At 38.7% G+C, this 104,076-nt stretch overlaps 15 protein-coding genes and 2 pseudogenes across 15 annotated transcripts; all 17 read left to right on the top strand.

The window, feature by feature from the left end:
- The first annotated feature begins 421 nt into the window (after nucleotides 1-421).
- On the top strand, nucleotides 422-1,396 carry LOC145907125 (uncharacterized). Its single transcript, XM_082994561.1, has one exon. It carries the CDS (start codon nucleotides 422-424, stop codon nucleotides 1,394-1,396), a length of 975 nt encoding a protein of 324 aa, XP_082850687.1.
- A 9,595-nt stretch (nucleotides 1,397-10,991) lies between these two features.
- Nucleotides 10,992-14,390, top strand: LOC145907126 (major facilitator superfamily domain-containing protein 6-like). The gene is made up of 9 exons (XM_082994562.1): nucleotides 10,992-11,102; nucleotides 11,357-11,602; nucleotides 11,689-12,005; nucleotides 12,300-12,501; nucleotides 12,719-12,873; nucleotides 12,934-13,016; nucleotides 13,147-13,315; nucleotides 13,394-13,574; nucleotides 14,170-14,390. The coding sequence occupies exons 1-9, from the start codon at nucleotides 11,096-11,098 to the stop codon at nucleotides 14,382-14,384; spliced, it is 1,575 nt and encodes a 524-aa protein (XP_082850688.1). The 5' UTR covers nucleotides 10,992-11,095; the 3' UTR covers nucleotides 14,385-14,390.
- A 2,838-nt stretch (nucleotides 14,391-17,228) lies between these two features.
- Nucleotides 17,229-21,197, top strand: LOC145907127 (major facilitator superfamily domain-containing protein 6-B-like). Its single transcript, XM_082994563.1, has 9 exons — nucleotides 17,229-17,454; nucleotides 17,714-17,962; nucleotides 18,153-18,215; nucleotides 18,557-18,757; nucleotides 18,929-19,083; nucleotides 19,169-19,251; nucleotides 19,719-19,887; nucleotides 20,350-20,530; nucleotides 21,004-21,197. Exons 1-9 carry the CDS (start codon nucleotides 17,298-17,300, stop codon nucleotides 21,195-21,197), a joined length of 1,452 nt encoding a protein of 483 aa, XP_082850689.1. The 5' UTR covers nucleotides 17,229-17,297.
- Nucleotides 21,198-22,256: 1,059 nt separating this feature from the next.
- Nucleotides 22,257-34,146, top strand: LOC145906831 (serine/threonine-protein kinase/endoribonuclease IRE1-like). Its single transcript, XM_082994305.1, has 24 exons — nucleotides 22,257-22,490; nucleotides 22,929-23,077; nucleotides 23,325-23,394; nucleotides 23,650-23,722; nucleotides 24,011-24,139; nucleotides 24,257-24,361; nucleotides 24,533-24,592; nucleotides 25,550-25,748; nucleotides 26,315-26,393; nucleotides 26,690-26,792; nucleotides 27,006-27,097; nucleotides 27,236-27,351; nucleotides 27,541-27,679; nucleotides 28,526-28,632; nucleotides 28,865-28,994; nucleotides 29,359-29,418; nucleotides 29,543-29,645; nucleotides 29,951-30,147; nucleotides 30,208-30,349; nucleotides 30,594-30,721; nucleotides 30,964-31,160; nucleotides 31,469-31,645; nucleotides 31,971-32,063; nucleotides 32,283-34,146. Exons 1-24 carry the CDS (start codon nucleotides 22,380-22,382, stop codon nucleotides 33,106-33,108), a joined length of 3,585 nt encoding a protein of 1,194 aa, XP_082850431.1. The 5' UTR covers nucleotides 22,257-22,379; the 3' UTR covers nucleotides 33,109-34,146.
- A 1,040-nt stretch (nucleotides 34,147-35,186) lies between these two features.
- On the top strand, nucleotides 35,187-37,262 carry LOC145907443 (actin-3-like). Its single transcript, XM_082994851.1, has 7 exons — nucleotides 35,187-35,349; nucleotides 35,480-35,695; nucleotides 35,827-35,935; nucleotides 35,996-36,157; nucleotides 36,423-36,550; nucleotides 36,698-36,881; nucleotides 37,057-37,262. The coding sequence occupies exons 1-7, from the start codon at nucleotides 35,227-35,229 to the stop codon at nucleotides 37,260-37,262; spliced, it is 1,128 nt and encodes a 375-aa protein (XP_082850977.1). The 5' UTR covers nucleotides 35,187-35,226.
- A 2,322-nt stretch (nucleotides 37,263-39,584) lies between these two features.
- Nucleotides 39,585-42,570, top strand: LOC145907448 (actin, cytoplasmic-like). Its single transcript, XM_082994855.1, has 7 exons — nucleotides 39,585-39,738; nucleotides 39,821-40,036; nucleotides 40,291-40,399; nucleotides 40,516-40,677; nucleotides 40,813-40,940; nucleotides 41,684-41,867; nucleotides 42,126-42,570. The coding sequence occupies exons 1-7, from the start codon at nucleotides 39,613-39,615 to the stop codon at nucleotides 42,329-42,331; spliced, it is 1,131 nt and encodes a 376-aa protein (XP_082850981.1). The 5' UTR covers nucleotides 39,585-39,612; the 3' UTR covers nucleotides 42,332-42,570.
- A 1,911-nt stretch (nucleotides 42,571-44,481) lies between these two features.
- LOC145907445 (actin, cytoplasmic-like) lies at nucleotides 44,482-47,044 on the top strand. The gene is made up of 7 exons (XM_082994853.1): nucleotides 44,482-44,613; nucleotides 44,695-44,910; nucleotides 45,164-45,272; nucleotides 45,425-45,586; nucleotides 45,796-45,923; nucleotides 46,413-46,596; nucleotides 46,716-47,044. The coding sequence occupies exons 1-7, from the start codon at nucleotides 44,482-44,484 to the stop codon at nucleotides 46,919-46,921; spliced, it is 1,137 nt and encodes a 378-aa protein (XP_082850979.1). The 3' UTR covers nucleotides 46,922-47,044.
- Nucleotides 47,045-49,003: 1,959 nt separating this feature from the next.
- LOC145907444 (actin, cytoplasmic-like) lies at nucleotides 49,004-52,112 on the top strand. The gene is made up of 7 exons (XM_082994852.1): nucleotides 49,004-49,129; nucleotides 49,195-49,407; nucleotides 49,547-49,655; nucleotides 49,938-50,099; nucleotides 50,765-50,883; nucleotides 51,207-51,390; nucleotides 51,907-52,112. The coding sequence occupies exons 1-7, from the start codon at nucleotides 49,004-49,006 to the stop codon at nucleotides 52,110-52,112; spliced, it is 1,119 nt and encodes a 372-aa protein (XP_082850978.1).
- A 3,138-nt stretch (nucleotides 52,113-55,250) lies between these two features.
- Nucleotides 55,251-58,739, top strand: LOC145907447 (actin, cytoplasmic-like; annotated as a pseudogene).
- Nucleotides 58,740-59,700: 961 nt separating this feature from the next.
- On the top strand, nucleotides 59,701-61,778 carry LOC145907446 (actin, cytoplasmic-like). The gene is made up of 7 exons (XM_082994854.1): nucleotides 59,701-59,833; nucleotides 59,899-60,114; nucleotides 60,395-60,503; nucleotides 60,567-60,713; nucleotides 60,871-60,998; nucleotides 61,311-61,494; nucleotides 61,582-61,778. The coding sequence occupies exons 1-7, from the start codon at nucleotides 59,708-59,710 to the stop codon at nucleotides 61,776-61,778; spliced, it is 1,107 nt and encodes a 368-aa protein (XP_082850980.1). The 5' UTR covers nucleotides 59,701-59,707.
- A 3,717-nt stretch (nucleotides 61,779-65,495) lies between these two features.
- On the top strand, nucleotides 65,496-68,157 carry LOC145905845 (actin, cytoplasmic-like). Its single transcript, XM_082993150.1, has 7 exons — nucleotides 65,496-65,679; nucleotides 65,750-65,965; nucleotides 66,674-66,782; nucleotides 66,860-67,021; nucleotides 67,156-67,283; nucleotides 67,391-67,574; nucleotides 67,708-68,157. Exons 1-7 carry the CDS (start codon nucleotides 65,548-65,550, stop codon nucleotides 67,911-67,913), a joined length of 1,137 nt encoding a protein of 378 aa, XP_082849276.1. The 5' UTR covers nucleotides 65,496-65,547; the 3' UTR covers nucleotides 67,914-68,157.
- Nucleotides 68,158-70,766: 2,609 nt separating this feature from the next.
- LOC145907128 (uncharacterized) lies at nucleotides 70,767-71,546 on the top strand (annotated as a pseudogene).
- Nucleotides 71,547-72,007: 461 nt separating this feature from the next.
- LOC145907130 (uncharacterized) lies at nucleotides 72,008-75,429 on the top strand. The gene is made up of 4 exons (XM_082994564.1): nucleotides 72,008-72,260; nucleotides 72,322-72,398; nucleotides 72,488-73,710; nucleotides 74,130-75,429. The coding sequence occupies exons 1-4, from the start codon at nucleotides 72,008-72,010 to the stop codon at nucleotides 75,427-75,429; spliced, it is 2,853 nt and encodes a 950-aa protein (XP_082850690.1).
- Nucleotides 75,430-78,559: 3,130 nt separating this feature from the next.
- Nucleotides 78,560-84,448, top strand: LOC145907131 (uncharacterized). Its single transcript, XM_082994565.1, has 3 exons — nucleotides 78,560-78,890; nucleotides 79,001-79,105; nucleotides 79,209-84,448. The coding sequence occupies exons 1-3, from the start codon at nucleotides 78,560-78,562 to the stop codon at nucleotides 84,446-84,448; spliced, it is 5,676 nt and encodes a 1,891-aa protein (XP_082850691.1).
- Nucleotides 84,449-84,916: 468 nt separating this feature from the next.
- Nucleotides 84,917-90,382, top strand: LOC145905846 (actin, cytoplasmic-like). Its single transcript, XM_082993151.1, has 8 exons — nucleotides 84,917-84,927; nucleotides 87,949-88,113; nucleotides 88,197-88,412; nucleotides 88,993-89,101; nucleotides 89,168-89,329; nucleotides 89,464-89,591; nucleotides 89,699-89,882; nucleotides 89,955-90,382. The coding sequence occupies exons 2-8, from the start codon at nucleotides 87,982-87,984 to the stop codon at nucleotides 90,158-90,160; spliced, it is 1,137 nt and encodes a 378-aa protein (XP_082849277.1). The 5' UTR covers nucleotides 84,917-84,927; nucleotides 87,949-87,981; the 3' UTR covers nucleotides 90,161-90,382.
- A 6,956-nt stretch (nucleotides 90,383-97,338) lies between these two features.
- Nucleotides 97,339-99,948, top strand: LOC145905848 (actin, cytoplasmic). Its single transcript, XM_082993153.1, has 7 exons — nucleotides 97,339-97,550; nucleotides 97,634-97,849; nucleotides 98,432-98,540; nucleotides 98,612-98,773; nucleotides 98,834-98,961; nucleotides 99,070-99,253; nucleotides 99,359-99,948. Exons 1-7 carry the CDS (start codon nucleotides 97,425-97,427, stop codon nucleotides 99,562-99,564), a joined length of 1,131 nt encoding a protein of 376 aa, XP_082849279.1. The 5' UTR covers nucleotides 97,339-97,424; the 3' UTR covers nucleotides 99,565-99,948.
- Nucleotides 99,881-101,869, top strand: LOC145905847 (actin, cytoplasmic). Its single transcript, XM_082993152.1, has 7 exons — nucleotides 99,881-100,139; nucleotides 100,217-100,432; nucleotides 100,491-100,599; nucleotides 100,694-100,855; nucleotides 100,916-101,043; nucleotides 101,143-101,326; nucleotides 101,481-101,869. The coding sequence occupies exons 1-7, from the start codon at nucleotides 100,014-100,016 to the stop codon at nucleotides 101,684-101,686; spliced, it is 1,131 nt and encodes a 376-aa protein (XP_082849278.1). The 5' UTR covers nucleotides 99,881-100,013; the 3' UTR covers nucleotides 101,687-101,869.
- Nucleotides 101,870-104,076: the final 2,207 nt, after the last annotated feature.

Consider the following 104,076-nt stretch of genomic DNA (forward strand, 5'->3'; position numbering starts at 1 on the left):
TGTAACAATTTTGTTGCTGCAACGCGACCCGACGACCTTTTGCCGGGAGAAAAAGAAATCAAAATAAACTTATATAGCCGAAAATTGCGTGCATTCAAAAAACGAGTCAGTATGTTGCATTCAGTTTGATTCGACGATAGAGAGTTGTTAGTATAAATTGCTGCTGTTCATTCAACTGTAGGTTTTCATGTTTTGTTTAAACCAATCTTCTGAGCAAAATGTTCGTTGGTTCATAATTGTACTAAGAAACGGAAAGTGTAAGCTCAATGCAGATTGTTTTTATTCACATTTATCGTAAACAGCAATCGCTTTCATAGATGCATTGCCAGTACCAATATGTAGTATATTTTTAAATTTTATTTTATGCTTTATATCAGGCTCTTAAGGTTTTCGGCTCAGTGGTTGTGCATTTAGCGTGACGATGTTTATAACCAATCAGACGTCGACAAACGAAGTCACGTGGCAGTCGAACATCACATCCTGGGAAACAACAGCTTCTGTCACCACCGCAAATGAAACACAAGAAACAACTACACATTTTGCTGGTTGCCCGAACCGAACAGTTGACTTGACCATCGTTCTTGTTTTAATAACAATCAGCAGTTACTTGGTGCTGGTCACAATTATTTATTACTTAAAATTCGCTGAGCGCAACTTACGCTGGACCAATTTTTTGTGCTGCATATCTGCTATGGAGATCTTGTTTGAATCGTCGTGGTTTCTGTTGGAAGTGAGACTGGTTGTGTCCACCGACCAATTTTGCGCCATTTATTCCACAGTAAACGTGTGTTTGGCAACTTCAAATCGAACTGTGATCTACGTTGTTTTCTGGGTCAGACAACGTTCCTTTTACAGGGGATTTTTGAGCCAAAGTTCAAAGAAAAAACAACTCAATGCCATGAGCAACTCCCTTCTTGCAGCAATAATCCTTTTCGCCATCGTTCAGATATTTACCTTATCGTTTATTCCTATCTACGCTTCGCCAATCGGCTGCCAAATTGGCAAATCCACCGATTTTCTGCAAGTATTTGCACCGGCTGTTTTTTTCATCATAGCCTTGTTCCAAGTGCTGCTGCTTATTCCTGTTCTATATCCCGTGGTAAAACACATCAGTGCCACAAGAAAAGGCGACCCAAATGGAAAACTGGAATCTGTCGTGATTCGTTTGAGCATCTGCACGAGCATTTGTTTGGTGACTGATGTAGCTTTTCTTGCTGTTTCTGTTAATCAGCCAGCTGGTGTTTCTTTCAGTTTTATACCTATTTGTTACGCCATAAACACCATTGTTAACGTAGTATGTATGCTTGCTTCGTTTTCAGATTATAAGCTTAGAATCTTGCCTTTGGGCTATTTGTGGAAAGAAAATTTTCGAAAGGTAACTCTATACTGCATGTAGTGTGTTTACTGTCGCATTCATTATGTTTCGCCTTTTGTGCAACACAAATATACTTGCAGTTTGAAAGTATTGTGGGTATCATTCCAGAAACGTCAGCGGTTAATTTCCTCGTTACAACTTATTGTGTTGTTTAAAATTCTTTCGGTCAAGTGCAAAACGTTGCTGAGCTGAGTTGAAAAATTGCAGTAAGTCTTCATTTTTTTAGCATAAAAAATATCTACAAATCTAAGGTCGAATGTTAATCCCATAATCGTGAAATATCTGAAAACTGGGGTGTCGAAAGTCGATTAAAATGCAATTGGATATTTAGCAGCACGATTCGGTTTGTAACCTGAGTGGCTCATGAATGAATCATGAAGTCAAAGTCAGTTTCTTTTTTGGAAAGAGAATGGTACGTGCTTGCTGGATCTTCGTGTACGCTATTGTTTACTGTTGCGAAATTGGTGGTTATGTATTTAATTTGACATTACGTAACGCCAAGCCGTGGACAAGTTTATGTGCTCGTCACAATAATGGTTGGAGAAAGAAATCGGTTAAACCAGCTGAATGATACTGTGGAAGGATATAATAATTAAGTGAAGTGAACAGTACGTACAGCAGAAAAATGTGTTTCAGGCTTTCAAAACTATTATTTGGTGTTGTTAGTTTAACAACAAAATGCCTGTCAACGTTAATAAAGTTTCAATCTTTCGTGGAACGGGGAGATTGCATAGAGTCGACCAGTTAAGAATGCGGAGTGCCGAATTAATAAATATTTATGTTGTAAAGTGTTTGCAACGTCACAAGCCTTAGGTTTGTTGGAAGCTTAACCGTGACTGGCCTTATTTTGTGGTTATGCAGCTCAAGCTGTTTGTGGCAACTGTATCCATATTTGTTTGTTTGCAAAATAAATTGGTTTTACGTCAAAACTAAGTAAGACCAACTCCTAAGTATTGTTAAAGAAAATAAAATACTTCTAGTGAATGAAAATGAACACATTGTGAGTTTTTCTGTAAAAAATCAGAATTAGTGTCTTTCAGTTCAACTTTGTTCGCAAACAATGAAGTAGTCTTGTTGATTACAAAAGAAAACGTTTAGGAACCCAACCGACTGACGTCACTAGCTTTGTAACTTAATTCAGTTCTAAATTTTACCACGTATCTACACCAAAGCAGATATAAATACTCTATGTGGAACCACATTAATTATTTAGAGGTAAGCTAGTTAGTTAATATATTGCAAACCGAATTACGCTTGATCGCTGTTGTGGTTTTACCGCAGTTTTTAAAATACATTTATGTTTGAAAACAGCAGCATTAAGACTGACCGCAGTGTTGTTTTCGTAAATTCATCATCGTGCGGCAAGGGTTGAAATGCTGATTGGCTGCCTCTGTTATAACTGACGCATCAAAGTGATTAGATTTCCCCAGAGTTATCTTTGTCTCGCTGTACAGTGGTATCTATATTCGTTCAGACTCGGCTCTAAATATCGTTGTCATGTTTAGGTTGAGACACTTAAACCAAATATAAGGACATAAGATATCTTTTAACTGGTGGATTGTTATGTACTTTTGTTGCTATATTTTACAATAAGTCGCAGCTTTTGCAGATGTTTCGTTTAGAATTGGTCTTGTTTGTAACTTATCTTCAAAACGTGACAAATTGCAGCAAGTAGATTTTTAAATTACGTGTGATACGATCTTATCTACAAAACCTTTTTTCCACTACTGACGATCAGAATAAAACATTTTTCCCGCAGATGAGCAAAAAATTGAGTTGACATGTGCCATGATGTTTAGGCGTCGACTCAACCAAGGGCTCGAAACATTTACATTAGGATCTGGCGCAGCATATTGTGATGCAACCATTGGTAACCAAAGTTCTCAGTATAATAGTATGTATGAGTTTGAGAAAGGTTGTTTGAATAGCATAGCAAAACGCCCATACACTGTAAAGAGGCCATTGTTTATTTGTTTAGATCAGACCATGTGCAAATTTACGTAAAATTGCAAGACAATTTTCGGTGTGCTTCTGAGCATTTTTTTGATTTTATTTTGTTTTGGTAATTCAGTTGAAATGTTATCATAGTGACTCGAGAGGCGTTTCATATTATCGCGTATTGCATATACACAGTATACAAATCAACTGTGAGGTACAGCTAATGTTTCCTTTTTCCTTTTTCCATTGGTTTTCATATTGAAATTTACATGAGATATTGTAGCGAGGGTTGTAATTCAAGCGAATGTACCTTCACATCATTATTTGAATTTTCGCCCACTTCGCTTCCCTGATATTACCAGATAACGTTTTGTAGATTAACCCTTCCGATTATGTCATCATGCCATTTTCAAATGCACTTGGCCCAAAACACTAAGACCTCAATGTCATGATTAAAAATACCACGCTAGATGCAGTTTCTCGATAACAGAATAAAGCAAGGAAATACTGCTGGCTATATATTCTTTTTACCCTAACAGGACAGTGAGTTTATTTTCTTAACAGGACAGTTTTTGTAAGGTATATGGAATCAGTGGAGTATTGGTACAATCTTAATAAATACCACCCAATAAAAAATACCAACAACAAATTTGCTACGATTTACAATCTAGAGTGTTCTCGGGATGTAACAAAGTCCCTCTAACTCCCTTTTATGCTTTAAAACGAAATGTTTACAACTTTTATCCTAACATATAGGCTATATATCATAGAACGTGAATTATACACTTTATTTTATAGATTGTGCTTTTTGAAATTGCTATTTTATCAAGGACGTAAAATAAAAAATTTGTAATGAGCTTACCGAACCTTACAACACCGAACACGCAACTGTGGACAACCATATCTTCTGACCTTCCCGTGAACTTCACGGGCATGGAATTCTCAGGAGACAATCAATCAGTACTCAACAACGCTACCCAGCGGTTATCGGAATCCAATAAGAACAGCAGAATTGGAGAAAAAATATGGGTTGGAAGTTTACTTGCCTTAAGCGTATACGCATTTGCTGTGACTGGAATTTACCTTTGGACTCAAATCAACAAGAACCTATGTCTCACAAACTCTCTTTGTTTTTTGTCCTCGCTTCTACTTTTATTGCGAGCAAGCTGGTTTCATATCGAAGTCTACGGACTGGCAACCACCCATGCCATGTGCGTTGTTTATGCTTTGACTGACATTGTAACGGGAAATGCTTCGCGAATTTTAATCAGTGCCGTACTTTGGATTCGACAAAATTTGTTTAACACATCGCCGCTAGTGGCGCCCCTGAGTTCACCGAGATTGAAGTTTTTAAGCCATTGTACGTTGGTTGGCGTAATAATCGCACCAGTGGTGCAGACAGGTTTGCTTCTTTCTCTTTCATTCACTTCGACCACAGAAACTTGTGTTTTAGAAAAGGAAGCCACTCAATTTATAAGGGTTACCTTACCTGCCGTGTATTTAGTTGGCGCAGTTTGTCAAATTTCGCTATTAGCGCTGGTGCTGCATCCTGTCGCCAAACATATGCGCAAGAAAAACAGCCGAAGAGCGGATCAATTGGAAAGCGTCACAATCCGCCTTTCTGTCGTCACAATCATGTACGTCACAAGTGACGCAGCGTTTATTGTTTTATCCATCAACAAACCGCCCCATTTTTCGTTCAGTTTTGTTCCAATTCTTTCCGGTTTTAATACCTTGGTAAACGTGATAGGTTTGTTATTTGCCTTTGCCGATTGGCGAAGGAGGTTCGCTCCTTGCAACCACGTGATTACTTACAGCCAATCACTGTCCCCTGTCACTTTTTCATCGAGAAAAATCTGTACCACAGTGTTGTAATTAATTAAATGACAAAATGGTTTTTCAACTGACAAAAGTTTTATCGTGTACAAGTTTGTCATGCAATACACGTTGCCATCGTCTCAGATAGAAAACTGCTTTCTCGACAAATTCTTCATTGTTTGTATTTCCATAGTTGTTGATATTTTAATTCGAATCTTAAAAACTTACATGCAGCCTATATGACGTGTATTTTAAAATTTTGTTTGAGGTTTTTTACCATTAAAAAAAAATTTTGGTACATACACAAATGGCCTTAATTCTATCACAAGATAAACTTTGCGATGGTCCAATAATCCCAAGATTAAAGTAAAAGATCTTCGTCATACCGTTGGGGTATATTTATATGTGCTGCACACAACAAATAAAATTAGATTAGTAAGTTCCATAATTTATTATCGTGGCGATGCAAAATCCAATAAATTATGATTCTGAAAACTTCAATGGCGAAATAATTTGTTTTCCAAACAATGAAGAAAATTACATCTTTATCATAGAAGATTGTTTTTGACATACACGAAAAATGGTGGGGTGAGTAAAATAAAACGTGAACTTTAATTCAATGAAAGTTTCAAATTCATGATCAAAATCAGAGGAAAACCTGGAAGAAACAACTTTGCCTTCCGAAAATGACTTCTACCTTTGAATATATGAATGAAAATCACAACTGCAGAAGATGCCCTGACGATGACTTTTCTTTCAGTGGGCTGATCTGTTTTAAGTAATTGCTGTTTTGTTTGTTATACGTTCTAAACAAGTCTTTTTTCCACATTAAAAAACGCTTGTATACTTAATAAATCTGGAGACAGAATGGACAAACATGAAAAACAACCAATCCAAAAGACTCTAAGACAAGTAAATGAGATTATGTTGTGGTTTAAAATGGAATAAACGTCAACCACTTTTGATTGCGGATTAAGTGATAATTCCTTCCAAGAAAAATGGTGTCTGCAATAACAGCTCATTATGCCAGTTAAAACAGAAATACGCAATTCCGAGTTGCGTGTTTTTATTTTGAAAATTATCGGGACATCTCTTGGGTGAGTTCTAGTGGTAGGATTCAGCCGGTTCGCACCGGTTTTATATAGAACCGTCTCACGAAATTTTGTGAGATCAGCGAACCGGTTAGCATCACTGGTTACTGTCAATGGATTTTGCTGAAAAATATGAATTTTGTGATAGAACCGGCTGATAAAAAACTTTAATCCTACCAGTGGTGAGTTCCATGTTAATGTGAAAATGTGCTGGGTTTTGTCAAACTTTCCCGTAAAGGAATGGGAAATATAAGCAAACTCTAACCGTAAACCTGTTGCCTTATACTTACATTACCCGTGTAAACACAAAATAATCTACTATGACCAGTGTCCTTAAATGTAAATATATTAAACTCACGGAGAATAAATTCGTCAACCGTTTATACGCAGTTAAGTTTGTGAAGGAAGCTTTCGATGGACTTTGTTGACCATTAGACATGTTTAATCCTGAACTTTCCAAAAGTTGTTTAGGTGACCTGGAATTTTGGCTGGCCGTAAGGCATGTGATTTTTTGCCAACGGTTTAACCGCCACTGTCCAGCAGCACCTCGAAATGCTTTGAAATGGTCGTTGTTTTTGATGAAGCAAACTTTGCAGAGAACTGCATTTTTGTGACACTTGTATTTGCACTGAACACAAGCTAACAGCTGTCGTCTTTTCGTCAAAAATCGCATTCACTTTTACTCTACAATGTACTACAGTGCCCAAATACAACACTGGTGAGCCGACTGCAGTTGTTACCTTATTGTTTATTAGCTGATTCAGCATGGCTGCAATACCTAGATTGCGAAGCCTGTACACATAATCCCTCGCCGGTTATCCGTCAATATTATCACTGAAACGAGTGTGCGTTAATAACTTCCCAAATACAGTGTCGGGTAACAACGAATCAATCTTTTTACACAGAGTAAGAACACTGCCAATATATGCACGAATCAGTATTAACACAACTATGTACAAAGAAAATTCCATATGGGCTGTAACGTTACGGCCAACATAGGCAAGCGCACTATAGATCAGTAGTCTGGACAAAATCGGTTGCCTAAACATGTGACTGCCTCGGCAATCAGGGATTGTGCATATTTTCATCCAAGGAAGGGTTAATACAAATCAAAATCATTAATCCTGAACCTTGCAGTGTGTCCACGATAGGCAACTTTGTTAAACATTAGGATAGTCACGCTATAGCTTGCACTGTGTCCACGATGTGTAACTTTGTTCAGCACACCACCGAGGCTCAACAAATTTATGCATTTCTATGCATTGTCATTGCTGAAAAATGGAAACTGCCTGAACCCGATGATGCCATATGCTGTATGGGAGTAGAAGAGTTCAAGCAGTGTGTACCAGACAAAAAAAGATGAAAATAACCGGTTTTCGGTGTTGCCGTCTGCGAAAACCACAGTAAATGCCTTTTTTATTGCAATATTCACCGGCACGACCGGTACAGAAGATAAGTTTTTTAACACCATAGTGCACAAAATGGCTCACGTGCTTCACTTTTTATCGAAAGAGAGTGGCTAAATGCATGGAAAAGAATATTTTCGATCAGGAGAGTACATAATTAAGTGCATTGAGACCAGCAGGTCAGCACCATTGTGGGTCCCCAAGAAGATCGATCAAAAGCACGCTTTAAAGGCTCGCTGCTAACTTGCATGGTAGAAAGTGTAAATTGTTTCTCCAGTTCTGTCGAGTTTGTTTATAGCCTATTGTTGCAACATGTTTTACATCACACAAGTAAGGGGCCTATGATAGACGTAGAGCTAATAATGAATGTATTGTTAGCAGCTACCTATCGTGGATACAGTGCAAGCTATAGCGTGGCTACCCTAATGCTTAACAAAGCTACCTATCGTGGACACACTACAAGGCACACTTGATGATGAAAAAGGCATTGGGCTGTAAACATCATTATTAATTATGACGTCATGCGCGCAACAATAAAGGCAATCAGTCAGACGCGTGATTACGGAGTGGCAATGCTGTAGTGTAGTTTTTGCAAATAAACATGTAACTGAAATGTGGTTAGGTACACGAATGCACGGTCTAAGCAAAAACTTCAGAAATTGTGCGTAATTGTCGAAATTCCTTGTCAAACGATCTGGAATATCCGAAACGGAAATTGTCTGGGAAGGTTGCGTGAATAAATTGATACTGACAACATCGTACCAAATTTAGAAACTCTGTACACAGTTGACACCAGTGTGGGTTTCCTTATATGTTTGTACAGCACACACTAGCCAGAATTCTCCCCCTGCAATCAGCCTAAGTTGATTTTGTTCAGGCAAGCAATGATGTTCGACCAAGGTACTGATTGTTTATTCCAAATTAAGTTCGGTTAAAGTTGGAAACCCGTTATCTTGTTTACATGTTGCAAATGAAAAACCTGTTTGTGGACGTGGTTGCCTTCTTATGTATTGTTGCTTTGCCTTGCGAATCCAGTTTTTTTTTCATTGCACAAATCAGTCGCAGTTATTTTTGTTATGCATTGTGTGCTTTTGCTGTATCGATCGCATGGAAACGGAAAGGCGCAAGTCAGACGAGTCAGCTTTCACAATGTAGCAGCAATAATGAAAGTTAATATGTTACTTGCTAGCATTTCAGGCTATCAAACGTGGTGGTGCAAATCTTTTCAACAGACAGTGAGTCTGATTGTTAGAATTTAGGTTAGTAGTTCAGATTAATCGATACTGCATTGATGATTAAAATGGGTTATTGCACAATAAGCTGCAACAAGCATAAATACTGCCTGTAATGGTATGAAAATGTGGGGTCCTTTGATACCCATAAGCTTTGCTAGCAGAATCAATACAGACTTGTGAAGAAGACAACGTACATTAGTAACAAGCTCGTATCTTGTGTTGTAAGCTAGTTGTCGAACAGCAAACCCAAATCGCTTGTCTTTCAGTTGTTTTATATATACATATATTTCGCCTGTAATTCGGCATCGTCAGTATCACTAAAAACAACGCTGTTTAAAACAAAAAAGTAATACAATTCAAAGAAACTGACATGAATTTAAGGTCTAAGGTCTGTACACTAATATACATTCTGTCAGTTGCTGCAGATTGGTGAAAACGTGTGAAACCAGCACAAACGGCGAGTAAGAAGCAAGAAAACTAAAGAAAAAGCTAAAAGCACTAGAACGGCCAGCGAATCTACAAAATGCCCAACGGCTGCAAAACAGCTGTTCAAAAAACACGAGGCACAGAAAGTGATATCAGCAGTACGTGGCGAAAGGCACAGCGAGTAATTCTCGAAGGCATATGAAAACACTGCGCTGGAACAGCTATTTTACACGAGGTAAAACCAAGCCACTTATGTTAATCGTAGCCTTTATTTTATGATACCACTTATCCTCGTAAATTTCCAAAAGCTGTGCAAGCAGTTCTTCAACAAAAACTACAGAATAGCAATTTGCAATTTCAGTGCGGCGACAGGTGGTCTCTGTGTTTCGTGGTGAAGTGGTGTGGGAGCGCAGCTCGGTCAGTGTTATCACCGTATTTTCCGGCTTTCCAAGCGGACCGGTGGCCATTCCACCGTGTGAAAACTGATTTTTTGATTAGCCGACGAACTGGGCGCCGCATAAAAGACAAGTGGTTACATTAATCCCATGGTTGCGGCAGATTAGGTTGTAGCGAAGTGGAATGGGTCCGTTCACTCCGCTGGGGGTTTGCAGTGTACGTGTGGTGTAACCTTGGACTTGTGGTTTCCGAAGTTTCCGCTAAGGGCGCAATGTCCGCAAGGGCGTGAATGAGTTATTTTATGTGGAATTTTATCCACACAGTGTGTTACAGCTCTGCACCTTGTTAGTAAGCGAGACAGAGTGGACGGACGCTTGTACACTATTATAATGTGTGTACACTATCAGGGTTCTTTCCTTTTCTGTAAGTTTTGGTAGTTTCATGAAACTCGTCGCCCAAATATCCTGCTTGGGTGGGTTGCAGGTAATGTGATGTCCAAACCTGTCTTTCCAGCCCTTTACTACGTTGATGATCTTGGGGAAATCGCGATCGTAAAGCTTTGGACTTTAGCTTCTTTGAACTACTGTTATTGTCTGAACTACTGTTATTGAACTACTCTATTGGAATTTCATTCGTTTAGGCGACCAAGTCTTTTTGCCTCTCCGTGGAAGATACTTTTAAAAACCGGGTGATCGGAGTACCCGTCGAGAAAACAGCGAATTTTTATGTGATCAATCGTTTTTTTTATTTTTTTTTAAACAGCGTTGTTTTTAGTGATATTGACGATGCCGAATTACAGGCGAAATATATTTTTATGAAACAACTGAAAGACAAGTGACTTAGGTTTGCTCTTCGACAACTTGCTGATAAATCAGATACCAAGTCTATGTTACTATAAGACTGTCGGGAGATTCCTACACATGTTTTTGAGAGTTCTATTTCTGTTGTAAACCTGAGGTTTTGTTGAATTTTTAACGGAAGTGATTTTTAAGTTGAACTATTGGAACAGCTGATGTATGAACATTTCGCATAACTAGGTTTTGGTTGGTTTGGATACATATGAAATATTTAAACTTCTTTTTTTTTTGAATTTTTTTCTGCTTTTTTTGCTTGGTTCATTTAACTGTTACGGAAGGACAAATAGTAATCTTCTCATGTAAACTTGTGTCTTTGAAGTAATTGGTATGTACTGTGTCTTATTAAACACACAGTACTCCATATATTAACATCAATACCAAATCACCACATGAAATGGGTGAAGAAAAAAAATCCACGGTTGAGCTCGAAGCCTCCGAAATGTTACAACGTGAAGACATCTCGAATAATGCAGAAGAAACTCACAAACACTGTTGCGGATTTCTTCGTATCAACCTCACATATTTGCCCATAAAATTGCTTTACTTGTTTATAATGGCGGGTAAGTCGTAATGTTGATCAAGATTGCGCACGCGATCAGTTTAACGATTTTGTTAAACATTTTTGATAATACTGTCTTATGGTTCTAAAGTAAACATATTTTGAAGCCAAACTGATATTTTCAAAGTATGATACAAATGCATCAGTTTTGTAAATACTTGCACTTCTCTCGCGTGCGATTGTCATTCGTCGTTTCATTTATCTACTTTACATAACACTGGAGTCAAGAAACTTAAATATATTATCTGGTCGCAGGTCAAGCAAGTTGCCTCATCTATCTTAACTTGTTTATGCGTCATCTCGGCCTTTCAACTTCGCAAGTAGGACTCATTAACGCCTCACAGCGGATTCTAGGCATTTTTACTCCTCCCATTTGTGGCGCTATATCTGACAAAACTGAAAAACCAAAAACGGTGTTGATTTCTATCCTGATGACGTCAGCAGTACTTGTGTTTTCTATGGTATTTGTACCAATAGAAGATGACGTTCGAATGAACTCAGGTAAGATCTATAATCAAGTTTCCTATTATTTTAAATCTATATTTATTCCATAAAAAATAAGATGTTGTAGCGTTATTAAATTTCAGGTCTTCAATCGCAATTAACAACTTGCAAAATAGAGAACACAGAAACCACAGTTCAGTGCAATGTAACCAAATTTAATGAAACCCACACAAAGGTCAGCATAGACAACGTAGAGCTGGAACCAATTGTTTCAAATTTGCCCACAACTTTTGCTACGACGATCAACACCTTACCAGATGACGAAGACCAATGGTATGCGAATAACGTTTACGAAGTAACGGTTGATAAAGTGGAATCCTCCAAAACATGTTTTGTCGTAAATGACGAAAGAAATGCGCCGCAAATTTTGTGCGACGCGAGTCACGACACATCAGCACAAGTACGATTTTATTTTTATTTTTGGCCCAATATTCAGCTACAAAAAAATCTACTGTGCAAGCTGCATACACGGTTTGGCCGTTTGGTCGTCTGATAAGTCGTCAGCTGCACTGATGAGACCTTATAGGCCGAAACAGTGGTCATCTGTATGCAGCTTACACAATTCATATTATCGGTTCCACTTTGCTTATCATAAAAAATCTACTGTTTCAAGCATGATCAAATAATCATTGCAAAATGGTACTATAGTGAAATATGGTGAATTACTAAAATAAAATGAGTTGTATATTTTTAGATGGACCAATATGGCGTGACGTTTTGGTTAATGACAATCCTCTTTCTATTGACCGCTGTTACATTTAACGGCACTCTGCCTGTCGTGGAAGCGACAACCTTCGCAATATTGGGGCCAAGGAACAAACATAAACACGGTCAACAGCGACTTTGGGCCTCGGTGGGATTTGGAAGTGCAGCTTTTATTATTGGATTGACAAAAAGTACGTGGCAACATAAAGTTAGGTTATTTCTATACGACCGCAATAAACCTGAAAAAAGTGAGATAAATGCTTGACTTTTGTATATATTGTTGCCGTAAAATAATGCATTATTTGTTTATACATATTTTATTTTGTGTATTAAACACACATGTATTTGCATCAAGTGCCACAATCGTATACTACTTTGTTTTGGTTGATTTAATAATGTGAATTACAGCTGAACTTGACAAACTTGGATCAGAGGACACTAATATTGCCTATGTACCGATATTTGCTGCTGCTTTCATATTTCTGTTACTGTCAGCGTTAATTTCGTATAAACTGCCAGTAGCAAAACCTTCGACCGAACCTGTCTCTCTGGCTAACGTAAAGGTAAATTATTTAAGGGATTTTGCTTCAAAAAAGTAATGTTATTCGCCCAATTGTTGGTAGATTGTAATGAAGAATCCGAAGATGATTTTGTTTTTGCTGCTTTTGGTTTTTCCATACGGAACAGGAAATGCCGTTCTGTTAAGGTATTTGGAAAGTGATTTTATCATTTTTAATAAAATAAAATGTTAAGTTGGATGTGGATATGGTTTAAACTATTATATATTTTTTTGTTTTCTTCTGATAAAGTTTGAATACTAAAAACCTGTTTCGTAGTTACGCATTTTGGTTTGTCGAAGACAAGTTGAACGCTCCATCAACCATCATAGGCCTGGCGTCATTATGTGGTTCGCTGCTCGATATCCCGTGCTTTTATGCGTCTGGATGGCTTGTCCGTAAATTTCGACACAATTCCCTGCTGGTGTTCGCAGCCGGGGTTTTATCTGTGAGTGTAACCATGGTAACCATATGTCCCCGAGTTCTTTACGTGTTTTGTTTAAAAAATGCTCTTATTTTTTGAAAGTTGCGTCTCTTTTTCATCGCTGAGTTGACGGAGGCCTGGCAGCTGATATTGGTGGAAGGTGCACGTGGCATTACATGGGGTCTCGGCTGGGCTGTCATTTGTTCGTTCACGTCATCAGTCGGCCCCCCGCAGCTTCGGGCGACAACTGTAGGAATTGTTTACGCCACAAGTCATGGAATAGGTAAAATGTAATTCGTTACTAAGGCTGTCAAGCATATTATCAATCAGAGAAGGTCTTTTGGCAATAATATTTATAAATATCAACGTTTTGGTTGCTATGTAGCAGTCTATATTTGGATGTACACTTGTGCAAACAGCGCGGTGTCGAGGCGCACCAACCGGAAACGAAAATAATCGTCGTGAAGTTTTATACAGTCAACTAAAAGTTCAATAATATTAAAAACTGTATTTTACAAAATTATATCACAGCTCTTTTCTGTTGTTAATTGTTTAGTTCGCAAACATTAAATCAACATATCGTCGCATACAATTTCTAAAAACGAATGTTTTTTAAGTGAGATCAGCGTATAGTAAAACAATGTAAATAATATGGCGAAATTTTTCGTGTTTAAGGTGGCGCTATTTTTCAATAAATTAACAGAATATTTTGGCAACCACCTACCTCAATTTACCGTACGTATAGGACAAAATCATTGTCGTTGCTATTGTGTCATAGTTGTGTGATGAGGATCACTTCGTTACATAAAATCAGTAGTCATAGAAACGTGCATGCATTAAAAACGTATTATTTTGCTTGTAATTACATTTTGTTTTAGGTTTTGCCGTGGGTGCGTTGGTTGGGGGTGTGGTTTACCAAAACATCGGCAGAGAATTTCTTTTCACGGCAACGGGCTGTTTTCTTGCTGTCAATTTGTCGCTCTATGCCGTTGCTATGTGCTGGCATCACTTCGCAACACAGGCAAGAAAAAGGCGCGAACGCAACAAAGCGAAACAAGAATTTGAATCGAAAGATGACGAAGCATTTTCTTAGACGAAATAAACCCCTGTTTCATACAAATTTTAAATATTTTATTTCGACAGTTATTTTATTGTACTTTGCGATGAGTTTATCATGTGCGAATAAAAACTCTTTTTCAATGGTCATTGCTTGACATGGTAACATGCTTGTGGCATAATTTGTAATGCGTGACCTATTATTTCATAAGTGCCAGTGTAGGGTCAATATCCTCATCGCTTACAAATCACCAGTACACGTCATCTGCAGAAAGAACCCCGCAAATGTTTGCTAATCCTTTTTTTGTCTGCACTATTTTTTTGCCCCTTGCAAGCCGTTAGCAGTGATGTCCATTTTTCGAAGGTTTTACCGCTTGCTTTTATATCAATCTTTTTAAAAGTACACTGGCATAATTATTCACGATCCAGTATTATTAAATCACAACCATGTAAGTCCAAATGTTGCCACAAAATCCATAGAATTAGTGAAAACTGGCGGGAAGTACAGAAAGGTATCAAACATCAGTCAAGGTCACGTGACAATTAAGTTTACCGTAAGGTAAATATTTCTATAAAGATACAGGACACATGATACTAAAGGTAATTGAGGTTTAGAAAAAGATCCACTATTAAGCTAAGATCACCTCTCAACTCAAATTGTCAAAGTGTATCTCATCAAATAAACCATCTTACCATGACAAACGTCATGCATTGACCGTTTACAAAAATTTCAAAGCCAGAAAACTTTAACGACAAACTTATGAACGCGTTTATTTCTCCCTGTGGATTCACTGTGAGGAATTAGTTATAATATTTGCCAAACTTTTTAACCATTCGTGCAAAGCATTGGCGGAACCAAGACAACGACACAAGGGTTGTGGGAATAAATTGATCGAGTCAACAATGAACCTGCTGGTCGCATTAAAAAACTGTACATAGTCCACACTAGGTTTGTTTGTACAACTCACGATAGCAAGACTTTGCCTTCATTCAATCAGGCTAAGTTGATTCTGTTCGGGCAAGCAATATAATCTTCGACCAAGGCTGAATGGTTATTTCAAGTTAATTTGAGTTAAGTTGGAAACCCATTATCTTGTTTCCATGTGTCAGATGATACTTGTTTATGGATGTGGTGCCTTGTTACATTCATTGGCGTTGTTCCGTGAACAAGGCCAACCGTGGATATTTTTGCTATGTCTGTGTTTTTCGCTCTATCGATCAAATGGAAATGAAAAGATTTTAGTCAGAAAATGTCAATTCAGCCAAACAATACTTGGTTATTTGAACAAGAAAGCCAAAGCTAGTCTGTTGACATGGCGAGCAGACGTTTAGCTATATTTAACAGTTAGCACTGATGATGAGCGCAGCGTTGTTCGAAACGTCTGCTATGTATGTCTAGCGTGTACTAGCTATGCTTTCTTGTTCAAATTACTTAACTCTAAGTTTTTTTGCACCCAAGAATACCTAGTTTTTTTTATTTGTAATACTTATTTAACTTGTACAATGTTGAGACATGTTTCAAGTTAATATTTTACTTGCAACCATTTAAACCCTATTTACACAAATGTGTAATAAAATAGCATTAAAATACTAGAGCTTCCGTTTGGCTTGGCTCTGTGGCTAGGCTAGGCTGCCATGCCTGAGCTGCGAAGAATGTAAAATCTATTGATATCGATAAGATAGCTGTGATTGCCAAGTAAGGACACATGCGCAGTGGGGCGATCCCGCAGCAAATCGTGTGTTTGTATAAAACGTTATTGTGTAAATTACTGTGTGAGAATTTTCTGGAGTGATGCTAATGTATACCCAACCCTGATAGGCCAGATTTGGTTCGCAGATCGGAGTTTACTCATGTCTGTGTTATGGCGAATAAAACCTCACGAAGTAGTGGAAGCAACATTTTAATCGCTTTTTTAGTGCGGATTGCTACACTTTTCTAAGTCTGCCTTTCAGTTGTTAGCGCTACGATTTTGGGATATGCTAAGTTAATGGAAATGTGTAAATTGGTGTCATTTGTTCAAAATGTAACACAGCTCGTTTAGGGGATAACAAATGTGCCACATTTCCTCAACATTTATATGTCAGCGTTAAAAAGCACATCCATGAAACTGCTTACAAGACAAGTCTTGTAATCAATCACTTGACGTGTGTTCTGCGACTCTCCAACACTGGTTTACATGGAGGCTTGTTTTCACTGTGAGAGGAATGTGAGCCATCTGTGGTCATTGATTATTGACCCAATTTGTAACAGCGGTTTAGACACGTTGTTGACGTGCTACTACCAGTTGCTTGTTGTCATTATGGTTTATTGGATATCAATTTGAGGTACAGTGCGATGAATTTATTTGAATGGAATGGCTATTTTCATACTCATACCGAGCAGAAAAACAAAAACTAAGTTAATATCGCTTAGGTAGCCGACAGATATCAGACTCAAACACCTAAATTGTTTCTTTGCTGATCTGATCATAAGTTGCAGCAGCCTGAAAAATGTTTTTTACGTTTGTAAGATGAGTGTGTACCTCGGTACGACGACAAGTTCCATTATAGCTACACGTTATTCTTTGTAGATTCACTCTCTTTCAAATACCTGTGAAAGAAGGTATTCGTGCTTTTTGATGGAACAGCCTGAATGTTTCCATGTGTTTTCGTTAGGTTGACACACAAAAGATTATCGAGAGCCCAAAATGAATGCCGTTGTTTAATCGCTCGTATTAGCGAAATGAAGCGATCTTTTTAATTTAAACCAACGCGAACTCGGGTGCAAAGCAGAGAAACAAGTAAACTGATACGCGTTTGTGTTCGATACCTGAGTTGAAAATGTTTGTTAAACACAAAACAAATCTTTCACAAATTCGAACTAAAAACATTTTGTAGGTCTTCTAGTCTCCGGAACATTAGGATTTCCCAAATTTTTTTTAAAGATTTTGTGTAAGTTATTGGTAAAAATATGGAAACCAAAGAGGAAGCAAAAGTAGTCGAACCGGAGAAAGAGGAGATGATTTCCAATCATTCAGAAGAAGATCAAAGAAAAACTATTGGAGGTTGTTTGAAAATCAATCCAACATATCTGCCATTGAAACTTCTTTACTTTTTTCTTATGGCGGGTAAGCTGTACATATTTTTTAACAGATCTTTTAACTTTTAAGAATCATATAATCGCATGAGTGATTTAATTAAGCACATAATTGTACCTACAGATTGCTCATGAACCAGTTACACACTCGCACACTCTTGACATAAAATTTGTTGTTCAAAGGCAAAAACATCGAACAAAAGCAAATGTTCGTCTTGCTTACATTTTATCGACAAAGTAAATTATCTAATTGCTTTGTATATTTTCAAAAAAAATATTTAATCTTTTAGGCGAGTCCAGTTGTCTTCTCTACCAAACAATATTTATGCGCCATCTCGGACTGTCAACAATGCAAGTTGGAATTATTACTGCTACCCAGCGGATATTGGGAATATTTATTCCACCACTTTGTGGCGCTATTTCTGACAAAACAGGAAAACCTAAAATGGTGCTGATTTCTGTCCTGTTAACGTCAGCAGTGCTTGTGTTTTCTATGGTATTCGTTCCTTTGGAATCGACGTCATCAGATCTAATGTATAGTAAGTAAACATGAATAGATTTTTCTTCATGTAATCAACCTTAAGATATTTTCAATGAGCGCAACATACATTGGAAGAATAATAACTGCATTTCGAGACACGGTTTTAGTATCGCGAAATGCATAATAATTAAATATTAACAGCAAAATACGACTGTTTCTCATGATAAAGATTTTATGTTTCGTTTCAGGTATAACAAATTCTTCAGGTAACATTACAAACAACATTCAAACGACGATGGTTCCGTTGCAAGGTGAGCGTTTGACGAATATATTTTTTATTTATTATGTTTTCAGTTATTGTGGCTGTTACATTAGAACAAAATTGTTGCTTTACTGTTTGAATTACTATGTTAGCCCTCATCGGATGCTTTTATACAAAAACTCATAGCACCAGAACTACAAGGGTTTTTTACTTGAGTACACGCTCATCCGCTTTCTGCGCAAAAATTACTCCAGAAAAAAACCCTACAAATTTTCTGTTTGCAATATTTGCCATATTTTTTTCCATTTTTATTCCCATATCGTCCTTTGGAATTGGTAATTTGACGTCAGTTTATAAATGTCGTTAATTTACATTCGATTCCCATTTCAGAAGATAATTGGGGCGTTACATTCTGGTTGATGATGATATTATTTGCTCTCACTTCTTTTACGTTTAATGGCTCCACCCCGGTTGTGGAGGCGACCACCTTTTCTATACTTGGAGCAAAAAATAAACACAAGTTTGGGCAACAAAGAATGTGGGCTTCCATCGGTTTTTCATCTGCCGCTTTGCTTTTGGGATTGCTCAAAGGTTTGCAATATATTTTTTTGCAGACACAGGAATAATTTCACCATAAACTTATGCACTCTTTACGAGAATATACTTATATATATAAGCACATTTTTGAGCAGTTACAATATTTATTATATGCACCTAGATTGAAACTATATTCGTTTTTTGCATCACCTTTTATGTTTGCAGATGTAGTTTCTCAGTTTGTCCCACCAGATAGCAACCTTATGTATCTGCCTATTTTTGTTGGTTCATTTGTCTTCCTTTCCATGTCAGCTTTGATTTCTTACAAACTGCCGATTTCAACTGTTTCAACGGAGGGAGTTCGAATATCTCATATAACGGTTATTGTTACTTCAATTTTTCCAAAACACCTTTACAGCTGGTTTTCGACTTGTTTGTAAATTAATAATTATGACGATTGTTCAGGTCGTCCTTCGCAACCCGAAGATGTTTACATTTTTATCGTTGGTCGTTTTTCCGTTTGGTTGGGGTCTTGCTGCTTTATTCAAGTAAGCACTTTTCGAACTTTAAGAAACTTACAACGGCCCAGTGGGTATCGTATAGTTTGGCCATAATTTGTTGATCAAGTTACGTCTACGACACCACTTTGTTTAATATACAGTTATAATATTGTTGAAATGGTCTAATATTTTTTAGCACAGTGAGCTGCAGACAGAGCCACCGTTTTCACCTGATATGTCTCATCTTGGTTATCTGTTTATTTGGCAAAATCGTTGTAAGTTACACCAAAGCTGCACTGACCTTTTATGTCAAACAGGTCGAACAGTGGCCCAGTCTGCAGCTCACTATAAAACAGATTGTCTTTATTACATATTTTATATATCACATTTGAGATACATGTTGCGAAATAATAACTTCAACGTTGTATTAAAAAAAGCTTTTATGACTGAAATTTTTTAAAAAAGGTTTGTAAACACTAAAATAAGTTATAACACTAACTGTCTTTTGACTTCAGCTACACATTTTGGTATGCCGAAGAAAAACTTGAAGCTTCTTCCACAATCCTTGGTATAAGCGCTGCCATGGGATCAGTCATGGACATCCCATGTTTTCTTGCATCCGGACACCTGATCCGGAGGTTGGGATTTAATCCTCTCCTCATCTTTTCACTTGTTATCCTCACGGTACCTAACTAGGCACAAAAATACACCAAGTGGTTTTAAAACGAAAATAATTTTGTCATCTTGCAAATTCGGGCAGTTTTCAATGTGGTGATGGATTGATGCCTTAATTTGCTCATTTCATAACTGTATCTGATACAACTAACCGATTTAAACTTAATTTTTTACAAATATTGTGTTGCTGTTGCTGTCGGGCATATTATATTAGATTAATCTGTACTTCTGGTACAATTAAACGCACCCCTTTATTCATCGACGTTTTACGTGCTTTCAAGTAGGCTTCATTAGGGTTGAGTAGCAGCTGAAACGCCGTGAATAAAACGATCCATTTAATTGAACAGATTAATTAAATTAATTTTTACAGCTTTAATGTAAAAAACTTCCTATGCATGCTTGTAGTTCAGAGTGAAACACGAAAAGATCTGGTTGACAAATGGGTTACAACATAACTTTAATGCATTTTAGTTCCGGCTTTATTTGACGGTTCTGTTGACCGAAGCATGGCAACTTATTCCTGCAGAAATTTTACGAGGAGTTGTGTGGGGTTTAACCTGGGCTATTATTTGTTCGTATGCTTCACACCTAAGTCCCCCCAAGCTTCGTGCTACCACTATGGGGTTGGTGTATGCAACCAGTCATGGTATTGGTAAGTGTCGTTTGTTGTTAAAAGGACATTTGACGTTTTTTTGGAGAAAAACAAAAACAACATAAAGCTTTATATATTTAAATCAATTGGACACAACAGTTTTGAAATAGAACTTAAATATAGAAATAATTAGAATAACAAAACAAAACCTTTTTGCAGACATGTGCGTCATTAAAAATAGAAATAATTTTATTAAAATACTTTTATTCTTAGAATAAAAGGACTGTCCCCTATTGTTATTGACAAACTGATGATGGCATAAGTTTTTGCCGAAATGTTTTTCAAGCATGACAAGGTTAATAACAGTATGGGCCAGTCTTTTTATTCTCAGAATTATGAGTAAATCCGTGATTTGTGTTCCTATAACTTTTATTCTTAGTAAAACGATTTTTTGAAAGGTCTACTTGTTATTGGAAACGAAAATAATACATAGGAAAAAAACTAAAGTGTTTCAAAAATGTTTTGTTTTAAAGGTTTTTCTACCGGTTCTTTGATTTGCGGACATATTTACCAAAATTTGGGAAAAGATCAACTTTTTACCATTTCCTCGTATTTTGTTGGAGCTTGCACTGTGCTCTATACTGTCATCGTGTATGCCATGCGTTGGAAGAAAAAGAAGGATCTGAATGATAATGTGAAGGAAAAGGTTCAACTAAAGACATTTTAATTCTCAACCGATTTAGCGCAGGTTGCCTTTTCATAATTACTTCCACCAATTTCCATGAGTTCGATTGTCGTTTGTTTTAAATTATTTTGAAGCGTTTCTTAAGATTCGTTTCTTAACGTTGGATGGACATCCCAGCAGAATTTAATAAATCGTTGAAAAAATGTTTTGAGCTTTTGTTTTAAGTGGGCTAGACCAGCAGGCACATAATTACATGTAGCCTAAATAATATTTGACAATATTCGATTTAAAGGGTTTTAGCAATTTGACATTTTAGTGGCTTCCATGCAATGCTACACATATTTGCATTAAATATCAAACATCAATGTGTTTTCTTCTGGTATGTGATTCAGTCCTACGTAAATGCAGATAAAAAATGTCTGGAACGGGGTAGAAAGACTAGCTTGGACTTCATCTAAAATACGTCATTAATAAAAGAGTCAGCCACCTTAACAAATAACATTTTAGATAGCCTCGGCCGTCCGGTGATCTTTTTTGGAGTCCCCGACATCGTAACTATTTGGAATGCGTCAGTTCAACAGCTAATAGAGGAGCCATGTTCAAAATTATGCAATTAGGCATATTTTGCCATTTCCGCTCAAATTTTAACATCAAAATTAAAGACATGCCCTAAAAAATCGGAACCCTTTTATGTACATGTCATGTAGAGAACCTACAAATGCAAAAAAATAAATGAACAAGACGAAAAACAGAACGCGTTGGAAGTTTTTGTTGCGAAAATAACGGTACAGGCAAAAGACCTTGATTAAAAATAAACTTATTTTATTTTTACTACAATTGCTTTGTTTTCACAATGAAAGGTCAAGGTAAATATTTAAGCCTAAACATTTGCGTATTTTTTATTAAACGTTAAAATCAACGCATTACAAAAACTGTGAGTTCTACGTGAAAGTTGCTTTGGTGAGCAAAGTTCTGCATTTGAGTTTTGTTTACGCCAGTTGTGTTTTGTCTGGTAGTGGTGTGTACGGTTCGTTGGTCAGTTGATATTTTTTTTTCATGTAACTAAACGGATAACCGTATGATTCTTTTGATCACAGGCTTTATTTGCTCTGCTTTAAGAAACTATGTTTGGGAACTAATGCTTCGCAAAGCTGCTAAATCTTTCAATTTAGTTTGCTCAACCGCAAAACAGAAAACTTCGTCTTCATTTACATTCATTCCAGGATGAAATATTTGGTGGGGTTTGTCTCAGCTTTGTTGCTACTCCTTTCCTCTACAGGTTTCTGTGAGGACGAGTCAGCATCCTCACCTGTTAGAGCGAATACACCTGCAAAGGTATCATGCTGGAAAATGTTCTTAGCTTTACCCATGCCATGTTGGCAAAATTTATATGTTTTCTATTTGATTTTTTCAGTTCATTCTTGTTTGTGGTTTGAATTGATTGCTATAACACACCCATTAAAAGTTTCACCAATGAATTGTTAAATTGCATGAGATTGCATCATTTTTTATTGACCTGTAATACATTTGATTACACTTTGTTTATTTTATGGTATGGTAGTTGAAATTTAGCTTAATAGTGTATGGACACCTAAGGAATTTTTGTGTATATTTTGTAGAGATTAATGCGCTATCGGACATGGGACTAAGTGGTTAAAACAGCACATAATCAAAATGCTGCATAAACAAAATGAGTTAATAAAAGTTCATAGGTTAACATACTTGAAATTGAAACTAGTAATGTACGTTTTAAAATTTTGTTTTCTAATCTAGGAAGTTGCAACCACTGAACCATTGCTGTTGGTATCAACATTAGATGGTGTGTTGCACGCAGTAGATAAGAAAACTGGAAACTTGAAATGGAAACTGGATGAGGACCCTGTTTTTAATGTACCTATGGAATCCACAACCAGCATAAAAGGGTACAACCAATTTATGTATATATATACTAACATTATCGCAATTTATACACAAATATTTGATTTAAAGTGTGCCACATGATGCTTGTTTACAAGAAAAATTTTTGGTCAAATTTGCATCTTAATATCTGAAATGGGTCATTTTGTTTCATGCTAAACCTTTATTGTGTTGTTTATAATAAAAATTTAAATTCTTATTGAAAAATAAAAAACCTAATTTAATCATTGCTACTTTTCCTGCTATTTACAGACCAACATTTTTGCCAGACCCACATGATGGTTCATTGTATGCTTATGACCCTTCTTCAAGAGGTCTAACTGTAAGTTGTTTCTGTCAGAAAACAGCTATTTATATAATTTTCATCGTAACTGCTGAATATCCATTTTATCAGCAATTGTGTAATTGCGCTGTGTGGTTTTTGAACAGTGCTTTTAAAGTACTTGTAAAAGATTTTTAATTACTATTTACTCCACTTTTGCACTTAAGTTACATTTTTAGTTTTGCTTTTACTGCACAAACTATTGAGGTTGTTTACCTTACTGTTCACAGTACTAAAGTTTTGTAATAATTACAGAAACTTCCATTTACGATACCAGAACTGGTTCAGGCTTCACCTTGCCGTTCTTCTGATGGTATTTTATACACAGGTATGTTACACTAAAAGATTGTCATCAGTGAGATTTTGTTTTAAGAAGGGTCTCTAATTATGTGAGTTTTATATTTGTTTTTCCAAAATGTTTAAGTTTTGTGAACTATTTGATGACTTTCTCACCAGACTTGCATAATGCTACACTTTTATGATAGTAGAAATAAAGTGTAGGCCACAATAAATTGCAAAAATACAATAGTATGTTGTATTTTTAACTTATAAGTAATGGTACTTTGGTTGTAGCAAACCAAAACTTTACTGTCTATCTTTTTTTAATTGAACATAGGCAAAAAGCAAGATGTGTGGTATGCCATAAATCCCCAAACTGGTATTAAAGAACAAGTTATAACAACTGAGAGTGCCGTGGACAAATGCCCAGGTGGTGGAACTGGCCATATGTACATCGGACGATCAGGTAATATGTGCATTTGAATTCTCCAATAGTAGCAGTCTTGCTTCAGTCTAGTTATTATAAGTTACGACTGTTTTGTTTGGTTTTGTTCCTTTAGTAATGTGCTTGTGCACTTTTTAGAGTTCAAAGTGACAATGTTTGATACAAAATCCAACATCATGCGATGGAATGTTACATATGCAGATTATTCTTCACATGCTAATGAAGACACAGCTAATGAATATGGTAAACTGTCCTAAATATTACATTTTATTATGATAACATTCATCATTGTTTTCACGAGTGGTTAGGATTTTCAGCAAAGCATATGTTAGGATGTTCTTAATGTTGTGTTAAATTAACAGTGATGCCAGATTAATTTTTCTGTCTTTACAACTTTTGCCGGTATGTGATTAGATCTCCACCACCTTGCCTCCAGTGCAGATGGATCAATTGTAACAATTGACAAGCAAACAGGTCAGGTTACAACCCTTTATTATTTCTGTTGCATTTCCTTTCCTGTGCATACCATGCTGTCCTATGGGTTTACATGAAAGCAAACCTCTGGATAAAGGTTTTGCACATTTTCCTGTCATTCAAACCTGTCACTGTCATACTGCAATTAAGAATTCGGATGACAAATTAATGGTGATGCTCTCATACGTATTACGTCATTGCACATATATGCAAAGCATTTCATTATAATATAAATGCAGATTAAGTCAAAGTCTTTAGAAAAACAAGTTTTTCATTGACTACATTGTAAAAACACACAAGAAATAGCAGTGCTGTAATATTATTATATTTAAGTCTTTTAAAAATCATGTGTATATATTTCTTGAAGCAATTTTTGTGCAACAAAAGGGATTATATTGTGTGGTGCAATGTGAATGGAACCCTGCTGTTACAAATTTACGGTGTCAAGTTTCTATTGTCTTTTTGTCTTTTAGATTGGCACGAAGGACTTACATAAGTCCATTTAAAAATGCCACCTAGGATTTCCCATATGTTTTTTCAGTAAAAACCAACTCTTTGTGGTTGTCAATTTTTTTATTGGGCGTCATGATAAAGTTTGAGCGAAATTTTAAGTTTATGTAAATAAATATTTTAACAATGAGGGACAATCTTTATTATTTCATTTCTTTAATGGCTAAACAAAAAAGTCAATTGTTGCATATACAAAAAAATAGTTATAGTTGGCAAGGAAATACTACTATAACTATTATACAATGTTTGTTTAAAGATAGCCAAGTATGCCACAAATCTACTTCAAATTTAATGTTGATAAAAGGTTACATTATATTTTTGTCCATGTTGCATTAATTTGTAATGAACCACATAGCTGAACGTTTTGTTAATATCGTCATTTTTTCTGAACCTAAAAGACGAAAAGCATACGTTGACACCACAGCAATTTGTCGCATTTGTCTGCAGGTCAAATTTTGTGGGCTCAAAACTATGGTTTCCCAGTAGTGGCCATGTATGCGTGGGTGCCTGAGGGACTACAAAAAGTAGAAATGACCAACGTGGCAAAAGAAACGATGACATACCTTCTTCAGCAAGCTGATGGCAAATTAGCATATTGGGAAGCACTTTTCAAGACAAGTTTTCCAAGGAAGGAAGCTACTTTGGTGTAAGTTGATACTTGTGTATTCTAGATTGGCCAAATTTGCATTCATCATATCAATTTACCATCCTAAAATTTAAATCTTCCTGGTTTTATATTTCAACTTAAAGTATTTTGTGGTATGTACATAATATATTTCTTTTTATTTAAACATTATGTGTGGGTGTTAAAAGTTGACATTGTATGCATACATGGTTTTGTAAAAACTAGCTTTGTATTGTGGGGGTTTACAACCTAATTTAGTTTTGGAACAAAACCACTGGTAGCAAATTGAGCACATGTTATAAGCTAATGTACAAAAAGTAGGTTCTGTTGAACTCGTTGGTTCAATGCAGCAATAATAAAGTTTCCCTGAGGGTCTTTAATCAACAAACAAATGAGAACAAGGTTAAAAAAAATAAAATTTTGTTAAAATAACGTTTCAGTTTTCTTGATGTTTTGGAAATTTTAAAGGTTCTTTGTCGACTTAATAACTCACAGCCTTTATGGGCAAAACTTTTTCTGTTAACACCGAGCTAATGTGTTGTCAGTATCTTCATATTAGTTCACTGCATTATTTTTTTTTCTGCCAGACCTTCTTTGTATGTTGGGCAATACAGAGACTCATTATATGCACTACCTGCTCTAACACATGATGGGGTAATGTTAAACGTAAGTAAATTAACAGTTATTAACGACTTCCTATCATATTTTTTTCCCATTTAAAATAGTATAGTGTGTTTCATTAAATAGCAGTTCATAATTGAAAGGTAAAACTTTCATGTACAATATCATGTATGTTTGATAAAATTGACAATATTATTAGTTACAATTGCTTTCTTTTCTCGGCAGTCACAATAACTGTATGTATTGACACTTGCACTTAAAGTTTTTAAAAATATCCTCTTTATGTGAAGGTAATGCCTCTGTACAATGACCAAATTATGTTGAAGTAAATTTTTTTGTAGATGCACAGAAAAGTACAAATGCTTCCTGGTCCCAATGCAGAGGATAATTCATCAACTGACTTGGAAGTCTCAAATTCTGTTGTTCCATTTTGGAGGCTCATTGGTAAGTTGTCCAATAAGTAATAACAAACATAATAAAGACTTATATGTGCAAAAGAGCCATAATAGTCAATGAGAGCTGCAGACAGGTGTACACACTGTTTTGACCTGTAAGGTCTCTAATAAAGACTGTTTTTACATTTTTGCAATATAAGTTTTTTATTAGGTGTTGTAACTTTGCGAATTCTATTTGTAATGATTAAAAATGTACTCACAGGATATCACAAAATCCCACCATATTCTAAAATTAGCTTTCCTCGCAACTACGACCAGGTCAGAAAGAAACAACTTCAAATTCCCCATAAACAGGTTTGTGTTCCAATATGTGTCCAAATATTTTGTAATCTTTTTACGTTTCTTTGTCTTTTTTTACACTGAAAAGTAAAAAAACTTGTTTTGTTCTTTTCGACAAGCCGAATCAGTTATCGTATTTTAATATTATAACAGCATCCTGGCCAACCACCACTTGAAACACGTTTGGACCCGGCCCCACCACCGAAAATTGATCAACCTAATGATATTGACGTAGAAATCTTTGACGAGCCACCTTTATTTGATAAAAGGTAAATACACAAAGAGAAAGTGCATTTTGTTTCTGTTTATCAAAGACAAACACCCCTTCAAATACATTAAACGGGTAATAAAAGAGGTAATAAGTCAAGTGTTTTAACCTATTTACATCAACATGTGGTCAGAAATAGCATTTATGTTTTGATAAAACATTATTGAAGATGTGTTGCTCCATTGAACAGGGACAGTGCAGAGAGTAAACCAGTTGAAAACCCAACGACTGCACCTGAAAACAATTCATTTGCAATCAAGTGGACGGAGATCATTGTTGCCACCTTAACATCGCTTGTTACTGCTTCAGTCTTCTTCCTTGTTTCAAAGGTAATTGTTACACTGGTAAAATGTTTTTTTGGCAAAAGCTAGCACTGACAGGAATTACTTAAAAAGTTTTCAGTGATACACTGGTTTAACTTAAAAAAAAGGATAATATAGTACCATCTGATTTGACATGTTTGAATTTCAGGCAGTGAAATATTTTATTATTTATCTTGTCTATATGTTTTGAATGTTACTAAATTAAAAGGCTAAGAGAGATAAATATATCTATGACCAAAAATGTCAGGTAATTATGTGTCTCGGTACTTCCTCTAAAACTTACATACATGTGCACAATGCACAGTTTACAAAATTCTGGACACAATTGTCCTTTTGTCCCACAGATCACAATACAAACCTATGCCTGTTAATGCAATTTGTGCAACAAATTAAGCCTTATACAGCCTAAAGGTGGTATCCTGCCATTGTATTTATTCATGTGAACAAATTGCTCTACCTTTTGTATCTGGTTCGATGAACAAACATGCTTCACTCTGTCATGTCATGCATGAATAGACAATAAAATTTGTACCTGTCGTAAACTCATGCCAGCACACCAATTGTTTTGTAACACCACTGATTATGTTTGTGTAACCACGTCAGCTTTTAACAAGTCAACAAAGGGTTTTGTAATATCTATGTAAATGGGTTGCGGACTATGCCCATGTTTACACTGGGCTTGTTACATTACCTCAAAAAGACATGTATATATTTATCTTATGCTAGTCTTGCACTGTGTGCAACTGTACATATTTTTCTAACACTAATAGATTGTATTGTACATTTGAATATCACATACTGAGTTTGTTTGTAGAATGTACTCATTTAACCTTGCACCACCATCTTGTACAGAGCTCTAATCAGCAGAGAAAATATAATGGAATGGTTCAAGTTGGGAGAATTTCACTTGATCCGACCGACATATTAGGCAGAGGAAGTGAAGGAACGATTGTTTACAGGTTGGAAAATCTTGTTATTCACTTATCATACAATAGATTAGTGTAAATTTTACTTTTTGCTAAACTAGTGAATATTTGAACTGTGTGTTTGCTGGATGTTTCATTGCTGCATATTGTTGCTCATTTTTGCCCACACAATAAAGCTTTATCATATTTTTAGTGATATTTTTTTGGCAAGAACTTTCTAGTATTTTGCAATTTATCTGATATGATTGAACATTTATATTCACAGAGGATCATTTGATGGTCGCAAAGTTGCAGTGAAACGTGTAGTTCCGGAGTGTTTCAGTTTTGCTGACCGAGAAGTTTCACTTTTACGTGAATCTGATGAACATTCACATGTTGTCAGATATTTTTGCATGGTAAATTATTTAAAACCTTAAACATTACCAAACTGTCATTTAGGTGGTTACAAGCTGACCTTCGCTCACAAGTAAACATAGATTTTATTTTATTGAGGGTTACGGTGCCACATTGAAACATATATCACATAACAATATATCACATAACAACATAAAGACGCAAGAAAAAGCACCAAAAAACATCTGTCTGCAAACAACTTAAAATTTTCGAAACTGAATATCTTATTCTATTTTTACTTTGAATAATTAGAAGCTAGTTTAAATTTGAGAAATAAATTTAACAAAATTAGACATTTAAGTACATTGCTTGAAGAGTCTGGTAATTCTACGAAAAGGTGTTTTGTCAATGTGCTCTGTTGTTTAGGAACGAGACACACAATTCCAGTACATAGCATTAGAACTGTGCAGCAACACCCTACAAGAGGTAAAAGCAATTGTGAATAAATTTGAATCAACCAAATATGAACTGAAACACAATTATTTGTAAAAAGTGTTATGAGAAAAAGGAACCTGGTATGTTAAATCATGGCAAACATTTTGCTTTGCAGTTTGTCGAGAATCCACAATTTCGATGTAGTACAGGCCTTGATACAAAAAGTGTTCTTAACCAAGCTATGCTGGGTTTGGAACATCTGCATTCACTGAAAATAGGTGAGAACAGAATTGATGCACCAAACTATATGCTTTTTTTGTTTGACATAGTGTGTTTTGCCGATTTCTTTGAAACATTTGTACTGAATAATTCTTGTAACATCGTCAAAAGAACTCTTTAAGCACCAGAGTCGCCAAAAAGTTAACAGTAATTCTGACGATACCTAAAAGTAAGTGAAATATATATCAGCAAAAGACTATTATAACAACAAATGACTTTTTTGTGTGTAAAGAATTTTTGTTTGTTGAATGGAAAACCACTGTCAGTCAATAATTAAAAATAATGGCAATAAACTTTTGTGCAGTTCACCGTGATGTCAAACCAAGCAACATTCTTATATCTGTGCCTGGCAAGTTATCCAAACAACGCGTCGTCATTTCTGATTTTGGACTTTGCAAAAAACTTATTCCTGGTCGACTGTCATTTTCACACCGATCGGGACAAGCTGGTACTGATGGTTGGATTGCACCTGAAATGATATTGGACAAGAAATATAGAATGGTAATGACTTAACTTTGTTTATTTGTCTGAATGAGTGTCTCAATTTTCTGTCTGTTTTAGACACAAGCAGTTGACATTTTCTCAATGGGATGTGTTTTCTACTATGTGATCTGCGGGAAGCACCCATTCGGGGATCCCCTAACACGTCAAGCTAGAATTGTAAATGGGGAATATAGTATGGAAGAGCTACAAGGGTTTGACAGTAAGTGCAAATAAGGCAACATCCTGTTGTGTTGACGATTGTATGGACTTAAGTCGGTTCTCTGGTAGAGCAAAATTTACCTGTAGATTATTAATACCCAAACTATGTATACCTAATTTACAACTTTAACTTCAACAATATTGTAACTGCAGTTTCCCATTTGTGGTTAAAAACAAATTTGTGTCCTATACTGTATTGTACTTATTTATATGATTGGAGGTAGAGGTAAAACAATGTTGTTTAGATGCCGAGGAAGCAATAGATCTCATCAGGTTAATGTTGCTCATTGATCCAAGTTTACGACCCACGTCAGATACCATCCTGAAACATCCCTTGTTCTGGGATTCTGTGAAAATCCTTCAATTTTTCGAGGTTAAAATCATCAATTTAAATAATATTAACCATATGCTATGTGTGTTTTATTAAGATTCAGCACATTTGTTTTTTTTTTAATATTTTTCTAGTAGTACGGTCTGATTGAAATATTTGTACAAATTATGCAGTGTTGTGGGTGCCTCTATGTCATATAAAAAATTCTTGTTTGTCCACACAATTTTTCTCATTTCAAAAAATATGCAATAACCTCAGTTTAAGGTTTTGAATTTTGTTTTCAGGATGTTAGTGACAGAATAGAGAAAGAGCCGTTGGATAGCATCACGATGGTCAACCTCGATCGCGACACCCTCAATGACATCACAAATGGCATTCCTCGTGACTGGATGCAACATCTATGTGCTCCTCTGCAAGATGACCTTCAAAGATTCCGAACTTACAAGGCCGGTTCAGTCAGAGATTTGCTGAGAGCTATGAGGTAGATTTATCCTCTTTACGTTTTTAATCAGTTATTTACAAGATACATTAGTAGTATAAAGAACATTCTGGAATATTTGTTGTGCATGGATATTCTGAAAATTAACTTTTACATCAACATGCAAGTTAGTGTCATGCTTTAGTGACAATTTGGCAAATGGTAAAAGATTATTCTTGTTGTAAAAAAGGTCTGAAGACATTGTAGAAGTATTCAGTGACACATAGCTTTCATCTATTCAGGCTGTGAAATTTTTATAGCGCCATTTTATGTACTCTGCTATCAGGACAAAATTGTGTTTATTTAATCAGAAATAAGAAGCATCACTACAGGGAATTGCCTGAGCATGTAAAGTTGTCCCTGGGAAGTGTTCCTGATGAATTTCTTCACTACTTCACTTCACGATTTCCCCGTCTATTAATTCACACCTACCTGTCAATGGCTTGCTGCAGGAAGGAACCAACATTTAAGGATTATTACGGCCAGAAGTAAGTTCCTTAGTCTAACCACCTCCTTGTAGTGCATTGTGTTTAAGGCAACAAAATCAAAATTATTACCTTCTTTAAAGCCTTTTTGATTCATTGCCTGAATATAATTGTTGTGTCTGGTTTTCTATGAGTTATTGTGAATAACATTGCTGTAATTGCCTCTGGTTTTCTATGAGTTATATTGCAATGTTATGTTGTTTGGAGGTATATATTTTCTTGAACAGGTTATTTGAGTCAAATTATTCATTGTAAAACCTCCGGATAATGTTTGTGTATTTAAAAATCTTCACACTTTCAATGCAAACCGTTGGATTTTTTGTCACAGTGCAAAAGATCATTTGTTCGAGGAGAACTTATGCGAGCAATCTATTTTTAGTGGAGCAAATAACAACCAAGTTCGATTTCGAAGGAAAAATGGGTAGGTTTTGCATTAACTGAATTGCAAAAACTATTGTTGTGGAAGAGATTTTTGAAACAACCTTGTTACCATATTTGGATTCTCTTGCGATTAATTAAGGGCCACAGGTAATTTGTTTAATCTACCTTAGGCTTGAGGATAGCCGTTATATGTAATAGAAATGTTCCTATTTAATCTACCCTATCTTGAGATAGCCTTCAATAACTTTTCCCACTTCAGTTCGCCACGTACTCCAAGAAAGCCGGTTCTTACCGCTGCGGATAAAGATAGCGACTGGCGCTCTGGATCGGGTCGAAGCGAGTCCAACAGCAGACTTGGCCCAGCCTACCCCACACCCCCAAACAACAAGTACGTGTCGAAAGGATCCTTTGCCTCGCTCAATCGTCTCCACCAATCACTGCACGGCAGACACGCACGTGACGAGCCTGATACACGTGAAAAAGTTCAGTTAAAACCGAGAAATAACAGTTGGCACACTGTGTCCCGGCGAAATGGCAGAAGGATCTCAGAATCAAGTAGTAATGGATCGGATCCCGATATTAATCGTTCTTCACGGGGAAGTTCGTTTAACGGAAGTTACGCAGACGCCCTGAACCGCACTCTGATGCCGGACGTGACGAAAAACAAGTTTAATCTGATAAGCGTCGAACAAGAAGACGATATAGACGATGACAAAGAAGATTCGGATTCAAAATTGGAAGACGTTGAACCGGCAAACTCAACTGATCTTGACGTTTTAGGTAATGACGTCATTGATGACGACAGAGACAGACATAGCGACAATAAAGAAATAGACAAAACAATTCCACCAGTGATTGCGAGTAATGACGAACAAACAAATGTTGATAATGACGTCACAAATCAAGTTAAAACAACAGTTAATGACGTCACCTGCGAGGAAATCATCGAGGCTGTCGATGACAATGCCACTGAAAAAAGCAAATCGAAACCGAAAAGACGGCGGCGTTTTAAAAAAAACAAACATAAAAACGCGGGCGGCGAAGCGGAACCATGTGAAGTGAAGTGCGTCGTAAAAGTCACGTGACAGGTGGCAATTCCACACTTATGGGTTTTTAATAACGAGTATTTATTATAGTAGTGTATGTGTGTTGTTTCTTGCCATCATACGCTCTTGTATGATGATAATTTTTTACAAACAAGAGTGTATCTTTTTAAAGTATACGGGTTTCCTTTATGTGTAAACAAGACTTAAAAATTTTTTTTTACTTGCTTATTATCAAGCAATTAGTTACCATAAAGTATGTTATGTCCGGTAAACCAAACTGAGACAGCAAAGTGTAAAAAAGAATTTTTGGTACGATGACATTGGTTTAGAGATTGATGCCTTCCGTTTGTGCCTTGTATCTGAAATCAAACACACTAAAATTTATAACATTTATCGTTTGTACTTATTTTTTGCACTTTTAATTTACCTTTTTAAATTTCTTTTGTATCATAAAACGCTTATTTTCCTGTGTTATACGGACTACTTGCGTTGTAGCAATGTGACTCAAAAAATAAGTTTCCTAAGAAAATGCCCGTTTCTCAACCTGAGCGTTTTTGTGCCAAAGGCCATAAACCCACGCTTAGAATAAAAGCTACTATACTTCCATCGTGAGTACTGTTATGTTGTTTATACTTTTTTGCATCCGTTGTTTTTTCAATTTACTTCGCCCGTTGGAATAAGTTTACTGCTGGCTTTATTGACTCCTACCAAATTTGCAGACTTTTTCTCATTTTTTTACTGTATACCGCCATTAAGCAGTGATTTCTGTATACCGCAATTAAGCAGAAAACACAACATTTTCACTATGCATGCCACCTTTTCTTACCATTTCCACGAAAAATTTGGCTTCTATGTAAAAAGTCGAACCTGATAAAAGTTAAACACAAATCACAACTTTAAAGTAATAACCATGATGGAGTGTCCGGTTATATATGTGCTGACCAAATCAAATAAATTTCGCAGACAGCAATGCCACATTTTATTATTTTCTTGCTTTGACTGTGCCGCTGCCATAATCTTGTGTTTTTCAAATTGGTGTACACAGCTTTGGTGACAATAAAACAGCGTACTTCGCAACATGTTGTGGCATTATATTGCTTTTTTGCTTCAAGAATGGCCGCAGTAAATGTTTACTTCCATGATTATTATGTAGATTGTCTGCAAACCGCAGCAAACAAATGACCATTTATTCAGTTCTCATTCAAAGCCGTAGCAAAAATCTTCGCATTATCTGTCGAAAACATGGACTATTTCAAACAGAAAAGTAGATCTACCATAATCGCGCAGAACTTTGTCATAAAAAGTTTTTCATGCACGGGTAGTTTCTGTATTTTGATAAACTTTAGAATAGTTTAATGTCCAACCCACGTGCGCCCCTTGAGTTAGCACAAAACTCGCAAAAAATTTCTGGAAATGAAAAAATCAGTCCTACTGTTATCTGTCAAATCTACATGAAATAAAAATTGCTTAAATCTGGACAGTTTTGGCTAAACCGAGACGTATGGCATTAAACCTAATTATCTTTCAAAAGTATATGGGGCAAAGGCAAGAGTAACTTCAAAAACTTGATCAATCTAAAAATTATATCAGCAGTTTTTCTATACCTTAAAATACACATGAAAAAATATTTCTGCAGCTTTAAAGACTTTTTGAATTGTTTCGAGTGCTTGACTAAAGAGCCAAATTGCTGTAAGTTTACATATGCCCCAAGCAAATTTAAAAACTTCTAATTGCAATAAAGGTGAAATTTAAGACCAAATATGGGCAATGGATGTCCATATAAGGTCATTTGAAATGAAACTAGAGTATTATTACGTCACAACTGTTTATGTGGCGGGAAGCTAACTTGACACGAGACGGTCCATGAGTTCAATTCAGTAATTATTTTACAGAAAGATGACTGCGGCGTCATTTTGCAAAATGACTCGGGGATGTTTGTTGTTTGTTGCTGAACCGCTAACGAGAAGAATTGCCTGTCGTTTGCCTCTGTTGTGAATCGTTGTTTAGAAAATAATGTAGGGGCATTGTTACATGCCAATAACTGAATGTTTGGTTGTGGTATAACAACTGTAATCTGTATTTTGACTAAAGTTTATTATTTTATGACCAGTGCTCAATAATTTCGTGACAAATTTTACCAAATTTAAAAAAAACAAAATGGACGATGAAGTGGCAGCTTTGGTTATTGACAATGGATCTGGAATGTGCAAAGCTGGTTTTGCTGGAGATGACGCACCAAGAGCTGTTTTCCCATCAATTGTTGGACGACCAAAACATCAGGTGATGTAAAAAATGTTGGCTTTGGTTTGAATAATATTTGTCAAAAATGAATTCTATACAACAGTTCTAAAATATTCAGTAGTTGATCAGTGGCAAGATCACTTGGACTTAAAAATTGGTCGTCTTTCAGGGAGTAATGGTTGGAATGGGACAGAAGGACAGCTACGTTGGTGACGAAGCACAGAGCAAACGTGGTATCCTCACTCTCAAATACCCAATCGAACACGGAATTGTGACGAACTGGGATGACATGGAGAAGATCTGGCATCACACCTTCTACAACGAGCTCCGTGTCGCCCCAGAAGAACATCCAGTTCTGTTGACGGAAGCTCCTCTTAACCCTAAGGTTTGGCAAACAAGCAAAACCAAAAAAGTGCAAAATTTTGAGATCATTTAAAAAAAATGTGTTTGTCATAGTTTTAGTTTCAAGTACAAGCTTTTTGAAAAGTTTCGAAGTAAGCCAATGCATTTTTACAGGCCAACCGTGAAAAAATGACGCAAATTATGTTCGAGACTTTCAACACCCCAGCCATGTACGTCGCCATCCAAGCGGTCCTCTCACTGTACGCATCCGGAAGAACTACAGGTGACAAGTAAACACTTTATCTTTCTATGTACATTGTTGCATAAATGTGTGTGTGCGTAGGTATCGTTTTGGACAGCGGTGATGGTGTTTCTCATACTGTGCCAATCTACGAGGGATACGCGCTCCCTCACGCCATCTTGCGACAAGATCTGGCTGGAAGAGACCTGACAGATCAACTGATGAAAATTCTGACAGAGAGGGGATACTCATTTACCACAACTGGTATTCTTTGTTTCTCATATACATGCTCATCAATAGTAACTATTTGTTGCTTTTAAATTGTGACACCACCACTTAGGTCTTTTCATGATAATTTTGAATAAATACTTTGTGTAGAAGTTAAGTGTGATGCACAGTATTTGTGTAAATGAAATGGTAAATTTAAGTAGGTTCAAACGGAAAGGGTTAAGAAGGATTGGATTAGGTACAAACTATATTGTCTAAAACACCTGTTTCAAGTAGTTTTTAAACTTCGCAATTTTTGCAGCCGAACGTGAAATTGTTCGTGACATTAAGGAGAAGTTGTGTTACGTTGCGTTGGACTACGACCAGGAACTTGCTACAGCTGCAACAAGTAGTTCCCTTGAAAAGAGCTACGAATTGCCGGACGGACAAGTATGTAAAAGAATAAAGTTTAAACACTGTGGTAGAAGTCTTGAGTATATCCGTAGATTTCACCGAACTTTTGGTAAAAAAGGAACAAGCAACTACAAATAAAAATATAAAGTTGTAAAAATAAATAAAATTCTTGTTTTATCGTAGGTTATAACCATCGGCAATGAGAGATTTAGATGCCCAGAAGCAATGTTTCAGCCAGCAATGCTGGGAATGGAATCTGCCGGAATCCATGAGACCACCTACAACTCCATCATGAAGTGCGACGTCGACATCAGAAAGGACTTGTACGCCAACACTGTGCTCTCTGGAGGCAGCACAATGTTCCCAGGTAAGAACATCTTCTTGATTGAAAAATAATGAAAAGGGCGAATAGCAGTCCACAATATAAAATATTATTACAATAGTGCTGTGTTGTAATCACTGTTTAATATACACAATAAAAAAAGGCCTACATGATTTCAATTTTTTCCATTTCTAGTTGCAGTATCCTTTTCTGATTGCAGGTATTGGTGACCGAATGCAGAAAGAAATCGCATCTCTTGCTCCTAGTACGATGAAGATCAAGATCATCGCTCCACCTGAGCGTAAATACTCCGTATGGATCGGAGGATCAATCCTTGCATCCCTCTCCACCTTCCAACAGATGTGGATTTCTAAACAAGAATATGACGAATCTGGCCCCTCCATTGTCCACCGCAAATGCTTCTAAGTAGATAATGGAGAAATTCCCGATAAAATGTTGTTTCCAATTCAGTGTAAATAGGGAGATGGTTTCGTTTTGACTTACGTTATTTCACAAAACTTATGTTGATTTGGATTTACTTTGAGCTAAATAGTTTGACTAAACTCGAAACAACTCTGTGCAGTGTAATAAAATGTTAATTAGAATGGGGGTATTGTTTGAAGGTGTTCCACAGCGGTTTTAAGCAATAACAATACGGCGAATACAACTTCACATTGTTTTATTAAGTATGCTAAAACTTTGTGGTCATCAACTAATGGCCTTCTTAAACCTTGAAATGACAGACAAAATTTAAGCAACATTTACCTTAATTTTGAGCCCTGATTTTTCACGTCAGTGATGTAACAATGATAGCCTGCTGCTAAAAATATTACGTAACAAAGACATCGCGCTTCATTGAGAATGAACTGGTAGTTTTTGCTTGGGCGATACTGCATGAATAGACAAAATTCCTGAAGTTGCGTTTTTTTCGGGTGATGTAATGCTTGATTTCAGGTGAATGCAAATTAAACTTAAGTGAAGCTTTAAAGTTGGTGCAAATAATGTTAAATTTAAAAGATGATTAGGCCGTCAGATTTTGGTAACATGTACATTTTAGCAACTTTTACTTTTAAAATGTTAGTGGAACTACCTGAATTAGTCAGCATTTGACAAACTGCGTGAAAACACTCCCAATGTTGTTGCCATAGATATTCTGTACGTCCTAACCACTGAAGAAAGTGTTACAAAATATCACTGAATGAGTGAAAGTCATACCAAGGGTCTCAGTTAAATTACTTTGCAAGTATATATAATTTGGGAGTTACCATTTCTGGACTGAGAAAAGAAAATGCGGGGTATGATTTGAAAAAAATCATCGTCAAATGCGGCCCTGATGGTTAGGAAATTTTCCCGAGATGGTAATTCCTCAGTGCACAGTAAGAACACTCCCCACGTGACTTAGGTTCCAACTGAGATAAAGGCTTGTTATAGAAGTCAAATAAGCCATGATCGCGGTAAACGTGTAACGACGCTGTGCTCTATAATAGCAGTCCTGACGAAGAAAAAAGAAATTGCTTTTGCAACAACATTTATCAAGTCATTATGACATCGCTAAGGCGGAATTGACTTCTCTATTAAATACGCGACTACATATAAGTAAGCATATAAGGTGTAACAAAGTAATCCTGGGAATGTTGGTACATTTCGGCATTTCAACTGATGCAAAAAATACAAAAAATTGTCGTAAGTCTATTCATATATAGTTATGTAGTACGCAAATTATAAAACTTTGTATACTTGAAAAGCATTTTCAAACTTTTCGTTTAGTTAGTGTATGAGATACAGGTCGCGCTAAAACAACCATAGAATGGAACGAAAAGGTGAAAAAAGAACTGCATGCTAAGTGCGCAACAACAAGTTTTCAATTGACTGTGCGGGGTTTACCTCACCATTGTTCGTAAAGGGCGAATATCTCAAGTTCAACGGAGCGCAGCAGTTCGTTATGAACTTTTTACCAAATCACGAAACATGGCTGCAATAATCTGCACCTTTTTTCAGACTGTCTTCAAAATATCTTCTTTTGATGTGCGTTGCGTCCAAGAATGTAATGTATTAAATTACATGACGTTGCACAAGACAAGTTTTCACATAATAAATTAAACATTGTTTAACATCAGAAATGTATGCACTAACCGAATAGTTCGTAGGTTTAGCAAATCGTCAAGTTTTTCTGTACCATCATGGTGACCTTTAACTGAACTACAGCAGTACGTGAAAGGTTAAACGAAATACTGTGAAGCGTAAAGGAAAATTATACCACCCAAAGGGCAAGACTGACTGTTTCATCATATGCGCTCTTACAAAGGTACCCAGGAACCTATAAATTTAACAGTTGTTAGAGTGGAATATTCCGAACAATGACGTTACAGTTGGAAAATCTTGTTCGAATAATTTAAAGCTTAGGGGCCACATCTTATCAACCACACGCAAGATTACTTACATCTCAAACGGAAACAACTCAACCCAAACAAGGTTGGATCCAGGTGCGCCGTGTATTTCACAACCAGTCGCGTGTAACCTAAAAGCAGCATGAGAAAAAGGTTAAGGGTAGACTGAAAAGCGGGACGAAAAGTTGTACGGGGCAAATTTTAGGATGTGTAGGGCAAAACGCAGACAGGGTTTTATTAAACCGGACGATATTTGTCGCATTTTAATACGAGATCTGTTCAAAATCGTTTACATTATGAACAAACGTTGAAACAATAACATTTTGCCAATATTTGCTGCAGTGGAATTTTAAGTAAATAGAGATTACTTAAATAAGAATTTAATCAAAATGGGAGATGATGAAGTGGCAGCTTTGGTTGTTGACAATGGATCTGGAATGTGCAAAGCTGGTTTTGCTGGAGATGACGCACCAAGAGCTGTTTTCCCATCCATCGTTGGACGACCAAGACATCAGGTTGAATAAACTTTTAGCAAACCCGAAAATTAACACCTTATCTTGATGTATATCCGTGTGCTAATATTTCCTTTTATTTCAGGGAGTAATGGTTGGAATGGGACAGAAGGACAGCTACGTTGGTGACGAAGCACAGAGCAAACGTGGTATCCTCACTCTCAAATACCCAATCGAACACGGAATTGTGACGAACTGGGATGACATGGAGAAGATCTGGCATCACACCTTCTACAACGAGCTCCGTGTCGCCCCAGAAGAACACCCAGTTCTGTTGACGGAAGCTCCTCTTAATCCCAAGGTCCGAGAAATATAGCACAAGAACTAAAGTATCCTATAGTATTGCGCATCCATAGAGGTAGCAGGCAGGTTTTTGCTTCGTTGGATGATGAACCGTTGGCTCATGAAAGGGTGGAATATCAATGCGGTTTCAATGCTTGAGTTTAGTTTTATGTAACCAAGAAAGATCAACGGTACTTTTTTGTAAATCTTTGCTGAAACAACATCGAGAATACATTGAGATAACCAATAATGTCCAACCATATTATAACGCAGGCCAACCGTGAAAAGATGACCCAGATCATGTTTGAGACTTTCAACACACCAGCCATGTACGTCGCCATTCAAGCCGTCCTCTCACTGTACGCATCCGGAAGAACTACAGGTGACAAGTAACAATTTGTAATTGAAAGCATCATTTTCGTCAAAAAAGTACAAAATTCTACATTGTGGTTTAAAAACTTTGCCACAAACGAACCCAAAATGTCATATATTCAACAGGTATCGTGTTTGACAGTGGTGATGGTGTTTCTCACACTGTGCCAATCTACGAGGGATACGCGCTCCCTCACGCCATCTTGCGTCTTGATTTGGCCGGTCGTGACTTGACCGATTATCTCATGAAAATCCTCACCGAGAGAGGTTACTCCTTCACCACCACAGGTAGATTGCATTATGTCTTGCAATTTTTTGCACTATTGAACGAATCCTTTATGTTTTCTAAATTGTTCGTTGTACTAATTGACTGATGTTAAATATTGATAAGTTTTTTATTCAATTTCCATATATTTTTAACAGCCGAACGTGAAATCGTGCGTGACATCAAAGAAAAGTTGTGTTACGTCGCACTGGACTTCGAACAGGAAATACAGACTGCTTCCTCCTGCAGCTCACTTGAAAAGAGCTACGAACTTCCCGATGGACAGGTAATTGGTGAACCACGCAAATAATTAAAATGAACAGCTATGTTTCTAGCGCCACCATGTGGTCGTTGTACCGTTACCTAGTGGTTAACAATACCACTATCGAGCAACTAATTGTACCAATGTAATTTTTAATGAAGTTTATTTAACAATATATAGCACAGCAGAATAAAATTAGTATGTAATATGTTTTCACACACAGTCAAGTCTGAGATGTTTTTGTTTGTAAACTCCAACATTATGTCGTCATAGTATCCTACTGTTTGTACTTTCCCTGCGTTAGGTGTCATATAAGCTCTTGGTCGAATAGAATGCGGTGAAATTTATTGTAATGCTTATAGGTCGGTAACATTTGGCAAGCAAAGAGCCACCTACACTCATTTTGCACTAAGCTGAAACATGTTAACCTACGTTGGCAGAGATTATTTTGACACCTCAACGCACACGAAACATATTAAGCGTCATTACAAGTTCAGAGTGAACTTGCAAATCCTACATGAACAGCCACGTGGACATAACTTTGAAATTTGTATGATTTATTTATTTTATAGTTGTTTCCTAAATGTGCTTGCAGTCACCGAGGAGCCATAACAGATGGTTAAAGAGCCACATGCAGCTTTGAAACCATAGGTCGCCGACTTCTCATATATTGGCCAATGAAAATAACTTAATGGTTATTCTGTTACAGCGTAATTCTATATTTCCACAAGACTTGTGTTGCTAATAACTGAACCTTTTTTCTGTAGGTGATTACTGTTGGAAACGAACGATTCCGTTGCCCGGAAGCTCTCTTCCAACCTTCCTTCCTGGGAATGGAATCTGCCGGAATCCATGAGACCACCTACAACTCCATCATGAAGTGCGACGTCGACATTAGAAAGGACTTGTACGCCAACACTGTGCTCTCTGGAGGCAGCACAATGTTCCCAGGTTAACAAAACAAAACATTTCTGTTGAAGACTTTTTTGGCGTTTGGGATGTTTCTGTTTTAATTTTGTATCTTTTTATCAATGCATACATTTATGGCTTCGCAGGCCACATAACAAACATAAGATGTTTGCTCAGAAAATTTACATTTAATATGTGATAACCAGTGTTTATGCTGATAGTTCGAGAAAGATTTGGCTACAAGCAGACCTTATGTTGCTGGGCACTCAAACAAAACAACTATTGCATTTAACTTTAAAGGAATCGCCGACCGTATGCAAAAAGAGGTACAAGCTCTTGCTCCACCGACGATGAAAATCAAGATCATCGCTCCACCTGAGCGTAAATACTCCGTATGGATCGGAGGATCAATCCTTGCATCCCTCTCCACCTTCCAACAGATGTGGATTTCCAAACAAGAATATGATGAATCTGGCCCCTCCATTGTCCACCGCAAATGCTTCTAAAAAGCTAAAAAAATCTTCAGGAAAATTTTGTCTGATGTAAATACATGTGTGATTGATTGTTAACATTTATTGCATGATTCAGTTGTTTCAACTATAAAATGAGAAAATTTATGACTTTCAACAATCAGCTGTGCATTGAAAACCCTGCTGTTTTTTGGACAGTCAGTTTAAAAAGAAGTGTCGAGAAAAATGTTTTTTAACGCATTTAGAAGAGCTACTGTCTTGTGGTAACAAAAAGCAATATAAAAATAATAAAATCTACGTCTTTATTGGAAAATAAGGAATCGATAGAATTTGATTCTAAAGGATTGTTTGTGTATTTGCCAAAATCAAGAAAAAAGTTATATCAGTAATATCAGTTAATGCTAGGTATCCAAAGAGGTGATGTTGATTCACACACTGTGCCAGTTTTATGGCATACGCGCTCTCGCATGCCATCTTGCGTCTTGATTTGGCCGGCCGGGACTTGACCGATTATCTCATGAAGATCCTCACCAACAGGTGTATGGTAAACTGTCTTGCAATTGCATTACCACATGCTTAGCTTCACAAAAAAGTCGTTAATGTGTTTATATTTCTGCTGGAATTTTAGGTAAACAAAATGCCTGTGGTTAGAATGCATAATGGGGTTTAACACGACCTGCATTTGGTCATAATTTTACGAAATCTCCAAAACGCGTTTGAGCAAAACCCGTTTTTGTTGAATTTTTACTCATTGCCATAACCGGGGTTATTTAGAAGTTTTGGCTTCATGCAACATGCTTCTTTCTATCTCAACAGACATATGTAGGAAAAACAACTATCATATCAGACATTGAGTAAAAACAACGTTTCGTATTCGTGTTTGGCTTGTGTATTTACAGATGTGTCAATGTGTAATTAACGAATTAAGTCTCGCTGAGAGAAAAATATCATTGGTACGTAATTAGTCTATGTACAAATTATATTCAACTGTTGCAATTGTTTTGTTCATTGCATATTACAAATACATTTTGCTTTTGTTTTGTATTTGCGTTTGCGTTTTGCATATAATTTGTTTGCAGATCAATAGCATTCGGCGAAACTTTTTACAATACTGATTTTACCTTCAATTTTGATTGAGTTGTTACAGGGTTAGTAATCGTCGTTAAACCGTCTTGCCAGCCGTCACCTGCACGCATTTAACCATGTTGTGGTTTATACTCAAGTGCGCCAGTCTGTTTGCATTAAGCGCGACTTGATAAATATTGCCACAACGAAACCAACCTTCCATTGCGAACAAGTCCCCACAGATTTCAGTTTATACTCTCGTCTCTTGTGCAAGTTTAGCAAAACAATTAATATGAAGTGCAATATATGTTGTTTATAGAAAAAGGTTCATTACTGCGGTTGTTGTTTCACGTTTGGTTTAATACAAATTGGTGTTTATAATGTTTTACAGGATTTGGTCGCAATCGGCAAACAACATTCATGATTAGGGTTGGGTGCAGGGCAGAGCGCCACCAGTACACAGACGGAGATTAATTTGGAAGGTTTAGTTCTTGTCGAGTTTGAAGTCACCCTTCGTGTTTTAGGATGGTTTCGGGCATTTCTCGTTTTTTAAATGCCATCAAATCGAAATATGTTAAGGTAAAAGTTACTCGCACTATTTAAGTATTTTGCTTTAGATTTGAAATGTTTAAAAAGACCTGTAACCATTTCAGTCAGATGTCAAGACTAATTGTTTCATCACTTGCAGCTCATACAAGGTACCCTCACAAACCTACAAATTTTAACAGTCGTTAAAGGCTAAACGTATTCTTTATTAGGCGACGAAAAGTTTTATGGGACCAAGTATAGAATATTTAATTTAATATTCTGTTCTTCTGGCACATTGAAAACGTAACTTTATTGACCGACGTTTCGCCTGTTATCCAAAAAGGCTTAGTTACGTTTTCAATGTGCCAGAAGAACAGATTACTAAATTAGAATATGCGTGGCAGCAACAGAAACATTCTATTTATAGAATATTTAGGCTAAAACGCAGACAAGGATTTATTAAACCGGATAATATTTGTTCCATTTTAATATGAAATCTGTTCAAAATCGTTTACATTTTGAGCAAACGTTGAAATATTGCTGCAGTGGAATTTTAAGAAAATATAAATCACTTAAATAATAATTTAATCGAAATGGGAGATGAAGGAGATGATGTTGCCGCTCTTGTCATTGACAACGGATCAGGAATGTGCAAAGCTGGTTTTGCTGGAGATGACGCACCAAGAGCTGTTTTCCCATCCATCGTTGGACGACCAAGACATCAGGTTGATTAAAACTTTTAGCAAACCCTAAAGCTCGTTTTGGCTTTATGTATATCCGTGTGCTAACATTTCCTTTTATTTCAGGAAGCTACAGTTGGATTTCACGAGAAGGACAGCTACGTTGGTGACGAGGCACAGAGCAAACGTGGTATCCTCACTCTTAAATACCCGATCGAACGCGGAATTGTGACGAACTGGGATGACATGGAGAGGATCTGGCATCACGCCTTTTACAACGAGCTCTGCGTCTCTCCAGAAGAACATCCAGTTTTGTTGACGGAAGCTCCCCTAAACCCCAAGGTCCGAGAAATATTGTCAAGAACCTAAGTATCCTATAGTATTGCGCATTCAGAGAGGTATCATGTAAGTTTTTGATTCGTTGGATGATTACCTGTTAGCTTTACTTTTGAATGTGGTTTCCACGTTTGAGTTTGGTTTTTATTTTTTAAAACCAAGAAAGATCAATGCTACTTTGTTCTTTGTAAAGCTTTGCTGAAACAACATCGAGAATACATTGGGATAACCAATAATGTCCAACCATATTATAATGCAGGCCAACCGTGAAAAGATGACCCAAATCATGTTCGAGACCTTCAACACTCCAGCCATGTATGTCTCCATCCAAGCCGTCCTCTCACTGTACGCTTCCGGAAGAATTACAGGTGACAAGTAGCAATTTATAATTGAAAGGATCATTTCCGTCAAAGCATCACTCTCAATATGAGGCCAAATGTACATAATTCTAAAATCTAAATTGTTGTTTTAAAATTATGCCACAAACCAGAACAAAATATCACATGGTAATATTCGACAGGTATCGATTTGGACAGCGGTGATGGTGTTTCACACACTGTTCCAATTTACGGGGGATACGCGCTCCCTCACGCCATCTTGCGTCTTGATTTGGCCGGTCGTGACTTGACCGAATATCTCATGAAGATCCTCACCGAGAGAGGTTACTTCTTCACCACCACAGGTGGATCGCACTCTGTCTTGCAGTTTCTTTGTACTGTTTATCGACTCCCTTATGTTTTGTAAATGTTTCGTTATACTGATTGACTGATGTTAAATATTGATATGATAACGTACATAGTCTTTGGTTCATATTTCACCTTGGGTTATAAACATGTTTGAACTGCAACAGTACCGCGTTTTTTATTTAAAATATTCATCAATTTGCAACAGCCGAACGTGAAATCGTGCGTGATATCCAAGAAAAGTTGTGTTACGTCGCACAGGACTTCGAACAGGAAATGCAGACTGCTTCCTCCAGCAGCTCACTCGAAAAGAGCTACGAACTTCCCGACGGACAGGTAAAGATTTATGAACAACCAAAATACTTAAAATAAACATCTATGTTTTTGTTGCGCCACCATGTGGTCGTTTTAGCGTTACCTTGTGGTCAATATTACAACCATCTATCGAAGTGTACCATTGTAATTTTTAATGACGTTTATTTAACAATAGAAAATACAGCAGAATAAAATTAACATGCAATATGTTTTTATACGCTGTCAAAGTCTGAGATGTTTTTCAAAGTTTCAATATTACGTCGTCATTGGATTCCACCCCTCTGCGTCAAAACCTACAGGAACAGAAAAGTGGACATAACTTTGAAATTTCCTTATTTAGTTATGTTATAGCTGTTTCCTAAATGTGCTTGCAGTCACTATAGAGCCATAACAGATGGTTAAAGAGCCATATGCGGCTTTGTGACAATAACTTATTGGATATTGTGTCATAGCGTAATTCTATATTTCCACAAGATTTGTGTTTTTAATAAGTGAGGATTATTTCTGTAGGTGATTACTGTTGGAAACGAACGATTCCGTTGCCCGGAAGCTCTCTTTCAACCTTTCTTCCTGGGAATGGATTCTGCCGGAATCCATGAGACCACCTACAACTCCATCATGAAAAGCGACGTCGACATCACAAAGGACTTGTACGCCAACATTGTGCTCTCCGGAGGCAGCACAATGTTTCCAGGTTAACAAAACAGAATATTTGTGTTGAAGGTTTTTTTGTCGTTTTACTATTGTATCAACAAAGAAAACTTTTTGTTACTGGATACTTACATAAAACAACTATTGCATTTAAATTTAAAGGAATCGCCGATCGTATGCAGAAGGAGATCACAGCACTTGCTCCATCAACGATGAAGATCAAGATCATCGCTCCACCTGATCGTAAATACTCCGTATGGATCGGAGGATCGATTTTTGCATCCCTTTCCAACTGCCAACAGATGAGGATTTCCAAACAAGAATATGAGGAATCTGGCCCCTCCATTGTCCACCGCAAATGCTTATAAGTAACCAAAAAATCTTCAGGAAATAATTGACTTGTGTAAATACATGTGATTGATTGTTAACATTTATTGCATGATTCAGTTGTTTCAACAATAAAATGAGAAAATTTATGACTTTCAACAATAAGCTGTGCATTGAAAACCCTGCTGTTTTTTGGACAGTCAGTTTAAAAAGAAATTTCGAGAAAAATGTTTTTTTAAGCATTTAGAAGAGCTACTGTCTTGTAGTAACAAAAAGCAACATAAAAATATAAAACCTACGTCTTTGTTGGAAAATAAGGAATCGATTGAATTTAATTCCAAAGGATTGTTTGTGTATATGCCAAAATCAACAAAAAGTTATATCAGTAATATCAGTTAATGCTAGGTATCCAAAGAGGTGATGTTGATTCTCACACTGTGCCACTTTTATGGCATACGCGCTCTTGCACGCCATCTTGCGTCTTGATTTGGCCGGCCGGGACTTGACCGATTATCTCATGAAGATCCTCACCAACAGGTGTATGGTAAACTGTCTTGCAATTGCCTTACCATGCCTAGCTTCACAAAAAAGTCGTTAATGTGTTTATATTTCTGCTGGAATTTTAGGTAAACAAAATGCCTGTGGTTAGAATGCATAATGGGGTTTAACACGACCTGCATTTGGTCATAATTTTACGAAATCTCCCAACGCGTTTGAGCAAAACCCGTTTTTGTTGAATTTTTACTCATTGCCATAACCGGGGTTATTTAGAAGTTTTGGCCTCAGGCAACATGCTTGTTTCCATCTCAACAGACATATGTAGGAAAAACAACTATCATATCAGACATTGAGTAAAAACAACGTTTAGTATTCGTGTTTGGCTTGTGTATTTACAGATGTGTCAATGTGTAATTAACGAATTAAGTCTCGCCGAGAGAAAAATATCATTGGTACGTACTTAGTCTATGTACAAATTATATTCAACTGTTGCAATTGTTTTGTTCATTGCATATTACAAATACATTTTGCTTTTGTATTTGCGTTTTGCATGTAATTTGTTTGCAGATCAATAGCATTCGGCGAAACTTTTTACAATACTGATTTTACCTTCAATTTTGATTGAGTTGTAACAGGGTTAGTAATCGTCGTTAAACCGTTTGCCAGCCGTCACCTGCACGCATTTAACCATGTTGTGGTTTATACTCAAGTGCGCCAGTCTGTTTGCATTAAACGCGACTTGATAAATATTGCCACAACGAAACCAACCTTCCATTGCAAACATGTCCACACAGATTTCAGTTTATACTCTCATCTCTTCTGCAAGTTAAGCAAAACAATAATGATGAAGTTCAATATATATCTCCATTGTGTATAGAAAAAGGTTCATTACTGCGGTTGTTATTTTACGTTTGGTTTAACACAAATTGGTGTTTATAATCTTTTACAGGATTTGGATTAAACATTAACTGGTGTAGTCGCGTTTGTTTATTCGACAAAGTAAGTTCAATTATAGGTGCAACGTGCACTTCGGTCGCAATCGACTGCAACATTTATGATTAGTATTGGGTGCAGGGCAGAGCAGAGCGCCACCAGTACACAGACGGAGATTAGTTTGGAAGGTTAAGTTCTTGTCGAGTTTAAAGCCACCCTTCGTGTTTTAGGATGGTTTCGGGCATTTCCCGTTTTTCAAATACAATGAAGTCAAAATATTTCAAGGTAGAAGTTACTCGGACTACTTACGTATTTTGCTTTAGATTTGAAATGTCTAAAATGACATTTAACACTTTAGTCAGACTAACCACGCTATTTGATTAAACTGATGATGGCCCTACGATATTACCGAGAAATTTTCTCGAACAAGGTATTTTAAGGTATTATTCTTCATACAGATACCTCAGGTCCCATAAAATGTGGGAATTCATTTGGGCAGATGTACTCACGGCTTGTCATGAAAGAATTTTTGAATTTTTTTTTGGTTTGTTTGTTTAATTGAATGTTTTTTTTAGCGGCATTTTCATATTTTCGTTGCATGATTAGTTGTCAAATGTTGCCAGTCAACTTCTAATCAATATTACAATACCTGATGCCCTGTGTTGTGAAACTAAGAGAATAATTTTATTAAAATGGGAGACGATGATATTGTGTCTCTTGTCGTTGACAATGGATCTGGAATGTGCAAAGCTGGTTTTGCTGAGGATGACGCACCAAGAGCTGTTTTCCCATCCATCGTTGGACGACCAAAACATCAGGTTGATTAAACTTTTACTTTCCTTTATTTTTGTATTTAAACGTTAACAACTGCTTTTAATTTCAGGGAGTAATGGTTGGAATAATTCGAGACAGCTACGTTGGCGACGAGGCACAGAGCAAACGTGGTATCCTCACTCTTAAATACCCGATCGAACACGGAATTGTGACGAACTGGGATGACATGGAGAAGATCTGGCATCACACCTTTTACAACGAGCTCCGTGTCGCCCCAGAAGAACATCCAGTTCTTTTGACAGAAGCTCCCCTTAACCCTAAGGTTTGGTAAAAAAGCAAAACCCAAATATTGAACTTTTTTGTAAAAATTTCTTACTTTCTTTTTCAAAATTGTTTTTATTCAAGGTACTAGATTTTGCAAAAAGTAAACAAAACATTATTCCATTCCATGCACTTTACAGGCAAACCGTGAAAAAATGACACAAATTATGTTCGAAACTTTCAACACACCAGCCATGTACGTCGCCATCCAAGCCGTCCTCTCAATGTTCGCATCTGGAAGAACCACAGGTTGGTGCGGCACAAATCGACTTGTAACAGTTTGGCAGCAATGCCGGTAAACCCTGAGACAGACATATGATAACCGAGATTGCCAAGTTAAAGATCGTGCAATTGGATGATCCTGACTTGTCTTGCGAGAGCATGCAATGTTTCTGCATGAGTAAGAAATGTAACAAATTACAATTTAAAGCATCATGTATCTTTTACGTCACGGTTGAATGGAAGAAAAGAAGCGTTTTGGAAATTTGGCCGAATCCACGGAAAAATATCACAAATGCAGTTTTTTGACAGGCATCTTGTTCGACAGCGGTGATGGTGTTTCTCACACTGTGCCAATCTACGATGGATATGCGTTCTCGCACGCCATCTTGCGTCTTGATTTGGCCGGTCGTGACTTGACCAATTATCTCAAAACGATCCTCACCGAGAGAGGTTACTCCTTCACCACCACAGGTAGGTCGCATTCTATTCTGTAATACTTTAATACTGCTAGGTTTAACTTCTAATGATATATTTTACATTTCTGTTTTTCGTGAAACAAGTGACTTAGAAAAAGTTTCAAAGTGTGACAAAATATGGTTCTTTTATTCTTTGGCCTGATTCCACAAACGTGTTAGTAGTTCTAAAGGAAGTGCTTATAAACGTTTCACTCAACCTATAGCCCCGGGAAGTTTTCAAGAAAAACATCTCTATGAACCTTGTTTCACAACTACTACTCTACAAATAAATAAAATATGTTTCAAAAAAGGTTTAATATATTGTCGCCTTCGGCATCAACATCCAAACCCAGGGCACTTGAGTTTAAACACTCGCCGCTTGCGGTAAATTGCACACTTAATCTACCTCATTACATGACAGCACCAAATTGTTTGGTTGTGTTGTCAAAAGAAAACATTGAAACTGTCTTGAAATACCAGACACAGTTGTGTTATGAAATTAACCTAAATGGAATGATCCACTTTGTGAACATAAAGTCAAACGCAAGTAGATAATTAGTGGAATAAGCCAAACCTAAAGTGAGTGAAATGCGCCTTGCAATAATTTGTTTTCCAACATCAACAATACTGACATCGAATGTTCCGTATTTAAATAATAATAAATCCCAACATCCGAGATAGCAATCGTTGGTGACATCAAGGAGAAGTTGTGTTACGTCGCACTGGACTTCGAACAGGAAATGCAGACTGCTGCCTCCAGCGGCTCACTTGAGAAGAATTACGAACTTCCCGACGGACAGGTGAAACTTATTTTTTAACTTATATTTGAAAAATAACAAAAAAATCAAACCAGATTATTGAACGGTTTTTCCCTGAATGAGGGTATTAACTACCGACTAAATTTTAGAAAATAGTTCAGAAAGTTTCGTTACATGTTTCAAAAGAAAACTTTTTCTGACAAGTTCGACACACTATCGTGTGAACCAATACCTCTGGACCACGTTAAATCGGAGAGCAGTTTCCCTGAATTGTTGGCTTGAAGGAAGCAAAGCTTGCACTATGGCGTGATTCTGACAAGATTGTTAATTTTCAACAACAATCAATGAGTGCCTAATATCTGTAGGTGATTACTGTTGGAAACGAACGATTCCGTTGCCCGGAAGCTCTCTTCCAACCTTCCTTCCTGGGAATGGAATCTCCCGGAATCCATGAAACCGCCTACAACTCCATCATGAAGTGCGCCGTCGACATCAGAAAGGACTTGTACGCCAACACTGTGCTCTCTGGAGGCAGCTCAATGTTCCCAGGTAAACCAAAAATGGTTGCTTGCCGTTGACTGATATTTATTAATTATCATTATATTTTTGTATTAATGCAAACATTTCTGGCTTCTTACTTTCAAGCCACATACGAAACTAAAGACTTTTTGTTTGCTCAGAAAATTTACATTGAATATTTAATAACCAGCGTGTGCAGATAAGCTGAGAAAGTTTTGGCTACAAGAAGACCTTTTGTTAATGGGCACTCATATAAAACAACAATTGTATTTAACTTTAAAGTTATTGTTGACCGCATGCAAAGAGAGGGACAATATTTGGGAAAATTTCAAAACGAAAGATATATGGATCGAATAAAAAATTATGTAAAGGCAAATGAAATAATTCCTGATTGCCAATTAAGCAATAGCGGAGATTATTCGTAAATTATTCGAATACAAATAAGACATTTGAAAATAAACAGTATTTTCTAATCATCAAAAACTATAAATTGTTTTGATTGTATTTCCGAATTTTCTTGAAACAAATATTTTATTTATTGTAAAGGTATTGCTGATCGCATGCAGAATGAGATATCAGCTCTTACTCCTTCCACAATGAAGGTCGAAATCATCGCGTCACCAAAACGTAAATACTCCGTATGGGTCGGAGGATCGATTCTTGCATCCCTTCCCACCTTCAAACACATGTGGATTTCCAAACAAGATTATGATGAATCTGGACCCTCCATTGTCCACCGCAAATGTGTTTAAAAAATAATGATTTAGCGGAGAACTTTACATGGCACACTATTGTCCAAGCCCCCCCGAAAAAAAATCATTCTGGTTAAATATATGAGTGCGATGTCGTGAAAAAAAGTGAACCACCAAGCAATTAGTGAAATAATTCAAGCATTTGTTGTCATAATTTCGTCTTAACCTATGTGCGTAAAAGTTGCACCAGTCACTAAACCTCACGGATGAGTTTGCTGTTAACTATGAACTATTCCTTGTTGTTAATCTGCACTATGAATTGTTTTCATTTCATTTCCGCTTTGTACTTTTATCAACATATTGTCGCATTCAGGAATGTAATAATAAGACCATATGTTGAAAGACAATGTTTCCCAACCATCAGTAAGTAAAATTCGCGTGTTAAATACAGAAAGGTTAGTCACAAAGACCACAGCAGTTTGTATAGCACGTTTTCGAGTGTACTTGTTAAGCGCATTATCCCAAGGATGGGTTACTGGCTGTAAGGGTTAAGTTCTTAGAAATAATTTCGTAGTGGAAAATTGGTTGTAACGTCCGTTGAACGCGCCCCGGTTCTTGGCGCGGAACGTCACACGAGGCGGAATTCCCGCAGTTAAAACGCGTGTCTTTAATGGGCCTCAAACTCGCTCACTCAGTTGATGTTATTTTTGTTATCGAATGTGCAGTACGCACTCGTACGCAAGATAGAATGTATTCGAAGTGTAGACGTTACAGACGTCGGGAGGAGACGAAAGACACGTGGACCCTTAGAACACGGTTTCTACACAGAAGGCAATGTGTCAAACAAATACACTTCACACGTAGTTAATTACAGCATAAGGCTCACCAACTATTTGGGAACCGGGAAACTCTGGACCACAAAGACGGTCCAAGCAGTTACTGTCGCACACCTAAACGAAACAGGCAACACAAACTACAATGCGCCACTATGACGTAACACACACAATGCTTACCGATAACTTTGGGCGACAGAAGATTGAATACCACACGCTTCACGTGTGTACAAATGCAAGAGAGACACTGTGAGTACAAAGGCAGCGTCAACACCGTGTGTAAACTTAATCACATTAACAAGGGCAGCTATACTGTTCAGCGAACTGACTTCTAAGTCATCGCAGTTAAATTTGCCAAAATTACAATTTACACATTTCGGTTATTTGGTACTTCAGTCGTTACACACATATGTACAAATAGACTTACCAGAAAATGTCCGCTCGCAAAACAAAAAACCTTTTGCAAGAATGAAATGACGTAGCACTGTGCTGCACAGTTGTCGGACACAAAAAAGACAAAACCACGTTGCGTTGTCACTTAAAACTTGGTCTCTTGTTATTGCGTCACAGACCGTATGATATTGCAACACACGTAGAGAAAAATGCGCATTCATAGAAATCGGCAATTACTGGCAAACAAGATGTAACATTGGTGTTGGTTCAGGAACCAACCTAGGCGTCGAAATGGTGGCAGTCGAACAAACCAGACAAAGTTCAAAGCCATAGGTGAAGTTACAAAATTGTCTGAATCACTGGTGTCAACAATTAGTTTGAGCAACCGTTAAAAAGTTATTTGCCAACTACTCAATTTCCCTGGCCTCGAGCTTATAAGAGTTTTTCATCCAACGGGGCAAGCAACAACAATGTTTGTCAAATTACCAAGGCGATTATTGACATTTTCACAGATCACTATGTTCGCAGGTCTCGTAACAAGGTATAACAGTTAACCTGGAACAAAGCCACATTTCCCGACAAGTCCGAGCGGGATTTTGTGTTTTGTAGGAAAGAAACCAAATTTATTGTCTATAACCTCAAAAAATACGAACGTATGTTGTTTATTGTATACGAATATGTATTTTATTTGTTGATGTTTATAGAAGCTTGTTATTCTTCATATCTGATTTAAGTAGAAGATGGATATTGTCTTTTTCACTAGCTATTAAAAACAGTTTTGGTCGCTTCGACGTTGCTGCTATTGTCAAGTCTCCATCTGCGCAAATTTCAATACACTGGGATAGGAACAAAAAACGATTTCGAAGGAAGGATATCTTGGTTGGTTTACGAGCGCCTTGACAAATATAGCTCAAGCGACAGATTTTTTAAACATTCAAAACACACAGATTACTGTTTTGAAAACATAACTCCATGTTTTCAACATTTTTGAGTTATTGCTTTTTCCTTGTTCAAATATTTGAATTTAAAAACTGTAACACATTTTCGATACGTCTCAAACGTAGCAGTAAAAAATGTGAATATTGGTGTATCTACGCTAAAAGTAGGATATATATTTGTTGTGAAACTGCTTCATCATTAGCAGTTGTTAAAAATAAATGTGGGATGTGGGTTTAAGTTGTGATTTACGGAAACTTTTGCTTCAAAAACAAGTTTGTGTTTACTACGGTTGTAAATTTGGATTAAACATTAACTAGGCGGTGGTTGAACAATGTCTCATACGATTGTTATCTCCAGACATTCAGTGAAAATACACAGTGCCAGAAGTCACAGGAAGAGATTAGTTTCTTCAACGTTATTGAGATTAAATTAGGGGCAATATAAGCGTTTTTAGTAATTTTGCTTTTGAGTGTTTCCATTTTTGAAATTCGAAATATTTTGTGATCAATTTTACACATTATGAGACTTGGTGTTTACCTTCATGGATGAAAAGTCAGACAAAGAATTTGCTAACGCATGTTCCAAATAACACAGTTTATTTCGACCTGTGAGGTCTCATCAATGCAGGTGTTGCAGTGGCACTGTGCTAGCTTTTACACTAGCAGGCACACTAGATTCCACTTTGTGGTACCTGTCCGGTCAACGTCGATCTGTTGGGTACCCTATACTGGGTACCAAAAAGCTAGCACAGTGCCACTGCAACAGCTGCACTGATGAGACCTCACAGGTCGAAACAGTGCGTGTACACACCCTGTCTGCAGCTTACCAATTTGCAAATTGTTTTGGGGCACAATATAGCATAACTTTTTGTTGGACATTTAGTTACAAATCATTGATAGTTTGTCATTTATTATTTCATTAGACATTTCCATGATTAAGAATGAAGTTACGAGATATAATAAATTCACTACACTGTTGTGTCGAGTTAGACGAACAACAGGTTACTGCTCTGGTTATTGACAATGGATCTGGAATGTGCAAAGCTGGTTTTGCTGGAGAAGACGCACCAAGAGCTGTTTTCCCATCCATCGTTGGACGAACAAAACATCAGGTTGGCAAGAAATGGTTGGCAAACTGACAAACGATTATTGTTTACTGCTCTGCTGTTGTTGCCACGCATAATGCACTTTTCCGTATAGCTGATCTTCTGGAAAACGGCGTTTCCTTTTCGACGCTACTGCCTGTACCTAAAATCAATATGTGCCATACCTAAAATCGATAAAGTTTATGGGATCTTCCGCAGCGCAGCTAATATTTGTGATGTTTGTTTCTAAGAGAGAAATGGGACTGAAGGACAGCTACGTTGGTGACGAGGCACAGAGCAAACGTGGTATCCTCACTCTCAAATACCCAATCGAACACGGAATTGTGACGAACTGGGATGACATGGAGAAGATCTGGCATCACACCTTCTACAACGAGCTCCGTGTCGCCCCAGAAGAACATCCAGTTCTGTTGGCTGAACCTCCCCTAAATGAAAAAGTATGTTTCTTTTGTAAATGGAAATATCTCCGAATAATTTGCATAAATTGGTCACAGCAAACAACTAGCAAAAAATAATAAAATAAAAAAGCTTCAAGGACTCATGCAATGTGAAGTATCGATTAAAAAAACATTGGCATCACAGCTCTGTGCATATGACCTTGTGTGAAAAGGAATTAAGGATATCGCATTTATGCCGCAGTTAATAATCTTTAATCATAATTATCATAATAAATTAAACCAGCAAATCTATTTTCATAACAATTTTGTCGATGGCAACAAGTAATTATTTATCGCCTCATGAACTAAAAACAAAATGTTTTATTCCTTTTACGTCTTTATTAAAATTACCGAAGACCGATCGGGAAAAAATGACACAAATCTTGTTTGAAACTTTCAACACTCCAGCCATGCACATGCAAATTCAAGCCGTCCTCTCATTGTATGCAAGTGGAAGAACCACTGGTAAGAAACAACTGCTTAAACTCTCCTGCACCAAATTACAAGATAAAATATGTTTTACTATTTTCATTAAAATAGGCCCATTTTATGCACAAATTAGTCAAATGTTATAGTTTTTTTTCAGTTAATTCGGGAAATCATTCTTTTAAGTGTGCATGTGACGCGGAAAAATAAAACATATTGATAATTAAACTAAGAGATGGTCATAACTTTAAAATATTTTTGGCGAAAAAGGTAACTTGACATGGCGACTGGTTTCGGAAATACAGCTGATCAAACTTGCGTTTAAAAACGTTGCCGGCGAAATCGTACCATCCCCGTCTTGTCGAAGTACAGGGTATATTGTCATTGCTGCTATACCCTTTGGTCTACCGATAATCAGAACCAAATAAGCCTTTGGTTTGTGACGTCATAGTGGCATTTTGTATGATATAAAATCTTGTCCTGACTTTCGAGGTAACGTAATTTGTGGATTCTTCTATGCTGGAAAATATTCGATATCTGCAATATAAGGTGCCTTCTCCTATGTAAACAATGCATTTTGTTGAGGCGAGTGTGCAACGATCTTATAATTACCAAGCTAAATTATAAAATAAGTCCTGTTTCCCATGTGAACAGTCAAATTTTAGATCATGTGACAGCGTAAATTGATTGTTTCCTCTTCTCTAAACTGCCCGCTTCGCAGTTGGCCATTCTAGTGTACTACTATCGCATGAGAAGTGCACTCTTTGCCTGTCCCGGTCAACCGTACGTTCCCGAGTAGGGTATTCTATTCTATAATCTATCGGTTGCCACGTAAACTGCTCCAAGTAATAAAAATTTAGAAGTTAACGTTCCCTGCCTTGGTCCAAATTATGGTATTTTTTCGGTTGCCACGTACTGTTCGCTACAGCGAAAAAGGTTAACGTTAATTTTTAGTCGCCGCTACTTTTCGTGCACTTTTCTACATTGTTTAGTTGACGTAGAACCTAAAAACCTTGGATATATGTTTGTTGTAGATGTGCCTTTAGTTTTAAGCAAAGTTGCCATGACCGTGTCACATGCACTTTAAAATCACTACGTAATGAAAGACGATGCAAAATATATTTGTCTTGGATAAGTAAGCTGACTGATTATAGCGGAAATAAACGTTTCCATGTTGCTTGTGGCTTATTTTCATAGGTGTTGTAATCGAAAGTGGGGCTGGTGTTTCTCACACTGTGCCAATCTACGAGGGATACGCGCTCCCTCACGCCATCTTGCGTCTCGATTTTGCTGGTGATGACTTGACCGATTATCTCATGAAGATCCTCACGGAAGGAGGTTACTCCTTCACCACCACTGGTAGGTGCTTCTGATGTTGCGATTTTTCTTCTGTGTGACTTTATTTTGCAGTGAAGTATTTTCCTTCGTCAAAAGTATTCTAATATTCTAATCCGGAACGTTCTAACCTTTCCTGCTAAAATTTTATTCAGACTGGAATAACCCAATCGTTTTGGTAAAGAAAGTCTGATGAAACTGCAAAGTATTAATAGCAATAAATCGTTTTGGTAAACGTTTTGTGATTAGCTATAATTCTCTTGAAGCAAAAAAACACCTTATTAGATTTGATTTAAATTAACAATCCCGATTTTACGTATTTTGTGTAATTGTTTCAACAAACTTAATATTTAATATTTGAGATTTGTTCATATGTTGGTGTATTCTCTGTATATTTGTAACAGCCGGGAAAGAAATCGTTTCTGACATTAAGGAAAATGAAAACTGCTGCTTCCAATAATTCACTTGAAAAGAGCTACGAACTTCCTGACGGACAGGTGAAGTGTGAAGCACATAAATGATGCGAACAGCAGATCTGCAAAACCACTTGCACGAAAAAGCAAACATCCCCTGCGATATTGGGATTGCTGTTCAGTCATCAAATATTAGCACATTGAAAAAGTATCCTTGTTTTGCGAACAATATTTACATGCATTTTCACCTGCATATTATTTTACACATGTATACCTGGACCAAATTCGTAGGTTTTCAAGATCGGAAAAGAACGTTTTCGTTGCCCGGAAGCTCTCTTCCAACCTTCCTTCCTGGGAATGAAATTTGCCGGAATCCATGACACCACCTACAACTCCATCATGAAGTGCGACATCGACATCAGAAAGGACTTGTACGCCAACACTGTGCTCTCTGGAGGCAGCACAATGTTCCCAGGTTAACAAAATAGTCACAATTTATTTCACAGGTTGATTTAGGAAATTAAAAATTTAAAGGAAACGTTTTTATGGATATCACCTCCATGATGAAAACTTTAAAATATCTCTTCTTGCCTTTTGAAGGAATAACTGAACGCATGCAAGAAGAACTGACTGCTCTTGCTCCCTCGACATTAAATGTCATGATTAAATCTCCATCTGAGAGAAAATATCTGGTCTGGATCGGAGGATCTATTCTTGCATCCCTCTCCAGCTTTCAGCAGTTGTGGATTTCCAAACAAGAATATAATGAATCTGGCCCCTCCATTGTCCACCGCAAATGCTTCTAACAAACGGAGATAAAAATTAAAGGTGAAATCGAGCGAATCTACTGCTTTTATGGATTCCACTTGTTGACAATTGTGTGATAAACAATATGGCTACTGATTCGACTCGGAAGGTCTCATCATTGCAGCTTTTTTGTACAGATATAGCGTGTGCAGCAAACCCTTTTGCATGCAAACGAGTTTTGTACAAATACAAAATGCTTAAGACTTCAATCTGTATGCTGACTGAGTATGTCGGATGAGCTGTTGAATAACTGGTTGCTGAGGTTGTCAGGCATAATGTGCAGTGAATTTAAAATCTCTTCTGACAAAACACCATTTATTAGATAGACGTTTCGGCAGTTACTCAATCATTCTTCATCAGGCCCTGATCGGGATATTAATTATACTGGCAGCAGCATTTTGTTGCAATGAATAGATTAACGCCCTATCATACCAAAACAACCCTGGGCAAGTTTCAATCACGCACGTGAACTTCTATAAAGCTCCGGGGTTTTAAACTACGTGGTACAAAATATAGGTGGTTGACTTCTAATGTGGACCTAAACGTTTGACATTGGGGGCAACCAGTGGATTTATATTTGAAAACAAACTGTTTAGGTTGCAATTTGTATAGTAGGTAATTGGGTAGAATTGTGGCTCCAACATACAGTTGTGTGTGCGCAGGTACCATTAAATAACACGAAAGATGCTCTATTCTGCTGTACCGCTGCAGGATGCAACAAAACCACATGCCAGAAGGCCATATGTCAAATAGGAGTGTGCAGGTGCATGATACACTGTTTGTAATTTATTTGTCACAATTTGTGCAAGTTTACTCAGTTTATTGGCTTGTTTTCACAACAGAAGTTTAGGGCATCGTGAACTTGCATGATTTTTGCGTAATTGCATAACGTTTGGACACACACAGGTTATGGTGGATTCTTATCACCGCTATTTAAATAAGCGATTTTGTTTAGGAAAATATTAAAATGAGTGGTGGAAACGCTATTGCTGTCGTCTTCGACAACGGATCATGGATGTGCAAAGCTGGTTTTGCTGGAGACAAAGCACCAAAAACGGTTTTCCCATCCATTGTTGGACAACCAAGACATCAGGTTGTGTTTAAAATTATGGTTAGCTTTTTGTCAATGATGACGTCAACAAACGCTTTTCATTGCAGGGCGCGTTGTTTGCAATGGGACAGAAGGACAGCTACGTTGGTGACGAGGCTCAAGGCAAACGTGGTATCCTCAATATCAAATACCCAATCGAACACGGAATTGTGACGAACTGGGATGACATGGAGAAGATCTGGCATCACACCTTCTACAACGAGCTCCGTGTCGCCCCAGAAGAACATCCAGTTCTGTTGACGGAAGTTCCTCTTAATCCCAAGGTAATTAAAGTGAAAAAATACGAACCTACCTCTCCAAAATAAGTTATTCGTATATTTTGTATGTATAAAACTTCTTCTTTGTGTAAAATTCATTTCAAATAAAAAAGGCTATTATTGAATTTTCTAATAACGCACGTAAGAAATCTTGTTTTGATAATTATGTAAATTATTTTCAATAAAACGCGTTTGTTTAAACCAAATGGTCTAACCAAGAGAAACACAATTTGTTTTAAGAATTTTAAAACTTATTCATGGCGAGCGTGTTAGTTACGTTTTTAAGATCAACCGTGAAAAGATGACCCAGATCATGTTTGAGACTTTCAACACACCAGCCATGTACGTCGCCGTTCAAGCCGTCCTCTCACTGTACGCATCTGGGAGAACCACAGGTTGGTGTGGCATTGAAAACAAACACATTTTAATCGAAACCAACACATTCCACACCGTGAAAGGAATCGTATTCGACTGTGGCGATAGTGTTTCGCACTCTGTGCCAATCTACGATGGAAAGATGATCTCGCACGCCACCTTACGTATCGATTTAGCCGGCGGGGACTTGACTGATTTTCTCAGGAAAATTATCACAGAGAAAGCTGAAGGTAAAGTATTTGCAAGTAAAAAGAAAAAATGTCAGTGGAATGATTTCTACTCAAATTTAAGTTTCGTTGACACAACAATGTTTAAACCCACATTTGAAAATAACTTTTCAAAAATACTTTAATATATACGTGATTTTTCTCTTTAAAAAATAATCAGTTGAACGTGAAATCGTGCGTGACATCAAGGAGAAGTTGTGTTACGTCGCACTGGACTTCGAACAGGAAATGCAGACTGCTGCCTCCAGCAGCTCACTTGAGAAGAGCTACGAACTTCCCGACGGACAGGTTGAAAGTGGTTGCAAATATTTCCATAAAACAGAAACGTAACGCATGCAACACGCGTTTGAAAGCTATGTAAAACTTTGGATCCTTTTGCAAGCTTTGATGTACACCCTTGAGGAACTTGGAATGAGAAAGCCCAAATGTTTTCTTTGGTTTATGTAAAGAATCAAACTAACAAAATATTTGTTCGAAAATGTTTTCCCCTCACAAACACAGAACAACGTGCCCCCCTTATAATTATACCATTTGCATGTTAGCTAAACAAAACTATCTACTCATTGTGAATCATCGATAGGGAAGCGACCTTTTTGGCAGATAATCAGCATTAGCAACGAACGATTTCGTTGCCCGGAAGCTCTCTTCAAACCTTCTTTCCTGGGAGTGGAATCCGCCGGAATCCATGAGATTACCTACAAATCCATTATGAAGTGCGACGTCGACATCAGAAAGGACTTGTATGCCAACACTGTGCTTTCTGGAGGCAGCACAATGTTTCCAGGTACATTTTTTAGGTTGTTGAAAGATGACCTGGTGCCCCTTTTTTGATTAGTTGGACATTTTTTAGCTGCACGACCTTTGATTTCAGGAATCGCTGACCGTATGCAGAAGGAGATCACAGCTTTTGCACCACCAACAATGAAGATCAAGATCATCGCTCCACCTGAGCGGAAATACTCCGTATGGATCGGAGGATCGATTCAAGCATCTCATACCACCTTCCAACAAAAGAAGATTACCAAACAAGAATATGAGGAGTCTGGTCTTTCTGTTATTCACCGCTGACAAGACGGCGTGATAACATATTGCGCTGTATGTCGTCTTAAAGCTTCTATATTATACATGCTATTGAAACTTGACCCATAAATAGAATATATCGAAAGCATGTAGCATTTCCAATGACACAATAACAAATATGTATACACTATAGTGTGTATTACCCATCCGAAATTGTTCCCTTCTGGGTATTTTGGAGAATATTGAACATACCCGCGTACTACGATGAAAAAAATATATACCTTTAAACTAAAAACTACTCGTATGTGTACTTTTAAATTAAATGCCCTTTTTGTGTGACATACGTAATACACAAGTCTGCAAGAAAACTGAAAAATTGAAGGAAAATGAAAACAAATGACACTTATTTGGATCATAGTCGCGTAAGTCGCAAAATTTACGTAGGATAATTGTTAAATATCAAAAATTCATTACATATGGGGTTGCTCTTGAATTTTGACATTCAGATCAATCGATCGAAGTAGATTACATGCAGATTGTAATAACTCGTGACAAACCATACCACAATACACAAACTAATTTTATGCAACCTGACACTAAACGTAAACCCGAACCAATATATCAATTTGACCCACGTTCAAACGATAATTTTCTGAAAAATGATAATCACATAACCAATCTTAAATCTGGCAGCGATTCAATTTGAAGATAAGTGTATTTCTAGATAGGATTATTATTCAAATGGTCTGTTGCAGTCTTTGAAACTCAGTTGCAGTAAGGCGTGAAAAACGACAATGCAACGCCTCTATTTGTTTTGTGCAGATACCTCTTTAAACAACAGCAAACATTTCATACCGTTAACCAAGTGAACCAGTAGGAAACTTCCTAATAAGGTAAAAGCGAGGGCCATCATGTTTGAGTTAGTGTTACGTGATATTGATTCCCATAAAACCACGTGACAGGGAGAATGTTTGGTTTGTAACCAGTTTCGGATTAACGAAGCGTAATAAAGTACAATGTTGTGACACTGTTTAATGAGTTCTCAGTGTAAATATTAAATTACCCGTCGCAGGCCTTCATAAATCTCGTAAACTGATTAAAACCGGAAATATCTGGGTTGATTCAATTTTGTGCAACTAATGTTATAAGGTATAATATTATTGTATTGTTTAACAAAGTGTTGTTATTGTTGTTATATTGCAACACAAAACAATACCATGCACGCAGATCGCTCATAAAGCCAATAATAACTTCCATATCCACGTTGCTGTCATTGGTGTCGTTACAGCCTTTGTTTAAATTTTAAACGATGCAGTGGAGGAAAAACCATTTCATGATAAACATTTTTATTTTATACGGTCTGGAAGTAAAGGTTTATGACGTACAGCAGCTACTATACGCTAGTAACCATATCAAGGCATTTTTCTCTGCGTGTCCTTGAGGTTACAGCGACACTGTGCAATGTTTACAATATGACCTGTCAGGAATTACTCATTTTCGGACAATATACACTGATGTGTGACGCAGCAGTGCGGAACAACAAGCTGCAAATACTTCATTGTTGCGTCACAATTTACTGATATTTGCTCAAATGACGTGTTATTGAGTTGATGAAAATACTACGTTATTTGTTACTAAGCAACTTGTCAACCGAACTTACTCACCAACGTAGTGCTGGATATCACGTTACAAAAAAACATTAACACAAAGTACCTGTTCAAAAAAAGAGAATAAAAAATTTAAATTATTGTGCTTGTTTAAAAGGACTTTTAACCCTATAATTCCCTAGCCAGATGTGTGTGCTGTGCGATCTCCTGGATGCAAAAAAAACTGGTTTGGGGATGAGGGATGCAGGTCGTATCCTACTACAAGCGGTAACAGATCAGAAACTTATCGAACAGCCAACTTCATATTATCTTTAACGCAACAGTTGAATGGTTTGGACTTAAGAGTTAAAACACTGAGTGACAAGGAAACTTCACAAGACGCCAAGGAAGTTAGCAATGGTCTTTGAAGTCAGTAAGGTTCATTGCTCGTTAATTTAAGTCGTTCAAGTTAATTGCCATATCCTGCCTTTCGTAGGGAGTCACTGCTTGAAGGCAAACACAGTAAAACTTAACGTTCTTGTCGTTTAGACTCCTCAGTCTATATGTGTCGTTTAAACTCCTCAGGGTAACAGCGTTATTTACTTGGATTTATCAGTGTGCCTTTAATGTCCCAATTGCAACTTGAATTTCATGAGCAAAAAATACCTTTGCATGGTTTGGAGCTTTAAAGCAGATGCTATACGAAGTTGCGGAAATTACCACAGTGGCGAGCTAAAGGAAACCATTGACACAGCAGTTCAATTAAATGCAAATTACCAGCTGGCGCTTTATACGGCACAATGTGCTTCATATGTGTTTGGTTTAGTAAAAAAAAATGCAATTTTGATGGTTTTGAAAATCATGCAATTTAAACCCCTTGTGAAAAGCTCTCTTCGTTAATTAAAATGTATTTCAAGTTTTCCTTGAGCAATCAGATCGCGCGTCGTCAACAGCAGTAAGTATCTAAGCGCGTAAACAGGCTTGAAGGGACTCATACCCTAAACATTACGCGGCTATACGTGTCACTACGCATTTCCTGTTGCAAAAGCCAGCACTAAACGGCTACTGGAAATAGTGACGTAGCCAGTTCCTGCATAGGATGCAATATACTACAGGACCTGTATTTTAATCTTACCATGCCTTTGGGATTAACTGATTGAAGGCAAAACTGCTTGTTTGCGAGGCAAGCAGTCACTGCTAATTGTTTAATAGCAAATTACCATCGTTGCAAATGAAACTACAATGACAATTTTAGTAATTTTGCTGACAAAGTCTCGCAATCTTAAAACAAATGGATAAGAATCTTGTTATACTCTGAGAACTCGAATTCTGACAAGTTGCTACAAATTTGTGACCTTTGAAACCAACTTAGATAGGACTTTTATTCACGCATGGATTTATTATAAAGAGTTAGGGTACCTAATAATTTTGTACCAGCTGCAGTAAGAACTACAATTAACAGTATCACAATTTCCATGAATCTTAAACGAGACCCAAGTTGGCACAAATCCCATTCACCTGCTGAGATATTCTAGCCTTCATCCGGCAGCAATCGCACAGCACGTGACAAAACAATTTATTCGCGGTGACTGATTGCAAGTGTTCGTTTAGTACCATTTGCTGGCAGCAATATTTACATTGCAAGTGGAATATTTTTTTACAAATTTTGAATATCGAATTCCCACAGCAGCTTTTGCAACGAAGGGAAAAAGGGCTGTATAGCATAGCAAAGCCTGTTGTTGTGTACTGACTGCTGGGCTCTGTTGAAACAGGATAGATAGGCGGAAATTGAATCAGTAGCAGCACGCCCGCATGCGTTCGTCACGACCATATATGGTAACGGCCGAGTGTGTACACAGCCGGAAAGAGGCAACACCATATTTGGTCAGGATTTGGTGCGCCACCGGCGTGATATAAGGTTTAGTGTATGAGCCGGCTATAAGTTAGTTGGGGCGTTGCTTGCATCTGTTCGTGTTGGTTAATAAGAACTAAGAGTTTGGCTTTGCAGACAGAGATTAGAGTAGCTTACTGCAGTCCAATTATGATTGAATAAAACCCAAAAAGTGTGACAGAAGAACGAGAAAAGATTGTTGGCAGGTTTCAATTATTCATTAGTCTAACAGAATTTCCTCGCGACTAAGTTCCAACGTAATGTTATGTTTTAAATTTATTGCAGAATTTGGTATCAGTATTTCAGTTTTTTCAAGTAAACTAAAACTTAACAAAGCAAAATGGCAGATGAAGGAGATGATGTTGCCGCTCTTGTCGTTGACAACGGATCAGGAATGTGCAAAGCTGGTTTTGCTGGAGATGACGCACCAAGAGCTGTTTTCCCATCCATCGTTGGACGACCAAGACATCAGGTTGAATAAAGTTTAGAAACTCGTCGGTTTATACTTATACATAGTCGCTAACACTACCTGCTTATTTCAGGGAGTTATGGTTGGAATGGGACAGAAGGACAGCTACGTTGGTGACGAGGCACAGAGCAAACGTGGTATCCTCACTCTCAAATACCCAATCGAACACGGAATTGTGACGAACTGGGATGACATGGAGAAGATCTGGCATCACACCTTCTACAACGAGCTCCGTGTCGCCCCAGAAGAACATCCAGTTCTGTTGACAGAAGCTCCCCTTAACCCTAAGGTTCGAAGTTGTAGTCAATATGTCTTTGCACAAACTGGCAAAATAAGAGGCAATAAGGACACCGAAATTTTACTCGTGTTTTATTGCATTGAATTGCAAAGTGACAATGATTCCTCAAATTCTTTGTTTTATTGATATTATTTGTTGCTAGATTAAAATCCTAGCTATCAACTGAATTAAATTGCCATTAAAAATTAAAAAAACCGATGCCAAACGAACCAAGCGTATGTTCACAGCTTGTGTGCAGTTAATCATATGCACTTTATACAAGACAATTGCATTGTATTTTTCTTCGCAATGTCAATTGTCCCAACCACAACATGTCATTTTGTTGCCTCACAATGCGGCATAAAATGGCGCTAATGGCCTTTGTTGTATGATGGCCTGTCAGCGCAAGGCGTTTGCTTTTGGGTTAAAGTCGTGCCATTGTCAGCTTGTCTGCTGTAGAGTGATTATACACATCATAACCGGTGCGAAGAAGGGTGGCTCGGCATGATACAAACCGGAAATATGTTAGTCAGCGTAGCGTACAGGAAATTACTCATTTTTAAAGTTGTGGGTGCAGACAAAATTGCACTGTTTGTTTGTCAGAATATTTCCGATAAAAAAACAAACAGGTAACTAAGATAAGTCAGTTGCTCTCTTGGCGCAAGTTTGTAGCTGTTCCATTGACGAATATAAATAATTAATATTCCATGCACTTCACAGGCCAACCGAGAAAAGATGACACAAATCATGTTCGAAACTTTCAACACACCAGCCATGTACGTCGCCATCCAAGCCGTCCTCTCACTGTACGCTTCCGGTAGAACTACAGGTAAATCATTTTTGTTAAATTGAAAAAAATATATGGTCAATTATATGTTTGCAGTAAAAGTAATTATTGGTTTGTAGGTATCGTGTTCGACAGCGGTGATGGTGTTTCTCACACTGTGCCAATCTATGAGGGATACGCGCTCCCTCACGCCATCTTGCGTCTTGATTTGGCCGGTCGTGATTTGACCGATTATCTTATGAAGATCCTCACCGAGAGAGGTTACTCCTTCACAACCACGGGTATGTGTACTTTATAACCAACAGATTTTGACAGGTTGTTTTCAGTTGTTTGATCTTAATGAAAGTAACCAAACCACAATACTCTGGCACTCGAGAGGATTCTTGTAAAACTGTCAATGTTCGTGTGTTTGCAGCCGAACGTGAAATCGTGCGTGACATCAAGGAGAAGTTGTGTTACGTCGCACTGGACTTCGAACAGGAAATGCAGACTGCTGCCTCCAGCAGCTCACTTGAGAAGAGCTACGAACTTCCCGACGGACAGGTAATTTTTAAACCGTAATGTGGCCCATTTATGGAGTGGTAATATTAACCGTTATTTCATCTGATTGAATTTTGGTGACGGCAGCTTCAAGTTATCGTTTTATTTAGGTGATTACTGTTGGAAACGAACGATTCCGTTGCCCGGAAGCTCTCTTCCAACCTTCCTTCCTGGGAATGGAAGCTGCCGGAATCCATGAGACCACCTACAACTCCATCATGAAGTGCGACGTCGACATCAGAAAGGACTTGTACGCCAACACTGTGCTCTCCGGAGGCAGCACAATGTTCCCAGGTACGTGGTGTGGTATCTCACGAAATTTTAGTAGTGGTGACCAATGTTGTCCAATTTTGGAAAATATATAGCTGTTTCTTTACATATTGTCCTACTAAGACATTGTATAAGCTAAATTTGTATCTCATTTCAGGAATCGCCGACCGTATGCAGAAGGAGATCACAGCACTTGCTCCACCAACGATGAAGATCAAGATCATCGCTCCACCTGAGCGTAAATACTCCGTATGGATCGGAGGATCTATTCTTGCATCCCTCTCCACCTTCCAACAGATGTGGATTTCCAAACAAGAATATGACGAATCTGGCCCCTCCATTGTCCACCGCAAATGCTTCTAAAAAGTGCAGAAGAGGCGAGAGGATCCATGACATATTTCTGATGACAATCCCGATATTTACACAAATATTTATCTGTATGCAGTTTACTTCTGTCCAATATTGCTGATATCATTTTGCTCTAAGCAACGATCTCATTGAAACTGAATTAAAGACACTTTTCTTTCATAACTGTACGATCGTTTTCTCTACGATGCTGTTTTATGCCGTACTTTGTGCATTTCAATATATGCTTATTTGGAAGCAATGTTCTGCAGTGAGAATAGCGTTTGTAGAAATAACATGAAAAACATTACTAACAGAAAGTGAGTACAGCGGTTTAGTCAAAATAACCTGAAAACAGAACAAATTAACAAAGAAAGTGTATGAAGGGCTTAATTAGGCTAAATCGCGAAACATTATTCAAGCTTGTTAAATTTTAGGCAGAAAACTAGGGTACGGAGGTAGATGCTTACAACAGTTCGAAAAAGATACACAGTTATTTTAGATCAAGGGAAATTGTTACGAAAACAAAAGGAACCAGACCGTTCAGCATGGTGGCCTTGATACCTCTGTCTTTACTGACCTGACATCAAAATTATGTACAAAGGTTTTCAGACGATCAACGTCGGTGTGACATCGTAACAAAATGAACAGAAATATTGAGTAATATTAGACAGTTGTTTCGGATTAGATTTATCTGAAAATTCGCCTATATCGGACGCCATTAGGGGTACAAATGATTTATAAATTATTTGGAAATTAAAGTTTGTTTACGTTTCGTCCGCATAAAACCTGCACTTTTTTCACGTACTAATCCACAATTCAGTTTATTTTGAACTGAACTACATTTTCATTGCAGCTACCTTAAACTTAATTGCTTCATTCATAAGCGTATCCAAGATTATTGAAAGGGAGGTTTGAAATGTTTTGGGAAATTCCCCGATTTTTCGGTGTAACTGTAGAGTAAGGTTAATTGTGCAAAAAAGTTTTGGCGCAAATCGTCACATAAACTGTGGCTTCCTGACTTGCGCAATTGCGTAACGCTGTGGAACACTCGATGGAAGTTTTTGCGGTAGTGCTTGCGCCCTAGTTTGAAAAAAAGGCTTGCCATTAAAACAACGTGACCACTAAAAATGATATTTCGTCGTTAAGACTGACGAAAATGACACTTGTTTCGTAACAATGCAACATATTTGGTAACAATGCCAAGTATTCGGTAACAATGCTCTCCATGTTTGGAAACAATGGCGAATGCAAGCACAGTGCAGTTTTTAGGTCAGTGTTGAAGGAAGTTTCTGGTTTTCACGGGGATTTTTACAAGAAAAATACTTGGCGTTTGTTTAGCTATCAAAACAGACCAGACCCCTCCTCCTGGATACGTCCTTGGCTTTATATTGCATTGTGCTTTCCAACATTGAAATATTGTTTGCGTAACAACCCGGGCATCTGGCGGTTTTTTGCCCCATTGTCACCTGTTCAAAATTGCTTTGCATGCTGTCGGCATAGAACGGCTGTCCTCATTTGAATTATTCATGTTTTGAACGCAGGCAACATTTTGTATGCAAGTTTCCGCTGTAGATACGTGAGAATACACAGTAACTTTTATTCTTATGTAACCTATCTACTCAGCTTAAATATCAAACTATGTTAATTACGTACAACCAAAATTACCAGTTTAAATTATACTTAAATCGTATATATTTTTTTTTATACTTCAGGGTTGACATAATTTATTGGACATTTTTTCATTTTTGGTCACAGAATTTGAGCGTTAATCAATGCGAGCCGAAAAGGTTCGCTTCCACCCGCAAGGCGCGCTATCGAGCTAGGCAAGACTGCATTGACTTTAAAAAACGCCCTCTTTTGATTGGCCAATTGTATTTGTCACGCTTAAGCGCATTTTGTAGTTTTATGGCTGAGGGTTCGGGTTGCGTTAAGAAATCAAACGAATATTTCATCAAAGCAATCAAACCATTGCTTTTGTTTTTGTTGCTACTCTAATAAGTGATATCTTTTAAGCGTCTGCAGTTTTGTCGTTTTTTATCGTCCTGGCTCGATATGGTTTCTAGAATACGATGATATAAAGTAATCACATGACAGGGCGTACCTTGGGTTAACAAGTAAACGGCAAAACCTAGTTTGCTCTCTTCATCGGGAGATGTCGAAACATCTCAAACACTTTATTTGTTTAGCGCCTTATATGTAGGTTGTTTTAGCGAGAATTGAACGCTTGGCTGATTTTACCTTTCACCGTGTTTTGTATTCATCCGCGCATGTGGCTGTCTTTTGGGCGACATGTTGTAGGCAAAATTGTACTGCTGTTAGATTTTTGCTGTTAAAGAGCTAACTAAATTTTATCTGGTTTATAGTCAAAATAAGGGTTCAGACGTTATTGTATATTGTGAATTGAACGTTGATGAAACCACTAGCCGCAGGCTGGTACAGACCTGGGTCACCCCACAGTTGGTACGTTAAGTTTTCCATGTGTTTTGAACTTGTGAAGTGCTTTGACTCGGCGACATAATTTCCGAGTCTTGTATTTTGAAATGCTAATGATTAACGTAGATACAATTTGTAAACTGAATAAGGAGGCGTATTTTTGTTGTCCATTGTTTCACTACGTATATTGTGACGTGACAATCTGCTATTTATGAATGTTGTGGTTGCAGAAAAACCGCTACGCAACCGAATACACAAGACGACCAGAAGTGGATTGTCGTGTTGGTTATAAAGTTGGGTGGGCGCGTTTTTGCCTAGTGGGACGACAGCGCAGGACCAGGCTGCGCACATGCGGTCGTAACATTAAAGATTTTCAACTTGGACAACGTTCCTACTCGGACAACTACGGAGTAACGTTTCGATAGAGGTTGCAAGATGGTTGAATCTCAAAAAACCCTTCACAATTTAGTTCATCGTCTTAACCTGGCATATCAAGATGCTGAGAAAATAATGATGGACTCCTCGAATGTGCAAAAGTGAAAGAAGGTAACTTCGGCTATCGACCTTTTGTATGACGAATGTATCGACAAACATGCAATACGTTTGGATTCGGTAAAAAAGAAAAGGGACAGAAGGAAAATTAACGTTGCACTTTCAAGTTTACGAAGTGGCAAACAAAAGTTTAATGTACGTGTAAATGAATGGATGGAGCAAGTAATGCGTCCAAGGCCAGCTGAACGTGACAGCAAGGAATTGTCTGATATACATCGTATATATATATCTTGTACATATACATACATGTGTTGTTGACGCATCAAAGCTAGTTCACGAGTAAGCTCGAGGTCGAGTTGCAGGCGTACTGAAGCTCTTGTAAAAAAAGAGGTTGCGTTTTTAGAAAAGGATTTTCTGCAGAAGAAGATGGAAGCCGAGAGTAAGCTTCTTCAGAAAAAGATGGAAGCAGAAAATGAGATAAAAATTCTTGAAGCTGATCATAAGTTAAAGGCTGCCACAATGGAAGCTGAAATGTGGGAACGAAAGTCATCATCGGGATCGTGCTTTGATGGATTTTCTCCGCAGAATCGGAATGTTGAGTTTTCCCCGCCCTCTACACAGGCCAAACCGGCGGAAATAAAGAAGGAAAATCAAGCGTTTGAGTCCTACGATGTCAAGGACAGTAACGACAAGGGGAAGGTGATATGCGCAAAACAGCCATAATAATCAATGAGAGCTGCAGACAGGGTGTATACACGCACTGGTTCGACCTGTAAGGTCTCATCAGTGCAGCTGTTGATGTGGCACTGTGCTAGCTGGTAGACTAGCAGGCACACAGATTTCCACTTTGTGGTACCTTTCGGCCAATCGTCGAAATGTTGGGTACCAAACTAGGAACCAATCAACACAGACGAACCACGTGGAGCGCACTATGGCCAAAACAACTGTTTGGGAACCAATAGCGCTATCGGCTCGGCTTTCACCCAAATCATATTATATGCGCAAAAGAGCCATAATAATCAATGAGAGCTGCAGACAGGGTGTATACACGCACTGTTTCGACCTGTAAGGTCTCGTCAGTGCAGCTTTTGATGTGGCACTGTGCTAGCTGGTAGACTATAGCAGGCACACAGATTTCCACTTTGTGGTACCTTTCGGCCAATAGTCGAAAGGTGAAGGTGGTAATGGACAGTCCAACCTCTTCATGCAGTGAACCTAAGTCAAAACCGGATGTGACGAATCATGAGCCGGAGGTGAGTGACTTGTACCGTGTAGCTGCTGTGTTAAAGGCAGGAATGGACCTTCCCAGACCGGAATTGTTGTATTTCGAAGGTGATCCACTAATGTATACGCGTTTCATGATAAGCTTCGACGAAAATATTGGTCGTCGCGTTAACAGTGACAGCGCAAAGCTGAACTACCTGATTCAGTACTGCAGTAAGGAAGCGTATGACATGATCTCCTTTTGTATTGGTCTGGAACCTACGTATGGTTACAGAAAGGCCCGAGAGTTACCTGAGATCCGATGATGCCGACGAATTGTCGGAACTTGCACGAGCCCTAGAGGAGTGTTTGGTGACTCTGACTCATCTGGGATACTTTGCAGACATCAACAACTTTGAAAATATGTTGAACATAGTAAAGCGGTTGCGTTCACAATGCAGGGTCGATGGCGTAGACACACAGCCGGCATTGAAAGAAGTGGAGAAGAGCCTCGTTTCTGTCACCTTGTTGAGTTTGATAAGAATGAAGCTTATATTGGGAACACGATGTTTGGTCGTATGTTAGGTCCTCGGAAGAACAGGGATACGCAGCAGAAGCGTAACAAAGGTCATCCGACAAAGAGAAGAGCATCGACCAACGTAACATCGGTTGCTCCAAGAAACGACAGAAAGTTCGAACCGAGCACCACTCAGAAATCAGGATGTTCTCTGTGCAGCAAATCGCACAACCTTGCGAATTGTGACTTATTTAAACGAAAAATCTTCGTTGAGCGAAGGAAGTTTCTTCGTCAAGCTCGGCTGTGTGATAATTGTTTTATGAAAGGCCATATAGCAAGAACTTGTAGTTTGCCAAGTTCTTGTACGGTCAGCGGATGTCGCGGAAAGCATCACAATCTTCTGCACTTGACGGAATGGAACACGTCTTCAACTGCGCCCGTATGCGAAGCATGTACGCAGTCTTCAGTGGAGACAACGTCATCGTCAAGTGCAACTGTCAGCTGGACTTGTATGAGCACTCATGCGGAAAGCGTCTATCTTAATATTGTTCCGGTAAAGGTTACGGGCAGTAATGGCAGGGAGGTGGAAACGTACGCCCTTTTGGATCAAGGATCGACTACAACCTTGTGTGATGAAAGGCTGATCAAGCAGCTAGACGTCGTGGGGAAGACGACAACGTACTCCTTGACTGCAGTAAGTGATAGGTCACAGAAAAGGGAGGGTTTGGCCGTCGATCTGACAGTAGCGTCGGTTGATGGAAAGGAATCCGTACAATTGCATGACGTTTTGAGTGTAAACAGTTTGCCGGTTTCTCCGAACAAAGTCCCAGAAGGATCGCTTTGGCGGTGGCCTCATTTATGTGATGTGAAGTTTCCTGTTTTGCCCCATGGGGAAGCAATGCTGCTGATTGGGGCCAACGTTCCCGAGGTGTTCTGGATCAACGATGAAAGAAGAGGCGGACGAAAGGAGCCAAGTGCCGTGCGTTCTATGCTTGGTTGGTCACTTGTGGGTCCGTGCCATGGTCGTGGTTCAGATGATTCACAGGTATGTGTGAATTTTGTAAACTCACAGGACGAAATGTTGCACCAACAAATAAAGTGCATGTTGAAAAGCGACTTCGGTCCTACCGCGCTGTTACCTGGAACGACACTGTCGAAAGAAGACAGGTATGCATTAAAGCAGATGGAAGACGCAGTCAAGCACCATGATGGACATTATCAGCTGCGATTGCCATAGAGGTCAGGTGCTCCAAACCTAACGAAAAACCGTTCTGTAGCAATAAAGCGTTTGTCATACTTAAAACGGCGATTGGAAAATAATTCACTGCTGCATGGAAAGTACAAGCAAACGATGAATACCTACCTGAAGGAGGGATATACCAGGCGTTTAAAGAGCGACGACAAGAATCCGGAGGATGGCGCTGTTTGGTACCTGTCGCATCACCCAGTGACACACCCGCAGAAACCAGGAAAGGTGAGGGTTGACCAAGTTGATAAATCCGTGCTGAGATTCGTTTGGTGGCCTGAAGGCCATTTGTCGTTCGAACCCGAAAACTACCAAATGCTGGTACATATATTTGGCGCAGCCTCGTCTCCTTGTTGTGCTGGGTTCTGTTTACGGCTGAAGATAATAAAGGTAATTTTAGTCCCGAAGCGGTCGCAACCGTGAAACGAAATTTCTATGTGGACGATTGTTTGAAATCCGTCGAAACTGAAGATAAGGCGATCAAATTGGCTGGCGAGTTGCAGGATCTGTTGCAACTTGGAGGGTTTCGGCTTAGAAAATGGGTAAGCAACAGCGAGGCTGTGTTGTCGTCAATCCCAGCCGAATATAGATCCGTGCAGTCAATTGTGTTAAATGCTGATGTGAAGAACATGGAACGTGTGCTCGGAGTGCTGTGGAATTATCGCTCTGACATGTTCGAATTCGACATCAAAGTTAAGAAGAAGCCTGCAACGAGGAGAGGAATACTTTGTATGGTCAGTTCTTTGTTTTCCCCTTTAGGATTCGTTGCACCGGTAATATTGCATGCACGAATGTTGATGCAAGAACTTTGTAAAGAAAAGTATGTCAGGGATCAGGAAGTTCCATCCGATATAGGAAAAAGGTGGAATGCATGGACTTCTGAACTTCCACGTCTAGCGTGTATTAAGATTGAAAGGTGCTTCCAGACAACCGCACATGAAGTCGAAAGGTGTGAGCTGCACCACTTTGCAGATGCGTCTTCCAGTGGATACGGGACAGTCGCGTATTTGCGAACGGTTGATAAGCAAGGCAGTGTGTATTGTGCCTTTGTTGCTGGGAAGGCTCGCCTTGCACCTTTGAAGACAGTTTCCATACCTAGATTGGAATTGACGGCAGCTACTCTTGCTGTTAGAATGGATCAAGTTTTGAGGCAGGAGCTTGATCTTAGTGTCGAACGATCTGTTTTTTGGACCGACTCGACTTCAGTTCTACAAAGCATAATAAATGTGAGTAAACGTTTTTGTACCTTTGTCGCCAACAGATTAGCAAAAATCGAAGAAGGGTCGGACGCGTCGCGGTGGAGGCATGTTCCTACTGAAAAGAACCCGGCCGATGATGCATCTCGCGGGTCTACTGTCAGGGCCTTTCTCGAAAACAAGCGTTGGTTCACCGGGCCATTGTTTCTGTACAAAGACGTGAGTCGCTGGCCTGCGAATCCTATAAACGTCCGGGACATACCCGAAGAATATTTGAACCTAAAGCCGAAGAAAACGATGGTTTTGCATGCTACTGAGGAGCGTCATTTGTTTGATGACTTGATTCAGCGATGGAAGAAGTTAAAGCAGGCAGTAGCGTGGCTCCAGCGGTTTCTGGACGGTTTGTTTCTTCATCTCGAAGAGAACCGCAGTCTAAGGGAATGACTGTCGCTGATTTTGCAAGGGCTGAAATCGCGATTGTTAAATATGTCCAGCGATGGAAATTTTCGGAAGAATTGGATGCACTGTGTAAGTGTGAAGACGTCGGTCGTGGTGAAAGGAAGAAGATTATGAAGAAACTTCCGTCGAAGACATTGTGCAGACTCAGTCCAGTCTTGATTGATGGCGTTTTGCGAGTGGGTGGTCGTCTGCAAAGGGCGCCAATACCATTCGACTTGAAGCACCCAATTGTCTTACCAAATACGGAAGAAGCGAAGTCAAAAGGTATGGTTGCATCTTCACATGTATGACTGTTCGTGTTTGTAATTAAAAGCTCTTCTGGCAAAAGAAAAACTTATGTTTGTTCGACGTTTCGGTTGTTATACAACAAACCTTCATCAGGATAATGAAGTAAAAACGCCCACACGGTGATAAAAGAGCTTTTAATTACAAATAGTATGCCTGGCAGCGTTAGCAACAAACTATGACTGTTCGTGCCGTGCATTTTGAGGTTGCGCACTCGCTATCTACCGACTCGTTTATTGATGCCTTCAGAAGGTTCATTGGGCGACGTGGGTAGTCCAGGCGCGTATTTAGTGATAATGGCACAAATTTTGTGGGTGCGGAGCGCATACTGCGCGAATCCTTGGAAAAATGGAACCTAAAACACGTCGAGGAACGTCTACGTCAGTGGAGCGTTGACTGGTCATTTAATCCACAACGCATGATTCGTTCAGTGCGCAAAATTTTGAACGTCTTGTTGGGACAAAAGATGCCTTACCTCTTGTTGGGACAACAGATGCCGACGAGACTCTGAGCACGCTGCTCGTCGAGGTCGAATTCATCTTCGTCACCAGGAATATTTGTGAAAGAAGACAACTACGTTCGACGACACTGGCCCCAGGTCCAATATTTGGCAGACCAGTTTTCGATCCGATGGACAAACGAGTACCTACTGACGCTACAGACACGTCAAAAATGGCAATTTCCCGAAAGAAACCTCGAGGTTGATGATCTTGTCCTGTTGGTGGACACTTCGGCCCCACGAGGAAAGTGGTTAACCGGAAGGATTGTCGAAACGTACCCGGATAAGTTCGGGTTCGTGCGTATAGTGCTTTGGTGAAAACACACGCCGGGTCGTTCAAGCGACCAATCGCGAAGTTGTGCCTGATAATGAAGACTTAAGTGTTTGTTTGTTCGTTCGTTTTCGTTCTCGCTGTTTGTGTGTTTAGATGTTCTCATTGGGTTCGTACATCGTCGGGGGTTATGTTACAACGAGAATTTAACGCTTGGCTGATTTTACCTTTCACCGTGTTTTGTATTCATCCGCGCATGTGGTTGTCTTTAGGACGACATGTTGTAGGCAAAATTGTACTGCTGTTAGATTTTTGCTGTTAAAGAGCTAACTAAATTTTATCTGGTTTGTAGTCAAAATAAGGGTTCAGACGTATATTGTGAATTGAACGTTGATGAAACCACTAGCCGCAGGCTGGTACAGACCTGGGTCACCCCACAGTTGTTACGTTTAGTTTTCCATGTGATTTGAACTTGTGAAGTGCTTTGACTCGGCGACATAATTTCCGAGTCTTGTATATTTGAAATGTTAATGATTAACGTAGATACAATTTGTATACTGAATAAGGAGGCGTATTTTTGTTGTCCATTGTTTCACTACGTATATTGTGACGTGACAATCTGCTATTTATGATTGTTGTGGTTGCAGAAAAACCGCTACGCAACCGAATACACAAGACGACCAGAAGTGGATTGTCCTGTTGGTTATAAAGTTGGGTGGGCGCGTTTTTGCCTAGTGGGACGACAGCGCAGGACCAGGCTGCGCACAAGCGATCGTAACATAGGTCAAAACCTCCCTGTAATTATCTCTGCCAGCATGTGAAAAAACGCCGACTTTAGAAGCAGAGTTCTGAAAAAGGAATTACTGCCATTACACAGCTTAACATGCTGTATCTGTAATGCGATCTGTAATGCGACAACCTTTTTAAAATGAGTTTGTTACCATATCTTTGAAACACAATGTTGCGGACAGTTACAAACAACCTCAATAAAGAATTAACCAACACTATTTGGTTAACAGAACATATAACACCACAACACAGTTTACATAGCAATGTAGATTAGGCACAACACTGTTGCTTGTTGTATGAGCCATATACTTTTATTAGACTTTTGTTGGTATGTGACCATACAATTGTAATTACAATTCTACAGTCTAAGTCAAATATAGAATTGGATACTTTCCAGTTCCAAATTATCCGGCCCGGATCCGGATAGGTACCAATCAAAGCCGGCTGGATAATTTGGATCCGGCAGTTTGTTAACACCGATTCAAGTATTTTATTGGTATGGCAAAAATGTTTGATTGCCAAACAGAATGCTATGTTAAGGTTAGTGTTACATCGTAAATCTACTGTCTCCCCAAATGGTAAATTTCTGTATAAATAGCGCCTCCACGTGGAGAAATTCTCCCCTCGTGTTCGGCAAGTTTGCTGACAACTGTAGTTAGTTTCGTGGGTCTACGAATCTTGTGTTATTTGTTTTGCAGGAAATTTAAGTTAATTATTCTTAACAAGTTAAGTAACCTGTTTTTATTGCTGTGAACATCAAGTCTCACAGTAATTAGTGACCCAGTTGTTTTCGGTAAGTGTTGTTTTATTTGCATGTGTGTTTATGTCAATAGCCATTGTCTTGAATTGTCAAACCTGGTTTAAAGTGTACTTTGTTTGTTACTTGCAGTTCGACTTGAATGCTCGTTGAAAATTAACTGTTTAAAGTCCTGGTCAAAACGTTTCGGTGAGAATGTTTTATCTTTGAAACCGGCATTTTTCTATCGTACTCATGGCCCAATATTTCATTTAGAAAACCGTCCGCCTAATCCCGTGAAGTACATCTCGCTAATTGAAGCCAACAAGGGCTTTGTTAATACAATAAACTGTTGGAATTTTGTTCGATATTAGTGGGAAGAAGCCTGTAGTTGGGACCTGGCAGGCGCGTTTTTGAATCTACGTAGAAGCACCAGAGTGGACGTCTGTGCCCACCAGGAGCACTGAAGTAGGCGTTACATTCGAAGTTTTCGAAACGTTTTGCAAAACAAACGTTTTTGATTTAAAGTGAAGCTATGCCTGGAAGTGAAGGAGGTCAATCCTTTTCATCACCAATATCTAGGCACCAAGTAGTGCTGAAAAAACATGCTGCACCATCAATGATCCAACTGAAGCATGACCAAGAATTACTGAATGACTGGTATAAGACTGCTGAAAATGCAATCATGTACAAAGATATTTCATTGGTTAATTCTGTTTCAAAACGTATTGAAGAAGTTTCAACTCGCTTGATAAACACATACTCTAAGCTTTTAGAGTGGGTACCATCAAGTGAAAGGCATGATGACTTTCAACTACAGTTACAGGAAGTCATTCAATGTAAGAAGGAAATGGAAGCAAGAATTGGTCAGTTTCAAACGAATTTCAAAATTCAGGTTGGAGAGAACATTGATGTTAGTTCTTCGTCATTCGTTACATCTCCAGTTGCTGTTCGTACTTTTCCGGCTGTGCAACAGGCCCGAAGTGCGAGGACGAGCTCTTCCAAGTCTACCCATTTTTCAAGAAGCTCTACAAAGACACAGGGAAGTACATCATCCAGTGTAAAGCGGTTGGAAGCAAAGGTTCGTCTTGAAAAGGCTCAAGTGAGATCACGGCATGTTGAGAAAACACAACAAATTGAACATGAAAAACAACAACTTGAACATGAAAAACAAAAACTTGAAGCTCAAAGGCAAACACTAGCAGCACAGTGTGAAATTGAAGAAGCTGAAGCAGAAGTTAAAATTTGGGAGGCAGCTTCTAATGTGTCTCTAGATGATGGGAAAATGAGATCAAATGAAACCGATATTCCAAAACTTTTTCATAATGGTCTTGCTGAAGAAAATGAAGTTCTATTGTTGAAGCCCTGCAAGTCCAAGTACACCTCTCCGCTGGACAAAGCTGACCCAGCAAACCCATCTAAAGCAGAAACTGTACAACCTGAAAGTGCTGTTGTGCGTGGAATAATGGCTGCAGTTGGTGATGCAATGTCTACACCAAAAACAGATTCCCTGAAATTTCATGGAGAACCAATGGATTATTGGCCATTTATCAGAAGTTTCGAAGCCACTATTGAAAAGAAGGCACCTTCTGATCGAGTAAAGATGAACTATCTAATGAATTATTGCAAAGGAAAAGCTTACTCATTAATTGAGCATTGTACAGTTATGCCACCTGAATTGGGATATGCTCAAGCTCAAAGCATTCTATATGACAATTTCGGAAAACCATACATAGTGTCAAGAGCCTTTGTTCGCCAACTTACAAGTGGTCCAAATCTCAAACCAGATGATTCTGATGGTTTGCAGCAGTTTGCTACTTCACTGCGCAAATGTCTTTTGATTTTGAAAGGCTTGGGAAATTTTAGTGATCTGAACACCACTGACAGGTTGGTTGAGTTGGTATTGAAGTTACCATACAACTCACAGAATTTGTGGAAACGTCGTGCGGCTACTATTCTCCGAGAAAAGGGTGAAGAAGCAAATTTCCAGCATTTAGTGGAGTTTGTTGAAGAAGAAGCAGAGGTTGCCAACACTGTTTTTGCAAAACTGCTGGTACCTCGCAAAAGAGAAGAAAGGAAGCCCCAGGACAAGCCACCCAAGAAGAGTTCTGTTCACACAGTTGTAACCAAGGCGAATAGAGCGCCCACACAGACCAGGTTTACAAAATCAGTTTCGAAGTGCTTGTTCTGCAGCCAAAGTCACTCCTTCGTTGACTGCCCTAGTTTGAAGAAAAAATCTGTTTCAGAAAGAGCCAACTGGTTTCGTGAGAAGTATTTATGTTTCAATTGCCTAAATCCTGGTCACATTGCAAAGCAGTGCAAAGAAGCTGTTACTTGTTCTGTAGAAGGTTGTGGAAGAAAGCACCATGCATTATTGCATTTGCCCACAAGAAGTGCATCAGCTATAAGAAATCCTGATGCAAGAAATGTAAGTTCATCTGTAAGTGATGTGCCTTGTACAGGGAAGGTTTGTTGCAACACATCAAAGAATGGAAGGAGTGCATATATGAGTGTCCTACCTGTAAAGTTTGTTGCCAATGGCAGAGAATTCGAGTCCTATGCCTTTCTTGACATTGGGTCCGATGCTACGTTTTGTCATACAAAGCTAATCGAAAAACTTGGTTTAAAGGGAAAGTTCAAACGCATTCAAATGGATACACTTGGGCGGAGGCCAAAGATGCTAGAAGGAATTGGTGTTGATTTACAAGTGGTATCCATGGATGGTAATGAAGTCATCAACATTGAAGAAGCCATGTCCGTGGATCATATTCCAGTAAGTCCATACTCCTACCCAACTGACGAGGATCTACAAAGCTTGCCTCATCTAAAAGGTCTTGAGATGCCAAAGGTTGACAGTGAGGAAATTATGCTGTTAATTGGTACCGATACACCGTATGCTCATCGCACCCTGGAGATTCGAACTGGAGGGAAAAAGGAGCCATTTGCTGCAAGAACTCCACTGGGGTGGTCGTTGATTGGTCCATCACCAGATAAAGGGTATGTGCAAGCCAATCGAATCAGAACATTGGAACTGGATCAAAGAATACAAAGGTCATGGTACCAAGATTTTTGTGAAGAACCTGGAGATTTGCAATTCCCCACATCTAAGGAAGACAGAAAGGTTTTAAAGTTTATGAAGGAAGAAGTTAAACATGTGGATGGACATTTTGTCCTACCTTTACCCAAGAGGAATAGCGTAAAATTACCTGGAGACAATTTAGTTTCAGCGCAAAAAAGATTGCTGTATTTGCAAAAGCGCTTGCAAAAGGATGACTTCCTTTGCAAAGGATATGTGGAAAGAATTCAAGAGTACATAGACAAAGGATATGCTGAACAGGTGCCAACTGAAGAACTACAAACAAGTGACCCCACGTGGTACCTTCCTCACCATCCAGTTTATCACCCACATAAACCAGACAAAGTCAGAGTCGTCTTTGATTGCGCTGCAACACAAAAAGGTGTGTCCTTAAACGATAGTCTCATGCAGGGTCCTGACCTTGTTAACAGTCTGGTCAGTGTGCTAACCCGCTTCCGAAAGAATCAAATTGCAATTGTTGGTGATGTGGAAGCTATGTTCCACCAAGTTAGAGTAAAGAAGAGTGATTCAAATTTACTGAGGTTTTTATGGTGGCCTGAAGGTGATCTCACAAAGAAGCCAACAGTTCACCGAATGTTAGTCCACATATTTGGAGCCACCTCATCCCCATGTATGGCTACATTCTGTTTGAAGCACACCACTGAGGAATTTGGACATGAGTTTGACAAACATGTGTCTGAAATAGTGAAGCACAATTTTTATGTAGATGATTGTTTAGCATCTGCACCTACTGAAGAGGAAGCAATTAAGACTGTTTTCCAACTTTGTAAATTGCTACAAAGGGGAGGTTTTCGTCTCACAAAGTGGATTTCAAACAGCCAAGCAGTTTTGGACCGGATCCCTGAAACTGAAATAGCAAAATCAATGAAAGATATCAGCCCGAAAGAAAGTGTCAAGGAAAGAGTGCTGGGCGTGTATTGGAATGTATTTGAGGACAAGTTTGGGTTTCGAACAAGAAGCTATATTGACGAACAAAGACTTACCAGAAGAAGACTATTGTCGGTCATTAATTCCCTATATGATCCTGGTTTTGCAGCACCTGTTGTTTTAGTTGCAAAAAGAATCCAGCAAGAAGTTATTCAGTTGAAGTTGGGCTGGGATGACACAATCCCAGAATTCCTGTCCGAAAAGTGGAAAAAATGGTGTGGTCAGCTGCCTGAACTTAAGCAGCTTTTATTGCCAAGATGTTTGAACCCACCAGATTTTGGAAGAGTGATTGAACGCCAAATCCACCATTTCTGTGATGCATCTGTAAATGGTTATGGATTTGTTACTTACCTTCGACAAGAGGATGAGAATCATTGTGTATATTGTTCTTTTCTGTGTGGAAAATCTAAGGTCACTCCACCAAAAAGTGAAAGCATTCCCAGATTGGAACTTGTTGCAGCTGTTCTTGCTGTTAAAGCTGACAAGTGGTTACATGAACACTTGGACTATCCTGATTGTAGATCTACATTTTGGACTGACTCAAGTGCTGTTCTTTTTAGCATTTCAAATGAGAGAAAGCGTTTTTCCACATTTGTGGCAAATCGTTTATCAAAAATACATCAGCAAACTACCACATCCCAATGGAGGCATGTAGGAACCAAGCAGAATCCGGCTGATGAAGCATCACGAGGAATTTCAGTGAAGAAGCTGCTTGGATCAAGTTTATGGCTCAAGGGTCCGAGATTTTTACAGAAGCATGAAAGTTCTTGGCCATGTAACCCTGCCCTTAAGGAATGTGTACCAGACGAATTTAAGCCAATTGAAGTAAAAAAGTCAATGGCAACTTGCTGTTCTACAATCAATCCTGTTGACACTTTAATAAACAGGTTTTCGTCATTGTTTAAGTTGAAGAAGGCAGTAGCCTGGATATTGCGGTACAAACTCTACCTGCATTCGAAGAAAACTGTTCAGAAGGGAAAACTGACTGTTGAAGAGATTTTACAGGCAGAGCTGGAATTGGTGAAGTATGTCCAAAGGTCAGCGTTTCCAATTGCATTTGAAGCTCTGTCGAATTTAGGCACAGATCAAAAGGGTCGTCGCTGGTTGAAGAAGTCTAACCAAACGAAGTGCTTAAACAAGTTAAACCCGCAACTGATAAGCGGTGTCCTTCGACTTGGAGGAAGATTGGACAACGCACCCATTCCCTTTGAATCCAGACATCCCATCATCTTACCAAGTAATCACCATTTGACAAAGCTAATTATTACGCATTACCACGAGCAAGGCGGTCATTCAGGGACTGCACATACATGGACGGCGATCCGCCAGAAGTACTGGATTGTCAAGGGTGGTGCAGCTGTCCGTCGTGCTCTCGTTCACTGTATACCTTGCCGCAAACGCAACGTGCCTCGCAGTCAGCAACTGATGGCAGATCTACCACCAGCATGCTTGAAGCCGAACGAGCCACCATTCTCGTACACCGGAATCGATTTTTTCGGTCCCTTTTTAGTGAAGCGCGGCCGCAGCGAAGTAAAGAGATATGGCTGCATTTTTACCTGCATGACGATGCGTGCCGTGCATATCGAAGTTGCCGAAGATTTGTCAACCGACTCGTTCATAAACGCCTTGAGAAGATTTATTGCCCGAAGAGGAAAGCCAGTTGAAATTTATAGCGACAATGGAACGAATTTTGTGGGAGCAGAGCGTGTTTTACGCGAAGCCCTGGAGGAGCTGAACAAGGAGAAGCTGGAAGCTCATCTTCAACAGAAAGGAATAAAATGGGCGTTTAATCCCCCAGCAGCAAGTCACATGGGCGGCATATGGGAGAGATTAATCCGTTCCATACGAAAAATCCTGAACTCGATGCTACACAAGTCCCCGACTATTAGTGAAGATACCCTACGTACGTTGATGGTGGAAGTTGAAAATATACTCAACTCCAGACCGTTGACGCCCGTCACGTTTAGTCCAAGCAACGACGTTCCTTTGACACCCAATCACATTCTGTTACAGAAGCCAAGCCCTATTATGGCACCTGGGCAATTTGACGAAAAGGACAACTACACCCGCCGTCGCTGGCGCCAAGTGCAGTTCTTAGCTGACGAATTTTGGAGACGATGGACCAATGAGTACTTGCCAACCATCGCTTTGCGGCAAAAGTGGCCAGACAGAAGAAAAAATATCGAAGTCGGCGATATTGTTCTCGTTGTTAACGAATCTATGCTCCGTCGAGGCTGGGACCTTGGTCGAGTTATAAATACCTATCCGGACAAACATGGAGTTGTCAGACAAGTCGACGTCAAAACGAAATCAAACATAATCAAAAGGCCAATTGCAAAGTTGTGCCTTGTTTTCGAGGCTAGCGGTTCCCAAGTGCATTCGACAGGCTCCGACAACTAGTCGTCGACTACTAGTATTGAGCGTGGTGCTCTAAATTGAAGGAAGACATGAAGAAATGAACGCTATGCTGTTGAGCTAACACCCACGCATGTTTATTCATACAGACTTTGCTGCAACTAGCCAATTGAAATTGGCAAATTTTTCGTCTCCGTAACTTGTGTGATTTACGATGTTATTTTTGTTTGTGAATTGGAAATGTACTCTTCTGAGCCGTACATTTGTGGGGGAGGATGTTACATCGTAAATCTACTGTCTCCCCAAATGGTAAATTTCTGTATAAATAGCGCCTCCACGTGGAGAAATTCTCCCCTCGTGTTCGGCAAGTTTGCTGACAACTGTAGTTAGTTTCGTGGGTCTACGAATCTTGTGTTATTTGTTTTGCAGGAAATTTAAGTTAATTATTCTTAACAAGTTAAGTAACCTGTTTTTATTGCTGTGAACATCAAGTCTCACAGTAATTAGTGACCCAGTTGTTTTCGGTAAGTGTTGTTTTATTTGCATGTGTGTTTATGTCAATAGCCATTGTCTTGAATTGTCAAACCTGGTTTAAAGTGTACTTTGTTTGTTACTTGCAGTTCGACTTGAATGCTCGTTGAAAATTAACTGTTTAAAGTCCTGGTAAAAACGTTTCGGTGAGAATGTTTTATCTTTGAAACCGGCATTTTTCTATCGTACTCATGGCCCAATATTTCATTTAGAAAACCGTCCGCCTAATCCCGTGAAGTACATCTCGCTAATTGAAGCCAACAAGGGCTTTGTTAATACAATAAACTGTTGGAATTTTGTTCGATATTAGTGGGAAGAAGCCTGTAGTTGGGACCTGGCAGGCGCGTTTTTGAATCTACGTAGAAGCACCAGAGTGGACGTCTGTGCCCACCAGGAGCACTGAAGTAGGCGTTACAGTTAGCTTATCATGAGTGGAACAAATTAACGTGTGTGTAAGGTTTGAACCTCACCAGCAAACCGTTGTATCCGAATAAACAGTTTATTAACAGGCTGTGGGAATAAATCCCAAGCCGGCGAATAGCTTGTAGAGTCTCAGTAATAATAGCAGTGTAACAGTAATACGATAGAACAAGTAGAATCGAATGGAAACAAATAGAATGAATTTACAGGTACACACTGGGCTTTGAAGCTCTCCATACTAAGGGCTGATAGGTTAATAATGTCACGTGATATCTTGAGGCGCTTGAAGTATAGTATAACAAAGAACATAGGTGTGTGACATAAGCGTAGGAGAACATTTTATGTGGTAAACAGGATGTTGAATGAATCACTTTACTCGAGAACATTCGATGGTTAAATCATTTGAGTCACATTATGGGATTATGCAATACTTGTGCAAAGCTGCACGCAAAGCATTACGCAATGCAAGCACTGGTTTCTGTGACGTATGTTACAAATACTTTCCCCCAGATTTGCAGGTGATGAATATAACATCAGCTGTAGGCGATTATGAAATTGGTTAATGCGATTCAGCGAAAAAAATGCACATTCAAAGTAACAACGAAATTTTGATGCGTTTGATGGTAATCAATATTGTACAGTTTGATACAGACATTACAAAATGAAAGGCGAACAATGCAATTTGCCAACTTGTGAGACCATGCTGCGAGAAATTTGTCAGTCAGAAGTTGCGTGCTTCATCAAACCGAAACAGCCCTAAGTTTAGTGCAAGGAGTTTTTTCTAAAGGGACAGTTGCGGTTAGTTGAGAGTATGTCACTCGTTTAGTAGTTGAGATGCGGCTGACCTTGCATGCAGCAAATAACACAGGTCCCTTATCTGTGTGCCTCCGTGGAGGGCTTTATGCAGACAGTGAGTTAAGGTTTAATCCACACTTGGTCTCCAAAAGACGTCATTATTGCAGGAAAAACGTGTCGGTGATGCGGCTACGGGTAATACGAATAAAAACATGCACAATATCAAACTAAGTTGTCCTCCTGGGTCCGTTAAAATGTTGGACGGACCGTCATCAATGTGAAAAAAAGTTATGTAGTTTTCAGGAGGCGAATTATGAACACAAGCGTGAAAATAATGGTTCTGGTTTAAACAGGAAGTCTGTAAAACGTTAAAATGCGATTTACAACATGGTTTTCGGCGAGTTTAGAGTTTGTATGAGCGATCGTCGCTGAAATTGTTTGTTTATTGTACCTCTGAGAGATTGTCCATGCGACTCCGTTGCTCCTCTGGTTGTATTTCAGGTCGTGAGAGTGCCTCCAATAAATGGGGTTCCAGTTTTATCTTCCTTCTTCTTAAGACGTGAGTTTTTCCAAAGGGGTACCACTGTAAGGTTTGAACCTCACCAGCAAACCGTTGTATCCGAATAAACAGTTTATTATCAGTCACTACAAAGTGGAAGTCTTTGCTTGGCCGTTTGGTCAGCAAAGTCGTCCTATAGTCACACCAGCTGCACTGATGAGACCTTTTAGGTCGAAACAGTGGCCATCTGTCTGCAGCTTATACACAGTTTATTATCAGGCTGTGGGAATAAATCCCAAGCCGTCGAATAGCTTGTAGAGTCTCAGTAATAATAGCAGTGTAACAGTAATACGATAGAACAAGTAGAATCGAATGGAATCAAATAGAATGAATTTACAGGTACACACTGGGCTTTAAAGCTCTCCATACTAAGAGCTGATTGGTCAATAATGTCACGTGATATCTTGTGGCGCTTGAAGTAATACAACAAAGAACATATGTGTGATGTGACATAAGCGTAGGAGAACATTTTATGTGGTAAACAGGATGTTGAATGAATCATTTTACTCGAGAACATTCGATGGTTAAATCATTTGAGTCACATTATGGGATTATGCAATACTTGTGCAAAGCTGCACGCAAAACATTACGCAATGCAAGCGCTGGTTTCTGTGACGTATGATACATGTGCATTTATTAATATAGTATAACACGTCACGAAAAACCTTGATAACAAACAACAGAAAAATCGAAAGTCGGCGAGTATCACAGATTGGGTCCCAAAACCGAGTACTTTGCGAAATGTTTGTCCGGTTTTAGGACAAAAATGCTTCCCCAACTAACCGGTAAATTAAATGCATTATCCGGCCGGGTCCGGGTATTGAAAATTTGTCAATATCCGGCCGGGTTCGGCTACCCGGTTCAGGCGCAAAACATCACAAGAATTTACACACAGCTATGTGGCATGTAATAGCTTCCTGTGTTGCGCAATGATTTTTTTCCATTTTTGGTGGGTCGGTGGTGAACAGGCAAGCGTGGATAGCTTTGTTCTCACAGAAAGCAAGCAGTTAAAGGCGAAGCAGCTTTTCGGCTTATTGTACTTATAAAAATACGGTTGGTCGATGTTAGGAGGTAGGTAATACGCTGGGAGATTGGAACTATATTTCTGATTGTTTACAAAAGTGCAATAGTAACTAATTTGTTGCGTATTTCCCCATAAACACCGATAGCCCAGCAATATAATAGGTAGCCTTTCCCTAACTTTGTCTTATGTTTTTTTTTCGATACAAAATTTCACTAGTTTTACCGTTAACATCAATTTCAAAAATCCAAAATGGGAGATGAAGGAGATGATGTTGCCGCTCTTGTCGTTGACAACGGATCTGGAATGTGCAAAGCTGGTTTTGCTGGAGATGACGCACCAAGAGCTGTTTTCCCATCCATCGTTGGACGACCAAGACATCAGGTTGATTAAAACTTGTAACAAATCCGAAAACTAACACCTAATCTTTAAGTATGTCCGTGTGTTAACATTTCCTTTTATTTCAGGGAGTAATGTTTGGAATGGGACAGAAGGACAGCTACGTTGGTGACGAGGCACAGAGCAAACGTGGTATCCTCACTCTCAAATACCCGATCGAACACGGAATTGTGACGAACTGGGATGACATGGAGAAGATCTGGCATCACACCTTCTACAACGAGCTCCGTGTCGCCCCAGAAGAACACCCAGTTCTGTTGACAGAAGCCCCCCTTAACCCTAAGGTATAATGGTGTAATTAAATTCCGTTACTTTAAAATTCATAAAAATGTGTCTCCAGTATATGTTGTATTGATTTAATTCGAAGAAATGTCGCGATATCTTCAGTAACACATCATGAAATCTAGTAACCTAAATATCAGAGAACAATACAAGCGTTTTCCGTTATGGCGTCAAATTGTTAGAATAAGCGTTCAATAATTGGCGTTGTCTCGCTCTGATTTACCGGTGACTGATCATATAAGGTAATAGCAACTCGCAACAAGCGTTGGTCTGTGAGGGACGCGGTGACGCAAGAGTCTTGTGTGGGATGGGGAAGTAAAGTGATGGAAACTAAAAGTCACCCGGAAATTACAGCTAAGCTGAAACGCACAACCGGCAAAGACCGTTTTGTTTGTTCATGGGCTGAGTAATCTCCACTCTGCAAACATTGCGAAGTTTCTGGGTGTTACAGAATGCCAGGCGCGTTAATATTTTACTTTAGGTCTCACTTAAATACGAACCGAAAATACCCAGCATGCCAAAACAGTTTTTTCTCTTTGAATTGAATTCACTTTAATAAGCATTTTAATTTTTTGTCGCCAGGCCAACCGTGAAAAGATGACCCAAATCATGTTCGAGACTTTCAACACACCAGCCATGTATGTCGCCATCCAAGCCGTCCTCGCACTGTACGCTTCCGGAAGAACTACAGGTTTGTGCATTTTTAAAATACCAATAATCCTTGAAACACGGCTTGCAACATCTCTGCCTTTTACAGGTATCGTTTTCGACAGTGGTGATGGTGTTTCTCACGTGGTGCCAATCTACGAGGGATACGCGCTCCCTCACGCCATCTTGCGTGTTGATTTTGCCGGCCGTGACTTGACCGATTATCTCATGAAGATCCTCACCGAGAGAGGTTACTCCTTCACCACCACTGGTAGGTGTACTTTATAACCAACAGATTTTGACAAGCTGTTTTCAGTTGTTTAATCTCAATGAAAGTAACCAAACCACAATTCTCTGGCACTCGACCGGGACCTTGTAAAACTGTCAATGTTCGTGTGTTTGCAGCCGAACGTGAAATCGTGCGTGACATCAAGGAGAAGTTGTGTTACGTCGCACTGGACTTCGAACAGGAAATGCAGACTGCTGCCTCCAGCAGCTCACTTGAGAAGAGCTACGAACTTCCCGACGGACAGGTAATTTTTAAACCGTAATGTGGCCCATTGATGGAGTGGTAATATTAACCGTTATTTCATCTGATTGAATTTTGGTGACGGCAGCTTCAAGTTATCGTTTTATTTAGGTGATTACTGTTGGAAACGAACGATTCCGTTGCCCGGAAGCTCTCGTCCAACCTTCCTTTCTGGGAATGGAATCTGCTGGAATCGATGAGCTCATCTACAACTCCATCATGAAGTGCGACGTCGACATCAGAAAGGACTTGTACGCCAACACTGTGTTCTCCGGAGGCAGCACAATGTTCCCAGGTACGTGGTGTGGTATTTTACAAAAATTTATTGCATTGTATGAGCTAAAATTGTATCTCGATTTGATTTCAGGAATCGCCGACCGTATGCAGAAGGAGATCACAGCTCTTGCTCCACCAACGATGAAGATCAAGATCATCGCTCCACCTGAGCGTAAATACTCCGTATGGATCGGAGGATCGATTCTTGCATCCCTCTCCACCTTCCAACAGATGTGGATTTCCAAACAAGAATATGATGAATCTGGCCCCTCCATTGTCCACCGCAAATGCTTCTAAAAAGTGCAGAAGAGGCGAGAGGATCCATGACATATTTCTGATGACAATCCCGATATTTACACAAATATTTATCTGTATGCAGTTTACTTCTGTCCAAATATTGCTGATGTCGATTTTGCTTTAAGCAACGATCTCATTGAAACTGAATTAAAGACACTTTTCTTTCATAACTGTACGATCGTTTTCTCTACGATGCTGTTATATGGCGTACTTTGTGCATTTCAATATATGCTTATTTGGAAGCAATGTTCTGCAGTGTGAATAGCGTTTGTAGTAATAACATGAAAAACAATACCAACAGAAAGTGAGTACAGCGGTTTAGTCAAAATAACCTGACAACAGAACAAATTAACAATGAAAATGTATGAAGGGCTTAATTAGGCTAAATCGCGGAACATTATTACAAGCTTGATAGATTTAGAAAGCCTTAGGCAGAAAACTAAGGTACAAAGAGAGTTGCTTACAACAGTTTTATTTTAGATCAAGGGAAATTGTTACTAAAAACAACAAGAATCAGACTGTTCTGCATGGTGGCTCCGATGGCTCTGTCTTTACCGGCCGGACATCAAAATTATGTACAAAAGTTTTCAGACGATCAACGTTGGTGTGATATTTTAACAAAATGAACAGAAATATTAAGAAATATTAAACAGTTGTTTCTGAAACTTTTTTTTGAAAATTCGCCTATATCGAACGCCATTGGGGGTAGGGGGAGACCGGGGATAGCTCGGACGGTTTTGGGAAAATTGCTCATATTTTTTTTAAATTATGAACTACATTCTTAAATTTTATTTTGTTGTAAGTAGTAAAGCATTGCTCAAAAAACAAAAGGGTTTTGGTTCGTTTTAGCTCACTAAAAATTCTCATTCAGCCAATTTTTTAAACAGGTCTCAAATGTCCGAAGTCACCCCGGTGCCGGGGTAACATCGGATATGACCGGGGATATCTCGGACAGCAAGTTTTAAACAGACGTTTTTTTGTTTATTTAACAAATATCTGAAATCAAACTTGGCGCAATATCACCATTGGGGCATTAGCGCATATAATATCATTCAAGCTTTCAGGAATCGGGGCGTGGCCACTTATCGTTTCGACCATTCCACACGTTCATGCTTTGGGTAACTCGTGTACCTTTACGACAGCACGGATATCATAGATTTTCGGGTCAACGAATGATTTTTTATCTTTGGGGCTTTTTTTACTGCCAAAATTCGATCATTTCATAGAGCCTCTGTATATTCTCTTCTATGACCCGATAATTTTTCATAAAACTCAAAAAGTGTGGTCTTCTGGCGATTTCTTGCCATGATGTCCGAAGTATCCCCGACCACGTGACGACATAGAAATTATTAAAATATGGCCGTATTTTTAAAGGTTACAAAAAATCACCATTGGCCTATCCAAGAATAGACATATGAATATGTAATCAACCAAAAATTACTGCATTTTGATTAACTGTGACTGATATATAGCCTTACACATACAAATTGAAAAACTTGGTTTCACTGATAAATTGACTTTTTCGATTATAATTTTTTAAGCAGACATGATTTAATTTCAAAGTTCCTGTTAACGTTTGATGGAGACATAAAGCTTTTGTATCAGTGTCTTAACAATACCTAATTGTAACGTAAAATACCTGGTCCGAAGTATCCCCGTGTCCGAGGTATCCCCGGTCTCCCCCAAATGATTTATAAATTAAAGTTTGTTTACGTTTCGTCCGCATGAAACTTGCACTTTGTTCACGTACTAATCCACAAGTTAGTTTGTTCTGAACTAAACTACATTTTCATTGCAGCTACCTTAAACTTAATTGCTTCATTCATAAGCGTATCCAAGATTTTTGAAAGGAAGTTTCGAAATTTTTGTGGAGTTTTCGGTAAATTGTGCAAAAAATTTTTGGCGCAAATCGTCACATAAAACTGTGGCCTCCTGACTTGCGTAATTGCGCAACACTATGGAATACTCGCGATGCGAGTTTTTGCCGTAGTGCTTGCGCTGTAGTCTTTCTTTGAAAGAAAGGCTTGCCATTAAAACAACGCGATCACTAAAAAATGATATTTCGTCGTTAAGACTGTCGAAAATGACACTTGTTTCGTAACAATGCAACATATTTGGTAACAATGCCAAGTATTCGGTAACAATGCTCTCCATGTTTAGAAACAATGGCGAATGCAAGCAAGATGCGGTTTTTAGGTCAGTGTTGAAGGAAGTTTCTGGTTTTCACGGGGATTTTGACAAGAAAAATACTGCGGCGTTTGTTTAGCTATCAAAACAGACCAGACCCCTCCTCCTGGATACGCCCTTGGCTTTATATTGCATTGTGCTTTACAACATTGAAATATTGCAATCACTCAACTGACTACCAACGATTTTTGTTGCGCGTATGACGTCACAGTCAATAGCGAAGTTTATCGTCCGATGCTTTTTGAACAGCTAAGTTCTAAACACGAATGCCGAAGTCTTTATATCTTAAAGTTAAAAAGATGTCTATGCTATGTACAATAACGGCGATTTTTGCCATACAGCACAAGGCTAAATAAACGATTTCAGAACTTCTCCTATTCTGAACATTTTTTTGGATAAATCATATCCGCATTAATCAATTTGTAGAACAAAAATAATCGTTCTATTGATAGTTCGCGCTGGTTGCATACAACATAAATATGGCTGCCTACAACATAAGTATGGTTGCATACAACATGAGAACAAAAGAGGGAATTTCAGCCAATTGCACTAAGCTGTGGTCAAAATCTTCTTGTGCACTTTAGCAAACGGTAACTAATTAACGCAGGTGTGGTAAGTGTACATTGCTTTACTGGTAAATTCCCGCGCACTTCATGAATTTTTGATGTCCATGGACGGTTTCGTGTTATTATTGACAAATAAACGGTGGTAAATGACCTATTGTTTGCGTAACAACCCGGGCATCTGGCGGGTTTTTTGCCCCATTGTCACCTGTTCAAAATTGCTTTGCATGCTGTCGGCATAGAACGGCTGTCCTCATTTGAATTATTCATGTTTTGAACGCAGTCAACATTTTGTATGCAAGTTTCCGCTGTAGATACGTGAGAATACACAGTAACTTTTATTCTTATGTAACCTATCTATTCAGCTTAAATATCAAGCTATGTTAATTACGTAAAACCAAAATTACCAGTTTAAATTATACTTAAATCGTATATGGCGGAGGTTCGTATTTGGCCCTCGCAAGCTTGCTTGCAAATTTTGGACCAACTTTATTTCCATAACAACCTTCAGGACCATTTAGCTGTTGCACTGACAAATAAATATCGCAAAACGCAAGCAAATTCGCCTTTGACGAAAGAAATCAATATTACACATATCTCTAAGTCAGACATGAGCAAACTACGGCCCGCAGGCCCAATCAGGCTTGCTAGGGACTGATCTAAATTAGAGTCAAGAATTTTTTTTTTATACTGCAGTGTTAACATCATTTATTGGACATTTTTCATTTTTGGTTACAGAACTTGAGCGTTAATTAATGTGATATTGGTTAATTTATAAACTGTAGTAAAATCAAGGGTTTTGAAACCTTTTAGGCTGGGGGACACTTGGATCCCATTTATTCGTTTAAAGCACACCAAACTTTTAAGCCAGTTCAATCCACAAATAGAAACAACAGGTGGCCCTGGATAAGTAAACAAACTGCTTTGACTTGGGACTGCTTTCGTATGCGAATATTGTTTGTTCTTAATTAATGTCATTAAAGAAAATTGTAATTGCAGTGGTAGCCTGTAACATGTTAAACATTTTTTCGCGACACACCTGAACCCATGTCACACTAGTGTGCCGCGGCATAAAGTTTAAGTAACCCTGGTGTAAACACTCTTTTTCCACTTTTAATCACATTGTTTGTGCCTGTCATTTTTTTTGATAATTTCTGGCCCGCGAGCCGCGAGAAGGTTCGCTACCCCCCGCAAGGCGCGCTATCGAGCTAGGCAAGACTGCATTGACTTCAAAAAACGCCCTCTTTTGATTGGCCAATTGTATTTGTCACGCTTAAACGCATTTTGTAGTTTTGTGGCTGAGGGTTCGGGTTGCGTAGAGAAATCAAACGAATATTTCAAATCAATCCATTGCTTTCATTGCACGAGCTACTCTAACAAGTTATATGTTTTAAGCGACTCAGGTTTTGTCGTTTTTTATCGTCCTGGCTCAATGTGGTTTCTAGAATAAGATGGTATAAAGTAGGAGCTTGCTAAAAAATTGTAGTCAAACAAGATATGTAACATTTGGGATGTGGAAAATGAGTAGCAGTGAATAACCATGGTAACATATTCAATGTATCGTAATTAGGGATCGGTATATTTTTTACCCAGGCGTTTGCTCTTCTGCAGTTATTTACGAAGCAATTGTACACCGAGGGGAAATCCCTCGTCGCGCACTGTTACACGAGCTGACATCACCATATTTGAAACGGTTTGAGAATGATATTGTTTTGTGTTTAAGCTACGACTGTGAATATAGGCGCTTTTGGTATGGACCGTCCCAAAGGGCAAAGGCTGCTATCTTGACTGAACGCACTTTTATTTACACTCACTTTCGTTTCCTTATTTGGTAATCACATGACAGGGCGTACCTTGAGTTAACAAGTAAACGGCAAAACCTAGTTTGCTCTCTTCATCGGGAGATGGCGAAACATCTCAAACACTTTATTTGTTTAGCGCCTTATATGTAGGTCAAAACCTCCCAGTCATTATCTCTGCCAGCATGTTGAAAAACGCCGACTTTACAAGCAGATTTCTAAACAAGGAATTACTGCCATTACACAGCTTAACTTGCTGTGTCTGTAATGCGATCTGTAATGCGACAACCTTTTTAAAATGAGTTTGTTTGCATATCTTTAAAACACAATGTTGCGGACAGTTACAAATAACCTCAATAAAGAATTAACCAACACTATTTGGGTGACAGAACATAGAACACCACAACACATTTTATATGGTAATGTAGATTAGGCACAACACTGTTGCTTGTTGTATGAGCCATATACTTTTATTAGACTTATGTAGGTATGTGACCATACAATTGTAATTACATTTTACAACTCAAATATAGAATTGGATACTTCCGATCTGCAGTGGAAGGAAGTTACACACAGCTATGGGAAATGTAATAGCTGTCTTCTGTTGCGCAATGACACGTGAACTGGACTTCTACACGTTTTGCTGTAACCAAGCATATATCAGCATAATCAGCAGATTTACCAAATCTTATTGTTCAAACCAAACCAACCAACTGAAAAAAGCAATTTTATTGTGTTCTTGTATTTCCAGGGTTTTATTACCTCTTTGGGACACGCAAATTGCTTGTTATACAGCCTTGATACCGACAGTTTGAACAAGTGGAAGTCTGTTTCAGCGCTACTGTTTCATTAGGTAACAGTCAGTTTGTCTTAAATAAGACGTATAAACATGTACCACGCCCTCGCTACGCATGAATAACTTCTGAGCAACCAGGATGCACTTTGGACGACTCATCAGTTCCTTCTTGATTGGCCAGTGTGACGTTTGAGCTTGTGATTGGCCGGTCCCTCGCCTACGCTTGCATATTAGCGGCTCATGGACAAATATGGAAGTCTCAACAATGGCGTCTCGCTGCCCTGCGCTTCCATGGGTCTGGGGAGAAAAGAAATACAATTATTGGAAATCGCGGCTTTTGGTAATGGGCTAAAATGTTTTTGTGTGCCCTAACCCTTCATCATTTCGCTTAGCAGTATATATAAGCTGTGCAGCAGCTCTACACCTTGAGAACTCGTTTGCCTGCAGGTGTATAAAGCCATTAATTGTAGCTTGAGGCTAATACTTCTATTACAGCATAGTGGTTTTGTGACTGCCATGTTCCATATACGGATCGCACGAGATTTTATGAAATGGTTTTATGGCTAGGCCAGAAACATGCAGCAGACATGTTCCTTTAACCAATATGCCTGATGGCCTGTTTTCGTGTTTTAGTTGTATGTCACTGCATTTGCCAAAACCTTACATTACTTACTGGTCATTGTTGAGGTTAGCCTCATATGGTAAATGTAGTTGGGTGCAATTGGACAAGATGGAGCCTAATAAGTTTATCGATAACAACCGATAAAGGCCGTGAGCACAGTTTCCGCATATAACCTTACACCCAGAAGGCTTTGGCTGTAGACCGTCGTTGTTGAAATCCAATATGTCTGTTTGGTAGGTGCACCACAGTCTATGACGTCAGCTACTTCCAACGCGTGAACCTTTTTTTGCGTTGGGCCCGACATATTTTGTACAGCAGTTTGAATATTTTTAAAGTTTCGCGCTTGTAAATAACGGCAAAGTCACAGTGGTTGGACATTTTATTCATCATTACTTCTTTATACTTGTAGAACTGTCGTATTTGTACGGATATATGTTATGTTTGTGTTTCCTTTTACATAAGATGCTCAACGCCAGGCATAAAATTCAGCGATTGCTTCGTACCTGACCAAATAAGGTAAAAGCATTTCAATTTAAACATTCAGTGCGCTGTTGTTTGCCCAAGTCCGCTATCACCGTAGGTTGTAGTGTGCTGGTGGAAAAAGCTAGATCGAGTCTGCGCTAACGATTGGTCGACGCGGAAGTAGGGACAATACCCTCGCTCTTCGGCGCGCGCAGTGCGATCGGGCCCGGTTTGTGACCATATTTGGTCATGTTGGCGGCGTTTCGTGTTCCACGCACGCACCGGGCGCGGCGAAAGGGAAAAGGCTGAACAGAGACGATTAGCCAACGGTCGGAAAGCAAGCGTGCGTTTTGTGCTGGTGAGGAACTGAGAGCGCGGCAAAAGGCTTTGCGCCTGGGGCGAGCATTCGTTCGGCAGGCCTGGGCGTTGAAAACGGCTCAAAGAAGAGAAAAAAGGCGGCAGCGAGGCATGGTCCTTGCCATTTACGGCGTTTCCATTTTAGGTGGGGCGGTGGTGGACAGGCAAGCGTGGATAGGTTTGTCCTCACAGAAAGCAAGCAGTTAAAGGCGAAGCAGCTTTTCGGCTTATTGTACTTATAAAAATACGGTTGGTCGATGTTAGGAGGTAGGTAATACGCTGGGAGATTGGAACTTTGTTTCTGATTGTTCACAACAGTGCAATAGTAACTATTTTGTTGCGTATTTCGTCAAAACGACCGATAGCCTAACAGAACAAAAGGTAGCCTTTTCCTAACTCTGTCTTGTGTTTTTTTTTAGACTAATTCGTTAAAAAATTTCACTTGTTTTACCGTTAACATCAATTTCAAAAATCCAAAATGGGAGATGAAGATGTTGCCGCTCTTGTCGTTGACAACGGATCTGGAATGTGCAAAGCTGGTTTTGCTGGAGATGACGCACCAAGAGCTGTTTTCCCATCCATCGTTGGACGACCAAGACATCAGGTTGATTAAAACTTGTAACAAATCCGAAAACTAACACCTAATCTTTAAGTATATCCGTGTGCTAACATTTCCTTTTATTTCAGGGAGTAATGGTTGGAATGGGACAGAAGGACAGCTACGTTGGTGACGAGGCACAGAGCAAACGTGGAATCCTCACTCTAAAATACCCGATCGAACACGGAATTGTAACGAACTGGGATGACATGGAGAAGATCTGGCATCACACCTTCTACAACGAGCTCCGTGTCGCCCCAGAAGAACACCCAGTTCTGTTGACAGAAGCCCCCCTTAACCCTAAGGTAATGGTGTAATTAAATTCCGAAATTTTAAAATTCAAAAAATGTGTGTCACCAGTATTAGTTGTATTGATTTAATTCGAAGAAATGTCGCGATATCTTCAGTAACACACCAGGAGATCAAGTAACATAAATACCAGAGAACAATACAAGCGTTCGTTTTCCGTTGTGACGTCACATTGTTAGGATAAGCGTTCAATAATTGGCGTTGTCTCGCTCTGATTTACCGGTGACTGACCATATAAGGTAATAGCAACTCGCAACAAGCGTTGGTCTGTGAGGGACGCGGCGACGCAAGAGACTTGTGTGGGATGGGGAAGTAAAGTGATGGTAACTGAAAGTCACCCGGAAATTACAGCTAAGCTGAAACGCACAACCGGCAAAGACCGTTTTGTTTGTTCATGGGCTGAGTAATCTCCACTCTGCAAACATTGCGAAGTTTCTGGGTGTTACAGAATGCCAGGCGCGTTAATATTTTACTTTAGGTCTCACTTAAATACGAACCGAAAATACCCAGCATGCCAAAACAGTTTTTTCTCTTTGAATTGAATTCACTTTAATAAGCATTTTAATTTTTGTCACCAGGCCAACCGTGAAAAGATGACCCAAATCATGTTCGAGACTTTCAACACACCAGCCATGTACGTCGCCATCCAAGCCGTCCTCTCACTGTACGCATCCGGAAGGACTACCGGTTTGTGCATTTTTAAAATACCAATAATCCTTAAATTGAAACACGGCTTACAACATCGCTGTCTTTTACAGGTATCGTATTCGACAGTGGTGATGGTGTTTCTCACACTGTGCCAATCTACGAGGGTTACGCGCTCCCTCACGCCATCTTGCGTCTTGATTTGGCCGGTCGTGACTTGACCGATTATCTCATGAAGATCCTCACCGAGAGAGGTTACTCCTTCACCACCACTGGTAAGAATTTAAATTTTTTATTGTAATTGTACTAGACTAACTTTTGGTATGTATCTTTAGCCGAACGTGAAATCGTGCGTGACATCAAGGAGAAGTTGTGTTACGTCGCACTGGACTTCGAACAGGAAATGCAGACTGCTGCCTCCAGCAGCTCACTTGAGAAGAGCTACGAACTTCCCGACGGACAGGTAATTTTTAAACCGTAATGTGGCCCATTTATGGTGTGGTAATATTAACCGTTATTTCATCTGATTGAATTTTGGTGACGGCAGCTTCAAGTTAACGTTTTTTTTCAGGTGATTACTGTTGGAAACGAACGATTCCGTTGCCCGGAAGCTCTCTTCCAACCTTCCTTCCTGGGAATGGAATCTGCCGGAATCCATGAGACCACCTACAACTCCATCATGAAGTGCGACGTCGACATCAGAAAGGACTTGTACGCCAACACTGTGCTCTCCGGAGGCAGCACAATGTTCCCAGGTACGATTTACTCTTTCAGTGCGTATTTGCGCGGAAAATATATTTTTTTATAGGTAATAAAATGAAAACCAGTAACTAAATAAAAAAAAATAATGGTTCATGCAGGAATCGCCGACCGTATGCAGAAGGAGATCACAGCACTTGCTCCACCAACGATGAAGATCAAGATCATCGCTCCACCTGAGCGTAAATACTCCGTATGGATCGGAGGATCCATCCTTGCATCCCTTTCCACCTTCCAACAGATGTGGATTTCCAAACAAGAATATGATGAATCTGGCCCCTCCATTGTCCACCGCAAATGCTTCTAAGAAGAAATAATCATTCCAAACGAAATTATCGCAAACAAGACAATATGTTGATGTACCGGACTTACTTTCTGTGCATAATTGTGCAGCATTGACTTTCATTGTAAATACTTGTTTTTGGAAAGCAGTATGGTCGTCTAATATCTGCTTGCAATATCTCTTCTTGGTTAACGTTGCTTCAGGCATTATGAATGGTAAACATTATTTGGTGTCATTATTCTCATGTGCTACCGTGAAATTTCGTTAACGACTGTATCTCGTACGTTATATTCATGTTGTTCTAAACTGTATGAAAAGTTTAATTGTTTTTCATTGAACGTTGTAACAAAGAAAGCAACACTGACAAATGTGAATCGAAATTTTTCAAAATTTTCTGTTTCTTTTAGACGCCAAACTAGGTTCGGTATAATTTAACCTTTTTCGTAAATTCAACAAACTGAATTAAATCCAAAATGGGAGATGAAGATGTTGCCGCTCTTGTCGTTGACAACGGATCTGGAATGTGCAAAGCTGGTTTTGCTGGAGATGACGCACCAAGAGCTGTTTTCCCATCCATCGTTGGAAGACCAAGACATCAGGTTAGTTTAAATTATCCATATATGTCGGTTTTCTTTTTTTGTAAATGATGTCTTTAACAAATGCTTTTTGATTTCAGGGTGTAATGGTTGGAATGGGACAGAAGGACAGCTACGTTGGTGACGAGGCACAGAGCAAACGTGGTATCCTCACTCTCAAATACCCGATCGAACACGGAATTGTGACGAACTGGGATGACATGGAGAAGATCTGGCATCACACCTTCTACAACGAGCTCCGTGTCGCCCCAGAAGAACATCCAGTTCTGTTGACGGAAGCTCCCCTTAATCCCAAGGTAATTAATTGGTTTTTGATTTAGTTGTCAAGTTTTAATGTACATTAAACTTCTGTAGGCCAACCGTGAAAAAATGACACAAATTATGTTCGAAACTTTCAACACACCAGCCATGTACGTCGCCATCCAAGCCGTCCTCTCACTGTACGCTTCCGGAAGAACTACCGGTAAGTGCATAATGAAATGTTTTAAAAATAGTTCTAAAATGCAACTCAATCCACTGTAGACAAACAATGTTGGTAATATTCCTGTCTTTTACAGGTATCGTGTTCGACAGCGGTGATGGTGTCTCTCACACTGTGCCAATCTACGAGGGTTACGCACTCCCTCACGCCATCTTGCGTCTTGATTTGGCCGGTCGTGACTTGACCGATTATCTCATGAAGATCCTCACCGAAAGAGGTTACTCCTTCACCACCACTGGTAAGAATTAAAAAAATTTATTGTAATTGTACTCGACTAACTTTTGGTATGTATCTTTAGCCGAACGTGAAATCGTGCGTGACATCAAGGAGAAGTTGTGTTACGTCGCACTGGACTTCGAACAGGAAATGCAGACTGCTGCCTCCAGCAGCTCACTCGAGAAGAGCTACGAACTTCCCGACGGACAGGTAAAGATTTAGTTTTTATTATCAACCGATTGTATGATCTTCACGAACTTGTTGTTTGTCTAAATGAATTATTTTTTATGTGCATCGATATTTTTGTAGGTGATTACTGTTGGAAACGAACGATTCCGTTGCCCGGAAGCTCTCTTCCAACCTTCCTTCCTGGGAATGGAATCTGCCGGAATCCATGAGACCACCTACAACTCCATCATGAAGTGCGACGTCGACATCAGAAAGGACTTGTACGCCAACACTGTGCTCTCCGGAGGCAGCACAATGTTCCCAGGTATGATTAAAACCACATTATATTCATTGCTTTTAAGTTATATAAGTTACATGTTGACGTATAATTTTTATTAAAAACTGTAACAATGTTTTTTTTAATCATTTGCCGGATAGGATATTGTATGAGCTAAAATTGTATCTCAATTTGATTCCAGGAATCGCCGACCGTATGCAGAAGGAGATCACAGCACTTGCTCCACCAACCATGAAGATCAAGATCATCGCCCCACCTGAGCGTAAATACTCCGTATGGATCGGAGGATCCATCCTTGCATCCCTCTCCACCTTCCAACAGATGTGGATTTCCAAACAAGAATATGATGAATCTGGCCCCTCCATTGTCCACCGCAAATGCTTCTAAGAAGCCACGGCAAAAATCATTCACTATGGAAATATCCTTATTAACACAATTATTTATCAATTTATCAGTGTGTGGGCGTTTTTCTGTGCATAGTTGTGCAGTACTGGCTTTCCTACTGTAAATAGTGTTTGGCGAAAGCAATATTACATTGAAACAGTTTGCAATAAATTACTTTACAAAATACTGGTGGTTGTCCTCTGTCTCTAACCCAGTGTGATCCAGTCGATCGTTTCCATTTGTGAAATTTGAGCGGATAAAGGAATTTACGTCATAGTTTTGCTTCTGCAATTCAGCTGTTAATAGAATGAAAGGGTCACACTCTTGCATCCAAATTATACGTCCTGGAATTAGCACGAAAAGGAGAATAAGTCGGAAGCATTTTCTGCTGTTTTTAACATGACATCGGCCGGAACAGGATATGTTTGCAATGGGTTTTGCTTTATTCTTCCACATGACTAATTTTCCATTTTGGTGTTGGTTATTCTGGTATTTTGTTGCGTTTGTCACCCGAGGGTAGAAACATAATATTGCGGTAATGCATTTTTTTCTCTCAGACGTCAAAACTACAAAACCGTTCAGTGTAAGACTGTGCTTTAAAAATATCAAGCATTCTTTGCAGTAATATATTCAATGAGGCAAATTTCACTAATGTAGTTGCGCAATTGCGAAACTGCATAGTACCGTAGTCAATAGGTGGCCAATCCCTTCAAAGTTGGTATACCGTTTTCCTGGGGCCTTTATGACCGTTTTTTTCCATATCAAACTTACCCATCCGTCATAAATTCTTAATACATCAACACTACCGTGCCATTGATACTGCATAACAGTCACACAGTCATTCTGTAGGGTGCTGTTATTGCAGTAAGAACTGCTGTTGCACTGCGCTGAGGTTAAGCGAGGGCGACTTGCGTACAGGATGTTTTGGTGTGCGTGAGACGTTATGATGCGCCTTAATTCGTAACAACTAATGATATCCTGAAGGCAAACACGTCCTCTGCACACCATATTATTACCTCTGTTGCCATTACAGGACGGATTTTGTAACCATATTTGGTCATGTGTGCAGTTGATTTAATTTAGCGTTTCGCGTGGGTACAGAATGAACTATAAGATGACGTATGTGAATGGCTGTTGTTATTATTGGTGATAAAGGTTGCCAATAGTTGTACGGAGTCGATTATCTTGGACTTTGTTTTTAAAGTAACCTTTCTAATTTCAGCACATGACGTCACGGCACAACGATTTTTCTGTAAGGTTGTTGTGACGTAACAATCTTATTGCAGTTAATTTAAAGAACACTGAGCTGTAGTTAAACAATCAAGTAGGACAAACACTTGAAAAATAAAAACGTAACTTGCACCAAACTATGCTCGTTCTTTTTTGCAAATTTAAGATCTTGATTCAATTAATGAATATAATTTGATATGAAAAATGTATAAACTGTTGATGTATTATGTCACTGACCTCTTTAATTTTTGAACGCATGCAAAAATATAACTTTGAGAGTTTCGAATAAATTTCTGGAAATATTTTTTATTTTCAAAGATTTAACCGCTAGGTAACGCTGTTGTGTTGTTTTAATTTAAATCACTTTTATTGTGAGCTTATGACTGACGCAAAAAGGACTAGCGTATATTTAGTGCATTCTAACCAAGAAAATCTATAGTGACTATATGTTCTGCGTTGGACTTGATTCAACAAGCCCAGAGGTAATAACTTGTTGTCTTTTTTTCGGTGGATGCAGAAAAGAAATTGCCACGGGTTTGAGATAAACTTGACTGTTTTTTCAACCAGAACAAACGTGAACACGTGCAGTACATGTTTAATCGTTCAATTTAGACTTTGCACTTGTTAGGGTTATTTTTTCATAAGTATAGTTGTGTTTAGGGTATTATGCAATTTACCCTATCACCTAAACCTTCGTAAAGTTGTGCAACTTTCGAACAAGAAGACTAAAAAATGTTTACACCACCATACCTAACTGTTTGTTTAGTAAAAAAACTTGTTGATTGGAACTGCGCGTTATGACAGTCAAGTTTGCCAGCACCAAACACGTGGAGTTTTGGGAACTTCTTAATTAAACGGAAGTTGGGGCGAGTTTAAATATCAAAGTGAAGCAATGGAATGACGTCATTCAGTTCCAATGTACACCGGATACCACGAGAGTTGAACGCAGGTATTAATAAATGGACAGGGGTTTTCCATTCATGGTTTGGTTAAAGGAAATTTATCTGCCAGACGTGTATGACCTGCAAAGCGTTAGTCAGCACCAACGATGGCCCTCTAGCTGGCAAATTATTGCGAAAAAGGAAAATTTAAGCGATCACAAACAAAACAGCCCGAAACGACTTTATTAGCATTTTTCCAAGCTTCGTCATATAGAAGAATGT

The sequence above is a fragment of the Ascidia mentula genome, chromosome 6 (assembly GCF_947561715.1).
Source record: "Ascidia mentula chromosome 6, kaAscMent1.1, whole genome shotgun sequence".
In the NCBI taxonomy this organism is placed as follows: domain Eukaryota; kingdom Metazoa; phylum Chordata; class Ascidiacea; order Phlebobranchia; family Ascidiidae; genus Ascidia; species Ascidia mentula.

Bases quoted from the DNA above. Each gene is read 5' to 3' on its own strand.
- LOC145907125 (XM_082994561.1), top strand. From the start codon at position 422: ATGTTTATAACCAATCAGACGTCGACAAACGAAGTCACGTGGCAGTCG.
- LOC145907126 (XM_082994562.1), top strand. The intron at 12,006-12,299 runs GTACGATTTTAT...GTATATTTTTAG, and splicing joins GTCACGACACATCAGCACAA to ATGGACCAATATGGCGTGAC. The intron at 13,316-13,393 runs GTGAGTGTAACC...ATTTTTTGAAAG, and splicing joins TCGCAGCCGGGGTTTTATCT to TTGCGTCTCTTTTTCATCGC.
- LOC145907127 (XM_082994563.1), top strand. From the start codon at position 17,298: ATGGAAACCAAAGAGGAAGCAAAAGTAGTCGAACCGGAGAAAGAGGAG. The intron at 19,252-19,718 runs GTAAGCACTTTT...TTTTGACTTCAG, and splicing joins GGTCTTGCTGCTTTATTCAA to CTACACATTTTGGTATGCCG. The intron at 20,531-21,003 runs GTAAGTGTCGTT...TTTGTTTTAAAG, and splicing joins TGCAACCAGTCATGGTATTG to GTTTTTCTACCGGTTCTTTG.
- LOC145906831 (XM_082994305.1), top strand. From the start codon at position 22,380: ATGAAATATTTGGTGGGGTTTGTCTCAGCTTTGTTGCTACTCCTTTCC. The intron at 25,749-26,314 runs GTAAGTTGATAC...TTTTTCTGCCAG, and splicing joins AGGAAGGAAGCTACTTTGGT to ACCTTCTTTGTATGTTGGGC. The intron at 29,646-29,950 runs GTGAGAACAGAA...ACTTTTGTGCAG, and splicing joins TCTGCATTCACTGAAAATAG to TTCACCGTGATGTCAAACCA.
- LOC145907443 (XM_082994851.1), top strand. From the start codon at position 35,227: ATGGACGATGAAGTGGCAGCTTTGGTTATTGACAATGGATCTGGAATG. The intron at 35,696-35,826 runs GTTTGGCAAACA...GCATTTTTACAG, and splicing joins AAGCTCCTCTTAACCCTAAG to GCCAACCGTGAAAAAATGAC. The intron at 36,158-36,422 runs GTATTCTTTGTT...CAATTTTTGCAG, and splicing joins ATACTCATTTACCACAACTG to CCGAACGTGAAATTGTTCGT.
- LOC145907448 (XM_082994855.1), top strand. From the start codon at position 39,613: ATGGGAGATGATGAAGTGGCAGCTTTGGTTGTTGACAATGGATCTGGA. The intron at 40,400-40,515 runs GTGACAAGTAAC...TATATTCAACAG, and splicing joins CGCATCCGGAAGAACTACAG to GTATCGTGTTTGACAGTGGT. The intron at 41,868-42,125 runs GTTAACAAAACA...TTAACTTTAAAG, and splicing joins AGGCAGCACAATGTTCCCAG to GAATCGCCGACCGTATGCAA.
- LOC145907445 (XM_082994853.1), top strand. From the start codon at position 44,482: ATGGGAGATGAAGGAGATGATGTTGCCGCTCTTGTCATTGACAACGGA. The intron at 44,614-44,694 runs GTTGATTAAAAC...CTTTTATTTCAG, and splicing joins TTGGACGACCAAGACATCAG to GAAGCTACAGTTGGATTTCA. The intron at 46,597-46,715 runs GTTAACAAAACA...TTAAATTTAAAG, and splicing joins AGGCAGCACAATGTTTCCAG to GAATCGCCGATCGTATGCAG.
- LOC145907444 (XM_082994852.1), top strand. From the start codon at position 49,004: ATGGGAGACGATGATATTGTGTCTCTTGTCGTTGACAATGGATCTGGA. The intron at 49,130-49,194 runs GTTGATTAAACT...TTTTAATTTCAG, and splicing joins TTGGACGACCAAAACATCAG to GGAGTAATGGTTGGAATAAT. The intron at 49,656-49,937 runs GTTGGTGCGGCA...GTTTTTTGACAG, and splicing joins CGCATCTGGAAGAACCACAG to GCATCTTGTTCGACAGCGGT.
- LOC145907446 (XM_082994854.1), top strand. From the start codon at position 59,708: ATGAGTGGTGGAAACGCTATTGCTGTCGTCTTCGACAACGGATCATGG. The intron at 59,834-59,898 runs GTTGTGTTTAAA...TTTTCATTGCAG, and splicing joins TTGGACAACCAAGACATCAG to GGCGCGTTGTTTGCAATGGG. The intron at 60,115-60,394 runs GTAATTAAAGTG...TACGTTTTTAAG, and splicing joins AAGTTCCTCTTAATCCCAAG to ATCAACCGTGAAAAGATGAC.
- LOC145905845 (XM_082993150.1), top strand. From the start codon at position 65,548: ATGGCAGATGAAGGAGATGATGTTGCCGCTCTTGTCGTTGACAACGGA. The intron at 67,284-67,390 runs GTAATTTTTAAA...CGTTTTATTTAG, and splicing joins ACGAACTTCCCGACGGACAG to GTGATTACTGTTGGAAACGA. The intron at 67,575-67,707 runs GTACGTGGTGTG...ATCTCATTTCAG, and splicing joins AGGCAGCACAATGTTCCCAG to GAATCGCCGACCGTATGCAG.
- LOC145907130 (XM_082994564.1), top strand. From the start codon at position 72,008: ATGGACAGTCCAACCTCTTCATGCAGTGAACCTAAGTCAAAACCGGAT. The intron at 72,399-72,487 runs GTGACTCTGACT...TTCACAATGCAG, and splicing joins GAGCCCTAGAGGAGTGTTTG to GGTCGATGGCGTAGACACAC. The intron at 73,711-74,129 runs GTATGCATTAAA...TATTTGGCGCAG, and splicing joins ACACTGTCGAAAGAAGACAG to CCTCGTCTCCTTGTTGTGCT.
- LOC145907131 (XM_082994565.1), top strand. From the start codon at position 78,560: ATGCCTGGAAGTGAAGGAGGTCAATCCTTTTCATCACCAATATCTAGG. The intron at 78,891-79,000 runs GTCAGTTTCAAA...GCTGTGCAACAG, and splicing joins GGAAATGGAAGCAAGAATTG to GCCCGAAGTGCGAGGACGAG. The intron at 79,106-79,208 runs GTTCGTCTTGAA...AAAAACTTGAAG, and splicing joins TAAAGCGGTTGGAAGCAAAG to CTCAAAGGCAAACACTAGCA.
- LOC145905846 (XM_082993151.1), top strand. From the start codon at position 87,982: ATGGGAGATGAAGGAGATGATGTTGCCGCTCTTGTCGTTGACAACGGA. The intron at 88,114-88,196 runs GTTGATTAAAAC...CTTTTATTTCAG, and splicing joins TTGGACGACCAAGACATCAG to GGAGTAATGTTTGGAATGGG. The intron at 88,413-88,992 runs GTATAATGGTGT...TTTTGTCGCCAG, and splicing joins AAGCCCCCCTTAACCCTAAG to GCCAACCGTGAAAAGATGAC.
- LOC145905848 (XM_082993153.1), top strand. From the start codon at position 97,425: ATGGGAGATGAAGATGTTGCCGCTCTTGTCGTTGACAACGGATCTGGA. The intron at 97,551-97,633 runs GTTGATTAAAAC...CTTTTATTTCAG, and splicing joins TTGGACGACCAAGACATCAG to GGAGTAATGGTTGGAATGGG. The intron at 98,962-99,069 runs GTAATTTTTAAA...GTTTTTTTTCAG, and splicing joins ACGAACTTCCCGACGGACAG to GTGATTACTGTTGGAAACGA.
- LOC145905847 (XM_082993152.1), top strand. From the start codon at position 100,014: ATGGGAGATGAAGATGTTGCCGCTCTTGTCGTTGACAACGGATCTGGA. The intron at 100,600-100,693 runs GTAAGTGCATAA...TGTCTTTTACAG, and splicing joins CGCTTCCGGAAGAACTACCG to GTATCGTGTTCGACAGCGGT. The intron at 101,327-101,480 runs GTATGATTAAAA...ATTTGATTCCAG, and splicing joins AGGCAGCACAATGTTCCCAG to GAATCGCCGACCGTATGCAG.